The sequence below is a fragment of the Corylus avellana genome, chromosome 8 (assembly GCF_965113065.1).
Source record: "Corylus avellana chromosome 8, dhCorAvel1.hap1.2, whole genome shotgun sequence".
In the NCBI taxonomy this organism is placed as follows: domain Eukaryota; kingdom Viridiplantae; phylum Streptophyta; class Magnoliopsida; order Fagales; family Betulaceae; genus Corylus; species Corylus avellana.
The window spans coordinates 8,755,171-8,899,349 of record NC_142497.1 but is presented as its reverse complement, the minus strand read 5'-3'; the positions used below and the strand labels follow the sequence as shown (position 1 = coordinate 8,899,349).

General features: G+C 35.9%; 5 protein-coding genes, 1 non-coding gene and 3 pseudogenes across 12 annotated transcripts; 5 read left to right on the top strand and 4 right to left on the bottom strand.

Annotated features, from left to right (window-relative positions):
• Positions 1 to 30,476: 30,476 nt before the first annotated feature.
• On the bottom strand, positions 30,477 to 30,574 carry LOC148584085 (small nucleolar RNA Z247; annotated as a pseudogene).
• A 4,071-nt stretch (positions 30,575 to 34,645) lies between these two features.
• Positions 34,646 to 37,331, top strand: LOC148584084 (uncharacterized; annotated as a pseudogene).
• Positions 37,332 to 46,632: 9,301 nt separating this feature from the next.
• On the top strand, positions 46,633 to 48,924 carry LOC148584083 (uncharacterized). The gene is made up of 3 exons (XM_088519022.1): positions 46,633 to 46,796; positions 47,387 to 47,585; positions 48,162 to 48,924. The coding sequence occupies exons 1-3, from the start codon at positions 46,688 to 46,690 to the stop codon at positions 48,835 to 48,837; spliced, it is 984 nt and encodes a 327-aa protein (XP_088375148.1). The 5' UTR covers positions 46,633 to 46,687; the 3' UTR covers positions 48,838 to 48,924.
• A 7,884-nt stretch (positions 48,925 to 56,808) lies between these two features.
• On the bottom strand, positions 56,809 to 56,946 carry LOC132164826 (small nucleolar RNA Z247). Its single transcript, XR_009438429.1, has one exon. It is a non-coding gene; the product is annotated as a small nucleolar RNA Z247 (small nucleolar RNA).
• A 2,736-nt stretch (positions 56,947 to 59,682) lies between these two features.
• Positions 59,683 to 64,439, bottom strand: LOC132164516 (double-stranded RNA-binding protein 1-like). The gene is made up of 6 exons (XM_088518733.1): positions 64,190 to 64,439; positions 63,995 to 64,054; positions 62,764 to 62,963; positions 61,758 to 61,980; positions 60,764 to 60,895; positions 59,683 to 60,166 (listed from the first exon to the last, which is right to left on the bottom strand). The coding sequence occupies exons 1-6, from the start codon at positions 64,398 to 64,400 to the stop codon at positions 59,808 to 59,810; spliced, it is 1,185 nt and encodes a 394-aa protein (XP_088374859.1). The 5' UTR covers positions 64,401 to 64,439; the 3' UTR covers positions 59,683 to 59,807.
• A 5,501-nt stretch (positions 64,440 to 69,940) lies between these two features.
• Positions 69,941 to 93,902, top strand: LOC132163972 (Spc97 / Spc98 family of spindle pole body (SBP) component). 7 transcript variants are annotated; one of them, XM_059574365.2, is made up of 15 exons: positions 69,947 to 70,305; positions 70,932 to 71,639; positions 71,941 to 72,147; positions 72,265 to 72,576; positions 74,676 to 74,803; positions 75,087 to 76,232; positions 77,811 to 77,952; positions 78,051 to 78,210; positions 78,333 to 78,496; positions 78,839 to 78,880; positions 79,265 to 79,350; positions 83,964 to 84,063; positions 85,494 to 85,555; positions 89,813 to 89,972; positions 93,240 to 93,902. In XM_059574365.2, the coding sequence occupies exons 1-15, from the start codon at positions 70,132 to 70,134 to the stop codon at positions 93,411 to 93,413; spliced, it is 3,765 nt and encodes a 1,254-aa protein (XP_059430348.2). In that variant the 5' UTR covers positions 69,947 to 70,131; the 3' UTR covers positions 93,414 to 93,902. The 7 variants fall into 7 exon arrangements, with proteins under 7 accessions (XP_088375146.1, XP_059430348.2, XP_059430347.2 ...); XM_059574364.2 differs by having other exon boundaries at positions 75,075 to 76,232; XM_059574363.2 differs by having other exon boundaries at positions 75,066 to 76,232.
• Positions 81,092 to 82,155, bottom strand: LOC148584082 (uncharacterized; annotated as a pseudogene).
• Positions 93,903 to 98,450: 4,548 nt separating the features above from the next.
• Positions 98,451 to 110,619, top strand: LOC132163262 (indole-3-acetaldehyde oxidase). The gene is made up of 10 exons (XM_059573473.2): positions 98,451 to 98,683; positions 99,354 to 101,054; positions 101,803 to 102,062; positions 102,212 to 102,421; positions 102,661 to 102,879; positions 103,588 to 104,553; positions 107,260 to 107,355; positions 107,549 to 107,647; positions 108,288 to 108,477; positions 110,150 to 110,619. The coding sequence occupies exons 1-10, from the start codon at positions 98,530 to 98,532 to the stop codon at positions 110,374 to 110,376; spliced, it is 4,122 nt and encodes a 1,373-aa protein (XP_059429456.2). The 5' UTR covers positions 98,451 to 98,529; the 3' UTR covers positions 110,377 to 110,619.
• Positions 110,620 to 119,877: 9,258 nt separating this feature from the next.
• Positions 119,878 to 124,908, top strand: LOC132163510 (uncharacterized). The gene is made up of 10 exons (XM_059573820.2): positions 119,878 to 120,089; positions 120,401 to 120,654; positions 120,780 to 120,984; positions 121,287 to 121,377; positions 121,497 to 121,642; positions 122,886 to 123,129; positions 123,209 to 123,313; positions 123,434 to 123,616; positions 123,722 to 123,926; positions 124,013 to 124,908. Exons 2-10 carry the CDS (start codon positions 120,435 to 120,437, stop codon positions 124,495 to 124,497), a joined length of 1,884 nt encoding a protein of 627 aa, XP_059429803.2. The 5' UTR covers positions 119,878 to 120,089; positions 120,401 to 120,434; the 3' UTR covers positions 124,498 to 124,908.
• The last annotated feature ends 19,271 nt before the right edge of the window (positions 124,909 to 144,179 follow it).

Below are 144,179 nucleotides of genomic sequence, written 5' to 3'. Positions count from 1 at the left end.
AGGAATCATCAAGTCCTAAGCAATTAGCATACAAAGGTCATACTCAATAATATTCAGGTTTAGTGACGTGTATAAACGGACGATAAACAACTTCAACATTATATCTACACTACCAACACACACCTCAGGGTATATACATAGTTTCAATGATCATCCATTCAAAATGTCAAAATGATATGAAATTACAAAGCATATATATGATATACGCGTATCCAGCATTTCTACAAACACAACACATATTAATTTGAATTTCTAATTTTCAAGTATTTTGAGTTAAGTATATACTCTATTTATGAATATTCGACAATAACTTGTCTGAAATAAGTCTTATGTATACGTACGGGCTTGCCTTTTTAAGTAAGTACTCGTACTTTTGTACGTCACATTCATCAGCTTCATCATGCACAGAGTGTTCTTCCCTACCCTTCACCTCGACCTGACGCTCACAATTGTCTTCCCTGACTTCGTGCTTGCCAGATAAATCACGCAACAGGCTGTGCATATTTTCACCCTGTTCTCCGCTTTCACCCGCATCTGCGGTCGGACGGTTCAAATGAGTGCCTTCAACTGGACCTCTTACAGGCCTCTCGCCGTGATAAATGCATTGTTGGTATTGTGGCCACATTCCTTTTCTCCTTGTCAAGTGCTCGTATACCATCCCTGGCGGCTGTTTCCTGTTGTTTCGACACATGTTACAGGGGCAAACAATACCTCCATCTAGAGGTCTACAATTTCTAATTGCGGACTCTATATATGATATACATCCGTCTTTGTATTCCTTTGTACCCCAAGGCTTCGTCATCCAACTCTTGTCCATAATGTTACTACATACATTAAGTAAGTCGAGATTAGTTTTGGAATAACCATAGTGAAATTATTGCCCACAAATTAATTTAACTACATTTGTTATGGGGACCCTAAACAAAAGTAATAAATTGAAAAAAAAAATGAATAGATGTGGAATGAAAATACACTAGCCTCAACCATTCAAGTAACTTTTATACCATTCAAGGAAAATACACTACGCTCTTCGACCATCGGTCGATGGAAGAGAATACAAAAATTTAATGGATCACATGCATGTTATTAAAATTAGATTTGACCCATTATTCATTCTCTTAAAGTAGATATGAGCCATTAGTATGTTTTATTTTGTTTTCTAACAAAAATTACACAAATTAATATAATGTTAATAACCTAAGCAAAATTATTGGTAACCAATCAAATTAACTACATTTGTTAAATTATCAAGTCAATTACCATACTAAAGCGATGAGGCCTGCCTCACGGTGACAACCTCATGGCTTGAATCACAATGCGCACCACATTCTACACCTCACGCAAAGTTGACTATTTTATGTGCTACTTTGTCTTTTTATATATTTTAAAAACTTTTTATGCTATCTTTTAATGACGTAAACCACCGGAAGTTCCACAACTGTTAACTGTGTTTTTTATTGAAGGATTTTTTATCTTTGGGACACTTTGTTCCCATTTGAAATTTGAAGGGTTTTGGCATTTCATTTTACTTTGTTGTTTTTGTTTAGGCGGGCCCTTTTCCGCCTGTGAACTCTATACTATGAACTGTGTTTTCTATTTACCGACCCCGCCCACGGTTGAAAAATATTTTCAAAAACCTCCCTTTACATACTGTAATCTATTACTATTCAGTTAAGATTTTCAAAATAAATTTCTGTTCTGCCCCCCACACTAAAATTCCTAGTCCCCCCTCTGCAGTAGGTAATAATGCTCATGAGCATTTTTATTCCAACAGCAATTAACTAATATATTAAGATAAAATTCAGCTCAAGAATAAAACAACTGAAGTAATCACCCAGTTCCCTTCAAAATTAATTAAAACTGATAAATTTATTTTAAAGTTACAATACCATCAGGAAATCAAACAATAAATAAAACGCTATATATATACCTGCAGTATATTGGAGAGGGAGAGATTGTCAGAGACTCACCTGGGTTCGACGCCGCCAGGAAGAAGACAATGCCGGCCGGAGTAGAAGAGAGAAAAACAAGCGAGGGAGAGAAGAGGGCGTACGTGCGCGTGGGAGGAGCTAGAAGCAGAAAGGGAGAACGCCGGAGGAGAACCAAACGGCCGGAGCAGGAAGATAGAAATTCAAGAATTCAAAGCAAATATAATAACCATATATAGTTAAAGTATTGCATAATTTTTGTAATTAATTAATAACCATAAACATTTTGTTACCTAATATTAATTAACAACCTTTAATTAAAGAATGCAAATCACATATAATAACCATATATAGTGAAAGCATTGCATATAAGAGACAAGAGCATTAACTAGTTTTATAAAATTTTAATGGGTTTGAATATATCTCTTAATATATGACGACATATACCAATTATATATATACGTATTAAATTTTGTTACTTAATACAGGTACCAATTAATATTGTTATCTAATTTTGTTAACCAATTAATTAAATTGTGTTAGTTAATATAGGTACAAATAATTAATATTATTAATTAATTAATTTTTGACGTGTGAAATAATGACACCTCATTAATTATTGACGTGTCAAAATGTGACACGTCAAGAAATTATTGACGTGTTACATTTGACACGTCAAGAAAATATATTGAAAATAATAAGACAAAAAAATTATATGATCACTTATTTCTTAAAAAATACTATATACCGAAAACTAAGATAATACATATATGTATTAATATTCCTACAATATTGAAAACGTGATATGTATTAATACTATATCACCTTAATTAATAACCATATATATTTTGTTACCTACTATTAATTTATAGCCATAAATTAAAGAATATAAAGCACATATATATAATAACCATCTATAGTGAAAGCATTGCATAATTTTTATTATTAATTAATAGCCATAATTATTTTGTTACCTAATATTAATTAATAACCATAAATTAAAGAATGCAAAGCACATATAATAACCATATATAGTGAAAGCATTGCGTATAAGAGACAAGAGCATTAACTAGTTTTATAAAATTTTAATTGGTTTGAATATATCTCTTACTATATGACGACATATACCAATTATATATAGATACCTACTAAATTTTGTTACTTAATAGGTACCAATTAATGTTGTTATCTAATTTTGTTAACCAATTAATCAAATTATGTTAATTAATATTGGGACAAATAATTAATATTATTAATAAATTAATTTTTGACGTGTGAAATAATAGCACGTCAATAATTATTGACGTGTCAAAATCACACATCACTATTTATTGATGTGCTATTTTGACACGTCAATAATTATTGACGTGGCATTTCGACACGTCAATAATTATTGGCGAGTTAAAATGGCACGTCAATAATTATTGACGTGCGGAAATGTGCGACGTCAATAAAGTTTTTATTGACGTGTCACTGTAGCCACGTCAATAATTATTGACGTGGCAAAGAGTGTTTCTGTTTGCCACGTCAAAAGACAACGTATTTTTTGCATTGTATGAATGTGACGTTTAGATATATTAAACTACCCTCGCTTGTAAAAAAAAAAAATCAATTTGCGTCAAACGTTAAAATTGATGAAAAAGTCGTCAAGTGTCTCGCATGAGCATGACCATTTTTATGTATTTCTTCCCCCTACATCACCACTTTTACTTATGAAATACCATAGTTGCCCCACTATAATTATTAAAAAATAAAAATTAATTAAACATACTTTTTGAAATACCCTCTCGCCGGTCCACTCGTCGACCTTGGAGCTGCCTTTGAGGCAATCTATGGAGAGAACTGTTGGTGAGGTCCTCTGATCTGGTATGGGCTGGACTTGGGCCATGCGCATTGGTTTAGTACTCCACGGCCCAAAAACTCCAAGCCTAACAACACCTCATCAAATATATATCGCACCCACACAAAGAGAGAGAGAGAGAGAGAGAGAGAGAGAGAGATTTGAGAGGCAAAGTGAAGAAATTTCACTACGAAAAATTGTGGAATTAGTTATAGTAGTTTAGTAACGTGTCAATAGGGTTGACACGTTACTAAATGTTAGTAACGTGTCTGGCATGTTAAGAAATTAGGTGTTGCTAAATCCAGTTTAGTAACGTGTCAACATCTAAATACTAACGTGTCAATATTGGCCAGTTACTAATACTTTTTGTAACGTGCCAATTTGACACGTTACTATTTCGTAAAGTGCCAATTTTGGCACATTACAAAAGGCATAGCAACGTGTCATTATTGGCACGTTACTATTTAGTAACATGCCAAAACTAGCACGTTACTAATTAGTGACATGTCAAAAATGACACGTTACTAAGTAGTGACGTATCAATTTTGACACGTTACTATTTCGTGCAGAATTTTTTTTTTTTTTTTTTTTTTTATAAATTTCTCCGAAATTCATTTGTTTGTACACCTGATAATTACATCAACATACATTTCTCAACAAACAGATATCCAATACATCCATTTTGATTTATATCTCAACGTACATCCATTTCTCAACATATATCAATCGCTATCAACAAATATCCATTTCTCAAGTCATATCCGAACATTTTCCACAACATATATCCATTTGATGTCCACAAAACATACATATATATACATATTTCCAACTATATATATAGACATGAACAACTTAATAAACAAATAATTCCAACTACATACTTATTCCAACTACATAAGAAATACAAAACATAAGAAATACAACTTAAGCGATTCGTGAATACATTACGTACAAACACCCCAACAAAAAATCTCGTGAAAACCATCATGACGGGTCGACTTCTCCGCACTCACTGCAAATGATTAAACAACAATCAATAAGCAAACAAACACTCGAACAATCAATTAGGAATCATCAAGTCCTAAGCGATTAGCATACAAAGGTCATACTCAATAATATTCAGGTTTAGTGACGTGTATAAACGGACGATAAACAACTTCAACATTATATCTACACTACCAACACACACCTCAGGATATATACATAGTTTCAATGATAATCCATTCAAAATGTCAAAATGATATGAAATTACAAAGCATATATATGATATACGCGTATCTAGCATTTCTACAAACACAGCACATATTAATTTGTATTTCTAATTTTCAAGTATTTTGAGTTAAGTATAGACTCTATTTATGAATATTCGATAATAACTTGTCTGAAATAAGTCTTATGTATACGTACGGGCTTGCCTTTTTAAGTAAGTACTCGTACTTTTGTACGTCACATTCATCAGCTTCATCATGCACAGTGTGTTCTTCCCTACCCTGCACCTCGACCTGACGCTCACAATTGTCTTCCCTGACTTCGTGCTTGCCAGATAAATCACGCAACAGGCTGTGCATATTTTCACCCTGTTCTCCGCTTTCACCCGCATCTCCGGTCGGACGGTTCAAATGAGTGCCTTCAACTGGAGCTCTTACAGGCCTCTTGCCGTGATAAATGCATTGTTGGTATTGTGGCCACATTCCTTTTCCGCTTGTCAAGTGCTCGTATACCATCCCTGGCGGCTGTTTCATGTTGTTTCGACACATGTTACAGGGGCAAACAATACGTCCATCTAGAGTTCTACAATTTCTAATTGCGAAGTCTATAAATGATATACACCCGTGTTTGTATTCCTTTGTAACCCTAGGCTTCGTCATCCAACTCTTGTCCATTGCGTTACTACATACATTAAGTAAGTCGAGATTAGTTTTGGAATAACCATAGTGAAATTATTGGCCACTAATTAATTTAACTACATTTGTTATGGGGACCCTAAACAAAAGCAATAAATGGAAGAAAAAAAAATGAATAGATGTGGAATGAAAATAACTAGGCTCAACCATTCAGTAACTTTTATACCATTCAAGGAATATACACTACGCTCTTCGACCATCGGTCGATGGAAGAGAATAAAAAAATTTAATGGATCACATGCATGTTATTAAAATTAGATTTGACCAATTATTCATTCTCTTAAATTAGATATGACCCATTAGTATGTTTTATTTTGTTTTCTAACAAAAATTACACAAATTAATATAATGTTAATAACCTAAGCAAAATTATTGGTAACCAATCAAATTAACTACATTTGTTAAATTATCAAGTCAATTACCATACTAAAGCGATGAGGCCTGCCTCACGGTGACAACCTCGTGGCTTGAATCACAATGCGCACCACATTCTACACCTCACGCAAAGTTGACTATTTTATGAGCTACTTTGTCTTTTTATATATTTTAAAAACTATTTATGCTATCTTTTGATGACGTAAACCACCGGAAGTTCCACAACTGTTAACTGTGTTTTTTATTGAAGGGTTTTTTGGATTTGGGACACTTTGTTCCCATTTGAAATTTGAAGGGTTTTGGCATTTCATTTTACTTTGTTGTTTTTGTTTAGGCGGGCCCCTTTCCGCCTGTGAACTCTATACTATGAATTGCGTTTTCTATTTACCGACCCCGCCCACGGTTGAAAAATATTTTCAAAAAACTCCCTTTACATACTGTAATCTATTACTATTCTGTTAAGATTTTCAAAAAAAAATTCAGTTCTGCCCCCCCCCACTAAAATTCCTAGTCCCCCCTCTGCAGTAGGTAATAATGCTCATGAGCATTTTTATTCCAACAGCAATTAACTACAATATTCAGATAAAATTCAGCTCATGAATAAAACAACTGAAGTAATCACCCAGTTCCCTGCAAAATTAATTAAAACTGATAAATTTATTTTAAAGTTACAATACCATCAGGAAACCAAACAATAAATAAAACGCTATATATATACCTGCAGTATATTGGAGAGGGAGAGAGTGTCAGAGACTCACCTGGGTTCGACGCCGCCAGGAGGAAGACAATGCCGGCCGGAGTAGAAGAGAGAAAAACAAGCGAGGGAGAGAAGAGGGCGTACGTGCGCGTGGGAGGAGCTAGAAGCAGAAAGGGAGAACGCCGGAGAGTGAGGAACGCCGGAGGAGAACCAAACGGCCGGAGCAGGAAGATAGAAATTCAAGAATTCAAAGCAAATATAATAACCATATATAGTGAAAGCATTGCATAATTTTTGTAATTAATTAATAACCATAAACATTTTGTTACCTAATATTAATTAACAACCTTTAATTAAAGAATGCAAATCACATATAATAACCATATATAGTGAAAGCATTGCATATAAGAGACAAGAGCATTAACTAGTTTTATAAAATTTTAATGGGTTTGAATATATCTCTTAATATATGACGACATATACCAATTATATATATACGTATTAAATTTTGTGACTTAATACAGGTACCAATTAATATTGTTATCTAATTTTGTTAACCAATTAATTAAATTGTGTTAGTTAATCTAGGTACAAATAATTAATATTATTAATTAATTAATTTTTGACGTGTGAAATAATGGCACGTCATTAATTATTGACGTGTCAAAATGTGACACGTCAAGAAATTATTGACGTGTTACATTTGACACGTCAAGAAAATATATTGAAAATAATAAGAGAAAAAAATTATATCATCACATATTTCTTAAAAAATACTATATACCTAAAACTAAGATAATACATATATGTATTAATATTCCTACAATATTGAAAACGTGATATGTATTAATACTATATCACCTTAATTAATAACCATATATATTTTGTTACCTACTATTAATTTATAGCCATAAATTAAAGAATATAAAGCACATATATATAATAACCATCTATAGTGAAAGCATTGCATAATTTTTATTATTAATTAATAGCCATAATTATTTTGTTACCTAATATTAATTAATAACCATAAATTAAAGAATGCAAAGCACATATAATAACCATATATAGTGAAAGCATTGCGTATAAGAGACAAGAGCATTAACTAGTTTTATAAAATTTTAATGGGTTTGAATATATCTCTTAATATATGACGACATATACCAATTATATATCTATACCTACTAAATTTTGTTACTTAATAGGTACCAATTAATGTTGTTATCTAATTTTGTTAACCAATTAATCAAATTTTGTTAATTAATATTGGGACAAATAATTAAGATTATTAATAAATTAATTTTTGACGTGTGAAATAATAGCACGTCAATAATTATTGACGTGTCAAAATCACACGTCACTATTTATTGATGTGCTATTTTGACAAGTCAATAATTATTGGCGTGTTAAAATGGCACGTCAATAAGTATTGACGTGCGGAAATGTGCCAAGTCAATAAAGTTTTTATTAACGTGTCACTGTAGCCACGTCAATAATTATTGACGTGGCAAAGAGTGTGTTTCTGTTTGCCACGTCAAAAGACACCGTATTTTTTGTAGTGTATCAATGTGACGTTTGGATATATTAAACTACCCTCGCTTGTAAAAAAAAAAAAAAGAAACACAATTCAATCTGCGTCAAACGTTAAAATTGATGAAAAAGTGGTCAAGTGTCTCGCACGAGCATGACCATTTTATGTATTTCTTCCCCCTACAACACCACTTTTACTTATGAAATACCATAGTTGCCCCAATATAATTATTAAAAAATAAAAATTAATAAAACATACTTTTTGAAATACCCTCTCGCCGGTCCACTCGTCGACCTTGGAGCTGCCTTTGAGGCAGTCTATGGAGAGAACTGTTGGTGAGGTCCTCTGATCTGGTATGGGCTGGACTTGGGCCATGCGCATTGGTTTAGCACTCCACGGCCCAAAAACTCCAACCCTAACAACACCTCATCAAATATATATCGCACCCACAGAGAGAGAGAGAGAGAGAGAGAGAGAGAGATTTGAGAGGCAAAGTGAAGAAATTTCACTACGAAAAATTGTGGAATTAGTTACAGTCGTTTAGTAACGTGTCAATAGGGTTGACACGTTACTAAATGTTAGTAACGTGTGTGTAGTAACGTGTCTGGCGTGTTAAGAATTAGGTGTTGCTAAATCCAGTTTAGTAACGTGTCAACATCTAAATACTAACGTGTCAATATTGGCCCGTTACTAATACTTTTTGTAACGTGCCAATTTGACACTTTACTATTTCGTAAAGTAGCAAGTTTGGCACGTTACAAAAGGCTTAGCAACGTGTCATTATTGGCACGTTACTATTTAGTAACATGCCAAAACTAGCACGTTACTAATTAGTAACATGTCAAAAATGACACGTTACTAAGTAGTGACGTGTCAATTTTGACACGTTACTATTCCGTGCAGAATTTTTTTTTTTTTTTTTTTTAATTTCTCTGAAATTTATTTGTTTGTACACCTGATAATTACATCAACATACATTTCTCAACAAACAGATATCCAATACATCCATTTTGATTTATTTCTCAACGTACATCCATTTCTCAACATATATCAATCGCTATCAACAAATATCCATTTCTCAAGTCATATCCGAACATTCTCCACAACATATATCCATTTGATGTCCACAAAACATACATATATATACATATTTCCAACTATATATATAGACATGAACAACTGAATAAACAAATAATTCCAACTACATCTATATTCCAACTACAAAAGAAATACAACTTATAAGGAATACAACTTAAGCGATTCGTGAATACATTACGTACAAACACCCCAACAAAAAATCTCGTGAAAACCATCATGACGGGTCGACTTCTCCGCACTCACTGCAAATGATTAAACAATAATCAATAAGCAAACAAACACTCGAACAATCAATCAGGAGTCATCAAGTCCTAAGCGATTAGCATACAAAGGTCATACTTAATAATATTCAGGTTTAGTGACGTGTATAAACGGACGATAAACAACTTTAAACGTGTATATATATATACTACCAACACACACCTCAGGGTATATACATAGTTTCAATGATAATCCATTCAAAATGTCAAAATGATATGAAATTACAAAGCATATATATGATATACGCGTATCCAGCATTTCTACAAACACAACACATATTAATTTGAATTTCTAATTTTCAAGTATTTTGAGTTAAGTATATACTCTATTTATGAATATTCGACAATAACTTGTCTGAAATAAGTCTTATGTATACGTACGGGCTTGCCTTTTTAAGTAAGTACTCGTACTTTTGTACGTCACATTCATCAGCTTCATCATGCACAGTGTGTTTGTCCCTACCCTACACCTCGACCTGACGCTCACAATTGTCTTCCCTGACTTCGTGCTTGCCAGATAAATCACGCAACAGGCTGTGCATATTTTCACCCTGTTCTCCGCTTTCACCCGCATCTGCGGTCGGACGGTTCAAATGAGTGCCTTCAGCTGGAGCTCTTACAGGCCTCTCGCCATGATAAATGCATTGTTGGTATTGTGGCCACATTCCTTTTCTCCTTGTCAAGTGCTCGTATACCATCCCTGGCGGCTGTTTCCTGTTGTTTCGACACATGTTACAGGGGCAAACAATACCTCCATCTAGAGTTCTACAATTTCTAATTGCGGAGTCTATAAATGATATACACCCGTCTTTGTATTCCTTTGTACCCCCAGGCTTCGTCATCCAATTCTTGTCCATAGTGTTACTACATACATTAAGTAAGTCGAGATTAGTTTTGGAATAACCATAGTGAAATTATTGCCCACTAATTAATTTAACTACATTTGTTATGGGGACCCTAAACAAAAGTAATAAATTGAAAAAAAAAATGAATAAATGTGGAATGAAAATACACTGGCCTCAACCATTCAAGTAACTTTTATACCATTCAAGGAAAATACACTACGCTCTTCGACCATCGGTCGATGGAAGAGAATAAAAAAATTTAATTCAACACATGCATGTTATTAAAATTAGATTTGACCCACTATTCATTCTCTTAAATTAGATATGACCCATTAGTATGTTTTATTTTATTTTCTAACAAAAATTACACAAATTAATATAATGTTACTAACCTAAGCAAAATTATTGGTAACCAATCAAATTAACTACATTTGTTAAATTATCAAGTCAATTACCATACTAAAGCGATGAGGCCTGTCTCACGGTGACAACCTCATGGCTTGAATCACAATGCGCACCACATTCTACACCTCACGCAAAGTTGACTATTTTATGAGCTACTTTGTCTTTTTATATATTTTAAAAACTTTTTATGCTATCTTTTAATTACATAAACCACCTCAAGTTCCACAACTGTTAACTGTGTTTTTTATTGAGGGTTTTTTGGATTTGAGACACTTTGTTCCCATTTGAAATTTGAAGAGTTTTGGCATTTCATTTTACTTTGTTGTTTTTGTTTAGGCGGGCCCTTTTCCGCCTGTGAACTCTATACTATGAAATGTGTTTTCTATTTACCGATCCCGCCCACGGTTGAAAAGTATTTTCAAAAAGCTCCCTTTACATACTGTAATCTATTACTATTCTGTTAAGATTTTCAAAAAAAATTTCAGTTCTGCCCCCCACACTAAAATTCCTAGTCCCCCCTCTGCAGTAGGTAATAATGCTCATGAGCATTTTTATTCCAACAACAACGAACTAATATATTTAGATAAAATTCAGCTCATGAATAAAACAACTGAAGTAATCACCCAGTTCCCTGCAAAATTTATTAAAACTGATAAATTTATTTTAAAGTTACAATACCATCAGGAAATCAAACAATAAATAAAACGCTATATATATACCTGCAGTATATTGGAGAGGGAGAGAGTGTCAGAGACTCACCTGGGTTCGACGCCGCCGGGAGGAAGACAATGCCGGCCGGAGTAGAAGAGAGAAAAACAAGCGAGGGAGAGAAGAGGGCGTACGTGCGCGTGGGAGGAGCTAGAAGCAGAAAGGGAGAACGCCGGAGAGTGAGGAACGCCGGACGAGAACCAAACGGCCGGAGCATGAAGATAGAAATTCAAGAATTCAAAGCAAATATAATAACCATATATAGTGAATGCATTGCATAATAACATTTTGTTACCTAATATTAATTAACAACCTTTAATTAAAGAATGCAAATCACATGTAATAACCATATATAGTGAAAGCATTGCATATAAGAGACAAGAGCATTAACTAGTTTTATAAAATTTTAATAGGTTTGAATATATCTCTTAATATATGACGACATATACCAATTATATATATACGTATTAAATTTTGTTACTTAATACAGGTACCAATTAATATTGTTATCTAATTTTGTTAACCAATTAATTAAATTGTGTTAGTTAATATAGGTACAAAAAATTAATATTATTAATTAATTAATTTTTGACGTGTGAAATAATGGCACGTCATTAATTATTGACGTATCAAAATGTGACACGTCAAGAAATTATTGACGTGTTACATTTGACACGTCAAGAAAATATATTGAAAATAATAAGAGAAAAAAATTATATGATCACTTATTTCTTAAAAAATACTATATACCTAAAACTAAGATAATACATATATGTATTAATATTCCTACAATATTGAAAACGTGATATGTATTAATACTATATCACCTTAATTAATAACCATATATATTTTGTTACCTACTATTAATTTATAGCCATAAATTAAAGAATATAAAGCACATATATATAATAACCATCTATAGTGAAAGCATTGCATAATTTTTATTATTAATTAATAGCCATAATTATTTTGTTACCTAATATTAATTAATAACCATAAATTAAAGAATGCAAAGCACATATAATAACCATATATAGTGAAAGCATTGCGTATAAGAGACAAGAGCATTAACTAGTTTTATAAAATTTTAATGGGTTTGAATATATCTCTTAATATATGACGACATATACCAATTATATATCTATACCTACTAAATTTTGTTACGTAATAGGTACCAATTAATGTTGTTATCTAATTTTGTTAACCAATTAATCAAATTTTGTTAATTAATATTGGGACAAATAATTAAGATTATTAATAAATTAATTTTTGACGTGTGAAATAATAGCACGTCAATAATTATTGACATGTCAAAATCACACGTCACTATTTATTGATGTGCTACTTTGACACGTCAATAATTATTGGCGTGTTAAAATGGCATGTCAATAATTATTGACGTGCGGAAATGTGCCACGTCAATAAAGTTTTTATTGACGTTACACTGTAACCACGTCAATAATTATTGACGTGGCAAAGAGTGTGTTTCTGTTTGCCACGTCAAAAGACACCATATTTTTTGTAGTGGATCCATGTGACGTTTGGATATATTAAACTACCCTCGCTTGTAAAAAAAAAAAAAAAAACACAATTCAATCTGCATCAAACGTTAAAATTGATGAAAAAGTGGTCAAGTGTCTCGCACGAGCATGACCATTTTATGTATTTCTTCCCCCTACAACACCACTTTTACTTATGAAATACCATAGTTGCCCCATTATAATTATTAAAAAATAAAAATTAATTAAACATACTTTTTGAAATACCCTCTCGCCGGTCCACTCGTCGACCTTGGAGCTGCCTTTGAGGCAGTCTATGGAGAGAACTGTTGGTGAGGTCCTCTGATCTGGTATGGGCTGGACTTGGGCCATGCGCATTGGTTTAGCACTCCACGGCCCAAAAACTCCAAGCCTAACAACACCTCATCAAATATATATCGCACCCACAGAGAGAGAGAGAGAGAAAGAGAGAGATTTGAGAGGCAAAGTGAAGAAATTTCACTACGAAAAATTGTGGAATTAGTTACTGTAGTTTAGTAACGTGTCAATAGGGTTGACACGTTACTAAATGTTAGTAACGTGTGTGTAGTAACGTGTCTGGCGTGTTAAGAAATTAGGTGTTGCTAAATCCAATTTAGTAACGTGTCAACATCTAAATACTAACGTGTCAATATTGGCCCGTTAGTAATACTTTTTGTAACGTGCCAATTTGACACGTTACTATTTCGTAAAGTACCAATTTTGGCACGTTACAAAAGGCTTAGTAACGTGTCATTATTGGCACGTTACTATTTAGTAACATTCCAAAACTAGCACGTTACTAATTAGTAACATGTCAAAAATGACACGTTACTAAGTAGTGATGTGTCAATTTTGACACATTACTATTTCGTGCAGAATTTTTTTTTTTTTTTTTTAATTTCTCTGAAATTTATTTGTTTGTACACCTGATAATTACATCAACATACATTTCTCAACAAACAGATATCCAATAAATCCATTTTGATTTATTTCTCAACGTACATCCTTTTCTCAACATATATCAATCGCTATCAACAAATATCCATTTCTCAAGTCATATCCGAACATTCTCCACAACATATATCCATTTGATGTCCACAAAACATACATATATATACATATTTCCAACTATATATATAGACATGAACAACTTAATAAACAAATAATTCCAACTACATATATATTCCAACTACATAAGAAATACAAAACATAAGAAATACAACTTATAAGGAATACAACTTAAGCGATTCGTGAATACATTACGTACAAACACCCCAACAAAAAATCTCGTGAAAACCATCATGACGGGTCGACTTCTCCGCACTCACTGCAAATGATTAAACAATAATCAATAAGCAAACAAACACTCGAACAATCAATCAGGAATCATCAAGTCCTAAGCGATTAGCATACAAAGGTCATACTCAATAATATTCAAGTTTAGTGACGTGTATAAACGGACGATAAACAACTTCAACATTATATCTACACTACCAACACACACCTCAGGGTATATACATAGTTTCAATGATAATCCATTCAAAATGTCAAAATGATATGAAATTACAAAGCATATATATGATATACGCGTATCCAGAATTTCTACAAACACAACACATATTAATTTGTATTTCTAATTTTCAAGTATTTTGAGTTAAGTATATACTCTATTTATGAATATTCGATAATAACTTGTCTGAAATAAGTCTTATATATACGTACGGGCTTGCCTTTTTAAGTAAGTACTCGTACTTTTGTACGTCACATTCATCAGCTTCATCATGCACAGAGTGTTCTTCCCTACCCTTCACCTCGACCTGACGCTCACAATTGTCTTCCCTGACTTCGTGCTTGCCAGATAAATCACGCAACAGGCTGTGCATATTTTCACCCTGTTCTCCGCTTTCACCCGCATCTGCGGTCGGACGGTTCAAATGAGTGCCTTCAATTGGAGCTCTTACAGGGGTCTCTCCGTAATAAATGCATTGTTGGTATTGTGGCCACATTCCTTTTCCCCATGTCAAGTGCTCGTATACCATCCCTAGCGGCCGTTTCCTGTTGTTTCGACACTTTTTACAAGGGCAAACAATACGTCCATCTAGAGTTCTACAATTTCTAATTGCGAAGTCTATAAATGATATACACCCGTGTTTGTATTCCTTTGTAACCCTAGGCTTCGTCATCCAACTCTTGTCCATAGCGTTACTGCATACATTAAGTAAGTCGAGATTTGTTTTGGAATAACCATAGTGAAATTATTGCCCAGTAATTAATTTAACTACATTTGTTGGGGACCCTAAACAAAAGTAATAAATTGAAAAAAAAAATGGATAGATGTGGAATGAAAATACACTATCCTCAACCATTCAAGTAACTTTTATACCATTCAAGGAAAATACACTATGCTCTTCGACCATCGGTCGATGGAAGAGAATAAAAAAATTTAATGGATCACATGCATGTTATTAAAATTAGATTTGACCCATTATTCATTCTCTTAAATTAGTTATGACCCATTAGTGTGTTTTATTTTGTTTTCTAACAAAAATTACACAAATTAATATAATGTTAATAACCTAAGCAAAATTATTGGTAACCAATCAAATTAACTACATTTGTTAAATTATCAAGTCAATTACCATACTAAAGTGATGAGGCCTGCCTCACGGTGACAACCTCATGGCTTGAATCACAATGCGCACCACATTCTACACCTCAAGCAGGTAAAGAAATTTTGTTAAAAGCGGTGGTCGAAGCGATTCCGACATATTGTATGGGCGTTTTTCGACTACCTAAAGCTTTGTGTTCAAAATCAATACTATGATGAACAAGTTTTATTGGGGACACCAAGAGAAGGAACATTGGATCCATTGGTTGAGTTGGGCTAAAATGGGCTTATCAAAGGGGAATGGAGCGATGGGCTTTTGAGATTTATCTTGTTTTAATACGGCCGTATTGGCAAAACAAATATGGCATTTATGGAAGTCCCCGAACAGTTTGATTGCACGAATTATCGAAGCCAAATACCACCCGGAGTGCTCAATCCTTGGGGCCCCTCTAGGTAAAAGGCCTTCTTTTGCTTGGAGGAGTATTCAAAGCTCAAGTGCGTTAGTCCGGGTGGGCTTGGTGTGGAGAATTGGGACTGGGACGGATGTCCGGATTTGGGAGGATAGGTGGCTTCCTAATCCCTCCACGTACAAGGTGCAATCTCCTCCTACAGTTCTCGCGCCCACAGCTACAGTAAGCCAACTCGTTGATGAAGACTTAAAGTGGTGGATCCTGCCGTTTATGGAACGGATCTTCTCACTGGAGGAGTGCACAATGATTCAAACTATTCCTCTTAGCCAAATGGGCCAGCCCGACAAGCTCATTTGGAGGGGAACGGCTAAAGGCGTGTTTTCGGTAAAGAGTGCATATCACCTTCAAAAGGAACTTGAAGATGCAGAGAAGGCGAAGGGATCCACCAGGTCTACTTTGAGTTGTGTGTGGCAGCAGATGTGGCAGCTCCAGTGTTCGAGTGTGGAGAAAAAATTTTTATGGCGGGCTTGCCATGATATTCTTCCAACGAGGGACAATCTCTATCGGCGTAAGGTGATCACCAATCCATCTTGTCCCTTATGTGAGTCACAGGCTGAAACTGTTTTTCATGCTCTATGGCATTGTCCCTCTGCAAGGGATGTTTGGGGCGGTGGGTGTCTGAAGTTCCAAAAGAGTGTATTTAATGGACCTGACTTTCGACAGGTTGTTGAAGGAATGATGGACAAATGTGATGCTAATGAGTTCCAGCAATTTGTTGGTATAGCTAGGCGGATATGGCCGAGACGAAATGAGGTTGTACATGGCGGCTTCTTTTTACATCCTACTCTCTTACTCAAGCAAGCTTTAGCTGCGACAAAGGTGTTCCAAGAAGTGAGAGTTGTTAGGAAATTAATCCTATTTCCCAAGACCCGTGAGATGCGAAAGATAAGAAGAATGCGGAATAACAAAGATAAGCAATCACACACGACACAAAGATTTGAGTGGTTCGGCTTAACAAGCCTACATCCACTGGCGGAGACGACCCGGAGAAAATCCACTATCAAAAGATGGAGTACAAAAATAGTAGAAAGAAAATCACTCAGATCCCAAGGCCCCAATACACCCAAATCTCACTATCACATAAGAAAAATTATTCCCAAAATAGAATACAAAAGACAGATGTACAAACTCTTCTTTTGCTGGAACGGATGGCGGCTGATCTCTATTTTCTTCTCTCACTCTGCAGCACCTTTTTTCTTCTAATCACTTGTTTTTGGCTCCTCCAAAAACCACCAAGAAGAAAACACCCTTGCTGCCCTTGTACCTCCTTCTCTCAAATTCTCTCTTTTTTCTCCTCCCTTTGGTGCTTCACGTTTTTGGCACACACAAATTCACCTTGTGCTTTGTTCCTTATATAGAAGCTTAACTCTCCTTTTACATGTTGGTTTAGGACTTCTACTATAAGTCAAACAATGAGTCCAATAACACATAGGAGAAGGACTCCAAAACAAACTTGGACAAAAGTCTCCTAAACCCCAAAGGAGTAAACCGGTTGAACCAAAAAACCTCTCCTACTTGAAGAAGGAGACAAAACATTGGGTCCCACCATGACTTTTAATTCAAGTCATACTTAACAATCTCCACCTTGACTTGAATCCCATCAAGTCTACCAAAACGTGTCTCGTCCGATTGTCTCCGCCTCAGCCCCTAAGGGCAATCACACTCCACAAGTGTCACTCAAGTCCAAGTGCCTCTTGAACTTGAGCATAGGACTTGGTTTAGACATAACACCATGCCTCCCTATCAGCCCCGTCGACCATACAGCTTTATCCGATGACTCTTTCTTCCTGTAGACCCATCTACACCCTTTAGCCTTCTTTCCTTTGGGTAATTCTCCAGATTCCCAAGTTTTACCTCTCCGTAGTAACTCCACCTCTTTCAGTGTACTATTCTGAGTAGACGATGGATCTCCACTACAAGCCGTTAGAGCAAAAGAAACCATATCTTCAAAGCCATACCTCTTTGTTGCTTTTCGATCCTGTTTCTCTTTGCCTCTTGCTAAAGAATAAGACTCTTCCCGGTGCTGTAAGTTTCTTGAAGATTTTCTGTCATCACATTCATCCGTGAGTGAACACTGTTTATCAAGCTCCACCTCCACGAATTGTTTCTCTTTCTGCACTGTACTTTTAGAAAGATCATCTAAGTTAACAAACTCAGACTTCTTCAGTTCCTGCTCTGTAACTTCAGGTTCTGCACTTGACCCATCCTTGTACATAGCACACTCATTAAAAGTCACATTCCGACTTCTAATGATCTTCCGATTTTGATCATCCCAAAATCGATAACCAAAGGCCTCATCTCCATATCCAATGAAGAAACACTTACTAGATTTACCATCTAGTTTACTCATGGTATCAGACTCAACATGGACATACGAAGCACAACCAAAAACTTTCAGATGTGAAAGATTTACCTCTTTTCCACTCCAGACTTCTTCCGGTAGTCTATGGCTCAGGGGAACGGAAGACCCCCTATTTATCAGGTATGCAGCAGTGCTCACTGCATCAGCCCAGAAAGTCTTTGGTAACCCAGCATGCAACCTCATACTCCTAGCACGCTCATTGAGAGTTCTATTCATGCACTCAGCCACGCCATTCTGCTGCGGCATTCCTGGGATAGTTTTCTCCATTCTAATCCCATTCACTGCACAAAACTGTTTAAACCCCCTGTCTTCGTATTCTCCTCCATTGTCTGATCTCAAACGCTTGAGCTTCAAGCCCGTTTCAGTCTCAACCATGGCCTTCCATTTCTTAAAAGTCTCAAATACATCAGATTTACTTTTCAAGAAATAAACCCATACCTTCCTGCTTGAGTCATCAATAAATGTGATGTAATACCGCGAGCCTCCAAGAGATGCCACTGGTGCGGGACCCCACAAATCCGTGTGTACCAGCTCCAGCTTTCCAAGCTTAGGTGCTTTGCCAACTTCCGCGAAACTCACCTTCTTCTGCTTCCCTATGATGCAGCCTTCACACAAATCAGACTCAACTGACTTTAACCCCGGTAGTTTCCCTTTTGACATAAGTACCTTCATCTCTTTCCCGCTCATGTGCCCAAGCCTTAGGTGCCATAGTTTTGAGTCAGCAGTCGTATCTACAACAGCATCTGTACCCTTGCTGTTCATGGTCATATAGAGAGTACCCGTCTTATGACCACGAGCCAAAATCCTAGCTCCCTTGCTGACCTTCCACTTTCCACCGTGGAAATGAATTGAATGCCCTTCCTCATCAAGCTGTCCCACTGAAATCAGATTCTTTTTCAGCTCCGGAACATGCCTGACCTTTTGCAGCTTCCATACCGAGTCACTGTGAACTCTAATGCGAACATCGCCTAGGCCCACAACATCCAGCGCCGTTCCGTCAGCCAAATACACCTTCCCGAAATCTCCAGCAACATAGTTCTCGAGAATTTCACGGATCGCTGTCGTATGAAAAGATACTCCTGAGTCTAAGACCCAAGAATCAAGGGGACTGTCAACAGAAAGAAGTAGGGCATCATATACTTCTTCTGTCACTATGTTTGCATAATCGTTCTCAGTCTCCTTCCGCAGTTCCCTGCAATTCTTCTTGTAGTGGCCAATCTTGCCACAGTTCCAACACTCAGGTTGTCGGTCGAATCTGAATTTGCTTCTCCCTTTTCTGGAATTTGATCTGCCTTGACCAGAGTTTCTATCTTGTCCTCTGCCCCGCGTCTCAAGGTTTAAAGCAGCACCAGAACAAGAGGCTTCACCCGCATCTTTTCTGCGAACCTCTTCACTGAGAATCAAATCCCTGACGTCTTCATAGCTTAGTTTACTCTTTCCTACAGAGTTACTCACAGCCATCCTCACTGCTTCCCAGCTATTTGGCAAAGATGCCAAGACGATCAACGCGCGAACCTCATCATCAAAATTAATTTCCACCGAGGATAATTGATTTGTGATGGTGTTGAACTCATTGAGATGATGTGCCACCGAAGCCCCTTCCGCCATCTTTAGGTTGAACAATTTCTTCATCAGATGCACCTTGTTGTTAGCCGACGGCTTCTCATACATGCTTGACAAAGCCGCCATTAGACCTGCTGCTGTCTTCTCCTTTACAACGTTGTGTGCAACTGATTTTGACAGTGATAACCTGATAACTGCTAGGGCTTTACGATCAAGCAGAGCCCACTCGCTATCATCCATGTCGTCGGGTTGTTCTTCCAAAAGAGGTTGATGAAGATCCTTCCCATAAAGAATATCTTCAATTTGTACCTTCCAAAACCCAAAATCTTTGCCGTCGAACTTCTCGATTCCCATCTTTCCTTCTTCACTTGCCATCGCTCCCACTCGAACCAACAGCTCTGATACCAGTTGTTAGGAAATTAATCCTATTTCCCAAGACCCGTGAGATGCGAAAGATAAGAAGAATGCGGAATAACAAAGATAAGCAATCACACACGACACAAAGATTTGAGTGGTTCGGCTTAACAAGCCTACATCCACTGGCGGAGACGACCCGGAGAAAATCCACTATCAAAAGATGGAGTACAAAAATAGTAGAAAGAAAATCACTCAGATCCCAAGGCCCCAATACACCCAAATCTCACTATCACATAAGAAAAATTATTCCCAAAATAGAATACAAAAGACAGATGTACAAACTCTTCTTTTGCTGGAACGGATGGCGGCTGATCTCTATTTTCTTCTCTCACTCTGCAGCACCTTTTTTCTTCTAATCACTTGTTTTTGGCTCCTCCAAAAACCACCAAGAAGAAAACACCCTTGCTGCCCTTGTACCTCCTTCTCTCAAATTCTCTCTTTTTTCTCCTCCCTTTGGTGCTTCACGTTTTTGGCACACACAAATTCACCTTGTGCTTTGTTCCTTATATAGAAGCTTAACTCTCCTTTTACATGTTGGTTTAGGACTTCTACTATAAGTCAAACAATGAGTCCAATAACACATAGGAGAAGGACTCCAAAACAAACTTGGACAAAAGTCTCCTAAACCCCAAAGGAGTAAACCGGTTGAACCAAAAAACCTCTCCTACTTGAAGAAGGAGACAAAACATTGGGTCCCACCATGACTTTTAATTCAAGTCATACTTAACAAGAGTAAAGAAGAAGCAAGAGAGATCCATTGTCGATATACTGAGCCATACTCAATTGCAGGCACCCCCCCATGGGTGGTATTCTGTAAACTAAGATGCAGCGGTTCTGAAGAAGGAGGGTCGACTGGGTCTAGGGGCAGTGGTTCGGGATCACCTTGGCAATATGCGTGCCGCCAAGAGTGTATCACGACCAGGCTATTTGACTCCTTTGGTAGCAGAGGCGTTAGCAGCGCACATGGCCATTTGTTTGTGTTAGGAAATGGGGATCTCTCATGTGCAAGTGGAGGGAGATTCGAAGGAAGTGGTCGAAGCGGTAACGACGGAGGAGGCAGCTGAGAGTGGATGGGGTCACTTGGTGAATGACATTCGCTCAACTCTGCAGAATTTTTCTTCATGGAGAATGCATTTTATTCCTAGAGATGCAAATCAAGTGGTCCATGTCTTGGCCCGCTTAGCAATGAATGTAAACATGAATATGGTGTGGTCTTCGGAACCGCCAGAATGTATTGGTGCTAGTTTGGCTGCAGAGAAATCTGCTTTGGCTGCCTGATTACTTGAGTTAATGAGAATTGAGATTTTATCAAAATAACCATCAATAGTGAAAGCATTGCATAATTTTTATTATTAATTAATAGCCATAATTATTTTGTTACCTAATATTAATTAATAACGATAAATTAAAGAATGCAAAGCACATATAATAACCATATATAGTGAAAGCATTGCATATAAGAGACAAGAGCATTAACTAGTTTTATAAAATTTTAATGGGTTTAAATATATCTCTTAATATATGACGACATATACCAATTATATATATACCTATTAAATTTTGTTACTTAATATAGGTACCAATTAATATTGTTATCTAATTTTGTTAACCAATTAATTAAATTTTGTTACTAAATAACGGTACAAATAATTAATATTATTAACTAATTAATTTTTGACGTGTGAAATAATGGCACGTCATTAATTATTGACGTGTCAAAATGTGACACGTCAAGAAATTATTGACGTGTTACATTCGTCAAGAAAATATATTGAAAATAATAAGAGAAAAAAAATTATATGATCACTTATTTCTTAAAAAATACTATATACTTAAAACTAAGATAATACATATATGTATTAATATTCCTACAATATTGAAAACGTGATATGCATTAATACTATATCACTTTAATTAATAACCATATATCTTTTGTTACCTACTATTAATTAATAGTCATAAATTAAAGAAAATAAAGCACATATATATATAATAACCATTCATAGTGAAAGCATTGCTTAATTTTTATTATTAATTAATTGCCATATATATTTTGTTACATATATTAATTAATAACCATAAATTAAAGAATTCAAAGCACATATAATAACCATATATAGTGAAAGCATTGCATATAAGAGACAAGAGCATTAACAAGTTTTATAAAATTTTAATGGGTTTGAATATATCTCTTAGTATATGATGACATATACCAATTATATATATATACCTATTAAATTTTGTTACTTAATATAGGTACCAATTAATATTGTTATCTAATTTTGCTAACCAATTAATTAAATTTTGTTACTTAATATAGGCACAAATAATTAATATTATTAATAAATTAATTATTGACGTGGCATTTGGACACGTCAATAATTATTGGCGTGCGGAAATGCGCCACGTCAATAAAGTTTTTATTGACTTGTCACTGTAGCCACATCAATAATTATTGACGTGGCAAAAAGTGTTTTTATTTGCCATGTCGAAAGACACCGTATTTTTTGTAGTGTATCAATGTGATATTTAGATATATTAAACTACCCTCACTTGTAAAAAAAAAAAAAAAACAATTCAATCAACGTCAAACATTAAAATTGATAAAAAAAAGTGGTCAAGTGTCTCGCACGAGCATGACCATTTTTATGTATTTCTTCCCACTACAACACCATTTTTTACTTTTAAAATACCATAGTTGCCCCATTATGATTATTAAAATATAAAAATTAATTAAACATAGTTTTTGAAATACCCTCTCGCCGGTCCACTCGTCGGCCTTGGAGCTGCCTTTCAGGCAGTCTATGGAGAGAACCATTGGTGAGGTCCTCTGATCTGGTATGGGCTGGACTCGGTCCATTTGCATTGGTTTAGCACTCCACGGCCCAAAAACTCCAAGCCTAACAACACCTCATCAAATATATATCGCACCCACAGAGAGAGAGAGGGAGAGAGAGAGATTTGAGAGGCAAAGTGAAGAAATTTCACTACAAAAAATTGTTGAATTAGTTACAGGAGTTTAGTAACGTGTCAACACGTTACTAAATGTTAGTAACGTGTGTGTAGAAACGTGTCTGCCGTGTTAAGAAATTAGGTGATGCTAAATCCGGTTTAGTAACATGTCAATATTGGCCCGTTACTAATACTTTTCGTAACGTGCCAATTTGACATGTTATTATTTCGTAGCGTGCCAATTTTGGCACATTACAAAAGGCTTAGTAACGTGTCATTATTGGCACGTTACTATTTAGTAACGTGCCAAAACTAGCACGTTTTTTGACACGTTACTAAACTTTAGTAACGTGTCAAACTTGACATGTTACTACTTCGTGCAGAATTTTTTTTTTTTACTACATTTCTCCGAAATTTATTTCTTTGTACACCTGATAATTACATCAACATACATTTCTCAACAAACAGATATCCAATACATCTATTTTGATTTATTTCTCAACATACATCCAATTTGATTTATCTCTCAACATACATTCATTTCTCAACATATATCAATCGCTATCAACATATATCCATTTCTCAAGTCATATCCGAACATTGTCCACAACATATATCCATTTGATGTCCACAAAACATTCATATATATACATATTTCCAACTATATAAATAGACATGAACAACTTAATAAACAAATAATTCCAACTACATATATGTTCCAACTACATAAGAAATACAAAACATAAGAAATACAACTTAAGTGATTCGCGAATACATTACGTACAAACACCCCAACAAAAAATCTCGTGAACACCATCACGACGGGTCGACTTCTCCACACTCACTGCAAATGATTAAATAACAATCAATAAGCAAACAAACACTCGAACAATCAATTAGGAATCATCAAGTCCTAAGCGATTAGCATACAAAGGTCATACTCAATAATATTCAGGTTTAGTGACGTGTATAAACGGACGATAAACAGCGTCAACATTATATCTACACTGCCAACACACACCTCAGGGTATATACTTGGTTTCAATGATAATCCATTCAAAATGTGAAAATGATATGAAATTACAAAGCATATATGATATACACGTATCCAACATTTCCACAAACAGAACACATATTAATTTGTATTTCTAATTTTCAAGTATTTTGAGTTAAGTATATACACTATTTATGAATATTTGATAATAACTTCTCTGAAATAAGTCATATGTATACGTACGGGCTTGCCTTTTTAAGTAAGTACTTGTACTTTCGTACGTCACATTCATCGGCTTCATCATGCACAATGTGTTCTTCCTCACCTTACACCTCAACCTGACGCTCTCAATTGTCTTCCCTAACTTCGTGCATGGCAAATAAATCACGCAACAGGCTGTGCATATTTCCACCCTGTTCTCCGCTTTCACCCGCATCTGCGGTCGGACTGTTCAAATGAGCGCCTTCAACTGGAGCTCTTACAGGCCTCTCGCTGTGATAAATCCATTGTTGGTATTGTGGCCACATTCCTTTCCCCCTTGTCAAGTGCTCGTATACCATCCTTGGTGGGTGTTTCTTGTTGTTTCGACTCATCTTACAGGGGCAAACAATACATCTATCTAGCGTTCTACAATTACTAATTACGAAGTCTACAAATGATCTACACCCGTCTTTGTAGTAAGTCAAGGTTAGTTTTGGAATAACCATAGTGAAATTATTGCCCACTAATTAATTTAACTACATTTGTTATGGGGACTCTAAACAAAAGTAATAAATTGAAGAAAAAAAAAAATGAATAGATGTGGAATGAAAATACACTAGCCTCAACCATTCAAGTAACTTTTATACCATTCACGGAGAATACACTACTCTCTTCCACCATCGCTCGATGGAAGAGAATCAAAAAATTTAATGGATCACATGCATGTTATTAAAATTAGATTTGACCCATTATTCATTCTCTTAAATTAGATATGACCCATTAGTGTGTTTTATTTTGTTTTTAATAAAAATTGCCCAAATTAATATAATGTTAATAACCTAAGCAAAATTCTTGATAACCAATCAATTTAACTACATTTGTTAAATTATCAAGTCAATTATCATACTAAAGCGATGAGGCCTGCCTCACGGTGACAACCTCATGGCTTGAATCACAATGCGCACCACATTCTACACCTCACGCAAAGTTGACTATTTTATGAGCTACTTTGTCTTTTTATATATTTTAAAAAATTTCTATGCTATCTTTTAATTAGGTAAACCACCGGAAGTTCCACAACTGTTAACTGTGTTTTTTATTGAAGGGTTTTTTGGATTTGGGACATTTTGTTCCCATTTGAAATTTGAAGGGTTTTGGTATTTCATTTTACTTTGCAGTTTTTGTTTAGACAGGCCCTTTTCCGCCTATGAACTCTATGCTATGAACTGTGTTTTTTATTTACTGACCCCACCCACGGTTGAAAAATATTTTCAAAAACCTCCCTTTACATAATGTAATCTATTACTATTATGTTAAGATTTTCAGAAAAATTTTCAGTTCTGCCCCCCACACTAAAATTCCTAGTCGCCCCTCTGCAATAGGTAATAATGCTCATAGGCATTTTTATTCCAACAACAATTAACTAATATATTAAGATAAAATTCAACTCATGGATAAACCAAATGAAATAATCACCCAGTCCAATGCAAAATTAATTAAAATTGATAAATTTATTTTAAAGTTACAATACCATCAGGAAATCAAACGCTATATATATACCTGCAGTATATTGGAGAGGGAGAGAGTGTTGAAGGCTCACCTGGGTTCGATGCCGCCGGAGTGACAAAGGCCGCCGGGAGGGAGACAATGCCGGCCGGAGTAGAAGAGAGGAAAACAAGTGAGGAAGATAGGAGGGCGTACGTGTGCGTGGGAGGAGCTAGAAGTAGAAAGAGAGAACACCGAAGAGTGAGGAACGCCAAAGGAGAACCAAACGGCCGGAGCAGGAAGTGAGAAATTAAAGAATTCAAAGCACATATAATAACCATATATAGTGAAAGCATTGCATATAAGAGAGAAGAGCATTAACTTGTTTTATAAAATTTTAATGGGTTTGAATATATCTCTTAATATATGACGATATATACCAATTATATATATACCTATTAAATTTTGTTACTTAATATAGGTACCTATTAATATTGTTATCTAATTCTGTTAACCAATTAATTAAATTTTGTTACTTAATATAGGTTCAAATAATTAATATTATTAATTAATTAATTTTTTTACGTGTGAAATCACAACAAAAAAAACTGATGTTTTCTGACATGCCAAACAGTAACAAAATTTTGCCACGTCAGTAATTATTGACGTGCCAAAAGTGGTACGTCAACAAATTTTTTTTGACATGCCAAAAGTGGCACGTCAATATTTATTGACGTGTTGAATCTAATACGTCAGGATTTACTGATGTGTCAATATTTGATACGTCAGTAAATTTGAATTCAATTTAATTTTTAAAAATTTTATTTAAAAAAATTAATATTTAAATATTTATTGACGTGCTAAAATTAGACATGTCAGGAAATATTGACATGTCATTTTGACACGTCAATATATATATATATATATATATATATATATATATATATATATATATATATATATATATATATATCACGTCCGAAATTTCTGACGTGCTAGTTTTAGCACGTCAGATAAGACACAAAATCTTTTCAGATCTCTATAAATAACTGCTCTTTGATTTATTATTCTCCATGCAACGATAAAAAAAAAAAAAAAAAAAAAAAAAAAATCAAACGTGCTAGTTTTAGCACGTTTGATTTTTTTTTTTTTATATCAGGTTTATTTTTATTATATATATTTCATCTTTTTTTATTATTATTATTATTATTAGGAAGGATTTTAAATGAAAATAAGACACAAAATCTTTTCAAATCTTTATTAAATAACTACTCTTTGATTTATTATTCTCCATGCAATGATATAGAAAGTAAAAAATAAAAATAAAAATAAAAATAAAAGTAAAAATAAAAGAATAAAAATAAAATAAAAAAATTGTAGACTAGCAATTCTGACGTGCTAGTTTTAGCACGTCTGAAAACAGGTTTTTTTTTTTTTTTATCAGGTTTTTTTTATTATATATATTTCATCTTTTATTATTATTATTATTATTAGGAAGGATTTTAAATGAAAATAAGACACAAAATCTTTTCAAATCTTTATTAAATAACTACTCTTTGATTTATTATTCTCCATGCAATAATATAGAAATTAAAAAATAAAAATAAAAATAAAAATAAAAATAAAAGAATAAAAATAAAATAAAAAAATTGTAGACTAGCACGTCAGAAATTTCTTCTTTTTTTTTTTTTACATGTCCACACAAGGGAAGAGGGAGGGGGGATTCGAACTAGTGACCACCGCTTCATTAGGCGTGGTCCACAGCCGATTGAGCTACCTTTGGGAACCACGTCAGAAATTTCTGACGTGCTAGTTTTACCACGTCTAAAAACAATTTTTTTTTTTTTTTTAAATCAAGTTTATTTATATTATATATATTTCATCTATTTTTTTTTTATTATTAGGTAAGATTTTAAATGAAAATAAGAAACAAAATCTTTTTAGATCTCTATTAAATAACTGCTCCTTGATTTATTATTCTCCATGCAGTGATATAGAAAAAAATAATAATAATAAAATAAAATAAAAATAAAAAATAAAAAAACTTTTTTCTGACGTTCTAGGCTAAAACTAGCACGTCATAAAACAGTTTTGTTTTGACTTTTTTTTTTTTTTTTTATATCAGGTTAATATATATATAAAGATATATATTATGTTTCTGACGTGTTAAAACTAGCACGTTAGGAAAAAAAAATAGCGGGACATTCAACTTAATTTTCCCTCTTCTGTTATTTATTGTTTCCCCATATCTACTTTTCTTATTTAATTTCAAATCTTATTTCCCTCTCTGAATCTCCCTCTTCTCTCTCAATCTCTCTGCACGGCAGCAGAGCTAGAAGAAAAGCAGATCAAGAAGAAGAAAAACAAAGGAGAAGAGAAGATCGAAGAAGCTAGAGAAGCAGAAGAAAAAAAAAAAAGGAGAAGAGAAGATTGAAGAAGAGAAGGGGAAGAAAAAAACAAAAATGAGAAGGGAAGATCAAAGAAGAGAAGCAGCAAAAAAAAAAAAAAATGGGAGAAAAGAAGAAGATCGAAGAAGAGAGGTTTTTGATTTGAAGAAGTTCTAATTTGGTTTATTTTGATTTGATTTGAGAGATTTTTGATTTTTGATTCGAAGAGAAGAAGATTGAAGAAGGATAAGGTTTATTTTTTTATTTTCGTTTTTGATTTTTTTGAAGATTTTTTGGGTTTGGGTTTTTGAAAATGGAGGAAAGAAGAGAGAGAGAGAGAGAGAGAGAGAGAGTGAAAATGGAGGAAGGAAGAGATCAGGTAAAGAGCTGGGGGAGAAGAAACGTACCAGAATGAAAAAAATATTTTTAAATGAAAAAAAAAAAAAAAAAACCCAGAAAAAATTATTAAAAAAAATAATTTTTCTTTTTTAAAATTTTTTCTGGATTTTTTTTTTAATTAAAAACATTTACTGACGTGTCAAAATTTGACACGTCAGAAAAAATTTTGACGTGTCACTTTCTGACACATCAGAAATTTTTTCTGACGTGCCAATTTTGACACGTCAGAAATTTCTGACGTGTTACATCTGACACGTCAGAAAGTTTCCCTTTTTGACACCCATAATCTTAACGCCTGAGACACGTCAAAACCGTCCCGTCAAGAGGATTTTCTGACGTGTCAAACCACCTGACACATCAGAAAATGTAAGTTAGCAAAAAATTAATTTTTTATAGTGAATACTGGCACGTCAATAATTATTGACGTGTCGTTTTCACACATCAATAATTATTGACGTGTCAAAATGTGACACGTCAAGAAATTATTGATGTGTTACATTTGACACGTCAAGAAATTATATTAAAAATAATAAGAGAAAAAAATTATATGATCACTTATTTTTTAAAAAATACTATATACTTACAATTAAGATAATACATATATGTATTAATATTCCTACAATATTAAAAACATGATATGTATTAATACTATATCACTTTAATTAATAACCATATATATTTTGTTACATACTATTAATTAATAGCCATAAATTAAAGAATATAAAGCGCGCACACACACACACACACACACACATATATATATATATATATATATATATATATAGTAACCATCTTTTTTTTTTTTTTTTTTGAACAAATTAAAATTCTCATTCAATATTTGAAGGACCCAAAGAGTCAGAAAATAGCAATGGAAGCTTCCTTCCTTACAATTCCACGGATTTCAGATGGAAGGGAATCCACCCAGGTATTCTCAGTAGCATGATTGAGGGCCAACTGTGCCAACTCGTGGGCTACACTGTTGGCCTCCCTCTTTGCATGTACAAACCGTGAATTACCCAAAACTCCTAACCCCAACACAGCTCCATCCACTAAATGCCCATAGATGCTCGTACAGGGCTGCTTCGAATTAATCGTTGTGATAATCTGCTGAGCATCTCCTTTGAAAGTAATGTCCGTTAAACCAAGCTCCTTAGCAAAGATCGTTGCATGAAGAGCGAGTTAGAGTGCTCAAATCGTTGATAACATGTAGTTGCAAGGTGCCCAATGCGGTTACAGGTCTGGCAGATTGGGCAAGGGGCTCGATTGAAGGAAGGGGCTCCTCGGCCACGTCCCCGGCCTCGATAGTTGGGGTTGTGCGAGTAAAAACCAGCACTGTATGTGGAATGGTTGCCATTGCCGTTGGAGTAAGACACACGGCTGGAGTAGGAGTGACGTCCCCCACGGGAAAGAGAGCCTCTGGAAGCAATGTGAAGACCTGAAATAGAGAGATTAGGAGAGGTAATATTGTGCTCAAGATGGGATTCGTAAGCAACTAGCAAGAAGATGACTATAAAGTTCATCAATGGAGTTGGATGCACTCGGGTTGTAATTGAGGTTACAAAGGAATCATATTCACTGTTGAGTCCTGCAAGGAGAAAGGACATAATATCATCATCATCCAATGGCTTATCAATGGCAGCCAAGGTATCAACCAGCTTGGAAAATTTCTAAAAATAGTCAGTGAATGACATGCTTCCCTTCTTGAGAGTGGTAAATTGAAGGTGAAGTGTCATTGAGCGAACATGGGCTTTGGAAATGAACATAATTTCCAAAGTGAGCCATAATTCCTGTGCAATGAGGCACTTAACAACATGAGCAACAATGTTGTCAGTGAGAGAGGAGATCAAGATGTTGAGCACAAGTTGATCATGCGTGTGCCATTGAAGCCAAGCTGGGTTCTGGGACGAAATTTCAATGGCATCATCTTTGGCGATAAAGATCGGAGGAGGGCTCTTAATAGAACCATCAATATAGCCTTGAAGATCTTGGCTTTTGATGATAGGCAAGATAGCAAGCTTCCAAACTAGATAATTGGTAGGCATGAGTTTGTGATGCAACGTGACTTCGTGAGATACAAAGTAGAACAACAAGAAAAAGGGCTAAATAAATCTAAGACCTTGATACTATCAAAGAATCTAAAAAATCTTCTCGAAACGCTATAGCCAATCTAAGGTTTGAAGAAAAACAATGAAGAAAATCAACTCTAAGTAATCTTATTGATAAAAACTAGATAATAATCAAAAGCTACGTTGTAGGGTCTATAAAACATGTATAGGCTCCCAAACCCTAAACCTAATAATAATAATACGAAATAAAGTCGGATTTATAATTCTACAAAGCGTGTCTGGACGACCAGAAGCCATGTCCAGATGGGCTTTCCAAAGACTTCACTATCGACGCCATGTTCGAACATGCTGGATCCGTGTTCAGACACAAATTCCAGAGACTTCAATTTAGGCTCCATGTTCGTTTTGACCTAGTAAAGATTGGAATTAGCTAAATCCCGTGAAATATGACTTATTAGATATTTGAATTAGCTTTCCAACCTTACCAAGCTTGCTCCAATTCAATGTCCGAAACTCGAGTTATGATATTTCCAATAAAGGTGGTCGAGTATCTATTCCGCCCTACATTAGTTTGTGAGGGAAGGAAGAGGGAACGGTATAAGTCATTGGGTTGGCGGAAGAGGATGAAGCAGCCTTAAAAACAGAGAGAAAAAACAAAAAAAATGATGTTAGTCTAAGAATGCTCTGATACCATGTGATAGAAATATAACTCTAGTATTTGGGTTATACTGCCTTATCATCAATTGTGGTTAAGACTTTGTATATATAGATAGAACTATTACAATAGATGACATAGAGATTACAAATATAAATTCAAAATACAAATGATTTATAGATAAGATACGCTAGCTAATATTATCTTTATCACAACTAATGCTATCCTTATCTTCACTTGAATGCACGTTTGAATTCTTGATGACATGGAGAAAGTTATCGTTGATAACTCTCTAACAAAAGGAGACTAGAAGGTATATTTTCCTTGATTATAAAATCAGCTACATACAGTAGTTTATATACACAGCTAATGTGTGTATATTTGCAAGACAATCCCATATTATGTGGGATTGGTTAATTACAAAATGTAATTGTGTACAATTTATTTTGCTGCACAACTGGTGGTAAAAACACATTTAGGATTTTTTTTTTTAACTTGATTTATATTTAGGAAATTATCCTCAAATTGTTTAAGATTGATGGTAAAATGCTGAGGGGTCTTGTGTAAAATGCTGGTCCAACAAGAAAAACCATGATATTTTACAAAATGGTTAAATACCTAATACCCTCTATGGTTTCATTTCTTTATTTTTTCACCCTTAAGGTTTGATTTTTATCATAGGAGGTACCTGTGGTTTTGAAAAAGACCAAATTGGTCATTTCGTCCATTGACCGTTAGTTGACTTAACGAAAATCCACGCCACTGACATGTGGACCAATTAAAAATTGACACTTGGCATAAGTGGCCACATCATCAATGATGACATGGTCACCTAATTAAATTTTTTACTTTTTAAAAAAAAAAATTAAAATTTTAAAAATATATTTTTTCAAGGGGAAAATCCGCTTTACCCCCTGAAGTTTCAGGGGTTTGTTAATTTGAACCCTAAAGTTTCAAAGTTTGCAATGTAGCCCCCTAAAGTTACAAAAATTGTCAATTTAAACCTTCTATTAGTATCTCCCTCCCCCTTTTTCACTCCAATAACCACAGAAGTCATACAGCTGAAGACGACAAGAAGAACGTGGTCCCCTTGTGAGTACCAAAAGTGATTTTCGTGGTCCCCGTGTGTTTCTACCCCACCCACACGACAAGAGGAAGACGACAGTTGGTGAATTCGTTCGTGGTCCCCTTGTGGTTGGAGAAAGGGGACAGCACACTACCCTCTTACATAAATTGGATTAAATTACAAGGTATGCCCCAAATTTGCTGATACTAATGAAGTTTTGTGTAATATTGGGGGAATAATTAGGGTTTACGGTTTTGTGTAATATTGGGGGATTTAGGGGAATATTTAGGGTTTAGGGTTGTTGTCGATTGAAATTAATAGGTTGGTTAAATGGTTTGAAATGAGTTTGGCTATGGATTTGTTTAGGGTTTAGGGAAAACGATTAAATATTAATTGTAGATTTGTTGAATAGTGGTGTATTTTGTAGTCTGAATTACGGAAAATTAAGAGAGGCTGAATTTTGTATTGCTTGTTTGATGGGCTTGTTCCTAGCATAATTGAGATTTGGATATTTTTCATTACCACTGAAGTTCTCATTTCTGATTTGAGATAAATGAGACAAAATAATGAGTTACCAACAAGATTGTGAAGCACATAAAAGAGAAACAAATATATATATATTTAGCAAGCTGTCTATTAGCATGAAATTTTGATTGATAATGCTCAATAGATCAGCTGCTATTGTAATATTTTAAGTAATTTAATAACCAAATTGCAACTTCTTAAATATCAAACACCAAATATCTAAACTTCCAGTAAGGATAAAGGGCCAAAATCCTTAAGGAAGGTGTTCAATCATTCATATTTGTTTATATGGAATTCTCCATAAACATTTTCTGTTTCTCCTTCAACTTTTTCTTTGTTTTGCAATTGATTGGCTTAGTTGGTGTTCACTCATTCAGATTTATATTTGTTTATATGGAATTCTCTATAAAAAATTTATGTTTCTCCTTCAACTTTTTATTTATTTTCCAATTGATTGGCTTAGTAGGTGTTCACTCATTCAGATTTATATTTGTTTATATGGAATTCTCCATAAAAAAAATTTATGTTTCTCCTTCAACTTTTTATTTCTTTAGGGTTTAGATGGCTTAGAAAGTGCTCACTCATTCATATTTATATTTATTTATATGGAATTCTCCATAAAAAATTTATGTTTCTCCTTCAACTTTTTATTTCTTTAGGGTTTAGATGGCTTAGAAGGTGCTCACTCATTCATATTTATATTTGTTTATATGGAATTCTCCATAAAAAAATTCTGTTTCTCCTTCAACTTTTTATTTCTTTAGGGTTTAGATGGCTTAGAAGGTGCTCACTCATTCATATTTATATTTGTTTATATGGAATTCTCCATAAAAAAATTTCCTATTTCTCCTTCAACTTTTTCTTTGTTTTGCTATTGATTGGTTTCTGAACAAGAAGGTGTTCACTCATTCATATTCATAACATAGTGCACAGAATTCTCCATAAACATTTTATGTTTCTCATTCACCTTTTTCTTCTTCTTCTTCTATTTCTAGAAAGAAAATATAATGGAAGCATATTATGGAAAATGTATATCTTGAAAAGGTAACAATGTGTGTGCTAAAGAATACAATCTAATAAAGAAAATATAAGTATCTAGTAACCTACTATTTATTTAGAAGTTTACAACCGTTCTGTGACATGAGAGGCAACCTACTATTTATTTTCAACATGATCTCCAAGTTACTTGTGAGTTAATTATATGAATTAGAAAAATTCATGAATGATACAAAAACTTAATAAAATCTATTTAATAGTAGTTGTCTATTAGCATGAAATTTTGACTCATAAGGCTCAATAGATCATTTGCTATCAATTTCATTTATTTTTCTTTAGATGTTTTTTATTATAAAATTTGATAAAATATTTATTTTCACTTTGTAGGATGGCCAATTCAAGATTAGTGTTCGAGGTCCATTATAGGGGTAGATTCAACAGGACAGTTGGATGTGAGTATATTGGGGGGGATGTGGCAGTCCATGCAGAAAGTGTTGACCCAGATGAATTGTCTTACTTTGAATTAGAAGCCATATGTCAACATTATGGGTATAACTCGGGGGATTTAATTTATTTTCAAGAACTTGGTAAAACTCTAGCTAATGGGTTGTATTTGATTACATCTGACCATGCTGTGCTATCTATGGTTGCCTCCCATACTGGTCATAACATAGTGCACTTATTTGTTGTTTCTTTCGGAGAGATTGGAGTTGGTGAAGAGGAATGTGAGGAAGAGAATGAAGATGAGGATGGAGGGAGGGTTGATCTTAGCGACCCTTGGTGGCGTGATAAGATTAGTGATGACGAAGATCTATTTGATGTAGATGTTGATGGGATTGATGATGGGGCTGGACCATCAAAAACATAACCTAATACGTCCAATGTAGCGGAGTGTGAGGATGAAGAACAAGATAAGGATGAAAGAGGTGTAAAAGAGGATGATGAAGATGAAAGTGATCATCATGACAATGATGAGGGAGAGGCTGCTGTTGATGAGCAAGATGAAGTGGATACTAGTAGGGGTAAGTTTAAGAAATCATTTGATGACAATGATGATGATGATGATGATGATGATGACAACTCCAACATGGGTAGGAGTGATATTCTTGTGTCACCAGTCCTTAGTGATGAAGATGGTGAAGCCGTATCTGCACCCACATTAGATTTTCACGCTGTGGATCTAGGGGATCCAGCCATTCAGCTTCAGATGAAATTCTCAAATATTAAGATGTTTAGGGAAGCTGTTAGGGTGTAAAACTTGAAGAGGGGGAAGGATGTCAGATTTTTTTTAAAAAAATGGAACAAGGAGGTGTGTAGCGGTATGTAGAGATGCCAAATGTAAGTATCAAATGTATGCAAGGAAGATGCCTGAGGAAGAATCATTTCAGGTAAGATCTGCACTCTAAGCATAGTTGTGATCGGAAATACAGAAACACAATAGTCAACTCCACTTGGATTGCGAACAAGCTAATTGACAAGTTCAAGGTTCAGCCCAACATGCCTTTGGAAGTAATCCAAAATGAAGTGAAAGACAAATGGCGTGTGGATGTAAATCCAACTATGATGTACAGAGCTAGGAGGAAGGCCAAGCAAAAGTTATATGGGAATCTTGAGTACCAATATTGGAGGTTGTGGGACTATTGTGAAACTTTGAGGCATACTAACAGTGGAAGCTGTGTTCTGATGAAAGTGGACAGACCAAACCCAAACTTGCCTCAAAGATTTGGAAGATTGTATGTTTCTCTGGCAGCCATGAAGAAGGGCTTTCTAGAGGGTTGCCGGCCTTTCATAGGGGTAGATGGATGCTTCCTAAAAGGACTATTCAAGGGCCAACTCCTATCTGCAGTTGGAAGAGATAGGAACAACAACATGTATCCAATTGCTTTAGCAGTTGTCGAAGCTGAGACGAAAGACAGTTGGATTTGGTTCCTTGAAACACTCGTGTCTGATCTTGGTACCCATGCCAGGCATACTAGGCCTACATTCATTTCAGATCGGCAGAAGGTAACATTTTAGTCACACTTTCTAAAATATTCATGCACTTTGTTTGACTCTAGAAAAGGTAACATTTTATAATTTTTTTTTGGCAGGGTCTTATGCCTGCTTTTGAGGTTGTTATGCCAATGGTTGATCACAGGATATGTGTTAGGCATCTATATGCCAACTTTAGAGACATTAGGGGGCATCGAGGGTTGGCATTGAAGGAAAAATTATGGTATGCAACGTCTTCATACACAGAATATGATTTCAATGATCATTTGGAAGAGTTGAAGAAAATGAACAAAGACGCCTATGAATATTTGAGTAATGTTGACCCTAGCGGGTGGTCTAGGGCATGGTTTAATGACTACTCAAAATGCGACCTACTAGTGAACAACATCTGTGAGTGTTTCAACTCATACATTCTAAAGGCTCGTGACAAGCCCATATTAACCATGTTGGAGACGATAAGAAAGAAATTGATGAGGAGATATCAAGCTAAGAGGGAAGGGATAGAGAAATTGAATGGGAAGTTATGCCCTAGGATTGCTGCAAAGTTGGAAGCAATTGGGTTGGAAGCAGTGGATTGCATTGCGTAGTATGCTGGTGATTCGATGTTTGAAGTGACTTGTCTGGATAATAAACAATTTGTGGTAGACCTTTGTAGAAGAAGGTGTGGTTGCAGGCAGTGGGAACTTACCAGAATCCCATGTCCCCATGCAGTGGCTGCTATACTTTATGATTGTGGGGATCCAGAGGATTATGTTGATGAATGCTTTACTATAGCGGTGTACAAGAAGGCATATGCTCTAGTTATATATCCAATGCCTAGTGAGGAACAGTGGATCAAAATGAGTCTTGATAAATTAGATCCTCCAATAGGACGAGTTGCTCCTGGTAGGCCAAAGAAGCAAAGGAAAAGGGGTCTGGATGAGAGTAGAGACCCGAAAAATTCGGACCAGATGAGAAAATTTTGATCTAGAATGAAATGTGGGAAGTGTAATGGCGTTTGTCACAATAAAAGGTCATGTCCAATGAATAGAAGTGAAGCATCTAACAGCAGGATGTCAAGTGCAACATCTGTAAGTTTATGATACGTAACTATTATGTTTAATTATAAGATGCTTAATAATATTTATAGTGTGTGTGCTTTTATACATGATAATATTGTAACACTTATTTGATGTTATCGGGTGTTATGTGTGCAGTCACAAAGGGTTGGTTCAAGGACACCTAAAGAAACCAAAGGCAAACAAAAGGTTGTGGATAAGGTACTACTTTCAATGATACGGTGTTAATGTAGGAAATTCTAGCATTGAGTACTAAAATATCATCTTATTGGGATTGACTTACATCGATTGCATATTTGATATGGGGCTTCCTTTACGGTTAGGAGAACAATGATAAGATTGTTCTCCATTCAGTATACCAAATTTCAATGATTGGTATTATAATACTCCACTTTTCAACAAATGCAATTATTAATATTTTTCTTTCCACTATTTGCTATGCAGAGGGGTCAGCCGACAAGTGGTGGTGGACTATATGGTCCACAAAAAAAATCTACAATTTTTAAGGTCATTACATTTCACTTGTTTTATGTTTGTTTTTTGTACCCTCACAGTTAGTGTCGTTTAAACTAACTTTCAGAATGTTTTGCTTGTTTTGTTTTTCCTTCTTTTTTTAACATATAAAGAAGAAGGGCATATCTAACAGGAAAGCATCTACAAGTGTTGGTGGTACACATTCCAAGAGCAAGGTAATCAACATCCCACAACTTGTTGATGAGCGAGACCACACACCGCCCTGGATTTGGTTATGAAAGAAGAGAATCACTGCCTACTGGGGTTGCTGACGAAGGAAGGGTATCACCTACCACTGCTGATAATGATGAAGGAAGAGTATCACCTCCACCTATATTTGCAGAGCATGAAGCAGGATTTGGTGTAGGCATTATCGTACCTCCAGCATGGGGTGTGTCAATCAAAGAATTAACAGATGATCTACTAATTCCTGCATTGTCAATGGGAGGGCCTGCAACAAGGACTCGTCGTTCGGATCGGATAGCTGGTATTTGCCATAGTGTTTCCATAAAAAACACTAGGCCAATACACATTGATCTAACAGAAGATGGAAGTGAAACTGAAGCTGTTGGAAGGAGAGGGCCATTAACTAGGGGTGGTGCAACTTCAGGACCTAGAAGAACGAGGTCCATTAACTAAGGGTGGTGCAAGTTCAGGACCTACAAGAAAAGGTCCACTGACTAGGCGGTGCAAGTTCAGGACCTGCAAGAAATGGTTCATTGACTAGAGGTGGTGCAAGTTCAAGACCTGCAAGAAAAGGTCCATTGACTAGGGGTGGTGCAACTGTAGCAGCTGGCACTAGGGGCGGTACAGTTAGGGGTGGTGCAGCCAGTGGTGGGGCAGTTAGGGGTGGTGGAACTGCTTCTTCATCATTGAACAAAGGAAAAGGTAAACGCATTGTTACAACAGTCCAAAAAAGAATAGAAATTATGGAGGCTAAGAAGAAAAAACCAAATCCAGATTGGAAGCCATAGCCTGAGATGTTTTAGATTTGTTAAAACTTCTTAAATGGTAGTTTTGGTATGTTAAGTGTTATGTGCAATGACATGTAAATTTGTTGGTTTCATAAGTTTGGTGGTGTGTAAAATGATAGGTAAAATTTTGTAGTTTTAGAATGTTGGGTGGTGTGTAAAATGATAGGTTATATACTTTGTAGTTTTGGAAAGTTTGGTTTTGTGTAGGATGACATGTAAATTTGGTTGGTTTGGTATGTTTGGTAGTGTGTAAAATGACAGGTTATATACTTTGTACTTTTGGAATGTTTGGTTTTATAGAATGACATGTAAATTGGTTAGTTTGGTATGTTTGGTGGTGTGTAAATGACAGGTTATATACTTTGTAGCTTTGGAATGTTTGGTTTTGTGTAGAATGACATGTAAATTTGGTTGGTTTGGTATGTTTGGTAATGTGTAAAATGACAGGTTATATACTTTGTACTTTTGGAATGTTTGGTTTTATAAAATGACATGTAAATTGGTTGGTTTGGTATGTTTGGTGGTGTGTAAATGACAGGTTATATACTTTGTACTTTTGGAAAGTTTGGTTTTGTGTAGAATGACATGTAAATTTGGTTGGTTTGGTATGTTTGGTAGTGTGTAAAATGACAGGTTATATACTTTGTACTTTTAGAATGTTTGGTTTTATAGAATGACATGTAAATTGGTTGGTTTAGTATGTTTGATGGTGTGTAAATGACAGGTTATATACTTTGTACTTTTGGAAAGTTTGGTTTTGTGTAGAATGACATGTAAATTTGGTTGGTTTGGTATGTTTGGTAGTGTGTAAAATGACAGGTTATATACTTTGTACTTTTGGTATGTACGACCCTTGTGTAGAATGACATGTAAATTTGTTGTTTTGGTATGTTTGACGGTGTGTAAAATTATAGGTGAAACTTTGTAGTTTTGGAATGTTGGGTGGTGTGTAAAATGATAGGTTATATGCTTTGTAGTTTTGATATGTTTGGTTTTGTGTAGAATGACATGTAAATTGGTTGGTTTGGTATGTTTTCATATGTGTAAAATGATAGGTGAAACTTTGTAGTTTTGGTATGTTTGGTGGTATGCAAATTAGGTTGCAATACTCATGCCATTATTAGTGTGTTTTGCTGTGTTTGGCGGTTATGTAAATATTCATTTCAGGTAACATTTGTAGTGTGCGTGTAAGGTAAATAGACATGAAATTTATAGCTTTGTCAGTTTTGGTACATTTATACAAGTTTTCCATATACTATTATTAATGATAGTAGGTACTACGCACTCGGAACGTTTTAAACGCAATAATGCAAAGTAGGGTCTTTGCACAAAATAAAGTCCAAACATGATAACTCAAACAAGGAAATTGTAAGTTATTTTTTCTTAAATTAACAAGGCTAAACCATACTATTGGTCTCGTACGCATGCGGAAAGGTTCCAGCTATTGATTTTAGCAAGTTCATGATTCCATCTAAAAAGCTAATGAGGCTGTACAAAAGTGAATGACTTGAATCGAGCCATGTCATCAATACAAAAATAAATCCCACATGGGACTACATAATGACAACATGAATAACAACTTATATCATACTACGCATTGGTTACGAACATATAAAAAACCCACAGCAAGATCCACCAGCCCCACCATGACGGCCAACCTCAAGACAGCATCACACAGCCTACTTTAAATACATGGTGACCGTTGGAAGTGTATCTAAAGAAGAACATGCGTAGTGCCAAGATTATTAAGCTCCATGAACAAACAATCATTGTCTAGTAATTCTTCTTCATAGCATGCATCTTTATCTCTCCAATCTCTACTTGTTTACGATACTGAGATATCTCACTCTCCATTTCTACCTTGAGCTGCGCAATTTTTTTTTTCTCATTTTCTGCTCTCACCTTCCCAACTTCAACTTCAACCAATGTTTCACGTCGTTTGGCTTGAGCCTCCAAATATTCATGCCTTTGATGCAAACGATGAACCACCTTCCTACCAAAGGAGCACATCTTGGGATCAAGCCACTCAAAGAAACCACAGTCTTAGTTAATCTGTAAAACACATTACACCTAGCAATCACCAACCACTAAGAGATTATTAAATAAGAGCACATTTTATGTTCATACCATGATTACATAAAATATCAAGTACTTGCCTTCCAATTTTTGCAACTCACAAACCTCCTTCCAAAGTTTTTCTCAGCATTGGCGGTTTTGACAACTGTGGACCGCTCGCAGAAGCAAAGGCGCTGCACTGCAGATGAAGCACTGCTTTGAGCTGAACCAAAGAAACTTGTACCTTCACTTGAGGTATCCATCCTACATGATATACTAATACATAATTAGTCTGCTTGCACATTATTGTCGATCACATTTGAAAGCAACCATAATGCATGCATATGCTCGAACTCAAGGGGTAATAATGCATGCAAGCAACAAATCTATTATGAACCAATCTGTTTAATATATAATATTGGTACTTAGATTACCTGTTTACTTGCAAGCATAAACCAAGCTACGTTTTACTACTTGATTAATACAATTTTTTTTTTTTTAACACGGGAAATAGTATTCTACAAATTACACTATTACAGTTCTAAAACCTAAGACATACACTTAAATAAAAAGAATGTGCAAACTATAATGTAAATCGGAAAAATACTATCAGCAATAGCCTCTAAGAGATATATAATCCCTATTCTCACTTCAAGTTTAATTATTTCTGTTTTATTTTTTATTTTTATTTTTTTCTTTTAACACAGGAAATATTTTTCTACAAATTACACTATTACAGTTCTAAAACCTAAGACATACACTTAGATAAAAAAGAATCTGCAAACTATAATGTTAATCGGAAAAATACTATCAGCCACAGCCTCAAAGAAAGATATAATCCTTATTTTCACTTCAAGTTTAATTCTTTATGTTTTTTTTTTTAGTAGATACAAATCCCATATGAAAATTGGTATGTTGTGCAAACATATATTTCTTTTAATGGACCAGAAAAAGGAGAGTTTCCTTCACGAAAAGCACAAACAATGCACACACTTAGAATGCAATGAAAAAGTGAGTGTAACCCAAAGTTAGCCCAAAGCTATCCCAAGGAACAATGAAGCTTGGTAGGGTCTTCGTGTCCATTGTCTTCACATACATGTCTATGTCATCAGAGTCTATCTTCAAGACAGTCTTCTCTCCCCCCTTTTTTACCCAACACGTACCCTCCAACCCATTTTTCACATGAAATGGTCGAAGCTCCCCCCCCCCCCCCCCCCCCCCCCCCAAAAAAAAAAAAAACTGATAGGTTGCTTTCAAATACTTTTCAATCAAACTCAGTTGATTAATTAACACAAACCCGTTAGGGAATATAGCAATATTAACAATTAAAACGCAAGAAAAATATATAACAGCAAATATTTATTACACTACTTTGGAATTACAATGACAAAAAAGCCGACATTGAAGACTATTGTGTTGCATTTGGATGTGCATATGGAAATATGAGAGGCAGATAGATAATATTTCCCTAAACCCAATTTACAAGAACCCTAAACAAGATTCCCACAAAACCCTCAATTTTACATAAAACCCTAAAATAATAGATGGTCTTATATTTTGAAATTTAGGGCATACCAACTGGTTTCATGTGTATGTGGAAGATGATTCTGTCTAAGGTTGCTCCACGATTTAGTTGCTGTCGTCTTCGGCTGGGAGGATTTCGGTTCTGCACTTGAGTGTCGTCTTCAACTGGGGAGCACGACTGGTTTTCTTTTTTTCCTTCCTGTCGTGGTGTGTGCGTGTGTGTTGGAGTTAAGAAGACAAGGTGGGGTGCAAAATGGGTCCACTCAGCTGCTAGAAAAAGAAAAAGAAAAAAAAAAAAAAAAAAAAAAAGGCCTTCATGTTCACTGGGGGCAATCTTGTAATTTTGATATCAATATTGAGGGCAAACTTGGAAGAGCAGGCTGAAAAAGCTCACGTGATATGCACGTGAGACGTTTTCCATCCACTTTGACGGCAGATAATAAAATAAGATTTAAATTGACAATTTTTGTAACTTTAGGGGGCTACATTACAAATTTTGAAACTTTGGGGTTCAAATTGAAAAACCTTTGAAACTTTAGGGAGGTAAAGTGGATTTTCCTCTTTTTTCAAAAAAAGAAAAAAGAAAAAAGAAAATTGGGGTGGCTACGGCCACCTCCATCTGGCCGGATGGGGGTGGCTTGGTGCCAAGGGGGTGGCCGAAATCACCCCCAATGGGTACTGGGGGTGGCCGAGGAGCCAAGGGGTGGCCGAAACCACCCTTAATGGGTCTTGGGGTGGTTTCGGCCACCGCCTAGGCTCCATGGGGGTGGTTGAGCCACCCCCAGTACCCACTGGGGGTGGTTTAGCCACCCCCTTGGCACCTTGGGGGTGGCCTCATGGCCAAAGCCACCCCCAAATGGCCAAGGGGGTGGCTACAATTTTTTTTTCTAATTTTTTTTAAATAAAAATTTTAATTAGGTGGCCACGTCATCACTGATGACGTGGCCACTTATGCCAAGTGTTGCATTTTAATTGGTTCACGTGTCAGTGACGTGAACTTTCATTAAGTCAACTAACGGTCAATGGACGAAATGACCAATTTGGTCTTTATCAAAACCACAGGTACCTCCTGTGATAAAAATTACACCCTAAGGGGAAAAAAATAAAAAAATGAAACCCTTAGGGAATATTAGGTATTTAACCCTTTACAAAATGCAATTGATAATTCATATCAGAAAATTAGTAAAGATGATATGAATATTTGAGAGTACCTTTTACCATAATGTCGTTCAATAGCAGCCATGTTTGATGGTATTTTTGGGTACAAGAAAGCAGCATTCAATATAATAAAGTATAATTAATATGAGTAATACAATTTAACCATAATAAGCCTTCTCAGTTAAAGTAGACCCTATCAAAAGACCATAATAAGCCTTCTGAGTCATTTACCTTCCTCATTTGGGAACTCTAAGCTTACAGCCACCCACTTGTTTTCACTTATTGGCAGCACTATAATGCCCTTGGGGAATGCAATATCTGGGAAGCTTGAATACACCCTTACCCTGTTGCATAGCAAGTAACTCCTTGTTCCTATTTTTGGGCCTGAAATGGGGAGAGCAGAAACTTTGGCTTGCGTCAATGTAGGAGAAGCCATCAATTGTCCTTGTTTGGAACCAGAAAATGATTTCTCATTACTCTCAATCTCCTCCTCCTTTTTTAGCTCTGCAGGAGCTGAGCTAGAATCCTTGGTGTCTACTTCCAATAATGTTTCCTTCAAACCCACTTCTTGAACTTCATCCACTGGAGACATGAGCCAAAAGTCTACTCAATCATCAGCATTTTGGCTAATGCATGCAGCTTGTAAAAGTTTTAAAAACTATGTAAGAAATGCTTAAATATTCTTACAATAAAATGTAGGACCAACAAAAAAAAATCAAATTTAGTCCTTAGATTTTCTTGCGATTTTAATTTAATACGTACGCTTTTAATTTCAACAATTATGTGCATAAAGTTTTCTTTCGACTTCAAATAGGTCCCTCAATTACTAATGGTATGTTAAGTCAAACTAATCAATTAATGCCATGTAGCTCTTGTTTGACATGTCACATGCTAACTGTACGTGCCACGTGACACAATTACATTAAATTTTAAATATATTCTAAATAAAAAAAGTTTAAAACTCTTAATTATAACGTATTTATAGTTTTAAGTGATTGAGCCATGTGTCATTATATGACTAGTCTGACGTGGCATACCGTTAGTTAATTGGACGATAGGTTGACGAAGGGATCTATTTTAAACCAAAGGAACTAAATTGAAATCACGTGAAAACTTAGGGATTGAATTTGATTTTTCTCAAAAATGTATTAGGCATTGGGTGAATATGTTACCTGTGCTTTCTTTAGCAGGTTCCTCATACTCAATGGTCGGAGATGGAAGCAACTCAAACTCATGTCAAGGTTGTGCTGTAATTCCACAAGATTAGGAGAAGTAACCTCGGCTGCACTCCCACTCCATCTACCTGAACAGGAAACCAACATTGTGAAAGCACCATCATGGACTTTAAATAAAACAAAAAGAATAAAACAAAGTTGGAAATATAAATATAAAAAATACAAATACAAATAAAATCAATAAATAAATAAAAAGAAGCCAATTTTTTTTTTCCTATTTGTCTTTATATATATAATTTTATCAAATGGGACACATGTTGTCTTCTAATTGGGTATGACATGAAAGCACCGTTCAAAATTGAAGAGAAGTAGGACAAAAATATATATTTGGTAAGGGTTGTAATCTTAGGGAGTAAATTGATAACTTATGAACCTTTCGGGAGTGATTTGTTAAAACGTCATACATCAAAAAGCATCTAAGCGCAAACCTATATATATATATATATATAGCTTTCTTTTTTTCCACAGTTTCAACAATTCTCTAAAATAATTTTATTTCTAGACATGGTAGATGGATAACAAATATACATATTAGAGTCAAATCTATGTCCAGAAGAGAACAAATTAATTCTATTTCTGCTTGCTCTTCTTGCAATTGTGTTTGAGATTTCAAAAGCGCGATTTAAAAATATTGATTTTCAAACGTGCAATTTGAAAAACTCAGTTAAACGTCCAATAAAATCCTGTGTTTTTAAAAACGAATTTCCTTGCATTGCATGCAATTTGAAAAACTGATTTTTTTCATTTTCGAATTGTAATTTTTTATTTTTATTTTTTTTAAAAAAAAGGGACTTCCAAATAATACATTTGTCTCCGAAATTGCAGTGCCAAACGCCCTCTAAGTCAAAGGACCTTCCTTGTGCCATAGATATTATTAAAAAAGAATCAAGAGACTTACGTGCTGAGCTAACTCCTGTAGCAGATTCTTGTACAGGCTAGAGTCTTCCTAAAAAAGGATGGATAAGCAATTTATAAAAAAAGGTCAATTACATTATTTTAATTAATATTCTAATACTCTCTCACATGTAGAATCAAATTTTACCTCAATAAATGTAGCCCCGCACGTGAAATATTTAATTAAAATGAAAGGTGAATGATGGAGATAAAGTTCGGACTTGAGACCTTTTCTTTTGATAACATGTTAAATAACCACTTATCCTATAAAGTTTATGCGGTAATGAGTTTGAACCCTGTCTTCGTAATTCACCTCCTGTTTTATTAAAATTTTAGGTATCACTTACTAAATGGGAGAGTTTGAACCCACACGTGTGGAAAGTGTTAGAATATAAATTAAAAGGAAATGCTACACTCATTAAGGTGATTCGGCCTATGGCCTATATACATACGTCAAAGCCTTTTTTTAGCTAAATATATTTTCTTTAGTTGATAAAAATTGTACAATAAAATGACATATTTATAGTGCTATGAGGCCAATAATATAATACGTACATAATCAATATGTAACCTATGAGAATTATGAGAGTTACATAATCAATATGTAACGTATGAGAATTATGAGAATAACATAATCAATATGTAATGTATGAGAATTATGAGAGTAAATAATACATTAATTTATTTCAAAACAACTAATCACTATTGTGCGTCAGATGTCTCAATACTCACCCACACTATCACTCCAACACTTCTACGTGAGCCAGGGCAAGGGATCTCTGAATTCTTAAACAACCGAAAGGGTCAAAACACAAATAAAAAAGAAAAGAAAAGGAATAATTATATCCAAAGAAAACCCCAAAAGATTGATTCTCTTCCAACCACAAATCAATCTTCCCTTCCTTGCGTGTGTTTATATATAAAACCAACGTATAACCTGAGCTTTCATCTGCATCAGAACAACAGAGAAAGAACAGCAACAAATATTTAACCGAAAGAAAAAAATAAACATATATTTATTTAGATCATGGATACCAAGCAACAAGTTCCTGCTAATCGTGTTTATGAGGATATTGATCCTTCAACGGAGTGGGCAAGAGAGCAAGATCATGACACTCTAATCCTTGTTCTGCCAGGTCTGTTTCTTTTTTCCTTTTTTTTTTTTTTTTTAATCTATATCTGTTATGAGTCGAATTTGAGTTTTCAGATTTAATATTTTAGCTAAATATGCAGTTGAGTATGTTTATGGTTCATTATATTTGTTTAGGTTTATGCGTTTAACTTATTGAGATTATATTAATGAGGTTTTTAACAATTTGTTTGGATTTACGATTTTAAAAATAACGATTTGAAAAAAGTGATTTTAAAAACGTAATTAAGCATTTAGAAAAATCACAGTTTGACCTTTAAAATTTTACGTTTTCAAAAAAATCACCTTCTTACATGCGATTTGAAAACGCATAAAAACATGCAATTCCAAACAATTAATTTTCTACGATTTAGTTTAAAAACACACTTTTTGTTTATAAAATAGCAATGTCGAGCACACCCTAAATGATAAAAGTAATTAACCAAAAACTAGATATTGAGGAAAGGAAAATGTTTACCGAGAGGATTAATTAAGATATAGGATTCTAGTAGAATAGAAAACAGGAAAAGGTAAAAACCTTCGAGATTAATTACATGATATATGCCTTATTAACATAACCATCTCTTGAATATGCAGGTTTTAAAAGGGAACAAATAAAGGTTCAGGCCGGGACCTCAACTCGTATCCTGAGGGTCTCCGGCGAACGCTTGCTTGATAACAACAAATGGCGGCGTTTCCAAAAGGAATTCCCCATCGCGTCAAATATCGACACTAATTCAATCACTGCAAAGTATGAAAGCGGCATGCTTTACATCAAACACCCTAAAGTGATCACGCTGACAAGATTACAGGAGCAGGCAATGTTAAATCATCACTTATCTAAATAATTTATTTTATTTAATACTTTTTCATACGTTTAGAAATATTTAATTGAAATGCGACATGATTGACAAAAACATGGTTCGAACTCAGAATCTCTGCCTTGATACCATGTTAAGAGCATGTTTGAGAGATAGAGCTTTTAAGTCAAAAGCATTTTTTGATAAAAGCTTCATTTTTAAGTTTTTGCTATAAGTGCGTTTTGACTATTTTTTAGTTTTTTGACCATTTAAAGTGCTTTTATATAGTACTTTTTTCTTCAAACAACTTTTTCAAGTGTTAAATGCAACCCCTCAAATGCACACCTAAACAGGCCCTAAATCATTACTTTATTCTAAAAGTGCGTTTTGATCATTTTTAGAGTAAAAAAAAAAAATACTTTTCAAATTTTTTATCAAACACAATTCCAAACAAGTCCTAAGCATAAACTATCACATCATTGTTTAAAAAAACCCAAGTATATTTCATGTCATTTAATGATTTAATTTATATTTAAACAGGCAAAACCAGCTGGGGAAGCTAAGCCCAAAAGTGATCAGCCACGACCGATTCTGAAGAGTGCTCAACAACCACCTGCGGAGGCTCCGAGGCCTCAACAAATGGCCAAAAGCGACCAGCCACGACCGACCCAGAAGAGTGCTCAACAACCACCTGTGGAAGCTCCGAGGCCTCAACAAATGCCGAAAAGTGACCAGCCACTACCTACCCAGAAGAGTGCTCAAGAGCAGGCTGCTCAACAAGTTTCTTCAAAGTTGCCGGCCAATGCGGATAAACAAACAGAGGGGAAAACCACCGCACAAGCAAAAGGCAACGAAATTAGCGAGGCGAAGAAGGATTCCCGAAAGACGCCGGTACCGGAGATGGAGAAGGAATTACCAAGCGACCATGCAAATAAGAAGCAGAGCACATCATCACCGGAAGCAGAGAAAGAAACGATCCGTTCGTCGGAGAAAGCCGGAAAAGTTGCAGGCGCAAGTGAGGAGCAGAAAACTCATGGGGATGCAGGGAAGAAGGAGAAACGACCAATAACTGAAAATGATGAGCAAGAGGGTTATACGCAATGGGTTTATAGTTTGGCGATGGAGCTGAAGAAGCCGAAGAAATTGGTCAACTTAATTGTGGCGGCACTTTTGGTCGTGGTATTTGTGTTATATGCTAAACATGCAGCCAAGCAGCCTATTAGAGAACCTAAAAGTAAACTCCCATAAATGTATTTTATGTGTATATGTTCAACTTGGCACTAGCTAATTCAGATGCCAATGAATTTATTTAATAATGTGGCATTTCATTATGTTTGCGTGGAAGAAAATAATGATCAAACATTCGATTATTCATTCAAATGGAGAAAATATAGAATTTTATTTATTTATTTATTTTAATGACTCTAGCATAAATTTTATTAATCTAGAATCCCGAACACATCACTCAACAGAAATAACATCAGAAATACATTGGAGTACTTCCTCAAGAAGAACATGTTCCCTGTGAGAGGTAGTGTTTCCTTCGCAAGACGGTGAGCCGCTCCATTTGCTTCTCGCCTAACATAATTGACCTTCCATTTGTGCAAACATTTCAGTACCTTTTTAGAATCCTAAGGCTTTGTTTGTTTCGATGTAAAATGTTTTCCGTTAGAAAATTTTTCTTAAAAACATTTTATAGTGTTTGTCGCATATGGAAAATCACAATTTTATATATATATATATATATATTAAATCATATTAAAAATTACGAAAATGTCCCGACCAAGTCTTAGAGGTGCCCTAACCGAGTCTCGCAGGGACCCCAATATGACTCACCTGGGACTTACCCAAACCTCGCCTAGACCCTATTGTGATCCCGCCAGGATCAGCTCGAGACCTGCTTAGGACTCGATAGGGACATTTTCCTAATTTAGATTTTAATATGATTTTCCGAACATACCAATACCTGCTTTTCTGTACATGCCAAATACCGAAATATGTTTTCCACCGAAAATATTTTCTGATGTTGGGTCCCGATCAAGTTCTGGGCGAGTCTCGGCGTGGTCCAGGGCACGTCCCGTCAAATCCTGGGCAGGTCCTGGGCAAGTTCTGATGAGGTCCAAGGCCCGGTCGGATCCTGAACAAGTCTCAAGCGGGTCCTTGTGGGGTCCAGGGCAGCTCCGGTCGAATCCTGGGCGAGTCTTGATGAGGTCCTGGGCAGGTCCGGTCGGGTCCCAATCAAGTCTAGAGCGAGTCCCGACAAGGTCCCGAGCGGGTCTCAGCGGGTCCTGGGCAGGTCTTGGCAAGGTCTGTTGATTTTAGAATGAGATGATCAAACTCAGAAAATGGTTTACGGTTTTCAAAAATGTAAACAATTTTTCAAAAATTAAAGAAGAATTTTTGGTCAAAGGAAAAAAATTTTCCATTGACTATTATTTTACGTCGTACCAAACATCCGAAAAAACGGAAAACATTTTTCAAAAATCATTTTACGGCGAAACAAACGGAGCATTAGCCAGGTGGCCATACATACTTTAATTTCTTTCATCTTTCATTAAAACAAATGTAAACAAATATGAAAGAAAATGTACTAATAACTCGAGTTGTACAAACAAATGTATTAATTGTTTGAATTTATTAAAGATTAATTCGGTGCTTAGGTCATGGAAGAAGCAATATTTTTTTGACAAATAGTCATCCCATCACATTCACATTTTAGATAATTTGCTACAACAAAATTGCTTTCTAATGAAACAAATTATGCTGGTTGTCACCAAAACTGCTGCTATGCAAAGCATATGTAGGAAAATTTAAAGAGGTTATGTGGGTAGTGTCGTGTTACCAACTTATTTAAATGGGTTGTGTCAAAATTGAGGTGTTTGACTTGTTTAATTAAATATATTAGGTTCAGATCACAACAAAAAAATAATAATATAAATTTACGTCTTTTTTGAAATGACATAAATGGTGAAAAAAACGACCTTAACTGATTCACGTCATTTATCATTGGTGGTTAAATCTATAGTTGAGAAATTTAATTTACATCATTTAAATGCCAAATGGCAAGAATTGACAGATGAATTTTTTTTTTTTTTTTGTTAATGTCGTTTGCTCTTAAACTATGTAATGTAAATGTTTCTAGATGAGAAAGATCAACACTGGCTTGCTGTTGTTCGAGGCACTACTTATAATAAAATGTGATAGTTTTTTGTAATGCCTCAATGAGGACTATATTTCTATTTATAACAATTACAAGATATACACTTGGCTTTGAAATAGAAAATACAAACGTATACAACTTATTTGAAGATAAATTTGTTGACAATATACCACTTTGAATATTATTAGATAAGATGTTATCTAAAATTTCATTTGACTTGGTCTTCGACTTTATCTCTACTTGCTTTATCTAGTGTATCCAAAACTGAGGAGGTTATTCTAATACGCTCCTACAATCCTAACGTTTGAGAACAAATGTTTTTATCAAAAAAAAAAAAAGAACAAATGTTAAGATTGGCACGAAGAGTTTCAAACCGGGTGGAGACTAATGGCTTGGTAAGAACATCAACTATTGTGAGCAACTTCTGAGCTACAAGATCTAAAACAAAATGATGATTGATTTCAATGTGTTTTGTAAATGCATGAAACGCCGAATTGGAAGTTAAGTATTTAGCACCAATGTTATCACAATAGAGAATCAGCGCTGCCGAAAGAAAAACACCAAGTTCGTAGAGTAGTGATTGAATTCAAAGTAATTCCGTAGTGGCGTCGGTGAGGGATTTGTACTCGAATTCAGTATTGGATCTAAAGACTATAGGCTGCTTTTTGGAAGACCAAGATAACATATTTCCACCAAAAAAACGTACAACAGCCTGAGGTGGACTTCTTGTCGTTAGGACAACGTGCCCAATCAACATCAATAAATACAACTAATTGAGAGGAGAGACGTGGCTTGATGAGTAGACCATACATGATTGTATGCATCAAGTATCTGAGGATACGTTTTATGGCAAACCAGTGTACATCAAATGGATCACTAGCAAACTGAGAGACTTTGTTTACAACAAAAGCGATGTCAGGTCGTGTTATAGATGAGTATTGTTGCGCACCAACAGTGCTAGGATAAATAGTGGGATTAGACATGGCGAGATCATCAAGGGGCCAAGATCCTTAATTGGAAATGTAAGAGACAGTGACCGGATTAGATCATCCATAACAGAGATAGAAGAACCTATCAAAATAATATCGTCCACATAGACGAGCAAATAATTGAACCCCTGTAGAATTAAATATGAATAACGAAGGGTTTGATTTGGAACCAGCGAAATCCAATTCAAGAAGTCGATTACTTAGACATGAGAACCAAAAGTCTGAGGGGCTTGTTTGAGGCCATACAAAGCATTTTTCAAAAAAAAAAAACATGGCATTAGGTTGCTGAGGATGAACAAAACCCATTGACTCAGACATATACACTTTCTCAGTGAGAAATCCATGAAAGAAAGCATTGCTAACATCAATCTGCTTAATACACCCACCATACAACACAACAATAGTCAAGATAGTCCAAATGGTTATAGGCTTAACCACACGATTATAAGTCTCCCCAAAATCAACTCTAGCCTGTTGAGGAAACCCATTGGCAACCAACTGTGCTTTATACCTTTCAATACTGCCATCTGCCTTTCTCTTGATAAGAAAGACCCACTTGGAGGAACAAGACACTATGTTCCATTCTTTAATAATGCAGTAAATTCATCAGCCATTTGCTTCTCTCCAGACAACATGTGTTAACTGCAGATATTTCACATGACCATATGGTAGCAATGCAGGCTTTCGAATTTGATGTTGAGACTGAGTAGCCATACTGTGAGAACGATGTGGAAAGATGGTGAAATCTGAGAGTGTGGCCGAGTATGTAGGATTGGAAGACTAGAAGAAGGAAACATTGAGGAAGGAGTTGTGGCTGAGTTTGTGATATGTGGGAGATTAGAAGCAAGACAGGTTCAGGAAGTAGGTACCATGTTCTTTGAGATAGGAAGACAAAGTTGACCCAAATCATGACTCAAATGATAAGAAGATGAGGAGTGACATGGGGCTGCTGGATGCAAAACCGTGTTGTCATAGGAGTCACATGGAACATAATTTTGAATCGTGTTTTTTAGGTGGGGCAGAATTTCAAATTTTGATGCTCATGAACCCAACACTCAAGTCTTGAAGTTGGTTTATGTGAATCCTAGTAATCATTTTATAGCATCGATTGTGAAGTGGAGAGTTATGGAGTGTTGTAAGCAGGATTGCAATGTCGAAATCATGGAAATTGAAAATAATGCGATAGAAATATATCTCTAGTGTTTAGGTTATTCTGCCTTACCATCAATTGTGGTTAAGGCTTTATATATATAGATAGAACTGTTATAGGAGATGACATAGAGATTACAAATATAAATTCAAATTAAAAATGGTTTACAGATAAGATAAGCTAGCTAATATTATTTTTATCACAACTAGTGTTGTCATTATCTTCACTTAAGTGTACGTTTAAATTCTTGATAACATGGAGAGAGTTATCAGTTGATAACTCTCTAACGCGCCCCCTCAAGCTCAATGGTAGAGGATCGACGGTGAGCTTATCACGTAGAAAGGCAAACCGTGAAGATGAGAGGGGCTTGGTGAATATATTTGCAATTTGATCTTTACTTGAAATAAAACCGAATGTCAAGTATCTTGCAGCATACCATATCACAAACAAAATAGAATCAATTTCAACATGTTTTGTCCTAGCATGATAAATAGGATTATAAGACAAATAAGTGGCCCCAATGTTGTCGCACCAAAGAATGGGAGGTTTGGAGGGTTGTAATCCAAGTTCAATGAGCATTGATTTAATCCAAATAATTTCAGCTGCTGCATTTACAAATGCTTTGTATTCGGCTTCAGTACTAGAATGAGCTACAATAGGTTGTTTGTGACAACTCCAAGAAATTAAATTATTACCCAAAAAAATACAATGACCACCATTGGAGCGACAAATCATCCATATCACATGCCCATGGTTCCATTGAAAGATACAAAGCTCAGTTAGTTGCAAAGGGGTTTCACCAGCAGCTCGGTATTAATTATGGAGAGACTTAGAGCCATGTTATCAAGCCCACTATGATATGTTTAGTTTTATCTATTGCTTTATCTGCTAGTTGGCCTGTACATCAGATTGATATCCATAATGCATCCCTCCATGGCCACATATCTGAGGAGGTTTTCATGTCACAAACCCCTGGATTTGCACATCATCAATATCGTAATCATGTTTGCAAGCTCCAAAAACCCTTATTCGGATTGAAACAAGCCCCAAGAGCTTGGTTTTCAAAGCTAAGCATGAAACTCATTGCTCTTGGTTTCCATGGTTCCTTATCAGATACGCCATTATTTATTCTCAAGTTTGCTGCATTCACTATGTATATTTTGATATATGTTGATGACATTCTCATAATATGTTCAAGACCATCAGAGATACCCAAGTTGCTAGTTGAATTAAATGTCGAGTTTGCTATGAAGAATCTTGGCCCTCTTAATTTTTTCTCGGTATTCAAGTGCTCAAATGCTTCACGTGTGTGTTCCTCTCTCAGCAATGTTGCATGATTGATACTCTCAAACGTAATAATATGCTTGATGCCAAGCCAGTGGGCACTCATATGGCCTCTTCAACTCAGTTGTCTGCATATGAGGGTGAATTATTCTCAGATCCCACGTTATTTTGCAGCACTTTGGGTGCCTTGCAATATTTATGCATTACAAGACTTGATCTATCTTTCTCAGTAAATAAGTTATCTCAATTCATGCATCACTTGGCAGGGAGTCAAACGTTTACTTCGGTATCTCAAACAGACACTTCATTATGGGTTACACATTCAGAGATCTTCAAACCTTCTTCTTAAAGTATTTTCTGATGCTGCTTTTCTTTTTAACCGAAATACCCATTTGCAACCTATAACATTCTGAGCTGAATTAGAGGGTACCAAACGCCATGTCTACTTTTTGAGTAAAACATCAAACTCAAGATTCATAGATTTTCACCAGTTTTCATCCATGACAGCCATGGTGTAGCAAGTGGGTTCTGAAATTTCCTAAAGCACAATGGCAAGAAGGTCGTGGGAAATTGGGTATTTTACGGTACCATCATTGAATATTTTCGGTGTGGAGATATTATTTTTGGATCTAGTTATCATAGGGTGATGAGATGTTACTGGGGGGTCCACATGGGTTGCTACAAATTGGATTTCTAGGTGTTCTACGGGTTCAAAGGAGGAAGGGATTTCTAGGTGGTCAAATGTGTGGTTTGTAGAGATTGAAGATAAGGTGGGGTTTGTTGTGCATGAGAATATAGTTGTGGAGTTTGGAGAAGGTGGAGATAAAGTAGGAGAGATGATGGAGTTTGGTGTGCACGTGAATATAAGAGAAGATAAATGAGTACTTACTTATGATGAGGATGGAGCCAATGGTGAAGCTTCAGGAAGAGACCTAGTAATCCTGACAGCCGGACACATGACTATATCAAATTCAGGATGTGCAATGAGAGTAGAAGATTGAGACACGACAGCAGAAGGAAATAGACTTTCATTGAAAATAACATCTCTTGAAATATTTATTCGAGAAGAAGAGACGTGAAGGCACTTATATCCTTTATGAGAAGGACTGTAACCTAGAAATATACACTCCTTGGAACGTGGCAGAAGTTTGTTAGAATTATATATTTATATGGACGAAGGTTTGGCCAACACGCGCACCCAAAGACACGTAAGGAGGAATAATCAGGTAGAGACTGGAAAAGTACTTCAAATGGGGTTTTGTGTTGAAGTAATTTTGTAGGCAAGCGATTAATTAAATAGGAAGCAGTGATAAAGCATCATCCCAAAATAAATTGGGAAGATGAGCATGAGAAAGAAGTGCAAGTCCAGTTTTGACAATGTGGTGATGCTTACGTTCAATAGCATCGTTTTGTTGATGAGTATGGGGGCATGAAAGACGGTGATTGATTCCTTGTTCAATTAAATATTTATTTAGAGATCTGTACTCCCCACCCCAATCAGATTGCACAATTTTAATTTTGGACTCAAAATAACACTCAACATAGATATGGAATTTCTTAAAAATTGGAAGTGCATCACTTTTACAAGAGATGGGGTAAACCCATGTTAGCGAGTGAAGGCATCAAGAAAAGAGACATAAAACCTAAAACCATTTCTAGAAGACATTGGAGTAGGTCCCCAAACATCAGAGAATATCAAATGAACAGGAGTTGTGACTCGTGTTGCAGAAGTTGTAAAAGACAATTGGGTGCTCTTGGATCCTAAGCACGCCGAGCATGGAGAATAACTTTTATTGTTGGAGATAGGTAGCTGAAATAAACTAAGTACTTGATGAATGACCTCCAAGGCAGGAATGCCAAGCCGAGAATGCCATGTAGACACAGACACACATTCACCCACAAATGCAGAAGGAGCATGGGAATTATTGGAAGCAAAAAAAAAAAAAATGATATAAGCCATGATTACTCAGGCCTCGATGTAGAAGCTTCCCCTTAGCACGGTCCTTCAAAAGAAAGTAAGAGGGGTGGAATTCAAAAAATGTGTTAGTGTCTTGTGTAAATTTTCAAGCATAAATCAAGTTTTTGCATATATTAGGCACATGAAGGATTAAATAATTTAAATGCAAGAGAAATAGTATGGAGTTGAGAGGTGCCAATGTGCTTAACGGAAAGCCCAGCCCCATTACCAATTTTAATTTCATCCATGCCCATGTGAGGTTGGCAGGATCAGATGTGAGGTGGTGTGTGGCTCCAGAATCTGAATACTAGGTGGGATGAGATTAAGTCTGAGAAGCAGTGTGATAGGCATGCATCATAGCGGAAGAATCGTGTGAGTTGGAGTGCTCAAATTGTTGATAACATGTAGTTGCAAGGTGCCCAATTCGGTTACTGATCTGGCAGATTGGGCAAGGGGCTCGATTGAAGGAAGGGGCTCCTCGGCCACTTCCCCGGCCTCGATAGGTGGGGCTGTGCGAGTAAAAACCAACACTGTATGTGGAATGGTTGCCATTGCTGTTGGAGTAAGACACACGGCTGGAGTAGGAGTGACGTCCCCCACGAGAAAGAGAGCCTCTGGAAGCAATGTAAACACCTAAAACAGAGAGATCAGGAGAGGTAATATTGTGCTCAAGACGGGATTTGTAAGCAAGAAGATGACTATAAAGTTCATCAATGGAGATTAGATCCACCCGAGTTGTAATTGAGGTTACAAAGGAATCATATTCACTGTTGAGTCCTGCAAGGAGATAGGACATAATATCATCATCATCCAATGGCTTATTAATGGCAGCCAAGGTATCAACCAGCTTGGTAAATTTTTGAAAATAGTCAGTTATTGACATGTTTCCCTTCTTGAAAGTGGTAAGCTGAAGGTGAAGTGTCATCGAGCGAGCATGGGCTTTGGAAATGAACATAATTTCAAAAGTGAGCCATAATTCCCATGCAATGAGGAACTTAACAACATGAGTAACAATGTTGTCAGTGAGAGAGGAGATCAAGATGCTGAGCACAAGTTGATCATGCAGGTGCCATTGAAGCCAAGCTGGGTTCTGGGATGAAATTTCAATGGCATCATTTTTGGCGATAATGGTTGGAGGAGGGCTCTTAATAGAACCATCAATATAGCCTTGAAGATCTTGACTTTTGATGATAGGCAAGATAGCAAGCTTCCAAACTAGATAATTGGTATGCATGAGTTTGTGATACAACGTGACTTCGTGAGATGCAAAGTAGAACAACAAGAAAAATGGATAAATACTTCTAAGACCTTGATACTATCAAAGAATCTAAGAAATCTTCTCAAAATGCTAGAGCCAATCTAGGGTTTGAAGGAAAATAATGAAGAAACTTAACTCTAAGTAATCTTATTGATAGAAACTGGATAATAATTAAAAGCTACGTTGTAGGGTCTACAAAACATGTATTTATTGGCCCCTAAACCTAATAATAATACGAAATAAAGTTGGATTTATAATTCTACTAGGCATGTCCGGACGGCCAGAAGCCATGTCCAGACGGGCTTTCCAAAGACTTCACTATTGACACCATGTTTGGACATGCTGGATCCCTGTTCGGACACAAATTCCAGAGACTTCAATTTATGCTCCATATCCATTTTGACCTAGTAAAGATTGGAATTAGCTAAATCCCGTGAAATATGACTTTGTAGATATTTGAATTAGCTTTTCAACACCACCAAGCTTGCTCCAATTCGACGTCCGAAACTCAAGTTATGATATTTCCAATAAAGGTGTCGAGTATCTGTTCCACCCTACATTAGTTTGTGAGGGAAGGAAGAGGGAACGGTATAAGTCATTGGGTTGGCGGAAAAGGATGAAGCAGCCATAAAAACAAAGAGAAAAAAAATGAAGTTAGGCTAGGAATGCTCTGATACCATGTGATAGAAATATAATTCTAGTATTTGGGTTATACAACCTTACCATCGGTTGTGGTTAAGACTTTGTATATACAGATAGAACTATTACAAGAGATGACATAGAGATTACAAATATAAATTCAAAATACAAATCGTTTACATATAAGATACGCTAGCTAATATTATTTTTATCACAACTAATGCTATCTTTATCTTCACTTGAATGCACGTTTGAATTCTTGTTGACATGGAGAAAGTTATCGGTTGATAACTCTCTAACAAAAGGATACTAGAAGGTATATTTTCCTTGACTATAAAATCAGCTACATACAGTAGTTTATATACACAGCTGATGCGTGTATATATGCAAGACAATCCCATATTATGTGGGATTGGTTAATTACAAAAGGTAATTGTGTACAACTTATTTTGCTGCACAGATGGTGGTGAAAACACATTTTAGGATTTTTTTTAACTTGATTTCTATTTAGGAAATTATCCTCAAATTGTTTAAGACTAATAGTAAAATGTTGAGGGTTTTTGTGTAAAATGCTGGTCCAGCAAGAAAAACCATGATATTTTACAAATGGGTTAAATACCTAATACCCCTTTTAGTTTCATTTCTTTATTTTTTTTCCCCTTATGGTTTGATTTTTATCACAGGAGGTACCTCTTGTTTTGATAAAGACCAAATTGGTCCTTCCATCCATTGACCTTTAGTTGACTTAATGAAAATTCATGTCACTGACACATGGACCAATTAAAATTTGACACTTAGCATAGGTGGCCACGTCATTAGTGATGACGTGGCCACCTAATAAAATTTTTTATTTTTTTTTAAAAAAAATTTTATAAATTTTATAAATATATTTTTTCAAAAAAAAAAAGAAAAAGGAAAAAAAGAAAAAAAAAATTGAGGTGGCCGTACTAGCCGGATGGGGGTGGCCGAGCCACCCCCTTGGTGCTAAGGGGGTGGCCGAAACCACCCCAAGACCGACTGGGGGTGGTTTTGGTCACCCCCTTGGCACCAAGGGGGTGGTTTCGGCCACCTCCTTGCTTAGGGTGGTTTCGGCCACCCCCTAGGCTCCATGGGGGTGGCCTAGCCACCCCTAGTACCCACTGAGGGGGTGGCCATGGAGTCAAGGAGGTGGCCGAAACCACCCCCAATGGGTATTGGGGGTGGTTTCGGCTACCCCCTTGGCACCTTGAGCCACCCACCCCCATCCGGCCAGATGGGGGTGGCCTCATGGCCAAAGCCACCCCAAAGTGGCCAAGGGGGTGGCCGTAGCCACCAAAATTTGTTTTTTTTTTTTTTTTTTTTTTTGAAAAAATATATTTTTTTAAATAAAAAATTTAATTAAGTGGCCACATCATTACTGATGACATGGCCATTTATGTCAAATGTCGAATTTTAATTGGTCCACGTGTCAGTGACGTGGACTTCCATTAAGTCAACTATATAAGGACCAATTTTATCTTTATCAAAACTACAGGTACCTCCTGTAATAAAAATTAAACCCTAAGAGAGAAATTGCAATTGATAATTCATTTCAGAAAATTAGTAAAGATGATATGAATATTTGAGAGTAACCTTTTACCATAATGTCGTTCAATAGCAGCCATGTTTGATGGCATTTTGGGGTACAAGAAAGCAGCATTAAATATAATAAAGTATAATTAATATGAGTAAAACAATTTAACCATAATAAGCCTTCTCAGTTAAAGTAGACCCTATCAAAAGACCATAATAAGCCTTCTGAGTCATTTACCTTCCTCATTTGGGAACTCTAAGCTTACAGCCACCCACTTGTTTTCACTTATTGGCAGCACTATAATGCCCTTGGGGAATGCAATATCTGGGAAGCTTGAATACACCCTTACCCTGTTGCATAGCAAGTAACTCCTTGTTCCTATTTTTGGGCCTGAAATGGGGAGAGCAGAAACTTTGGCTTGTGTCAATGTAGGAGAAGCCATCAATTGTCCTTGTTTGGAACCAGAAAATGATTTCTCATTATTCTCAATCTCCTCCTCCTTTTGTAGCTCTGCAGGAGCTGAGCTAGAATCCTTGGTGTCTACTTCCAATAATGTTTCCTTCAAACCCACTTCTTGAACTTCATCCACTGGAGACATGAGCCAAAAGTGTACTCAATCATCAGCATTTTGGCTAATGCATGCAGCTTGTAAAAGTTTTAAAAACTATGTAAGAAATGCTTAAATATTCTTACAATAAAATGTAGGACCCAAAAAAAAAAAAAAAATCAAATTTAGTCCTTAGATTTTCATGCGATTTTAATTTAATACTTAAGCTTTTAATTTCAACAATTAATTAGGTACTTTAAGTTTTCCTTTGACTTCAAATAGGTCCCTCAATCATCCCATCATCTAATTAATCAATTAATGCCATGTGGCTCTTGTTTAACATGTCACGTGCTAACTGTATGTGTCACGTGGCACAATTACATTAGATTTTAAAAATATATTCTAAATAAAAGCAGTTTAAAACTCTTAATTATGACATATTTATAGTTTTAAGTAATTGAGCCACGCACGTGTCATTATCTAACTAGTCTGACATGGCATACCGTTAGTTAATTGGGCAGTAGGTTGACAAAGGGATCTATTTTAAACCAAAGGAACTAAATTGAAATCGCGTGAAAACTTAGGGATTGAATTTGATTTTTCTGAGAAATGTATTGGGCATTGGGTGAATATGTTACCTGTGCTTTCTTTAGCAGGTTCCTCATACTCAATGGTCGGAGATGGAAACAACTCAAACTCATGTTCAAGTTTGTGCTGTAATTCCACAAGATTAGGAGAAGTAACCTCGGCTGCACTCCCACTCCATCCACCTGAACAGGAAACCAACATTGTCAAAGCAAAGAAAACAAAAAGAAAAAAAAAAAAAAAATTGGAAATATAAATATAAATATAAAAAATAAAATTAAAATTAAATAAATAAATAAAAAGAAGCCAATTTTTTTTCCTATTTGTTTTTATATAATTTTATCAAATGAAACACATGTTGTCTTTTAATTGGGTATGACATGAAAGCACCGTTAAAAATTGAACAGAAGTAGGACAAAAATATATATTTGGTAAGGGTTGTAATCTTAAAATATATATTTGGTAAGGGTTGTAATCTTAGGGAGTAAATTGATAACTTGTGAACCTTTCGGGAGCGATTTGATAAAACATCATATATCAAAAAGCATCTAAGCGCAAACCTATATATATATATATAGCTCTTTTTCTTTTTTTTTTTCTTTTTTTCCACAGTTTCAACAATTCTCTAGAATGATTTTATTTCTAGACATGGTAGGTAGATGGGTAACAAATATACATATTAGAGTCAAATCTATGTCCAGAAGAGAACAAATTAATTCTATTTCTGCTTGCTCTTCTTGCAATTAGGTTTGCGATTTCAAAAGCGCGATTTAAAAATATTGATTTTTAAACGTGCAATTTAAAAACTCAGCTAAGCGTCCAATAAAATCATGTGTTTTTAAAAATGAACTTCCTTGTATTGCATGCAATTTGAAAAACACAGATTTTTTTTCATTTTCGAATTGTAAATTTTTTTTACAAAAAAAAAAAAAAAAATGGGACTTCCAAATAATACATTTGTGTGCGAAATTGCAGTACCAAACCCCTCTAAGTCAAAGGACCTTCCTTGTGCCATAGATATTATTAAAAAAGAATCAAGAGACTTACGCTCGTTTAGAAAAGAAGAGTAAGCAACCTTAGCAGCATTCAACTCTGCCTGTTTCTTGGATTTCCCAACTTTCCCTCGAAATATCTCTCCTTTTACTTTCACAGTTGAAAAGAACATTGGCATGTGACATGGACCTGCTTTTGTTGTGTTATATATTGGTATGCACAAACCCTCATGCTGAGCTAACTCCTGCAGCAGATTCTTGTACAGGCCAGAGTCTTCCTGAAAAAGATGGATAAGCAATTTATAAAAAAAGGTAAATTAAATTATTTTAATTAATATTCTTATACTCTCTCACACGAGGAATCAAATTTCATCTCAATAAATGTACGTAGCTCCGCACGTGAAATATTTAATCGAAATAAGAGATGAATGACGGAGATAAAGTTTGGACTTGAGACCTTTCCTTTTGATAACATGTTAAATAACCACTTATCCTAAAAAGTTTATGCAGTAATGAGCTCGAACACTGTCTTTATAATTCACCTCCTGTTTTATTAAAATATTTTACGTTTAGCCATCATTTATTAAATGAGAGAGTTTGAACCAACATGCGTGGAGAGTATTAGAATATAAATTAAAAGGAAGTGCTACACACATTAAGATGATTCGGCTTATGGCCTACATTCACATGTCAAAGCCTTTTTTTGGCTACATATTTCCTTCAGTTGATAAAAATTGTACAATAAAATGATATATTTATAGTTGAATGATGCCAATAATACAATACGTACATAATCAATATGTAAACTATGAGAATTAAGAGAGTTACATAATCAATATGTAACGTATGAGAGATGTCTCAATACTCACCCACACTTTCACTCCAACACTTCTTGACGTGGCTTTTAAAATCATCATTTGATCACACACTCTCAAATCCAATGGTGATGGGTAAAAGCCACGTCAATGAGTGTAGGAGGCAGAAATACAATTGCTAATCATTCTCCTTCCAAGAAAGAAAATGGTGAGTAATAATGGCAGAAACTAGTTTAGGAAACTTGCCTTCTGAAACCCATCAAGTGACAATGACATTAAAGCAGCATTTTCAGCAGCATGCTCTGCCTCCCCTAATGGATGCCCACCAACTGTAACAGCAGCCTTGAAGGGCATGGCATGACATGAGCCATCACTTTTGTTGGTATATAATGGTGGGGCAAGATTTTTCCATTGAGAATTGTAATGAGTATGCAAATCTATGACATCTTGACAATGAACCCACTGTTAGACATATGCTTTGATGAGCATGTGCAGATTCTCATGGAGATGGAATAAATCGAAATGATAAAAGCAAATATTGCTATATCTCATCTACTTTTGCACTATAAATAAAAGATAGTGATCACATAGCACAATTTTTCCTCGAGTACATTGAAAGAGGGAAAGAATTAGAAATTTAACTTTATAGAGGCCGGATTGCATTCAAATTTATTTTCAGGGGCCAAAGTGAAAAGAATGAGGAAATTTTTAAGATAAATCATTAGGTCAATGCACCAAAATAAATCACGCCTCAAATGTTTTTTCTTTTTTCCTCTAGTTTTGACAGCCTAAGTTTATAAAAATAAAAATAAATAAAAAAAGATGTGCAATAGACCCTTCCGTTGGTTTTTTGTCCGAAATTGTGCCGTTTGTTAGTGCCACATGACATTAAATAATAATTTAATTAAAAGATTAAATATTTAAAAACAAAAAATAAATAAAATAGAAAAGAAATGAAGGGGTGGCTAGTGGTGGACCCCCAACCCATATATATATATATATATATATATATATTAAAGATTTGATTTTTTTAATTAAATTATTAAAAATTATTATTTTAATATGATGTGGCAAAAATGATGACATGGCACTAATAGATGGCACAATTTCGGACAGAAAACTAACAGAATAATCTATTTCACATTTTCAAAGAATTTATGCAGTTCAAACTAAAAAAAAAAAAATGTCATTTGAGGTGTGATCTATTTTGGAGCGTTGATTCATTGATTTTTCTCAAAATCAATTTGATGAACAAGACAACATTAACAGGTAAAAGCGTAAAAGAAAAGAAGGAACATATTTTTCAATTTTTTACTTAGAACTACGATTACTTTGGCTGCGTCTGTCTTCTTTTGCTTTGAAAAAATATTAATAAACAATCCTAACACAAAATATTCTTAAATATACCAAAACAATTTCTACATTTATTATTCAGAATTCTTTTTCGAACCAATACAATTACTTCCAAGTCTCTCACCATCGGTGACTCCTAAAGCATCGGATTGAATCTCAGGTTCGATGCTGTAACTCGTTAAACCTGCATCACACGTAGCTGTTAGAATATATATATTAAGTTGTTTTTTTTAAAAAAATAAAAATAAAAATATTTATTATTTATGTTTAATTCTAATACAATTTAATATATTTCAATATTCAAGATACAGCTACGTACCGGAAGTGAAGTGGAGGAAAGCGAGTTTGGCGGCGTCGTTTTGGGCGACTTTGGAGGACTTGCAGGGAAAGGAAGAGTGAAACGACTGGCCGTTGACGGAAACGGAGGCCTTGAAGCTAGGGTCGTGGTCGGGTCCGTCTTTCACGGTCGAGTACTTTGACAAACCCCACTGCTGCTTGTGGCAAAGTTCCTGCAGCCTCGTCTTGTACATTCTCTCTCTCTCTCTCTCTCTCTTTCTCTCTCTAGGCTATTGGTCGTTGATGTTGCAGAAATGAAGAGGCTTTGAGCTTTTCAACTACTTTTGGCTATGGAAGAGAGAGTGAGAGAGATAGAGAGACAGGAAAAAAAATGCTTCCCGCGTGCTGTACTTTTTGTTGACCGCCATTTCAACGATTTGGCGTTTTGGCGTTTTTTTGGCACGCTGTTTGTGAGAGAGATATACTTGGAATCACATGACAGTCGCTGCAGACTGCAGTACTCCAAAGACGTCTGAAATTCTGCATTTTTTACATGATTTTTGATGAACAGAGAATATTCCTTGTAGCTATTAAATGTAAAAAATAAGATCTATCACATTTAATTTCTGATAATTACTGATTGCTACCAAAAAAAATAAATAAATAATGACATCCGAATTAATGACATCCGTTTCATTAAGCGTGATCTCAGCCGGTTGAGTTACCTCTTGAGGGCGAAAGATAAATTTATTGTCATGTGAGCCATGTACCAAAAAGATGATCATGATAACAAATTAAACATCTTAAGCAATTATTTACTCACTTGCAAGTGTATAGATAATCTATAAGTAACTAAGCATGTTTATAAATGAAACTTGGCGATGATAGTTGAATATTAATGCCATTCATTCAAATTAACTATCACATTTTTTATGGTATTAGAGTTTTTGGTTAACACGACTAGTTTTACCAATCATACTATATATGGCATATTCCTTCGGAACCTTTACTATGCAAACATATCTCACCTAATATCTCCCCCTACTTGTGAGTCTTTTCACATTGACCCAAAAGTATCTCACGACCCATCCAAACACTTTTTTTGTTGGGAGATAAAGCAGTTATAAAGTTTTTACCAAGAGTACATTAATATAATTAATTAAACACAACTCTAGCCCAAAAACCTAAGCTAATGGGCTATGGTCCACTTAGGTATATTAAGCACTATTTTCTTATATATTTTCTCAATGTGTGAGACGACATTCACAAGTGTATGCACTCACATCAAATGTTTCATCATTTCCAATGAATAAGCTCTACACCATTTTGGCACCAATTTATTGATAAAAGATTTGATATTCCTAACATTTCTCTTCTTTTCTTCCTTTTATTATTATTTTTTTCACCATAATTAAAGCCGCACCAAAGGTTTAGAGAATTAAGGAGATAGTTCTCTTTTGTCGTATCTCTCTTTTTGTTTTTTCTTTGAAGATAATTTTTTCTAGCATGATATTTTGGTTCATTAATTGAAACTTTGAGTTTTGTAATACTCTGAAAATAAACACACACATACATACACATATATATTATTAAACAATAACGATAATTTACAAAATTAACGTACTGAGACTTTTAGTTTTATTCACGTGCAAAGGATTTTCGACAAATTAAGTATGTACAATACCCAAGTTAATGATTAAAAGTATTTTAAGTTAAGGTTTTTTCTTTTAATGATCGTCATCGATCATTCAATCTCCAATCTCGAACGAAATGAACTTTTCTTCCCGAATGTTCGATATATGTATATTAAACATGATTCTTTTTTTAAGTAATAAGTATAGATTAATCGTCATCAATCATTCAATCTCCAATCTCGAACGAATGAACTTTTCTTCATGAATGTTCGATATATGCATATTAAACATGATTCTTTTTTTTAAGTAATAAGTATAGATTAATAGATACTTTATGGCTAATGTATATATATAATAACTATTTTAATTAGGACAATAATGATTGATACATGTTATAAAAAATAGGGTTAGTTATTTTTTTAGTACTTAGGTTTGCACACTTTATTTTTTTCTCACCTGGGTTCAAATCCTATCACAAATAGATCAACTTAGTACGTCAGTTAGGTTCCGTTAGCCCGAACTAACGGAATGCTGCATGTACAAATGCCACGTGTTCTAAAAAAAAATACAAAATACAATAATAATAATAATAATAATAATAATAATAATAAACAATTAAAAAACCAACCCCCCTCAACCCCCCCCCCCCCCCCCAAAAAAAAAAAAAAAAAAAAAAACTGTGGGGTGGCCGGGCCACCCCATTTTGTCCAATGGGGTTGGCCGGCCACCCCCATTTTGGCCATTAAGGGTGGCCGAACCACCCCCTAGGCCTTTGGGTGTGGTTTCGGCTACCCTTTTTTTTTTTTATCATTGGGGATGGTTCGGCCACCCTCAAACTAGCATTGGGCGTGGCTGAGCTAAGCCACACCCAATGGCCAAAATGGGGTGGCCCAGCCACTCATAATTTTTCAATTTTTGTTTTTAAACTTTTTTTTAGGGTTTTGTTTTTTAATTTTTTTTAGGATACGTGGCATTTATATATGATGACACGTGTGATGGAACCTAATGGAGGTATTAAGTTGATATTTTCTGATAAGTCAAGTACCATTTGAGATAGGCTTTGAACCCTATGTGAGAATAAATAAAAATGTGCAAACCTAAATACTAAAAAAGTAATTCACCCTAAAAAATAATATCAATCGTTGCCATAGATTCTTTGACAAGAGAAGAAAGACCAATGCAGACTTCATTGGAAAACCAACAACGTGGCAACACAGAGAACCAAAAAAAGAAGATGCATACTTGATGTAGATTGGCAAGCCCATCTGCAACCTGTTCGGACTTGCCTTAACTCGAGAGCCTCGTTTGCAAGCTCATCCGGAGCCTATCCGGACGACTATGTTATTTTCGTGCTTTTATAGGTTTTATGTTCGTGGCCGTCTGAACGGCCTTAAGTTCCGTCCGAACGAGCTCTGTAGAATTGCAATTTGATTTAAGTTCGTACTTTTATTAGGTTTAGGTTTTGGGGGCCTATAAATACATGCTTATAGCCTCCAGAAACAGAGTTGTTGATTATATTTGAGTTTGTTTAATAAAAATTACTCAGAGTTGGGTTTCTTCTTTATTTTCCTTCAAAACCTAGAGAGTATCTAGCATTTTAGAGAAGATTTTTTAGATCATTTGATAGAATCAAGATCTAGAAATACCTATATGTTCTTTATTGTTGTTATTCGCTGTAGCCCACTAAGTCACGCTACATCAGTTGGTATCAGAACTCAAGTTACTTTCCATGAATGGGGAGGGACAACCATTGTGCAGACATGAACGAAGTGCACGTGAGCACGGATGCAGCATGTAAGGAGCAACTGGTGACATGGTGGCAACACATGGAGGAGCAATTCAAGGCTATGAGGGATCAAATCGAAGCTCTCACTACCCGGTTATCCAATATAGGTGGTCACAATGAACGTCATCATTGACCCCCACCACACTTTTCGGAGGAGGAAGATGAACATGACGATGGGTACGAAGCCAAGATCCCTTTTGCGGAGCACCAAAAGTAGGGCCGTCAGCCCCCTATGCAAGCTCATGCCAATCGGTGGGAGAATGGGTTCAAACTTGATATTCTGGAATTCCAAGGGGGACTACAACCCGAAGAATTCCTAGATTGGGTAGCGGCAATTGGAGAAATTCTCAATACCACGGGGGTGCCTGAGGATCGACAGGTTTCTTTGGTCACAACCAAAGAAGCTTTATTGGTATATTGGGCCTCTCCACCAATCTATGACATCTATCTTGACGAAGATGATTTATTGAAGGAGGTTGAAGAAATCAGTTTAATGGATTTCTTGAGGTAGGCAATATTTTATCAAATACTCTTGATGATGGTGGGTTTGATCAGTTTTATGAGGCAAATGAAGATATTATGTTTAAAACAGAAGATATCTTTGATCCATTTTGGGAGATCTTCATGGCACATAAAAAGGCGAAAATAAGTGGAGTGTGTGTGAAGATTGCATTATCTCAGCTTGTTGTAAAGGATTTTCAAGATAATACTCACATTCTTGGGGAAATTAAGGGAATGTTGGTTATATCGGGATGTTACATCATGGTACTTTTGAATAGCAAGAAATATAATGAGTTGACAGGACATTCGAAGGATCAGTGAAAGAACCATTTGAATTCGAGGGCGAATTCTCTCCTACCTAGGAAGAATGATGTAGATCGGCAAGCCTGTTTGCAGCCCTTCCGGAACAGCTTCAACCCGAGAACCTTGTCTACAAGCTCATCCGGAGCTTGTCTGGACGGCTATGTTATTTTCGTGCTTTTTTAGGTTTTATGTCTATGGTCGTCCGGACGAGCTTCGTAGAATTGCAATTTAATTTAAGTTCATACTTTTATTAGGTTTAGGGTTTGGAGGCTAATAAATTCATGCTTATAGCCTCTAGAAACGGAGTTGTTGATTATATTTGAGTTTGTTTAATAAGAATTACTTAGAGTTGAGTTTCTTTTTTATTTTTCTTCAAAACTTAGAGAGTATCTAGCGTTTTAGAAAAGATTTCTTAGATCCTTTAATAGAATCAAGATCTAGAAATACCTATCCGTTCTTTATTGTTGTTATTCGATGTAGCCTACTAAGTCACGCTGGATCAATATTTTAAGTTCAAGGAACAACTATATTATGAGTAATAAAATTCAATAAAAAAAAAATAAAAAATCGTTTCACATACGTAGTCGATTTTAAAAGCCAAGTATATGCTAGAGTAATGACTACTATATAACTTGATTAAATGATGTGACAATAAAAATTAGTTTTAGATCGGTACTTAAAAAAAGTCAAAAACTAATTTTTATTCCACGTCATCCTTGTTGTATAATTGTCTTATAGCATCACTATTGAGCTCTTTAAATTTGATTTTTCTTTAAAAATTTGAAAAAACTAATAAAAAGAGTCATTTAACAAGCTTTCTATTCTATTTCAAATTTATCTTTGAGCAACAAGGCTCACCAAATACCAATTGTCAAAAGTGAAAGTTATTTAAGTTTTTATTCTTATATATTCATTTTCCTTCTCTCTCATCTACCAAGAACCAAAAAAGAATTAAAAAAAAAAGAAAAGAAAATAATAATATTTACCTAAAGTAGAGGAAGATATAGAGAGTTTAATATTTGGTTTATTTTAAAAGTGACTCTTCACATTTTTAAAAAAAAGAAGAATAGTTTTTCTCTTAAAATTTAACTTTTTATTTGAAGAGCTTAATATGATGCTCTTACATCAATATACTATATCCTATTTGAAATTGAGTTGAGAAATTGAACTTTTGCTTAAAAAATAAAGCCTGAAATAGCTTTTTAGAAAAATATTAATTTTCAAGCTTCCTCCAAAACATAGTTTTGAGCTTTTTAAGAATAAAAAAGTAAAAAATAAATTGTTTTTTTAAATGTTTTTACTAATAGACCAATTTTTGCCAGTGTAACTTTGTATGTACTAAAAATATTTTTTTAAGCTCTTTAATGCAATCTCTGACAAATAAGGATGGCCGCAATTTCAATTTTTTTATTTTTGTTTTTTTGGAAATTGTGTATTCTAAAATTATGGAACATAGGCGACTTAAAAATGCTACATATAAAAAAGGTGGCATGTTAGTATGTTACCGAGGATAATTAAATATATTTTTATCAGTTGAGACGAAAGTTGTTTTGATTTTACGAAGAAGAAATAAGTATATGTAGAAGTGAACAAGAATCGTTTTATAACTCTTTAGAAAAAAGTTGAAGGTAGTGAATGATGTTTGAGTTTTAGGCGGGCCAAATGAGTAGATATTTTGCGTTTAAAATGCAAATTGCTTAGTGGTAGGAGGAGGAAGAAGAAGAAGAGGAAAGGAGGGTTCGTAGTAGATGTGGACAGATTATGGCGGTGGATACGAATTTCGCATTGTTGTTTGAGAAGCTGAAGGTGGAAGATCCATGGCTTCCTCCGAGGACTTGGGAATCCATCCCTTCCGAAAGCGGACGCCGAGGATCACTCTCTTCTTCCCTGTTCTCCTCTTCCTCTCAGCCTCTCTACGACGCCTCCGTCGTCTCCGTAAGCCCAAACTCTCTCTTTCTCTCGCTGTTTTACGCAACTAGAGTCTTTAGGGTTTCTACTTGCTTTCGAAGCTACTGAATTTTCGTTTGGCATTTTTTCAAAATGCTTTTCGAGGCTAAAAAAATTGCATTGGTCTTGGATCTCTGGAAGCAAGAAAATTGCTTTCAGAAAAGCCTGACCCCGAAGTCTGGTACGCACTGATGATGCATTATGACATGCATTTCTGATTTACTGGGTTATTGAATAATCTGAACAATTGGTTGAACAATGGATATATTCATTCCCTGCTCATTGTCTTCCTTTGATGTGACCCAGAAAAGGCGCATGAAAAAGGATGATTTATGTATAGTCTGAAAGGAATTCCTAATTATGAGAACATTCAATATAATGAAATGTTATTCATTAAACCCTAATACCTACTCAGCTTCAACTGACATCTAATGCTATGCTTAGTGTTTTCTATTGATTTTACCAGTTTGACAACAAAAGGCTTGGTAATATATTTTCAGGCTGTGTTATCTCAACAGCCTACTAAAGTGTAGCAATAGCAAACCAAATGTGCCTGAATTTAAGTTACTGTATGGAAGCTCACTGATATTTTGAATGTGAACTTTTGGGCGTAGGAGGGAAGTTTGGTGAGGTTGGCAATGTTTGCACTGCAAGGTGTACAATCAGCACTTATTAGTATCAAAAAGCTTTCTGCTGCCTTTTGTTCTGAACCAGCTGATAGGACCATCCATCGAATTCCAAGTCTGTGGAACCGGTCTTCAAGCACTCATGCTTTGGGAAAGATTCTGAGCTCCATAGGCTGCTCGGGTTCTATAGTTTTTCTTCTCCATAACTTTGTAGAGTATTTTACTAAATCAAAATTGGATGAGAGTTCGATGGGAAAGAGGGGTGAAAATTCTGAACCCCCAGAAAGTCAAAATCATCATGACAACAATTGTCCTCCATACGGTCTTGTTAATCATGCATTTGCTGTTGCTGTTGGGAAGGTTTTACAGGGGTACTTGTGCGCACTGGACACATTATATGCATCAGTAGGTTTCAGGCGATCATCACGGGGTGTTGGCATGCCTTTTCACGAATCTTCTGTGGTAGGATGTTTGACTAGTGTAGCGCATTCTGAAATTACGCTATTGGAGTTGTACCTGCACACGAAGGAATTGAGGATTCAGATTGAGGCTCTTGGAAATATTTGCAACCTACGTAATGTAGCCCGTTGCTTCTCGGCATCATCTTTTGAAGATTTAATTGCTAAAGCAACCTTTGAATTTTGTAACTTCTGCAGAGGAGGGGATTTACTCACTTATTTGTATAAACTACTACAGGTTAGCTTAAATTTTATAATCTTCCCTGTGTTTCTTCCTTCTCTTCTGACACATAATTAAGATTTTCAACTAGGAATGTTTTAATTTCACTTCTTTTACTCACTGACGTTAATATTATGATATCCTTTCACATAATTGTTTATTGTCATATGGTAACTGTAAAATCTTTTCTTCACAGACAAGAATTCTGTAAAATGTTTGATTTCTGACAAGGTTGTACATCCATATATATATATATATATATATATATATATATATATAGTTTTGCTAATGATTTTTTGGACCAAAAATGTTATTTTAGGTTGCTGATCCTGCTCACCATGCTGTACTCAAGTTTCTCTTTCTTCGGTCATGTGAACCATACTGTGGGTTTATCAGATCCTGGATATTCAAAGCTGAGATTAGTGATCCTTATAAGGAGTTTATAGTAGAGCATGCTAACAATCAACTGCCTAATCCACATGGTAAAGCTGGCATATATGTTGACTTCCCATTGCCAAGTATCAGGGTATTGTTGTCTATTGCAATTTTGAAACTTTGGATTCAGAAGCTGTTTTCTATGTGTTCATCTTTTAGCATTCCTTCTTACTGTTGATTATCGTGGTTGGGAACTGTTAAAACTCAGGAGCGAGATGGAGTTGCTATTCCTTGTTTTCTAAAGGACTTCTTGAATCCACTTGTCAGAGCTGGTCAGCAGCTGCAAGTGATAATGAAATTGCTTGAATTATATATTTATGTTGCCACTGGGGACAATACTTATGAGGATTTTCTTCCATGCTGGAGTGGTTTTTCGAGCATTTATCCATCATATGCATCTCCAGTGACTTTCAGCAAAGTAAATATAGAAGCGATGGTACTGGCGAGAGACAGTTACTACAAAATGATGCAAAAGAAACTCGAATATCTTTTGACAAAATTAGAGTTTAGATATGAACAGGTAATTACAGTACAATAGTTTTAGATTCTTTCAATGATTCCTGTGTTTGCTGCTACATAATATTAATGAATGGTAAAAATATGTTGCAACAAATTTGAATTATCTGAAATCCTTTACCTTGTTTTCATATGTTATTGTCTGCAAGATGCCATGGTTCAAAGACATATTTATCATGACAATTTGTGGTTCAGGCTTGCTTAGATTATACTCCTCCTGCCCATAGTTATATTAGTGAGTATATGTGGTATTTGACATTCTTTGGGCTAAATACTGAAATGTTATCCATTACTCTCTGTTTACTATACTTATATTAAAAAAAAAAAAAAAAACTCTTTGTTTACTATGATTCTGCAATGCATGCTCTCTTGATTATTCCTAATTCCAAGTTAACATAAAAGTAAAATTATCCTGCCTATTATCATGTTTTCTAGCGAATATGATGCTTTCTTGATTTACATACAATGAAATCTTAATTGTCTCCTGAGCCATCGGCTATCATTCCACTTTTTCAAATGTTAATTGTGTGTTGCAATAATGCTAAAATGCTATTGTCTGATCTGCTGTAGTCCGTGAACAAACTATAGTCCTAGTGATTTTTGTCAATCCTGTTACGAGAGTTGTTTATGTTGTGTAAACTTCAAGGATACTGCAAATCCTGCATTGAGATTCCAATTCTCCTCAGCATTGACCTGGTTTACAATGCTATTCATGCTTGGGCTTAAGGAGATTAAATGCCCCTTGTTTCTGCTTATTGGATTGCAAAAAAGTGGTTTTGCCCTCCAAAAGTTGCCACTTGGTAACTGAGAAAAAAGTGGTTTTTGCATTTCTTTTGGCAAAAAAATGACGAAAGGAAAAACATGAAGAGGATGCATAATGCAAAAGCAGTCAGAGACACCCCTTTTTGCCTATGCAGAAAGAAAAAAAAATGGGATTAATGGAATATCAATTGATGACACATGGCTCGCGTATGATACCTCATGCACCAACTGTATCTTCTACATGGCAAATCTATTCTAAATTATAAATTTACCTTACATAATATTTTTTTTAAGTAAAAAAAAAAAAATTAAAAATTAAAAAAAAGAAAAGAAAAGATGGGTGCGGTTGTGGGGGAGGCCTCCCCTCACCACCCTATGAGGGGTGCTGACCACCCCTATGAGAGGGATGGTTGCCCCTCGCCAGATAAGGGGCAGCTTCCCCTCATTAGTGAGGAGAGCCACCCCTCATTCGGTGAGGAACGGCTCATTGGTGAGGGGGCCGTTCCTCACTGAATGAGGGGCGACTCTCTTTCACTGGTGATGGGTGGTTGGTCACCCCTTTGTAAGGGGAGGCTGGTCTCTCCCTCATAGCCGCCACCTTTTTTTTTTTTTTTTTTTTAAAAAAAAAAATTTAATGTTTTGTTTTGCTTATAATTTTTTTAATTTAGGATAGATTTTCCACATGGAACATACAGTTGGCACATTACGTGTCAGATGTGAGTCACGTGTCATCAACTTAGTGGTCTGACGTGGTACATCGTTAATTAATTGGATGGTATGTGGACGAAAAGACCTATTTGAAATTGAGGTAAAACCTAAGGATCCAATTGTCGAGATTGGAAACCTAAGGACTAAATTGAAATCACACAAAAACCTAGGGACTACATTTGATTTTCCCTTATTTTTAACAGAGTTCCATCCGTCTCCTTGTCCAAAATTATCTTCTTATCCTTTGATAGCTTCCCATTGTATTTGTCATCAGCTTGGGGTATTAGATGTGCGTGGGGACAAGGTTCTGCCGTAAGCTTGCAAAAGTGAAGGAAATAAAGATTTTCCAGCAGCTGCTCCAACTTGTACCCTTAGTATTTTGCATGGCTGGCACATTATATTTGATAATCAAATCATGTTGAGGGCTTTGGTTCATGAGCACCACTCTTTCATTTACCTTAACCTTTGTTCTCCCCCTATTAATGATTTTATTAGGTTGAGAGAGAGAGAGTAAACAATTTGTTTCATAGATAATAAGAGTTTGTCATGTTTACCTGCATGCTGATTTGATTCACTGCTGCTTTCTGATCATCTAGTTGCATTCTTGTATTAATTTTTCTTTTCCTTTTGCAGGTAGTTCCACGTTGCACTGAATCTGTGTACTTTGATAATGATAGAGGGTGTGCAAACAATCCAGTTTCATTCACGTTGGATGACAGATTGGTATCTCCTTCAGCAGCAGATAAAAGAAGCTCAAATGTGTAATCTCTCTCTCTCTGTCTCTCACACACACACCCGATAGCTTGTTCTGTCTGTTTTGATTTTACTGACATAAAGAGTGGCTGGGAATAAACAACTCATTTTAATTTATGTAAATGGTCCTTTACATGAATGCATGCTTGCTGATAAATATATTTCTCTCTGGTTCATGGGTACTCTTTCATTCCACTTATTCTCTATATGTCGCTTTTCTTTCAAATGTTGTTAGTGCTTCATTGATGGTTAGTTTTCTCTAATTCTCAGTGCTTTTAGTAATGTGAACAGTGATGACTCAAGTTCAATGGATGAATTCTCTTATGTGATGGATACATACGAGTTGTCTGAATGTTCTTCCACAAACAGCTCTGAAGAGCAAATTGAGCCCGAGCAATTGATTGAGCCTCCTAATCATATGGCTGGGATTGAAACTAAGTATTTATCTACTTTAACCTTCTCTACGAGCACTTCGATGGATATTTCTTTGCAAAACCCTCGTGAATTTAAAAAGCCATGTCATATAGCAAGTGATTCACATGGAACTCATGAAATAACAGACTGCCTTTGTCATGATGTGCATTTAAGTAATGATTCTATGCTGCTTGAATCAAGGGAGTCTTGGACGTCTGATATTCAACATACAGATACGTTAGCAGATAAAGCCTGGACACCGGGACAACCCCAGAAACAATCATTTAATGTTTTTGAAGGATACAAAGATGACTCGAGATCACATCCTGCGGACTCTCTAAAGCAGTGGAAAAAAAATGTAGGAGTCATAAAGGAAGATACATCGTATTTTAGCAAAACTCTTGCCACTCTCAATGCTTCACTGGAAGAAGCCTCTGGCAAGGGCCAACAAGAAAATCCAACGTACTCTCCATATTCATCTACATTGCAACAGTGGAAGCCTAACTACCATAGCAATTTTCTCAGTATGAACCCAATGCTGACAAATTATGCTTCCCTCCACTCAATGAGCAAGCTTGGGGAGAGATGCAGCACAGACAATGGGTGTTCTTTGCCTTACTTTGACTTTACTTCTGTAGAAAACCCTTGTAAGTTATCTGTGGAACAGTTAGCAGCTGGTTCTCGGCATGAGTTTGGATCTGAGCTTCTGTTACATGTAGACTCTCATGGATCTTCTACCAGTAGTAAGAGTGATCATCATGGTAAACAAGGCCATGATGGAGACCATGTTTTGATTGATAATATCAAAGTGTGCCATGTTTATTCACCATCAGACTTGAAGGACCACAACCAAGAAGTTATGAAAAATGTTTCTGGTGGTAGTAACTGGGAGACTTTGCTTGGTACTACCAGTGACACCATTGATAATAGTGTTGGAGGTCACAGGCAGAGTTTGTCGGCTGTGTTTGAGATACCACTTGATTTCATCATTGAAAAATGTCTACTGCAGGAAATCATGCTTCAGTATCCTTGACTTTTATGCTAAAGATTAATCAAATTATGCTGTGTGGTTTGTTCATTTTTTCTTTATTTTTCTCTTTAAAATGCTTCATCAACCACAAATGCCATGTATAAGGGGACTTCTGGATTGTCTGCTTGCCTTTGATGAGGTTGCTTTAACTGTTGCTTTGATGTTTTATTTCTGCTGAGCATATATGTCTATGTTTGCTAACCTTTCCAAATAGTGTTTTCTCTTCTCCAACACAAAAACACACTTTTCAGAAAACATTTACCAAGCAAAACAGTTTTCAAAAAACAAAAAAAACAGATCACTTTTCAAAAAAAAAAACAAGACACAATTTTTAGAAAATTTTCCAAGCCTTAAAAGAATATTTTGAAAAAATAGATGTTTATTTTCTCAGGTGTGGAGGTTTACTTATTACTTGCAACAAAATATAAAAAAAAAAAATAGAGGGAGGTGGTTGCACGGTCACCTCTGTCATAGTCATGGGTAGCTGTGCGGCCACCCCTGCCCTGTTCTGGCAGCATGATTACTCTCTCTCTCTTCTTTTTTTTTTTTTTTTTTTGTTGAAGTAAGCAGCCAGTTTCACACCTGAAAAATAAGCATGTTCAGTGTTTGTTTATTTGAAAATACAAAACACTTTTCAAAGTGTTTACCAAACAATTTTTTTAAGTAGACTCCTACAGAAAACAATTTCAAGTGTGGACTACACCGAAAACACTTCTCAACTTTCTATCACATCATAAACGTTTTCAAATCAAAATACAAAAAACACTTAACAAGGTCAATGGTTCTGTAGTAAATAATTAGCACCCAATAGCAAGATTGTTAAAAATATGGGAAAACTACCCTTATCCCCCAAAACTTTTGCAATTTCTCCTCTAAAATTTCAATTTTTGCAACGTGCCTTGGGTCATTTTTTATTTTATTTATTGTTTTTCTGATTTTTTGTCCTTTTTTTATTTATTTTCTTTTTCTTTTTATTTTTAATCTTATGTAGCGGTATTTTTGTCATTTGGGGTGTGAAAGGGGGACATTGCAATCCCTTTGGTAATCAAGCTGGGTACATTGCAAAAATTGAAAGATTTAGTGGGACATTGGAAATTGAGTGGTAGTTTGGGGGGTAAAATTGTGGATGAGAATCATAAGGTAAAAGCACATTGTAAGGTGCAGATTGTGGAAGATCAATGAATTAATACTTTAATCTCATTTCCTCCTATAGCACTAAGATTATTAGCCTTAGTATTAATATAAAAAGCCTTTAGCAAATTTGAAAAAGAAAAACGAATAGATAATAATACCTTAGGTACATCTTCACTTTACCCACAGCAATTTGTAATGCAAGTCAAGCACTTATGAAATATGATGCTTGTCTAAGTTCTCTAATATTTTTCGAGAATTAATACTTGATTCATTGTTATAAATTGCTGAATTTCTTGGGTTCTTGATTGGTCTAATTCTTCTTTTTCTCTTTTGTGTCTCATAGTAAAGTCTCCATTACTATAAAAAATTTTCCTGCTCCAATTTTAGATGTTGGAAGAGATATCATTTTACATCATGGTCTTCTTTAAGAATGCTAGATATAAGTACATCAGCAAGTTAACTATCAAGTTGCTTGAAGAAGGATTTGATTTGCTGGAACATTTGCTGGCACTGCGGCGGTACCATTTTATGGAATTAGCAGACTGGGCAGATTTGTTTATCAAGTCACTTTGGCATCATGTATTCTTTTCTAATATAACTTTAATGCTTTATAATTACATGATTCATATGACCCTAAACTTTCTGATTCTATTCCTATCTTTTACTTGAAACAACAGAAGTGGTGTGTCACCGAGGCAGATCAAAGGCTTTCAGAAATTCAAGGTTTCCTTGAGGTGTCAGTTCAGAGGTCTTCATGTGAGCGAGACCGTTATAAGGATAGGTTATTTGTGTACATGAAAGAACATGGGACTATGCCTCTTTCAACATCTACTGTTGGTACTTTTTGCTGTTTTTGGTTACTTCTTTATTTTACAGTTTTGTTGAATTCTTCCCTGTCAATTTAAATTTAAATTTGAATCTTAAAATATGTAGATCCTATTCTTCTCCTTTGATTGCAGGAGTGCATTCCTTCAATTTTTTGGGTTTGGGTTACCGTGTGGATTGGCCAGTCAGTATTGTTGTGACTCCAGATGCATTGCAAATATATGCTAAAATATTCAGTTTTTTGATACAAGTGAAGCTTGCCGTATTTTCATTAACTGATGTTTGGTGCTCATTGAAGGTATGGATGCCTAGGCATTGTTTACTTGCCTATTTTTATCAAACAGCATCAGCAGGCTACAAGCTTATTGTTTGATCATAATTTTAATAATACTATAGCAGACTCCCCTATCCCACTGCCTCTTTCAGGGAACCCTCGCCCTTCCAAGTATTGAACCACAGACCTCCCTCCCTTAGAGGGATTGAGGTGCCAGTTGGCTATAAAAGTTCGGTTCTTTAGCCTTCTCTTAGTTTTGTATATCTCTGGTTATGTTTAAAAATTTGTGAGATTGATGTGTGTGATTTGCTGTATCATTTTCAAGAAAACTTGGTAGACTTATTGATACCTGCTTCTTTCTTCAAGGTGGAAAATAGGAGCATTTGGCTGTCAACAGCCCCAACTCCTGTAGGTTGCTTAAACTAGACTAAATGTTGATTAATTCTCAGTTTGTTACTAGTTAACGTATGCATAGACATAAATCTTGGTCTAGTCTCAAATGAGGCTATGCTACATTTTACCTCCCTTTTATGGATTTCTTTCTTTATTTATTATTATTTTTGTTTTCGATTGTGTGTGCGCGCTCTTGTTTTTGCTTAACCATGAACTTGATATTTGGTGTCAGGTGTCTGCAGAAGTGGATGCAATTTCTAGAATTTCAAATCATTAACATTAGTTTTAAGTCATGACTCATCTCTTAAGAATTGCATATAAATGATGAAACATCCTGGAAATTCAACTGGCTTTTGATCACGTTAAAGTATCTAACAAGCTGTCAATTTTGGTATACAGGATTTGGTGCATTTGATTAGTCAGAATCGTACTTCTGAACATCATGGAAAAGAAGTGGGCCATTTTAACATATTGATGAAGTTAAGGTACGCCTTACAATTGTCTGTTCTATTTGGATCTTTTGTACTCAGAATGGTAGCATTTACATTTGCTCTGGCTACTATGTTTTTGGATTTTTTGATCATCTTATTGTAGCAATGTTGCCAGAAGATGATATGGGTAAGAGATGGCTAGTAGACTTCAAAAATGTAAGAAATCTTAAAAAAAGGGAAAAAAATCTGACCGTTGGACATGTATCTGTAACTCGAACAATCTAGCATAGGTTTTTGGGATTGAACAAAAGCTATTTAAATAGTAGAGCAAGATGCGAAGAAAAAAGAATGATCTAGAGTCTGCGTTAAAAGTTTTAGAAGGATGGGGTTGTGGGTTGGAATTGAGGGGATATACTCCTTCATTATGTAAAACTAGGATTGCTGCTAGCATTTTAATAACTCTTTATCTATCTGTTTGTTTCTTTATTATTATTATTTTTTAACCAATATTGTATATCTTTCAAGCACTTGGTTTAGGTTCTTTTAGTAAATGTGATTAAAATTTATTTATTATTTATTTTTTGTCTATGTCCAAAATTTGTTTTAAAATTACCATTATATCAAAATTCAATAGTGATCTATCATAAATCAAATCCAATGGTATTTTTTTTAATAAATAAGTAATTTATTGAAAAGCGTAAATGGGCGCAACCCTTACAAAAGAGGCCCCACTAAAGGCGAAACGAAGAACAAAAAGCCACAAATTGAGGCAAAGTAGAAAACAAAGGCACATTAAAAGCGCCCGTCCAATGGAATAGAGTCTTGATAAACAACTTTTTAAGCTCGTCTAGCGTCTTTTCTTGATCTTCAAAACATCTTGCATTCTGCTCTCTGCAAATAGTCCACATTAGACACGATGAGGCTATTCTCTACACCTCCTTTACTGAACGATTACATCTCTGACCTTTCCAACAAGCTAACAAATTTGTCACCTTTCCTTGCATGACCCATGTGACATCAAAAAGAGTAAATAGCATACTCCATAAAGCTCGTGCCACTTCACAATGAAGGAGAAGATAATTGACAGACTTGCCACTCCTCTTACACATACAACACCAATCCACCACAATGATTCATTTCTTACGCAAGTTATCCAAAGTTAGAATCTTACCCTGAGTCGCTGTCCACACAAAGAAACTTACTCGCATTGGAACTTTAACTTTCCATAGACTCCTTAACGGAAAAGAGGAAGCCTCCACCATCTCTATCCTCAAATATGAGAGCTCACGAAAAAAAGACCTCACCTAAAAAATCTTTCGTTTGGAAGGAGTCCACCACATATAGTTTGTCCCCCCTAGTTGTCGTTGGAAACCATATAGCTTCCCAAAAATAGCCATCACCACCTCCACCTTCCAATCCTGGACTGCTCATAAGAAAGGAAAATTCCATTGTATAACGCCATTAGACCACTACATATTATCCCTGACCCATGTCTCCTTATTGCTCGCAATACAAAATAAATTAGGGAATACTTCCTTTAGAGATTGATCCCCGCACCAAATATCATGCCAAAACCTAATTTGAGAACCATCCCTGACGTAGCGGAAGACTAAGGTAACTAATCAAAGAGCAGCGTCTTTGATTCTGCAAGGAGAAGCGTCTTCGTCTTCTACCCAAAAAGATAAAAACAAACCCGCAAGCTAAAAGAAAGATAAAACTCCGCAGAGTATTTGAGAAAGAATTCTCTGATTTGATAATAATTCCATAAGTTTCTTTTTTTACATAATAAGTTAGCCTATTTATAGAAGAGAAATACTTGTAGAGAAAGTAAACCTACTTCTAGAAAGTAAATCTAATCCTAGTAGGAAAGTAAACATAATCCTAGTAACAATAGTAAACCTAATCCTAATAAGGAAAGGAAAATAATTAAAGCAAATCTAACCCTATTAAAGAAAGGAATAAAGTCCTAATAAAATAAAAATAAATTCTAATATAAAATTGACAATCAACGAGAATCGTGACAATCTTTCCTTTTGTACTCCCATTGTCTGAGAATTGATAAAATTCTGATCAAGCGGCACTGTTCCGATATTATTTTTGATATTTTCTTTATTTTCGTTTTTACCGAAAATAAAGGTAAATATAGTCCTACATCAGACACCCCCACTTGAAAAAAACTTGTCCTCAAGTTTTCTTTGGGACATGGCACGCGCAACTCCTTTGAAGAAAGGTACCTGGAGAAATCTACATAGATAGCATCAAGACACGATATTTGCTTTTCGTCTACTTCCGAAAAAATTCCTCCAACTATTTCTTCATGGATGTCATCTTCAACTTCACTGTTTTCTTCAAATGGATCACCAATTTTTGTGGTGATTGTGATGGTGGAGGAGGTTGCACTTGTGGTGGAGGAGGTTGCAACTGTGGTGGAGGAAGTTGCACTTGTGGTGGTGGAGGTGATAGCTGTTCCTCCATTGACGTAATCGTTGGAATCAATGATGGTGGCTGCACATATGTTTTTTCTGACGGCAACTTCACTTCTTCAACCAGCGTAACATCTTCCACAACTTCTTCACCATAATTGAAATTCTCCTCATTGGCGAATGGCCTATTTGGAGAGTTATGAAGATGATTATGGACATGACAAAAGTGGTTTACATCATCCTCACGGAATTGGTCAACATAAGGATACCGAATGGGTTCCCTTCGAATCCCATAGTCATCTGGTGGTAGGAACCGGGCATTGAATAACCGCTTCATCTTGGGCCAAGATGTCACGGGTCTTTTTCCTTCCCTGAATCGAGAGAGCTTCAACCATTCCCACCAAGCGGATGCTCTACCTTTGAGCTTATAAGCCATCAACTTCACCTTCTTTTCTTTCGGAATACACGTACTCAAAGAATCTTTCTACCTCTATTATCCGGTCAAGGTAATCTTCAATGTGAAGATGACCATCGAATGAAGGGAGATCGATATTCATCCTGTACTCCCGGGTGTCTCTGTGATTCCAATGGGCACGCATTTGCCGGCGTTCAAACGACTCGCACAATTGGCGCACCTCCTGTTGCATCATTTGTGCCGTTTGCCTGAGCTCTTGGAATTCAGCTCTAAAAGGAGCCTCTGTTCGCTTGATATATCACTGATAGTCAGATTTCGAAACATCTCTCTCACGAACGATGTCGTTATAGAAGTTGTTGTTGTAGTATAAGTTGGCCATCGAATCCAGATAATGCCGGCTCGGATACCCCATGAATTTGGCTCTTGAAAGAGCCCCTCCCCTACAAGTGGCGTTGTTGAAGAAGTTTGTCACCGTTGCACTGATTGGCCATGATCAGGATAAAGCCTGCTCTGATACCAATTGACGTAGCGGAAAACTAAGGAAACTAATCAAAGAGCAACGTCTTTGATTCTGCAAGGAGAAACGTCTTCGTCTTCCACCCAAAAAGATAAAAACAAGCCCGCAGGCTAAAAGAAATATAAAACTCCACAGAGTATTTAAGAAAGAATTCTCTAATTGGATAATAATTCCTTAAGTTTCTTTTTTTACATAATAAGCTAGCCTATTTATAAAAGAGAAATACTTGTAGAGAAAGTAAACCTACTTCTAGTAGAGAAAGTAAATCTAATCCTAGTAGAGAAAGTAAATCTAATCCTAGTCGGAAAGTAAACATAATCCTAGTAACAATAGTAAACCTAATCCTAATAAGGAAAGGAAAATAATTAAAGCAAATCGAACCCTATTAAAGAAAGGAAATAAAGTCCTAATAAAATAAAAATAAATTCTAATATAAAATTGACAATCAGCGAGAATCGTGACAATCTTTCCTTTTGTACTTCCATTGTTTGAGAATTGATAAAATTCTGATCAAGCAGCACTGTTCCGATATTATTTTTTATATTTTCTTTATTTTTGTTTTTACCGAAAATAAAGGTAAATATCGTCCTACATCAATCCCCTACTCCAAATCTAATAAATATTGAGAAAATTTCCCATCCTCTCCTAATACGTTTCCACATGCTAACTCCAAAAGGGCCCTCCACCACCTTAGTACAACCGCCATTCATGCACCCATACTTGTTTAAATGCTAAGTTCATTAATATTGTTAAACAGCCTTGCTATAGATGCATTAGCTTTGGTGGTCAAGTATGTTAGTGTCAATACCTAATATGTTTAACGGCGGCCTTGCTATAGATGCATTAGTTTTGGTGGTCAAGTGTGTTAGTGTCAATATGCTTAACCTGGGTTCAAGCCATGTGATTTGAGTCTTCCCCATAAGGAGTGGACAATGAGCTTCTTTTTTTTTTTGAAAGACGAAGAAGAAAAAAAGGTAACATTTTGTGACAAGTATTCCTGGCACTAGTGAGTACTTGTGCCACTAGCAAAGATTCCAAAATGAACAAAACTGATGTTTGGTACCGGTAAGGATACTATTATCCTGGTCAACAGAGTTTCTTGAGATCTAATAATTTGCAGCATATATCCCAAGTCTCCGAAAAAAAAATTTGACAATGTAATCTGTAACCTAGAATAAAAAAAAAAGGAAATGTCACTGATCATCATCTCTAACAGTTCTAGGTAATATTGGATTTTCAAACTTGACCAAATTTTAGCATAGGTATTTTCTTTTAGAAGTAATCATTTCTTTCTCCCTTCATACCATGTCAGGCATCAGGTCAATCACTTTGTATCTACGTTACAGCAATACGTGGAGTCACAATTAACTCATGTATCATGGTGCAGGTTTCTTCGCTCACTTCATAATAAGGTTTGAGGCAAACTATTTTAATCTATTTTCTTCTACCTGTAGTATATTCTTTGACTAGTTTTATCCTTCTTCTTCTTTTTTTATTTTTATTTATTTATTTATTTATTTTCATAACCTAGTGGTGTTAGCTTAAAATAAATTTCATACTCTTTTGCCTAGTGGATGAAGGATATACTTTTGCACAAGGTGAATTTAGAGTTGGTGTATGTAAGCTTGATATACATGGTTGGCTCAATTTTTGACAATATAAGTTTTTGTGATAAATGATTTCTAATACAGTATTGGTGCCAAGATTTGTCTAAGAGGTCTAGTGTTCCTTGGTATGCCACTTGTTTCAATCTCTATTTCGGTGTTTGTTTTGGTTTCCACCCTACATGTGCAAGTGCTGGGCCTGCATGTCAATCTAGGCGGGCTTACCCATGAGATAGTGTGGAGCATACATTGTTGGTCCACTTCTTGACAGTTCTTAAACTTTTGGGACAAATGATTATTAACAAGACAATAATTCAGTGTCATTACTTATAGTTAAATCGCCATTTATCCCAAAATCTTAAGTTGATAGGAATGTATGAATTTAATTATTTAATTTATATTATAACACTCCCCCTCATATGTGCTTTAACAAGTGAGATATCAACACGTGAATTATTTAATTGAAATGGAAGGTCAATAACGGAAACAAGGTTCAAATTCAGAACCTTTGATTTGATACTATGTTAAATCATCGTTTGTCCCGAATGCTTAAGCTGATAGAAATGTATGGATTTAATCATTTAATTTATATTTTAACACTTATTTCGGTTGAAAGTTTATGTTTATCACATGGTTGGCTTCCAAGCAAACTTCATAATATTACATACAAATATCTCGCATTTGACTAAGATCATGCATATAGTAATATTTATTTTTGAATCCTAAACTTTAGTTTGGTAGCAACACATATTTCATAATTGGAATTGTACACTCTACAGATCATCAATCATAGAGAGGCCTCTTTACCATTCTGTATAAAGATCAAGTTAAAGGATTAAAATATCTTTTCATTTTGTTATTCATTGCTATGATAATTGATCATAAAGAGGACTCTTCACCATTATGTATAAATAGGCTATCTATTTGTACTGATATGGAAGAGGGGTGAATGTACTCAATTCTTTTTCCATTAGTTTCCGATTCTTCTCTTCGTTGCAGGATAGAGCACCTTGCTAGATCATTGTTTTCAAAATAATGAAAGATATGAGTGTGTCTTTAGAAAGATAAGCACGATTGATAGACATCTATCATCCTCATATTGGTTTTTTTTCACCCTAATGATCGTCTTTTTATCATACGCATTTTCTTTTCCAATTTAGTTAAGTATGAGTATATTTATTACTTTTTTTTTTTTTTTTGTAATGTTCTGATCTCGAATATGGTTGTGGTGTATGTAGGTCAAAGATATGTTGGATCTTGAGTCAGTGCATATGGCTTACCTAATGGATTCATTACACATGTAAGTTCAGTTTTTGTTGTCATGTAAAGCTTTGAGATATCTATTACATGAACATTGATTGCAACATAGAGTTGCAAACATGGTTTTTAAGCAACCATCCTGGATCTTACATTGCCCTCTAGGTCCCTGGAGAAAAAAAAGATTGATATCTATACTTATGTAATACACCATGTTCATTAGATGTGAGGTAAACATTGACCTATTCAGGGACCAGCATAAGGGATTTCTAGTCAATCATTGGGTCATATTATTGATCATTTTTGTAGTGCAGAAGCTAAACTACTAACATTAAAAGCAGATAATTATTAGAGTAAATGGAAGTTTGAAAGTTCCAATACAGTGTCCTTTACATACATAAGAAAGTTGGAAATGGGCATTTTTATGTTTTGCTTCTTATGCTGGGCATCATTGCAAGAGCAGAAACAGCTAAGAGGATGGGTGCCAGGTCCATTCGTGTATTACATATTGTAAGCTGGTGAAAGTCTTGGAGCAATTAACATTTATTGGGTACATGAATTTGGTCAGCCTCTAAAGACTCATTCAATTAGGGTTAGACCAAGAAATATATACGACTCAGCCATTCCACTTCGTTTGGTAACATAGCTTTCTTATTTTCAAGTTGTTAAAAGTGGTCATGCTAACTACTTTTTTTTTTTGATAAGTAAGTAACTGACTTTATTAAAAGCGTAGGCGCCCCAAAGTACACTGGAAGTATACAAAGAAGATCACCTAACTAAAAAGGAAAAAACGTACAAGGAAATCGTCATAACTAATCGAAACCGGGAAAACAAACGCTACAGTCCAAAGATATAGAGTATGGAAACAATAGGATAAGAGTAGTGTGAAAGAGTATGTTAGGGTTAAAAGAATTAGTTGGTGGATGGGAGGTCGTTCTCGGAGTGCGGTAGTGTGAAAGATGATTCCTTTTATGTCTTATGTGGTGCTTATGGAGCGAAAGAAATGCAAGATGTTTTGAGGATTCCACAAGGACTTTAGAGGAGCTTACACTTTTTTCTTTACACTATTCACTTGAACAGTTGCTTGGCTAGCCCCGTTAGTGATTAGATTTTCTGAGTTTTTTATTCTATTCTCACCTTCTAATTAGGCGCTCTCTCTCTTTTTTTTTTTTTGATAAGTAATGTTTTATATCAAAAGCGCAGAGGGGCGCAACCCTAGTACATAGGAAGTATACAAGGGAAACGACTAACTAGAAGAAGAGAAAAGAATAAGGAAATCAAGATAGCTAACAACTAAAGGAGCGAGCCAAGCCACTGTGCACGTGTAGAGAGTATGGAAAAAGAAAGCCGTGAGTTCCTCCAAGGATGGCTCAGAATTCTGAAAGCATCTCTCGTTCCTTTCTGACCATAGGCACCACACAATGCATTGAGGAACCATTTTTCAAACAACGCCACTCCTAGAGCAACCTCCCGACCACCAACAAGCAAACAAGCCCTCCACCTTGCTAGGCATGACCCAAGACAATCCAAAACGATTGAAGATAGCATACCATAAGGATCTAGCGATCTCATAGTAGTATAGGCGCTCTCTTTCTATACTACTTGTGTACTAGGGTTGCTCCTCTCTGCGCTTTTGATATATACAATATTACTTATATATATAAAAAAAAAAAAGAATTAGTTGGTGATAGGGTTTTGTTATGGGGGTATTTTGGTCATTATTTTGAATATAGATTGTGAGATGAGAGAGACAATGTAAGAACGTAGCCTCCTCTTCCACTATTTTCTTTCCATGCAAACCCTAAAACACGGTTTCAGAGCCTAGGGTTTGACTACATCGCACTCACTTACTCACTCTCTGACTACTTCTGCTCCTTTGCTTTTTTTCCTTTTGGTTGTCTCTTTTTTTTTTCTTTTTTTTTTTTTTTTTTCTATGTTTTGTGTGCTACTAATAGTAAACGTCTAAAGCTTGGGCTTCATGCCCGTGATTGGAGGTAGATGGTGTCAATATCACCGTCATCAGTGGTGTGATGTCGTCGACATCTCTGCCGTCAATTTTGTCGTCGTCAGTAGTCTTGGTGTAGACGGCAGGTATTGCAGTTGCTGCGGTATGAGTTCTACTCTGTTTGAGGTGTGTAAACAAAACTTTGGGCTTGAGCTAGGTGCTCAAAATGTGGACGAGTACTACAATCAGGTTGTTGCTATTAGATAGGAGAGGAACATGTATCAACTGCTCTTTAGTGACATGAAGATTATGGAAAAGCAATGTCAAGATATGGATGTTCGATTTCTTCTCTCTTGAATTTCGAGTATTCTGTTTGTGTATAGACCTTAGGTGGTTCAGACCTCCCATCTCTTCCTAAGGTTTTTTCTCGGATTCAGTGCGCTACTCTTTTTGATCATGGCTCTCAGCTGAGTTTTGAGCGTAATGGTGAGCGCGCTGCATTTGTTTTTGTCCGTGGTGGTTTTGGTAGTTCTCATGGGGATGTGGCAGTCAAGGTGGTTGTGGTTTTCTTGGAGGATGTGATTCTCAAGGAGGTGGTCAGGCTGGAAATCGTGAGCCTCGCAAATGCACTCATTGTGGCTGTGGTAATCATTTTGTGGATTCTTGTTGGGATTTACACTGCAAACCATTTGGATTTTCCAATCAGGTTTTTTTCTAAGGAGGATTCTCTAGCTACATTTGGACCACTTGCTAGTTCAAGCCCAATTCTAGATTATGATCTCGAATAGATATCAACTTATCTCAAAGAAAGTATGTAATATCCAAGTATTGAAGTTGCTAGATCTCGAATAGGTATCAACTTATCTCAGAGAAAGTATGTACTTGATTTTTTAGAATAGACAGGTCTTTTGGGTGCTCGTCTTATTGAGGTTCTAATGGATCCGAATCAGAAATTACTAAAGGATGAAGGGGAATTATTTGAAGATCTTGGTAGGTATTATTGTCTAGTTGGAAAGTTGAACTATCTTACTATTACCAGGCCAATATTTCATATGCAGTTAATGTTGATAGTCAAATCTTAGAGGCTCCTCGTGTTTCATATTGGGAAGCTATTACTTGTATTATTCGATATTTGAAGCGCTCCCCTAGTCTTGGGATACTATATAAAGCGAATGGACATCTCAGGGTAGAAGGTTTTATTAATAGAGATTGGGCAGGTTCTCCTTTAGATAGACTGTCTACTACAAGATATTTTACATTCTTAGGCGGCAATCTTGTAACTTGGAAGAGTAAGAAACAAATAGTGGTGATGCGATCTAGTGCTAAAGCAAAGTACAAGGCTCATATGTAACCAGGCTGCTTTACATTCTGCATCTAACCCAGTTTTTCATAAGAGGATCAAACATACTGAGGTTGATTGTCATTTTATCCAAGAAGAAAAAACTCAATGGAGATATATCTACATCATTTGTGAAGTCTAGAGACCAGTTATCATTGTTTTATTTTTCAAAACTCTATATAATAAGATGTGAGGTAGGCTACATAACAGGAATGCGGCTCCTCATTCTCTCCAATAGTTTTCATGGAAACCTTACAAGAAGGATAAAACAAATTATGTTGGTTCATCTTTTAGCAAATGAATATTAGGAACACTACTAAAATAACCCTTTATTTACCTATTTGAAAGGTATAAGTAATTATCACAATAAAGACAACCATATGCCACTTTGAGATAGTGTAGGATTGCTTATTGAAATAGGAGTACAGCCTAAAGTTCATATATGAAAATCAATGAGAAAACAATCGTTTCATGTACAAAGACATTCCATTATGACAATGCTGATTGATTATTTGGTCCTCACTTTAAAAACAGTCGGATATAGTGAATGTTCCAAGATTGAGGGAACTGAAGCTTTCATGGAAAATCTGAACACTCCTCATGTTCTGTTTGTTCTTTCTTTCTTTTTGGGGTGAGATTAAGGATTATTTATTGCTTGTGTGTCCCAATAGGATGGAGAACCAAGCTCAATGGGCCTATTTCTGCATTGGGGGCATCAATAATCCTATTGTATTCCCAAAGCTACAACATGGCTTGAGATCCTGGGAATGGAGTGTGGGATGCTTAAAATATAGGTTTTCTCATATATTTGCTGAAGGGGACTATTCCGTGGATGTTGTTTTGCTGAATTCTTTTGCTTCAGCTTTATAATTTTGTTTTTGCTTAACCTGTTACGTCGATGGAGAAAAAGATTTTTTATTTTCTACTGCATAGTTTTCTCTTTTTTTTTGGGTGTTGGATGTATTGGAAGTTTCTTAAACTTGACCATCTCATAACAGTGTAAATACCCTTTGCAGATGTTTCCTTTCTGATGAAACACGGAATGTAGCCAGTATAATTGAAAACATTTTGCAATGTGCACTAGACTTCCGCTCTTGTCTTACTGGAGGAATATGGGATATTGGGATGGATCAAGGAGATATGTGGGGTAATTTTTCTAGAATCAATATATCCCAGGTGATTCTCACATCTTTTATCCATAATGTTGTGTACACGACTTAAACTGTACTATGTTTTAATTAGCTTGTAGTCTGCACAGATGTTTGTGAACATGTATATGATGCTCTCTCTCTCTCTTATAAGTATTTGCTGACATGAGTAATGCTAGTGGTGCTCTAATATGGCTTTAAGATCTCTGGCATGGGGCAATCCTCAAAATATCAAATATTTCACATCTTACATGACTGTATATGTTCTTTATGAAACACATTCTTGGGTCATTGCTTTGAAGTGTATAAATGAAGGAGGTCTTTGATTGTCTACAGCATGCCTATCCATAGACATGTTAAAAGTGTTGAAGTATTAATTAAATTGTTAAATTTACTAGTTCCTATAGTTTAAGCTTTTAAGAAAAGTGGTAATTTAACATGGTATTAGAGTTTTCAAAATCGACAAACGTCTTCTTTCCTACCCATTGCTTCTTTGCAACTTTGTGTCGAACATCTTAGCTGCAATCCTTTCTCCTCTTTTTTTTTTTTTTTTTTTTTTTTTTTTTTTTTCACACAGTTTCATCATATCCACACCAAATCAGCAATACAGCCAACCCAAGCACCTCTTTTTTTTTTTTTTGTTGATAACGTAGGAGAACTTTACTCAGATTAATTGCACGTCGCAAACGCAAACTGTACAACAATCCTCACCGTTAATCAAACTCCTATGGATAACTGACCCCACCCGCCAGAACCAGTTACCAGGTAATCCAGGAGTTTTCACCCATGACGGGCTAAGCAGTTTATCCTCATGCCCAGGAGGTAGACCCAACCCAAGCACCTCTAACATGACAAAATCTTCTCCAGCATCCTCTCTACCTCTCCAATAAAATCCACTCCTGAAGGTCAAAAGAGATATTTTCAGGGGAGTCTTTTGAAGGTGAAGGGGAATGAAGGTTGGCTGAGGTTCTTACCTGCCCACTTGTCCCACATGATGTTTCCTAGGAAAATAGGTGGCAATTGAGGCGTATAAAGTGACACACTTTGGAGTAATGGTTTAGTTTTGAAAAAAAAAAAGAGGCTGTGTAGAATTTCTTGGTGGGGTATGACTGGTTATCTATTGTCGGCCTTGGTATTTTATGGCAAAATCTGACCGTTCCTAGGTGTTTTGTGGCGAGATTCAACCGCCCCTTGGTATTTTTGGTGAGATCCGACCGTCCCTTGGTGTTTGCAGGGAGATCTAATTGCCCCTTGGTATTTTACAGCGAGATTCGACCGCTCCTTGGTGTTTTGTGGCGAAATCTGACCGCTCCCGATGATTTACGGCGAGATTCAGCCTTTAGTTGCTGTTTTTGGGCGAATTTTCAATTTTTTTTTGTTTGACAAACGAAAGGAAGTTACTCCCATCAGTTCAAGGGGGTGTTAGAGGATAAATCTCGGCCCATATAGCATCTCCTCCTTTCATGCTTGACAGCAGCCTCTCCTCCAAGTTTCCTTGATTTCCTCTTCCATGTTTCATGCTTGCTCTAGATTTTACTCCATGATTTATGGGATGTGCTTCCCTTCGTTAGTCTATATATTATTGTATCTTGTAACCCAAATCTCTAATCAGAACTAGACAAAATGTAGTCCTTTAGTTGTACCTTCTTCTACGAATCTCCATCTTCTTCTTTACAAACTTCATCTTCTCTTCTTTATTTTATATGGTATCAGAGCTTTCAAAATCAACCAATGTCATCTTCTTTCCTACTCATTGCTTCTTTGCGACTTTGTGTTGAACATCTTAGTTGCAATCCTTTAAATTAAATATTCATCCCTATTTAAATAAAATATTCTACGTGTTGGGCCTTGTCAATTAAAATGGACTATGAGCCCACACGTGAGGAGTGTTTTTTTATTTATTTTTAATTATAAATTGTTAAAGTAATGATTAAATTTACCTCTTACTATAAGTTTTACTTTTTTAGGAGAACTGGTAATTTAACATAAATAATGTTGTATATATCAAAAAGTGTAAAGCGCCCCTAAGTACACAGGAAGTATACACAAAAAAATCAAAGCTGGCCAACAAAAGCCCCCCAATAAGAGAGCCTTGAAACCCAAAAAAATCCTAAGCCCTCATAAACGAACCCCTAAAATCCCCAAAAAAAAAACCTAAACCCACACAACAGTCCTAAACCCACAAAGTTGTCCTACTAGAGCCACACGTAAGGAGTGTTAGAATATTGATTAAATGATTAAATTCGTTTCTTCCTATCAGCTTAAACTTTTGGGACAAGTGGTAATTTAACATGGTATTAGAACCAAAATCATCCACCTCCAATTTTAATTAAATATTCCATGTATTAAGTTTCATCTATTAAAAAGAAATTTAAGTCCACACGTGAGGGGGAGTGTTGAAGTATTAATTAAATAATTAAATTTACATCTTCCTATAAGCTTAAACTTTTAAGAAAAGTGGTGATTTAACAAAAAAGTGTATTAGTATCGTCAGTACTAGTGCTGATACTACTAAAATGATGATGATAAGGCATTGAAAGGTCAGCATATTGGAAATGCTCTGATTGATTGGGTGTTAGATATCCAGCTTGAGATCATCTCTCAATGAGTAAGAAATGTACTTCGAAAATGTTAACAGGATATGTACATGAAGGGAAATCATTTCCCATGCATGTGGATGATGGGATTTCATCCATTTTCGTGGTGCATTCTCACACGACACATCATCTAGTTCTCTGCATGGTAGGAAAACCCTGCTGGGTCTCAAGTCATGTTTATTGGACTAGGATCGTCTCAATTTCAAATAAAATAGATAGTATCTATATCATAAAATTAGTACATCTAACGGTATACATAATTTCACATTATTTAAATTTTGTGATATATGTGCTAATATTGACTTTATATACACCGTTAGATGTACTATCTTCCATTTCATTTGAAATGGATATCTTCCATTTTATTTCAAATGAAGAAGATCTTATTCCATGTTTATGACGTGTAGTCTCATTTCAATTAATTCAAAGTGTAACATGTGTGTGGAAACACAGTTTTTCAGTTTTATGTTTAGTGCATCATTTATGCATGCACGTGTGTATCTAACAGCCTAAACACATCTCAATCACTTCCAATATGATATAATGCATCTCTGTGCAGTTGGATTCATTATATGTTATGAACAACATAATACATTCAAACCACTGAAATGCTTATAGTTTTCTGTTTTCAGTGTTTTGAAATAACAGCTGTGGTTCAGAAAACAGTCAGTTAACCTTTTAGTTACATCTGTTTGCAGGTGCTTAACATTAAGCGGATATTCGACAAAAATCTGACTGAATTGCGTCTTTGCTATCTTAAGTCTCCTAAACATGGGGAGTTTGGTCTTTCCCGTTTTTGGGCAAATCTCAATTTCAACGAGTATTACTCACATGTTGGTAATGAAATGGGGTATTATGCTCCCTCGGTGTAAACCTACCCGTCATGCCGATTGTGACGAGCACCAGATCAGGATCTAGGGGGGATACGGACCAGTGCTTCGGAGTTGGTAATTAGAGGTGTGCATTCTCTAGGCAGTATACTTTCAAAATATCAAGTTAGATGCCTCAGTAGTGCCATTCAACATCATCTATTATGTTGTTGGTCAATGTCCATGTGAGCCGGAAGATTCCTGTATCTTTTGGGTGGTTATGCTAAATCGTTCCCCAACCATTTAGAATTCTAAGTTAAGAATTTTTTTCCTTCTCTTTTTCCGGGTTTTGGTGTCTTTTTTTTTTTTTTTGTTTGTTTTTGGCTTGGGGTTTGCTTCCTAATGGCCAAAACTAATGAGCTTCTAGCTTTTTGTATTAGGGAAAAGGTGATGCATACTATTTGTGAGTCTGTATGTATGAGAGTGTCTGAGTTGTATAGTTGAAATGATTATTATCGCTATAATTTCAAAAAGAAAAGTTCCTTGGCATGATATTCACTGTTTTTCTTTACTTTTTGAGGAGAATTTTGTGGGATAGGGCCACGGATGGCGATGTGAAGACACTTTCAGTTGCGTGTCTTGAAGGTAATGAGCGTGACATCCACTCTATGTGAATGGAAACGTTTGAATTATGATATTAGGATTTAAAGTTAAGGGATAAATGCATAATCAGTATTTGTGGTTGATCTTTATTACAAAATGCTCCATGTGGTATCAAAATAAACTCAGAGGTCCTTGGGGTATGCCAAAAAAATGATTTAGTCCCTATACGTAGTCAAATTCTGATAAAAAATTTAACAGATTCCGTTAGTTGGCACGTCACCACCATTGAAATGGTGACACATGTTGCTTTTAATAGAAAAAATATATAAATATATTAAAAAAAAAAAAAACTAAAAAATAATTTTGTTTTTTTTTAAAAAAAAAAAAAAAAACTACAGTGTTCTCTCTTCCCCCATTTCATCGTTCTCTCCTCCCCCTTTTTATCTCTGTCTCTTCCCCCATTTCATCTCTCTTCACTCTCACCTCACTGACGGTCAGCAACAAAGACTACGACGCCGAGCACCGCTAACGACGAGCCAGCCACATCTTCGGCGACGAGCTAAACCCACTTTTTTTGCCACTTCTTTTCTTCTTCAGCAAAGGTGAGAGGATAAGAACAGCTAAGAAAATTGAACCGACTTCTTTTCTTCTTCAGCAAACCCATAATTAATTCAAATATGATAGGAAGCTTCCTTTTCACAAATAAAATACCAACAAACTCATTTGAAACAGAGAATAATCCATGAAAAAATTGAGAATGAAAAAAACGTAATAGACAAGAAGACTGGGCCGGTGAGGGTCTTCGGCGTGGTAGAACAGGTCATCACACGGCGGGGAAGGCCGACGATGGTGGTCGTTGCTGCACAGGGCAAATTTTGGGGGGCGGGGAATATGTGTTTGGGAAGAAAATTGGGGGAAATGAGAAAATGGGTCTAGGGGAAAGGATTGACGATGAAATGGGGGAAGAGTGAACACTGTGTAGTTTTTTTTTTTTTTTTTTTTTAATTTATAGATTTAATATATTTTATTAAGAGCAACACGTGTCACCATTTTATTGGTGGTGACATGGCAACTAACGGAATCTGTTTAAATTTTTTAACGAAATTTGACTATATGAACTAAATTGTTTTTTTGGCATACCCCAAGGACCTCTGAGTTTATTTTGATACCGCATTGAGTGTTTTGTAATTTAGGCCAATCACAAAGACTGATTATGTATTTATCCTTAAAGTTAATTCATATAACACTATGTGATGTCAATATTTGTACGTCTTCTAAAAATAAAAAAGATGTGCATTATGTATTTAGATATACAAATTTTAAATATTGACCATGAAATAGATATGATTTATTTATTTATATTTTTCTATTAAAATAGTCAGGCGAGAGAAATTAACTATAACTATTCTACGTAGACGTAACCATAATAGCACTTGTCCGCATAGAGCCATACATGAGATGTCTAGACGGTAAAAACTGCTGGCGCTCCTTCAAGTTTGACTGAGCCACAATTTGGTTTAGCTCCATCAGGACATTAGTGAAACTCAAGGGGATTAATATTAAAAGGATCGAAAATTCTCATTTTGGAGCTCAAACTCTCATTTTAGTTTTGAAAAATTTCAACTAGATGACATCAGCCGAAGGATGGGCAATGTAGATGCCATATGAAAACCCTATATTAAATAAAGACAAATATAACACTCCCCATAATTTTATATACAATTTCTGTATAATCTTTTGTTTGTCAGCAGTGCTCTGTTCATGGTCCATTTAGATAGGGTTTCTAGAGGCAGCAGCGAGTGCACATGGCATGTGATACCCGTGTACGAAGACCACATGTGCATAGAATCTTGTCTCAGTCGTCAAACTTTTCTTGGGTATTGCCGTATTGCCGTAGGTGTGGTCCCACCGTCGTTTTCTTCTTCCTTATCTTGTTTAATTTCATCATTTTCTTGTCTTTTTCTCTTTTGCCTTTATTTAAGACTCGACTACTACTTACCAAAAAAAAAAAACAAAGGGGCATTTTTCTACTAATTCTATTTTTCTTAATTCGTTTGGTATACGAGGTACTTTTCCTTGGCTAAAAACAGAAGGAAAATAATGAAAAGATAAGATAAACTTCAATAAAATTATTGACTTATTATTATTATTTTTTAAGGAAGATAAACTATTGCATTGATAAAACAATGCTACAAAAGGACCCCAACAATCAACCCAGAGTAGTCATTACTGTGCTCAAAATTAAAATTAAAGCGGAAAAATAGATGTAATCAGATTCGGTCCTATATAAGTCCTTAGCTAAGAGCACTAGTAGCAGATTTTTTTTTGATTTTTTCTAAGTTTAGGACACAAGACTACTTTTTGCTTTCTTATAAAAATATATTTCACAATATTTTCCCTTATCTTTCTCTATACCATTAAAATATTATTTCTTTACAAAATATAAGTTATATACATACCCTCACTTTTTTCATAAAATCCCAACATAATTTTCAATTAAAGACAAAAAGATGAAAAATGACAGGTGAAAGAGAAATGTTTATATAAAATAATGTATAGTGAACTACTTTTGGTTCTCTACACATTGGAAAATACTGTAACAATCCTTGAGGGTTAGTTAAATGTAAGGAATCTTAGGTTTTTTTGAGTTTTTTTGAAATTTTTTCAAAACATAAGAAAAGAAAGAATATATAAAACATCTGCGGCTAGTGCTATAAGAAGCAGAAGAAAGGGCAACCTTAAATGTGGTATGTAGTGATCGAAGATTGGGCAGCTGAAAAAAAAAGAAAGTGCACTGTCAATAATTGCAGTTGATTAATATCTTTTATCTCGCTTTCTTGTACAAATGAGCATGCTTAGCAATGGTTCCAAAAAAGTGCACTATCATCCCACTTTTATTGAGGAATGAGGTGGGAAGGGAGGAACTACAACTGAACACCACCAAAGGAGGCGGTGTGTGTGCCTCATGCGCCAGTGGAATGGGCAGCGCATGGGCTCCTCACGCTGGTGGAGAGGCGGGATATCAGTGGCTCATGGTCAATTTGAGGATGAGAAAGCAAGTGGAGGGGCGCAGGCGTGGCAGAGATGAACTTCCCGGCAATAGATTTTGGTTTATTAAGTTTATATTATATATATATATATACACACTCCAAGCCATAATGGAAATTATACAGAACTCCAAATCACAGAAGATTAAACCTTACTTCTTGTAACTTATAACTCCAAATCCCCTCACACAGAAGATTTAAATCTTGTAACTTATAAATTATCATTCGTAGTCAATAATGACATTTTTTTTCCTTATTTATTGATGTAGAAATATATTTCCATTCTTCAAAAAAAAGAAAAAAAAAAGTGCTTGTTTGTTTGGTTATAAAAAGTATTCTCACTCATAATTTTTTTTTTTTTGTTTTTTTTTTTTTAAAAAAAAATTCACTTAAGACCACTGAATTATCACGCATTTTGAGAAGATCCTCTAAATTTTAACAACTCTCAATTTCAACCCATAAATTTTCAATTTGATGCAATGTACCCCCTCCATCAAATTTTAAACGTTAAAAGTGATAAAATAACCTTTATACCACTGATTTTTTTTATAAAATTTTAAATTTACCTTTAATTTCAAATTAAATATTAAAAAAAAATGAAAATCGAAAGATAATTTGATATTTTTAGTCATTGCCGTTAGATTTTAACGGCTGAATCTGACAGATGGGGTCAATTGAATCAAATTGAAAGTTCATCGGGTTAAATTGAGAGTTTTTAAAATTTACGAGTCTTCTCAAAACACATAGTAGTTTAGGAGTCTAAAAATAACTTTAAAAAAAAAATTAAAAAAAAAAAAATCTTTCCATTCATCTTTAAAACTTCAAAGATTGGAACAATCTCGGTCATCTTTCACTAGGAATTCAAAGATCAAAGAAGAGACCACTAGACCAAAAAATTCTAAACCATGAGTCTCTTTGGTTAGACTTACTACGAATAAGAATTATTTTTGTTTTTTGTTTTTTAGAAAAAAAAAGAATTATGTTGTTAAAATGTATTCTAGATTTGTTTAAAAGAAAATTTTGGTTAACAAAATTATTTTAATGTGACATAAAAGGTCAAAAAAAATAAACAAGTTCATTTAATACAAATTTTTAGTTTTTTTTTTTTTTTTTTTTGTGATGTGATTAAAAGTAATTTTGAGTATTTTATGTGTTGAATTATTTATTAATGCTTTTATTTTTTATTAACAGGCAAAAAGTTTTTGTTTTTGTTTTTTTTTTTTTGAAAATTGTTAATTAATTAATTAAATTTAAAAAGAGAAATAAAAGAAAAAAAAAAAGATTAGAAAAGTTTGTTGGTTGAACAGTAAATTGTTTTCTAAGGATTAAAAAAAGAGTACTGTTGATGCACGTCGGGCGTTGTCTTTAGCATCACCCAAAAAAAAGAAAGAGAAAAAGACATAAAGTTCCTGGGATTGTGACATCAGTATGAGGCATCTGGGTGTGCTGCGTGCTGTCTGTACTGTTGCTCTTGAACTCTTTAAAGACAAAAGTCCAGCAGGAGCTCAAGGCTTCTGTGTCTCCCAGAAATGGCGGTGGAGATAGAAACAACCAGAAAGAGTCTGGTTTTTGCTGTTAATGGAGAGAGGTTTGAGCTCTCCAGTGTTGACCCTTCAACTACTGTGCTGGAGTTCTTGCGTTCCCAGACTCGCTTCAAGAGTGTGAAGCTCGGCTGTGGTGAAGGTTGGTTTCTGTCTGTGTGTGTTGCTTTAACTGCAATCTTTGTAATGGACTCTTGTGTTTCATTCGTCTTGAATAAAGGGCTTTTGACATTTTTTAGAACATGGGCTTTGTTTTCTATGTCTTTGTATTATACGTATATATAAGAAAGTTTGTTTAATCGATTGGTTTGCTTCTGATTGATTTTCCTCTTTAGGCAAATGGATTGGAATATGTTGTTGGTTAACGTGTCATTGAGAATCTGTGTTTTTCTTCTCTTACAGTACTGGATGGTTGTTTGGTCTGACCATATTTTTGTTTGTTTGCTAAGAAAATAGAGGAAAAGAAAAAATGGTTATAGTTTGGAATCTTGGATTATCATCATTATCTGGGACCTTAGCAACTAATATCCTACACTGTCCGGGTTGTCTTTGTAATTGAGTGTTCTGATGATTTTTTTTTTTTTTTTTTTTTTTCTTCTCTGGAAAGTAAGATAAAGCTGTAATTCAAACTCTCTCTCTCTCTCTCTCTCTCTCTCTCAAGCAATCTCTTTCTGTTATTCTGATGATTCTGAGATTTGTGTCAGCTTTTCAATTATCTTACTATGCCTGGAAATGGATTTGTGTAGCATATAAATTGTCTCCAAATAACTTAGAAATGATTTGCTTAGATGGTGTATAATTTATGGTTGCAGGTGGTTGCGGTGCTTGTGTAGTTCTACTTTCAAAGTATGACCCTGTACTTGACCAGGTTGAGGATTTTACAGCAAGTTCGTGTCTCACTCTACTTTGCAGTGTAAATGGATACTCTATTACAACAAGTGAAGGCCTTGGAAACAGCAAAGATGGGTTCCACCCAATTCATCAAAGGTTCACTGGTTTCCATGCTTCTCAATGTGGGTTTTGTACTCCTGGAATGTGTGTTTCACTCTTTGGGGCTCTGGTCAATGCTGAAAAGACCAATCGACCAGAGCCCTCTCCTGGATTCTCCAAGCTGACCGTTTCTGAAGCCGAAAAGGCTATTTCAGGAAACCTCTGTCGCTGTACTGGGTATAGATCAATAGCTGATGCCTGCAAGAGTTTTGCAGCTGATGCTGATATTGAGGATTTGGGCTTAAACTCTTTTTGGAGAAATGGAGATAGTAAAGAAGTTAAAATAAATAGATTACCTTTCTATAACCATAATAAAGAGATTTCTACATTTCCTGAGTTCTTGAAGAAGGAAATCAGATCTTCCATGCTTTTGGATTCTAAAAGATTTAGCTGGTACAATCCTGTTAGTGTCGAGGAACTTCAAAGCTTATTGGAGTCCATTGAGGCTGATAATGGAAGCTTGATTAAATTAGTTTCTGGTAACACGGGAATGGGTTATTACAAGGAATTAGATCGCTATGACAGATATATTGATATAAGGTATATTCCCGAGCTCTCATCAATTAGAAAAGATCCAGCAGGGATCGAGATTGGAGCAACTGTGACAATCACTAAAGCGATTGAAGCTTTAAGGAAAGAAAACAAATGTGAAGTTCACTCAAAGGGTGAGATGGTGTTCAAAAAGATTGCCAACCATATGGAGAAGATTGCTTCAGGGTTCGTCCGGAATACAGCTAGTGTAGGGGGAAATTTGGTGATGGCACAACGGAAACATTTTCCTTCTGATATTGCTACAATACTTCTTGCTGTGGGTTCAATGGTAGATATAATGAATGGTCCTAGACGTGAAAAGATTATGTTGGAAGAGTTTCTGGAAAGGCCTCCGTTGGATTCCAATAGTGTACTTCTAAATGTTAAAATCCCAAATTGGGAATCGATAAAAAATATTTCTTGTGAAACTAACACTATGTTGCTGTTTGAAACCTATCGAGCTGCACCCCGACCTCTTGGAAATGCATTGCCCTATTTAAATGCTGCTTTCTTGGCTGAACTTTCTCGATGTAAACCTTCTGGTGAAATTATTATAAACAACTGTCAGCTGGCTTTTGGTGCTTATGGGGCTAAACATGCAATCAGAGCAAAAAAGCTGGAGGATTTTTTAGCTGGAAAAATTTTAAGTGTAGGTGTTTTATATGAAGCTATCAAATTAGTTAGAGCAACTGTAATACCTGAAGATGGCACTTCCTCTCCTGCTTATAGGTCAAGCTTGGCCATAGGTTTTCTTTTTGATTTCCTTAGCCCCTTAATTGACAATAGTGGTGAAATTTCTAATGGTTTGTTGGATGGATATATGAGTAATGTTTTGGTCAAGGATTTCAAAATAAACCACAATTATGTCCAGCTTGATCATAATAAAACCCGAGCTTTGCTATCATCTGCTAAGCAGGTGATTGGATTGAGTACAGAGTATCATCCAGTTGGTGAGCCAATTACAAAATCTGGAGCTTCCATCCAAGCTTCTGGTTTGTTATACTGCTCGTGATTATGTGCATCATAAACATGGTTTTCTTTTTTATTTATTTATTTAAATTATGTTCTATCATGTCGTTTATTTCTAGCATCTGTCTGCTCTTTACTGGTGTCATGTTTATTGTTTGAAACTTGACCCATGCATTAAGGCCTGAATGGGTTGGACAATTCGAACTTTTAACTTACAAGGTTCTCTAAATTTGCCTTTTCTCCATCTTTGAGCTTGTTAGAATGCATGCTATAATAAGTTGTACTATTCTGGAAGAAATGAGGTGCCCAGTGAGGTGTCCCGGCCAGCTATCATTATCAGGAATGTTCCTCACTCTATTGTAGCCACTTCTGTATATATATATGGAATGAATAGCAGAGGGCTGGATATAGAAAAAATCAGCTCCTCCTTTCATACATTTTCTTCTATTTTGATTAACAGAGCTAAAGTTTTAACTGGTGTTAAAATCATTGCTCTTTTTCTTGGGAAATTACTGCAAGCAAGCCTGTTCATAAATTACCCCAGATAGGACCTTCCCCCCATACCTTCTCCTGAGAACTCACTGTAACTTATGTAACTAGTGTTACATAGGTTATCTGCTTCATTATGATCAATTATACCATCTAGCCTAGACAACAGCGATTGATCAGACCACACCTCTTTTCCTTTTGCTTTTTGTTACATCCATTCAACTACTGCTGCAAGCTCTTAAATTAAACTAGATGGCTCACTCATACTGTTCAATTGTCTAGGTGAGGCTATCTATGTGGATGACATTCCTTCACCAGCAAATTGCCTATATGGATCATTCATTTATAGCACAAAACCTTTGGCACTGGTAAAGGGCATAAAATTCCAGCCTAAACCATATCCAGATGGATTGGCTGCAGTTATTACTTATAATGACATCCCTACAGGTGGAGAGAATATAGGATCAAAGACCATATTTGGTACTGAACCTTTATTTGCTGAGGAGCTTACAGAGTGTGCTGGTCAGCGTCTTGCCTTTGTGGTAATTCCTGATTCCATTATTCTTGTCTAGGAATATGTGGCCTTCATTTCCATTAACTGTAAATGTATACACTTTGAAGATAATATACAAATGCATTTACTTCCTTTTTGAGGTTTCTACATGATCTACTTATTAAAATGACTTTGTAGGTTGCAGATACACAGAAGCATGCAGATATGGCCATAAAGTTCGCGGTGGTTGATTATGACATGGAAAATCTTGAACCTCCAATTCTCTCTGTTGAAGAGGCTGTTAAGAAATCTAGCCTTTTTGAGGTTCCTTCTTTCATTTACCCAAAACAAGTTGGTGATATATTGGAAGGAATGGCTGAAGCTGATCAGAAGATTGTTTCTGCTGAGGTACTTGTCATCCATATGCCATTGTTCTTTGCTTCTCCTACCCAACCTCCTACCACCCCAAGCCCACCTACTCTTTGAGCATGTATAATTTCACTCAATTTAAATGTAACCTGCCATTAAAAAAAAAAAAAAAAAAAGAATTGTTGACATTGTTACACTGATTCAGCATCTTTTCAGTCACCCAACAAATAAGAAAATGCATTCTTATGGTCAAAATTTTGGGGAATTGTAACATTCAGATTAAACTTGGATCCCAATATTATTTCTACATGGAGACACAAACTGCCCTTGCTGTACCAGATGAAGACAACTGCATGGTGGTTTATAGTTCAAGCCAGGTCCCTGAGTGGACACACATTGTGATTGCAAGATGTCTTGGTATTCCTCATCATAATGTTCGTGTAATTACAAGACGAGTTGGGGGAGGCTTTGGTGGAAAGTCCGTAAAAGCCATGCCTGTGAGTATCTTCTTGTATGTATCTCCGTAGTTCAACATTTTGACAAGATTATATCTTCATTATTGATACTCTGCCAACAAGTCCAATCCAAAAGTAAGCATTTTTAATCACAGTAGAATTGAATCTGAATTTTCTGCAGTTAAGGTGACTACCTTTCTAGGAAGACAAATTTTCTATTAATTTAGATGAGGAACTTCTTTTATTCAGCAAGATGAAGCAACCTGGGCACTCAATTCTGTTTTAGCCTGTTACGATTTTCTTCAATGCCTATCATAAATTGCTTGAGACTTGCTTGGATTTCTGTTGGTTGAAAATGTTTGTTTATTTTCTTCCTTTTTAATTTGTGCAGTCCAGTGTTTTTTTCTTAGTGATCTCTCTCTCTTTCAACACGTTTTTTTCAATTGACTTTTCAGCAAGATGAAGTAACCCGGCACTCAATTCTGTTTTAGCCCATAAGAATTTTATTGGATGCCCATCATAAAGTGTTTGAGACTTGCTTGAATTTCCGTTGGTTGAAAATGAATATTTATTTTCTTCCTTTTTAGTTTGTGTGGTCCAGTTTTTTTCTTAGTGAGCTCTCTCTCTCTCTCATCATGTTTTTTTTATTGGTTTGGTACTCTTTTATCATTTGATAGAAGTGATTAAGTAATCTATTGCTACAAGTTTACAAATTATCCATTGGCACAAACTTAAACTGTGATGTTTTAGGTTGCTACAGCATGTGCACTTGCAGCACACAAATTGCGGCGCCCTGTCAGGATTTATCTTGATCGCAAGACTGATATGATAATGGCAGGAGGAAGGCATCCCATGAAGATAACATACAGTGTAGGATTCAAGTCTAATGGGAAGATTACAGCATTACAACTTGAGATATTGATTGATGCTGGGTTGTCTGCAGATATAAGTCCAGTGATGCCTCATAATGTGCTGGCTGCACTTAAAAAGTATGACTGGGGTGCTTTATCTTTTGATATAAAGGTGTGCAAAACAAACCATTCAAGTAAATCTGCAATGCGGGCACCTGGGGAAGTACAAGGATCATTTATTGCCGAAGCTGTAATTGAACATGTAGCATCTGTACTTTCGATGGAAGTGGATTCTGTCAGAAGCATAAATCTCCACACATACAACAGCCTTAGCTTATTCTATGAGGGTGGTGCAGATGAACCTTTCGAGTATACTCTACCTTCGATCTGGGATAGTTTGGCCATGTCTTCAAGCTTATGCCATAGGACAGAAATGGTGAAAGAGTTTAATAGGAACAATAAATGGAGGAAAAGGGGCATTTCTCGAATACCCATTGTGCATGAAGTGATGTTAAGACCAACTCCGGGGAAAGTAAGCATTTTAAATGACGGGTCTATCGTTGTTGAAGTTGGTGGGATTGAACTTGGCCAGGGGCTTTGGACAAAGGTAAAACAGATGGCTGCATTTGCTCTCAGTTCAGTCAAATGCGATGGAGCTGGGGACCTGTTGGATAAAGTGCGGGTCATACAATCTGATACCTTGAGTTTAATTCAAGGGGGTTTTACTGCAGGGAGCACAACATCTGAGTCAAGCTGTGAAGCAGTGAGGCTTTGCTGCGATATTTTGGTTGAGAGACTCAGGTCTCTCAGGGAAAGGTTGCAGGAGCAAATGGATTCTATCCAATGGGAGATGCTTATTGATCAGGTAGCTATTTGCACTGTGGACAATCTATTTTGATAATTTCCATCTCCTTTGGAGAATGGCATGTGTTAATTAAGACCTTATCGTACCAAGTCTTTATATACAGTAGATATTTGAATAATATTGACTTCCTATTACCTAAGGTCCTATTGTGTTTTCAGAATTTCAACTTAAAAGTTGTTGCAAAGTTTGAACTGAAGAAGTTGCAAAAATCACTATGTTTTGTCCGCAAAATGTTATAGTTGGGGCATAGATCTTAATTTAAACTTTTTGACCTAAAGCAGGACTGTAAACAGAATTACCAAAATCTGATATGGGAAGGTAATTGATGCGAGACAGCTACTTAATTTGGAGATTTGGCTGCCCTACAATGCGAAGAGAGATTAGATTTTAGGTTTTGTTTAAGAATTATGGAGGGTTTGGATTTAAAACAATGCAAGCAAACTAAGACCCAAGATGCTGTCCAGGTGCTGGGAACTGTAATGAACAGTAATGTGAAGAGAAACCTTTTTCTGCTATTGATAGTGTTAAAACATTAATTAAATGATTAAATTCACATTTTCCTATCAACTTAAGCTTTTAGAATAAGTGACTTTTTAACTTGGTATTAGAGTAGAGGTTCTGAGTTCAAACCTGAACTCTACAACTTATCTAATTTCAGTTAAATATTTCACGTGTTGGGTATCACTAATTGACAATTTGAGTCTACATGTGAGAGGGAGTTTTAGAATATTAATTAATGATTAAATTCACACTTTTCTATCAACTTAAACTTTTGGAATAAGTGGCGATTTAACGAATATTGGGCTGTTTTAGGGTTTAAGGATTTGTAGTATTAATTGAGGTTTGAAAAATGGTTTGCTGGAGGCCTGGGTGGTGGCTTGAACTTAAAGCAAAAGAATTAAAGGAAAACACAGAAAAAGATAGCAGAGCTTAAATTCTCATCCAGGCTTTCTAGGATCTCACGCAGGAAAATTTAGTTGGAGTCTCACTGTTAAATGAAAGCATAATATGCTGAAAATTTATTTATCAGAGTACTTTAATTGTTTTCTAGAAGACCATAGGACTTGCTCATACAGAAGCAAAATCCTAAAAGAATGTGGAAGACAAAAAGCTCCTACTTAGAAAGAGAAGGAAAAGAGTTCATAACAGTCATAAGAGACCCAAACCACACCCAAACAAGAACAAAACTAAGCTTAATACCAAACAATTACGATTTCCGAAAGGAAACAATGGAGAGTTGTTATTTGACCCTAAATTTAAATGCACACTCTTTTAGGAGATATTTAATGTGGGATAGGACTTAGGAGGGTGGTGGAAAAGAAGGAGGATTGTGTTTCCTTTCGTATACTTCCTATGTATGTAGGGGCGCCTTCCGCTTTTTATTAAAATTTTCGATTATATATATATATATATATATATATATATATATATATATATATATATATATATAGTTGAAAAATATGATCTTTTAATTTCTGTGCAATATAGAATCTTATTTTATTTATTTATTTTTTTGATAAGTAATGTTGAATATATCAAAAAACGCTGAGGAGCGCAACCCTAGTACACGGGTAGTACACAAGAGAACGCCTAAGAGGGAGAGGAGAATAGAACAAGAAAATCAGAATAGCTAATCACTAAAGGAGCTAGGTAAGCAGATGTTCAAGTAAAGAGAAAGAAGAAGAAAAAGGATTTGAGCTCCTTCTGTTTGTCTTAATTTCTGAAGTTGCAAAAGGGCTAGTATTATGTTCTCACGCTTTCTGTTTGTCTTTCAAAGCTTGTGGAAGAATGTCAAATGTCACCATTTGATATTTATGTTTTTAATACTGATTTCTATTTATTGCTTAAGGTTAGTCAATATATATGTTGTTACCAAGTGTTGATCTGGGTTTCCTTGGGACTATGCCTTCATGTCTCTCTTTCATTGCCTCCTCCAAACCCTTTTTTTTTTTTAAAAAAAAAAAGAAAAACGAAAAGTCGGAGAATGAAGGATGACAAGCACTTTATGCTTGCTCATATTATATATTCATCGTTAATTTAATTTTTTTTGATAAACCTGAAACCATTACTTTTGGAAAAATATTTATTTTGCCCAAAACAAAACTGACCGTTTACAGTTTTTAGACATTGAGTGAGGTCATACTTCCAGTTTCAACTTTTAGTCATGTATATGAAATTGTGGACCTATGCATGGCACGTTATGTATCTCTTCAAAAGCACTCTAGCTTGGCAATGAACCTTTGCATTGAGACCCTTTTTTGTGGTTTAGGAAACTCCAAATACTTCCCATGAAATTGTAAAATTTTTTTTTTTTTTCTTCCAAAAAAAGGCTGTTTTGTTTTTTTTCTTCTTGTTTATCTGTGAGTGCATGGAATGCTCTCAAACCTTAATATATATCAAATCTGATTGACAATTTATGGAATGCCTGATTCTGAGGTTCAATGATTTATCTTGATTAATAACATTAATTAGTTATTAAAATGTAATTCAAGAAATATCTTCACTTGGTTTTGGATCCCCTTTCTAAATTTGGTGTCTGAGTGTATAAATAAAAGGCATAATTTTGTAAAGTAGGCGCATGCTGTATGAAGAATGGCCCATATGAACCCCCAGGAGGCAGGATATTAACTTGCACTTTTCTTTTGAAATATTCTTGATTTGATACATTACATCTTTTCCATCTGACTCAAATCTATAAAAATGTAGGCACACCTTCAAGCTGTGAACTTATCGGCAAGTTCTTACTTCGTCCCTGACCTTACTTCCATGCGATACCTAAATTATGGTGCTGCAGTGAGTGAGGCATGTTTATATCTAACACCATATTTCTTCCACATGTTTTTTTTTTTTTTAAACTAGAGAAGTGCTTCTTCAAGTAAAGTTTCATGAGGGCACTATGGAACCGTTCCGGTGTACCATATTGCAGAACAGAGCATACTACAGTGAAATTTACTAATATCAGTTGAAACACTAACACAAAACTATGCTGTCACAGGTGGAGGTAAATCTTTTGACAGGAGAAACCACAATTTTGGAAACTGATATTATCTATGATTGTGGGCAGAGTCTCAACCCTGCCGTGGATTTAGGACAGGTTTGTCTGTTTTGACCCATGTGCTACTAAAAATCTCTCTCACGCACTACATGGGTGTTTGTGTGTGTATTCTTCTTTGGGTGTCATACTTTCCTAGCAAAATGAAGGTGTCTCATATGTCATTTAGTCTACATTCTACATGTTATTGCTTTGGAAAAGTTTAATATGCGTGAAAAAGGATTTTTCATGATGATATTCCAATCATTGTCATTTCTTCACATCTGGTTCTGAATGTTGGCTGTTACTAGTGTAACGAAATAAGACAGAGGAAATTGAAATGGGAAGAAAGCTAGGAAATGGAATGGAGCTACAGTTTCTACGTAGCTCATTCCTCCTTGGTTTATTAAATAGAAAAGCTAAATTACAAGAATATTTTATTTTGTACTATGACAGCTATTGGAGATAGCTCATTCGGACACTTGGCCTTCGTCTAGAAGGTTTACATATTACTCCCTATACTCTTAAGAAATTACATATTATTCCACAAATATTCATACATTCACTCTAATACTCCTCAAGCTGCAGCGTATATATCATATAAGCCTTGCCCAGCTTAGAACAAATAATCCCCCCTTTGTATTTGTTTCACTGGCTAATGAGATCTACATGGACTTGCATTAATTTAAGGTGCTTCTTGCAGATTGAGGGAGCTTTTGTCCAAGGAATTGGGTTTTTCATGCTTGAAGAATACCTGACAAATTCAAATGGATTAGTGGTTGTGGAAGGCACATGGACGTACAAGATTCCTACACTCGACACCATACCCAAACAATTCAATGTTCAAGTACTGAACAGTGGACATCACAAAAAACGTGTTCTCTCTTCGAAAGGTACGTTCCTTCAAATATTTGCATCTTATGCAAATGGCTTTTATTGAAAAAGCTTGAAGATGTTTCAAAACTAATTAGTCGCTCTCTTGTATACTCCCTGTGTATTTGGATTGCACCCCTCTGCGCTCTTTAATGCATTATTACTTATAAAAAAAAAAAAAGTTTCAAAACTAATTAAAAGATTGAAAGAATAAAATGTACCATTTATCTCAATAGAAGGAGATTTGTTACTGGTAGATTTTTGTAGGTGTTTGAGGCTATAAGACCATACCTGAACTGAGAACGTTTTTGCAAGACCAAGATTTCAGTAAAATATTGTGTCTAACTTTTTCAGCAATTTTGATATCTAGCTTCTAGTAATTGGCTTATTCAATCAATCGAGTCCATAATAGGTAATGGATAACAATATAATAAAATTCTATGTTTGAGCGTACGGAAGGGTTCCTCGGGGAATTCTTCCCCCCTGGTATAGTTGTGAATTGTGAACAGACAATCAAATTACCTCTCCTAATAAAGCATCCGCCAGACTTTTCTCAATACAATTCATATTTAGTCAGTTATGTCATTTTTCTTAAACTGCCGACTTTGAGCATTTCGACATGTTTCTTAAGTAGACAGACATAGTCTTTTGTTATCCCATGGAATATGTCTGTCTACTTTCAGACAAACTCCTTCGTGGAAAATAATTTGGAAGCTGTCTACTTTCACATGTTTGGTGAGCTAAAATGTGGGGAAACAATGACTTTAGGGTCCTAAGATTGTCTGAGAAATGGTTAGGGCTTGTGGATTGATTGGGATTCTAGAGTAGCTTAGCATCTTCAAGGCAAATGTTGAACAACTGGGAAACAAGTTGTATTACTGAACAGCTTTTAGGTTGGTTTTGATTGGTTAATTGTGGGCTAAGGAGTAACAAGAACTTGAGTTCAAGGTTTTCTAAAAGGGATATGGATGGTTGTACGGTGTTGGGGCTGAACTTAAGTGCTTTCAGGGCTGTGAACAGTTTCTAAGAAGAGTATTTGTTAGGATAAATAAAATCAAGAGGGGAAGGAAGAAACAGCAAACGAGACAGGAAGGAAATTAAGCAACAATAAAATTTTGTGTTAACTCAAACAGCCACCAGGTAAAATGTCTTTTATATTCTTGTAAAATTATATAAAAATAAACTTTGCCCTTAATTAATTTTTTAAAAAAAAGTAAAACAGTAAAAGAAGAAAGAGGCAGTGGGTCAGAAATGTTCACTTTTTAAAAAATATATATATATATTAATGGGGATATTTTAGTCATTTTGGCATCCTCTGTTAGAATTTTCTGTAACGGAGGGGTGAAATTAAAAGGGGCCGCAAATAGAATACTTACATTGCAACTTTTGATAATTCAAGTTCAACATTACAAAATGTATGGGGAGATTTGTTACAGTGAAAGAGAGAGAGAGAGAGAGAGAGAGAGAGAGGAGGGGGGGGGGGGGGGGGTGGGGAACTGAATGCCAAACAGAGACTTTGCAGCTTAAACAAGACTCACTACTTTAATTGGACCTCTTGCCCATGGCTATGGCATCAATGCAATGCCATCAGGGACAGTGATGAGTTTGTAGTCAGATAAAATCAAGTAGTTATTAAAAAAAAAAAAAATTAAAATTAAAAAAAAAAAAAAACTGAAAACTGTTTTCATGCAGCTTCGGGTGAGCCGCCATTAGTTCTAGCAGCTTCAGTACACTGCGCTACTAGAGCAGCTATCAAAGAAGCCAGAAAACAGCTTCTCTCTTGGAGCAGCCAAGATGGGTCTACCACTACATCAACAGCATTCCAATTGGAGGTTCCTGCCACCATGCCCGTTGTGAAGGAGCTCTGTGGGCTGGAAGGCGTGGAGAGGTACTTGGAATGGTCAATGGGCACAAAGTGAAAGGATATTCACCTCACAAAGATCCTACTAGCTGAGAGCTGTTTGCTACTCGGAATCAATGAAACATGAAGTAATTAATCTTGGTGGCTTGCAGGTGATTATGATAACTGCTGAAACGATGGAGCTCCAGTTTATTATTGGGGTGTAGTGTTTTCATTCTTCTTCTTTTTTCCAAATTTGTTCACAGGAGAAATAGCAAAGGTAGTAGATAAATCTTTGTATTTTCTGGCTAGCTGATTATGTGTTGTGGTTAAGCTTAATGGAAGGGGAATTACTATTAGATTCTTGATCTTTTGTTTTTTTTTTAAGGGTAAAACACAGGATAACCTCTTGTGATTTGGTTGGGTGGTGTTCTCCAAAGTTAAAGTTTGGTACCTCTCAAGCACAGAAACAACGTTTGGTTGGAGTTGTGATTGGAGTTGTTTCACATGCTTTAACTCTTGAGTCTCCATCATTCTTCTCTCGGTGGTGGAGTACGCTACTAGAGCAATACCCACAAAATCCATAGACAGATAGAGGGAGAGAGTAAAACAGTGTGTTCCACTGTTTTTTTACACTTCTATCGTAAAAAAAAAACATTGAACATTATTCAGCCGTTACTCCTCTTGGGTTGCCCACTGATGGCGCCCAATTTACTACATCTCTCATTCTCACACAGTGGGTACGGTCCAACTATGCATCTCTCTATTTGTTTTTTAGTCATATTTATAAAGTTAAATAGATTGTGGGACCATCGACCAATCCTGTATAAAAATGTTGAAAGCACTATACTAAATCTTGTAAGGATTAGCAAAGCAACTTTCATAGAAGTGTTTCATTATGCCCTGACGCATTTGGTCACATCAAATTAAGCATCTCTAATTCCTTTAGAGCTTAATATCTAATAACAATGCTTAACCGCCACAAAACATGATGTACTCAAGATTATGTAACAACATTCAAGAGGAAACACAACCTGCCGGTAGCGAATACAAAAACAATACGGAAATGTTACCAAATAGTCTTCCCTTCGCCCTTATGTTAGATAGCTTCAGTCCAATCGCTTTTCAGCAATGCTCCTTTAGACTGCGTCGTACATGGTCATGGGCAATATTCTATAGTAACAAAAACTAAAACCTCAACTTCGTGACATAGTCAAAAGTCACATAGGGCATAAATAAGGTTGATTAGCACCAAATATTACACATTTAAGTCCCTTAACTCGCATATGTTAATTTCTTAACATTGTTATTTGTTTGATTTTGTGTTGTTTTAGTGTTTTTAGGTGTTTAATAAAACCATTGATTTTGGGCTTAAAGCACACTTTGAGAGGACCTAGCACATGTCTCAGTAATTCGACCATAACTTTCTGCTCGAGTATCGGATTGAGGTGAAACAAGTGGCAGTGGAAAGATATCTTAAAATAATACAAATCATTATGAAACACAAATTTTCTAATTCGGACATTTGCTATGCCAAAATTTCCCCGCAAAATAAGATCACAAATCTGCCAATTTCAGCCATGTGCGTAAGCGCACCACAAGTGGGATCGAGAGCACTCGCGCTGAAAAGTCCGAAAAGAGCCCAAATCCACCCTAGAGAAGGTTTTCAGTCTCCTAGTCCAACTAGGAGACTGACCTACGGATTTTCTGGGCTTCCTAGGACCTCTGTGGCTTGTTTAATCCCTATAAATAGACCCCTAAGCTTCAAGAGAATGTGTGGTTATTTTTATACATTTATTATCTTCTTGGAGGCCTGACAAGTTGAAGAGGAGAAGATCATGGCAGGAGGCCATCCCAACACCACGATGAGTAGCTAATTCTGTAATAAGGCGTTGATGTAGCCCTTTCTAAGTAACAATGATTTAATTGTATTTTAATTTGGGTTTTTCTATATTATGCATGATGGTTGTATAACTGTGAGAATTGATCTTAATGTTTATATTCAATCATTATGAATTTCTTATCTTGTCTTAGAAAGTCTTTTATATTGATTGAACTCAATCCTTCATATTTTGTGATTATGTGAATGATTGTTATACAACAGTTTTAATTGACACATAATAAATAGGATTAGATAGACCATGCCTAGGGAAGACGGATTGTACTACACCCTAGTTTAATGTAATTTAGGTAGACATTTCTTACCAACCGAAAATAGTTTATACTATTCCACTGATTGTGTGTATCCTATTAAGGAATTAGATAAGCCATACCTATGAAAGACGGATCATACTGCATCTTAGTAGTTAGGTGGACGATCCGTGCCAACCGAAGATGGGTTATACTTATTTCTTAAATTATGGTATTTTCTTGACTACTCGAGTGAAATAAGCCCTATATCATGCATAATATGAATTTCCCTTATTAATTTGTAATTGACCATTGTTATGCGGTTAGTGGTGAAATCAACCCTCCTATTCTTTCTCTCATCGCTACTATCTTTACTTTTATGCATTTAATTTAGTTATAAACAAAAACCAATCAAACTTCTTTTAATTAAGTAGAATTAATCTTGAAAAACTTGATAACAACACCCCGCAGTCCTAGAAGTTTGACACCCTCTATATAGCCCTATCCGACAAGGATTTGTTCTATTGCGAGTGATTATTTTTCTTATTGATATATTTTGGTACACAAAAAGACCGCATCAAAGGTCATTAATAATGACTTACGGTAACTCACAATGAGAAAGTAGGGATCGATTAACTCACCTCCATTGTTAGTCAAACAAGCACATGTAGTACAAAATACATGCTATAGTAGAGTTCTCTTTCCAAATGAGCATATGTCAAAACTCAATATATGTACAAACTTTAGTCTAGACACTACCTAATCTCCTAACCCAAGTCCTCTATTTGCTCACCACCTTAGGTGCCAAATTAAATTTTTGTATCTAGTTAATCGCAAACTACATAGATTGTATGCTATCCATGCACGATCATTAACCAAAAAATAAAAGACCTCATCTTAGCCCCAGCTAATGCAACATATTTATGTGTCAACCAACTCTAGGTACTACATAAGCATCAAGTGGCACAATGTCTCATCTCTGCTCGCTACTTAAGTGTTAGAGGCTATTACTCGCGTGAGTGAGCCAACCTAAACATTTCGACATACATTTTTACCATGTCATTGAATACATGATAAATATGTATGCGCTTTCCAGATGTTCATAGCCACGCCACAATGATTATAAAATATACCACAATTGTGTGCACGACAAGCAAAATCATCATCTAGAAGAGAAATATGGTCAACTACAAACATTTAAACTAAAAAACTCAAGCAGTGTTTTACAACCATTTCTTTCAATGTGCAGCTACACATGTAGTGACTATAGAAAAATAATGTGCCTCCCGCTCTTCTTTTGCTTGGAGGAGTATTCATAGTTCGTGTGACGTACTTAAGGAGGGATTGATATGGAGGATTGGGAATGGAGCAAAAGTGGGTATTTGGAAGGATAAATGGCTACCTCAATCTTCTACATTTATGGTGCAATCTCCGCCATGGCTACTAGATCCGAATGCAAGAGTATGTGATCTTATTTATGGGGATACAAAGTGGTGGAAATCTGCTTTGCTGGAAAATGTTTTTGATAAGGAGGATGCCCTACTTATACACTCTTTGCCGGTCAGTGTCTCCAACCAAGAAGATAGGCAAGTATGGAGGGGAACCAAAAATGGTTTATTTACTGTTAATTGTGCCTATTACATCCAAAAAGAGTTGGAAGAAAAGGGGGTGGCAGAGAGTTCCTTAGGTAAGGAGGTTTGTCGGGTATGGTGTAGTATTTGGGGATTGAAAGTACCAAATGTCGAAAAAACTTTTTATGGTGAACTTGCCATGATATTCTTCCCACCCGATCGAGCAAACTTACATCGAAGGAAAATTATTCCAGATTCTTTATGTCCAATATGTGGTCTTGCAGCCAAAACAACCATTCACATCATTTGGCAATGTCCTTCAGCCATGGATGTATGGTGTGTGGGGAATGTAAAACTGCAGAAGATGTCTATTGATGGAACTAGATTCATACAAATTGTTGAAAATGTTTTTGCAAAGTGTGATTTGGAGGAGACACGACAATTTGTAGGAATTGCAGAAGGATCTGGTTAAGAAGAAATGATGTCGTGCATGGAAGCCTTTTTACCCATCCTAACGTGCTGGTCCAGGGAATTCTTCGGTCCATGGAGGAATTTTATATGGCTACAAGTAAGGGAGATGCGACTGTTGCGACACCATGTATGCCTGTTGTTCCAAGCCCAATGATTTGGGCAACACCTACTACCGGATGGATTAAGGTAAATTGGGATGCTTCTTCATAAAAGAACCATGGTCGTATGGGTTTTGGGGTGGCGGTGCGGGATGAGAAGGGGATATTGGTTGCAGTGCTATGTAAAACCATTGTGGGGTGTCTTGACCTGTCGGTGGCGGAGGCAAGGGCGTTGTTGCTGGCGACTAATCTGTGCTAGGAGTTGGGTTTTAGTACTATTCATTTTGAAGGCGATGCCCAAGTGGTGATAAATGCGGTTAATTCTGTGGGGAAGGATTGGAGCAAACTGGGGCTTATGGTGGAGGATCTAAAACGTGCGCTGGAGGGTTTACATCCATGGAAGGTCATGACGTTTGTTGGCAAAGAAGGAAACTGTGTTGCACATGCTTTGTCAAGGGAGGCTACGACAAGTTTTTTATATAAGATTTGGCTCCTTGAGTCACTAGATTGTATCAAAGAACTTGTTTTGATGGAGCATAATGCTTTATCTCTTTGATTTTTAATGAGAATGAAAAGCTTTTGATCAGTAGTAATAATAATAATAATAATGTGCCTACGGCTACTACAAATTTACAATAAATCGAGATTTAACTTCCATCCTTCAAATATCAATAAACCACCGCAAGACTCTATTTGCTACTCGAGAAGATCGATGTTTCATATGTTAGAAGATAGATGTTGTTAACATTTTATGTTTAGTGGTTTTAATTTAGTAAGAGTTTTAATTTTAAATTGCTTTGGAGTATTAGTTGACTTTATGAATTTACTATGCACTCGAGAACTTAAGATTATTGTCTTGGTCCTTTTTGGTATTTGGGTGTGACAACATTAAACATGTTGAAATGGATTGTATTTGGGTCAATCCAACACAATCTGTTTAATAAACGAGTTATATGAGTCGTGTCGTGTCAAAGTTAAGGAATTTGACTCGATTAATTAAATAATCATGTTCAAATTAAATAATATGGCTTGTTTGGGTGTGCGATTATTCTATATTCTTCTTAACTTTTTTTTCAAAATTGTGAATATTGAGGAGAAAAAAGAGTTGAGATTATGTTTGGGTGGTTTAAAAAATATAAATAATTTTTTTTAAAAAAAGATTACAAAAAAGAAAGAAAGAAAAAAAATGGATGGTTTTGAAATATCCCCAATCCACCCCTGAAAATCCACTTGGGGGTGGATCGGGCATCCCCAAGTTTGTGGTTACCCAAAACTAGTCCGGCCATCACCCATATATATATATATATATATATATATATTAATTTTTTAAAATTTCTATTTGTGATTTTTATTAGTTGGGTTGAAAAATTTTAAGTTAAGTTGAATGTTAGTAGTGTCAAATCAACCAAAAAAATAAATAAATAAAAGGAAAAGAGTTGAGAAGAATGAGGTTCCCAAATAAACCCTAATACTAATATTTGGACATGATACAAATCCAACTTATGAACTCAAATTTCTATCCCTAGCTAACATCCACCCCGCCAAGGTATGGTACCCCAAAAGGAAAGAAAGTCATTAGAATATTTATATTGAACTTTTCAAATAAAAGTTAAATTTGAAAAGAAAATTTTACTTTTTAAAGTGTGGAGAGTCACTTTTAAAATGAATCAAATATCAAATTCGCTATATCTTCCTATACTTTAGTCAAATATTGTTATTTTCTTATATTTTTTATTTTTTTATTTTTTCTTGGTAGATGAAAGAGAGAATAAAAATGAATATATAAGCTTAAAAAAAAACTAAATAACTCACCTTTTTTTTTATTTTTTTTATTTTACATTGGTATTTGGAGAGTCTTGATCAAAGTTAAATTTGAAATAGAGTAGATGGTTTATTAAATTACTCTTTTTATAATTTTTTTCAAACTTTTTTAAAAAAGTCAAATTTAAAGAGCTTAATTAGAATCCTATACGGCATGACAAGTTTAAATAGAATGAGAAATAGATCTAAGATCTGGCCTCAAGCTTTTGACCAAAAGAGAGGGCCACCTCGAAAGTAGACATAATTTCGTAGCCAACCACATGTTAAGAATGTAAGCAAAATATTAGAAAATAACAGTCCGGCGGATTCGACGCTTTTGTCGAGTAAAATCCTAGTAATAAACTTCCATCCATGTGCCATTGTGGGAAGTTAAATAGGAAATATTACAGAAAAATGTTATTTTATATTTTTTTTAGCATATTTAATTGTCAATTTGTTTTTGCGTGTCGGGTTTAAATTTGAATTGTGTCGATTTATGGTCAACCATGTTAAAATATATGAAAAATATTATGCTAATGTCAAATATTATCTATTTATAGGTTGGTTGTATTTAGACACTATCCTATAAATAGGGGAATATGATCATCTCCAGTTCATTATAACCTGTAGAATATCTAGTTAATGATTAGGATTTCTTCTCAAAATCCTATGGCTACAAATTAGACACATATCCCACTAATAAAAATACTAATAAAATATTATTTTAAATAAAAAAAATAATAAAAAAATAATAAAAAAGAAGGGGGTAGGGAGCCACCTTCAATGGTCGGCCAGGGGGTGGCCGAACCACCCCCAAGGGCCAAGTTAAATTAAAAAAAAAAAAAAAAAAAAAAAAGACAAAAAAAAAAAGAAAAATGGGTTGGCCCCTGGGGGTGGCCGAACCTCCCCTCTTTTGGGCCATGGGGTGGCCGAAAAGGGGGTGGCCAGCCATTGGAGCCACCCTTCTTTTTGCAAGATGGGGGTGGCCGGCCATTGGAGCCACCCTCTACCCAAAATGGGGGTGGCCGGCCACTCCTTTTTTTTATTCTTTTTTTTTTTTTATTAATTTGTTTATTATTATTTTTTTTTAATTTAAAATAATATTTTATAATTATTTTTATTAGTATGATATGTGTCTCATTTGTGGCTATAAAATTTCTTCTTAGAAATCCTAGCTATAGAGGATCCTGTTCCATAAATAGGGGCCTTTGTATTGTAGACAAAAAAAAGTTAATGAGCACAATGTAGCCCTTTAGGGGTATTCCGAGTGGTGGACGTATGTGTCTAACACCGAACCACCAGTAAGTTCTTTGTGTTCATTTTCTATATTGCTTTCGTTCAATATTCCGCATCATCATTATTTTAACAAACCATAATTTGATTCATTTAATTAAACGGATCAAACATCTCAATTCTAACCCTCTAATTTTGTATTGAGTTCATGTCGGGTTAGCAGGTTATGTTAAAAATTACCTGCTACTTATGTCGTGTGTCAGGTTCAAGTTGTATCAAGGTAGAAATATAAACTATATAAATCAACTCTAATTTAATCCATTAAATTAAACATGTCAGACTCTTTAGCCATAACTCTTTATTTTTATGTTGATTAAAAAAAAAATGTTACTTATAAATTGAAGGTACCACTCCAACTAAATATTCAGACAAAATACTGAAAAAACGTAAAAATATTATTTCTCATTAATAAAATATAAGATATTTTAATAAAATTGGTGCGTGGAAGAATCCAATCATATCACGACGATGTGCCGCATCCAATCATCACAAAAGTAAGCGTTCCTAAGAATCCGAACGTTATAATCCTGACATTTTCAAAAAAATATGGCCGTTTGAATCAGAATAATGTTCCAGCTTTTGTCTTGACTGCATCGTTTTGTGTGCCATTTTTATCTCAATAAACTTAATTTATTATTTTATTTAATGGACAATTGCATTATCAATTATCATTTACTAAAGGACTCCGTACTCGTAGTCCTGGAGAGTGCTTTTACTAGCCATGAAAGGCAAGACACCCTGGATGTGGAAATGTTAGGAACCAATTGGGCCATCATAATTAAATAACGTGGGGGCAAAACACTCCTAAAAATTATTCAAGATTTGAAGAAAGAGAAAATTTGTTTTATTTCCATGAAGTTTTATGAATTTTTTAATTTGAACTTCAATGTTTAAAAATTAGCAATATACTTCCGTAATATTTCAAAATTTTGGATAAAATTCACATACTCCCCTCAAACTACCATCCAATTGACAATGTCTCCTCAAACTTTCAATTGCGACAATGTACCCTCCAAACTACCAAAATATTGTCAATATCCCCCCAAAACTAGCAAAAAGATCAAAATGCCTCTATATATTTATCAATATGACAAAAATACCCCTAACATTAAAAAAAAATAAAACGAAAAATTTTAATTTTCTTTTTAAAATTATTTTAATTTTTAAATGATTTTTTTAAACAGAAAATTTTTATTTAAAAAAAAAATCAATTTTTATTTTTTTAGATTTTTTTAAAATATGTTTTAAAAAAACGAAAATTTTATTTTTTTTAAATATTTTAATTTTTTTAAAAGGGAAATTTTTATTTAAAAATTATAAAAGAAAACATTTAAAAAAAAAGACAAAAAAAAGGAAAAATTTTCAATTTCTATAAAAAAAAACGAAATTTTTTAATTTTTTTTTCTAATAAAAAGATTTATTTTATTTTATTTTTATTTTAGGTTTTTCTAGAAATTTTAGTATTTTTTTTTTAAATTTTTACTAAGGGTAGTTTCGTCAATGAGGGGGACATTGACAATATTTGGATAGTTTGGTGGGTACATTGTCACAATTTAAAGTTTTTTTTTGGGGGGGGGAGGACATTGTCAATTGGGTGGTAATTTGAGGGGGGTACGTGGACTTTCCCCCAAAATTTTTTAATTAAGACCCTCCGTTACTAATTTTCATCTAATTGGACAAAAATTATCCCACGTACGTCTCATGTGAAATTTTGATGCTCTTTATTCTAATTTTATCCTCATTAAAACTTATGAAATTACGTAATTTCATAAGTTTTTTGCCCTCATTTGCTTTAATTTTTTTTTTTTTTTTATCAAATGAGTATTTTTTTATTTATTTAAATGAACAGTATTAAAAGTATTTTTAGATCATCCAAATGCAATTTCAAATAGACCCATAACAAACATTAACCATACCACGTGTCAATTGGTTGTGATGTGATCCACGTAACTCTAACAGTTGTTGTGAAATAGTATACGGTAGAGACCACTTTTGACAGACAACTTACTCCATGGATCTTTAAGATACTTTTTAATATCCTTAAGGGTCAATTTAGTATAACTGCAAACTACATGGACTAAATAAATAATTTCCTCAAAATAGACTCAGAAGAAAAATAAAAGAAAAAGAAAATCCCACTTTTGTGGACAACAAGGATATAAACAAAGAAATTAAATAATACATAAACTTGTTATAAAAGTAGCATCCCTCCCGTTGGGCATTTCATAATCTCAGCACACTTCCCCCTATCATAGGTTACTGCAGCATTCACACCTGACAGTAGCAGAGGAAAGAGGAGAGAGAAAATATCCTCTAAATTCATTTCTCTCTCTTTTTTCTTTTCTCTTCCTCTGAGTCTCTGTTTCTCTCTCATTCCGTTTTGGTCTGTGTAGCTGTGTGCTCTGTATCTCACCTCTGTTCACTATTCAGTAAGCAAGTTCAAAGCTTTCTTTCTTCTTCACTTCTTTAATCTTTATGTTTCATCGTATTGATTATACTCTGTATGCATATTTCTTTTCCTCCAATGTTGTCTTTTCTAGACATTGATGTTCACATTTGAAATGCTTCTTCATGTTCATGTTCATTGATTACTCTCTGGTTTTTCCAGCTCAATCTAAAATCTTTATGCTTCTTTCTCTCTCCAACTATAGTTTTTGTACCAATCACAGTCTCTGTGTCTATGTTGCATTCTTTACTGAATATTAAGTTTATCAACTATCTGACTCTGTTAAATCTGCAGATTACCAACAAAAAACCGACTTGGGTCTGCTAAAATGGGGAGATTTTCAATACCCATGATGGGTTTCATGCTATTATGCTGTTTGGCAGCTCTTACTGAAGCAAAATACTTGAAATACAAAGACCCAAAACAGCCATTGGGTGCTAGAATCAAAGACCTCATGAAGAAAATGACTCTGGCCGAAAAGATTGGCCAAATGGTGCAGATCGAGCGCAGTGTTGCCACGCCCGATGTGATGAAGACTTACTTCATTGGTAACCAAAAGTCACTGAACGATCTCTAAGTTTCTATACCAATACATGCTCTATTTTGTCAAAGTTGGGTTTTTTAGGACACAATTTATGGTGTTGAGTAAATGGATTGTGATATGGCTGGGCAGGGAGCGTTTTGAGTGGTGGAGGGAGTGTACCGGCTCCGAAGGCCTCAGCGGAGGCTTGGGTGAATATGGTGAATGAGCTTCAAAAGGGGTCTCTATCCACCCGTCTTGGAATTCCGATGATTTATGGGATTGATGCAGTTCACGGCCACAACAATGTCTACAATGCCACCATTTTCCCTCACAATGTTGGGCTTGGAGTGACCAGGCAAGTATATGTATGCATTTTAATCTGAGTGATTGATGCAGGAAGATGTTTGTTGAAGTCCACATGGACACTCCTCTAATGGAACTTTGAAGAATAAAGTTTGGTGGATTTTTATCAATAATGTTTTCCATCTCAATCCATTTCAAAGTTTCTAAACGTTTTGAATTGTTAAATGGTTTCATTAAAAATTTCTGCACAAAATGTTTCGAAATACTAGATTTGGGTACCTTATGGCTGGAACATAGAAAGTCTTTTGAGCCATTTCTAAAATTATTTCTGTTTGCCATTTTATGTTCTTTCAGGGATCCTCAACTTATCAAGAGGATTGGAGACGCAACAGCCCTCGAAGTTAGAGCTACTGGGATTCCTTACGTTTTTGCTCCATGTATTGCGGTAAACAAAACAGTACACACGGTTTCATAAATTCTTCACCCTCCCCACAATGAAAAAAAAAAAAAAAACCTTGTCCACATGTACTAACATGTTTTTGTCTGCTATTTTTGTGTGCAAAGGTTTGCCGGGACCCGAGATGGGGTCGATGCTACGAGAGTTACAGTGAGGACCCTAAGATTGTTCAACAAATGACGGAGATTATACCCGGTTTGCAAGGAGAAATCCCTGTCAAATCTCGAAAGGGTGTTCCCTTTGTTGCTGGAAAGTAAGATAGCTTTTGAAAAATTGCTACTGCCTTTTTTGTTTATTTAATCCGGGTGAATCATTTAGCTGGAAATATTATTAGAGAAATGCTGCGATTCCTCCCGGTGTTCTCCTGATGTTCTTCTCATCCTACGTAAATACTGTTTCCTAAAAAAAATATGGAGGATGGGAGGAGAACACCAGGAGGAACCATTACATTTCTCATGTTATTATCCTCGAATAGATTCGGATAAGTACCTTTAATAGCATATGATCAATTGTAATAATTGCATGAGCTCCTAAATAGGTTGGAAAAATCTACATTCACAGGAGCAGGATTTCTTAAAAAGTTGATTAATTCAAACTTCTAAAAAAAGGGTTGTTCTTGCCTTGTAGTGTTCTACATTTAATACCTGTACATGATTATAAGGTTTTTGCTCATTTGATCAATTACTTGTTTCCATATGCTTACCTTGTATAATAGATATTCATATGAGCTTTTAGGAAATAGCTTTGACTTCAATCATTCCTCGCATTGTTAGCAAAAAAGTGCTCAAAGTTATCTGGATATACTATTTTATTTTTAATGTCGGGGAACATCTCAAAGGTAAGGCTCTTTGGACCCACCCTTGCAGAGTAAACTCTGGTCCCGTACACCGCACCCTCGAAAGTTTCCCTTACTATTAGTTTCACATTATACATATAAGTAGCTTTTTTGGGACAATTTTTGGTCTCAGTCTAGTGGGTGGGCCATTTTAAAGGTGGCAAGTATCTTAATTGAGTAGGTAGAGGTCAACATCCCATGGGTACAAAAACTCAGAGTTTCTCATGATATAATATATCTTCTTTTAGACTTTGTTTTGGGTTGTCTAGACAATGTTTGGGTCTAAAGTGATGGACCATGTAGACCTTTAGATCTGAATATATTGCAATGATAATTAATCTAAGTCTCCTAACACTCCCATTTTACAAGCTTATGCCTTTGCTTTTGGCTTCTTCATAGGTGGCTTTCCCTATGTCGGTCTATAGTATCTGAAAACAGTTTCCTAATTTACACGGTTGTCCCATATTACTATTTCGTTATTTCTGGCTGTCAAGTCCCTCAAAACTATGATGTGCCTGCAAAGCAAGAATTTGTTTTAACCTTTTTTATTTATTTATTTATTATTATTTTTTAATATATGATGATTAATGTATCAAATGAACAAAGATATAAAACCTGGAAGTAACAATTTCACCTGATTTTTTTTTATTACTTTGGCTAGACAAAAGGTTGCAGCCTGTGCCAAGCACTTTGTGGGAGATGGCGGCACCACCAAGGGCATTGACGAGAATAACACTGTGATTGGTTTAAATGGATTGCTCAGCATCCACATGCCCGCCTACTATAACTCCATTAGCAAGGGGGTTGCAACAGTTATGATATCATACTCGAGCTGGAATGGGAAGAGGATGCATGAGAATCGTGATCTTGTCACTGATTTCCTTAAGAACAAGTTGAAGTTCAAGGTAAAAAAAATCATTGGAATAATCAACTGAAATGTAACATTGAAGGTGCAAAGTAATGAGCTTCTTTTGGGTGTTCCAGGGTTTTGTCATATCAGATTGGCAGGGTATTGATCGGATTACCTCCCCTCCCCATGCTAACTATTCATACTCTGTTGAAGCTGGAGTTGGTGCTGGAATCGACATGGTCAGTTAACATTCAACATGGTCTAGAACATGTTATTTTGAAAATTTAAGATTCACTGTTTTTGGTCCTTGAGCTCACACATGTAAAGGGGTTCTATTTTTATCTTCCAATGTGTTGCAGATCATGGTTCCTTACAACTTCACAGAGTTCATTGATGATCTAACCGATCAGGTGAAGAGAAAAATTATCCCAATGAGCAGGATTGATGATGCTGTGAAGAGAATCTTGAGGGTTAAATTTGTCATGGGCCTCTTCGAGAATCCAGTAGCTGATTTCAGCCTGGTCAACCAACTTGGTAGTAAGGTGTGTTCTCAGAGTTTGTTCTCTTAAGATGACTAGAATGCTCTTCTTCATCTATCTCAATTGGCAGAATTTTGCCTTGCTTACCAAAATATCTTGCCTGGACAGGAACATAGAGAATTAGCAAGGGAGGCTGTAAGAAAAACACTTGTGCTACTAAAGAACGGAAAATCTGCTTACAAGCCCTTGCTTCCCCTTCCCAAGAAAACAGCAAAGATACTTGTTGCAGGAAGTCATGCTGACAACTTGGGCTATCAATGTGGAGGCTGGACCATTACATGGCAGGGTCTTGGCGGCAATGATCTCACAACTGGTATGATATGTAATAATCAATATGTATGCAATTTTCCTTTATGGATATGTACACAGTTTGATGGTTTATAACATTTGCATAAACAGGCACAACAATCCTGAATGCCGTGAAAAATACAGTGGATCCTAGCACCCAGGTGGTCTACAGTGAGAATCCTGATGCAGAGTTTATCAAGTCCAACAAGTTCTCATTCGCCATTGTTGTTGTGGGTGAGCCCACATATGCAGAAATGTATGGTGACAGCAACAATTTAACTATACCAGAACCCGGCCCAAGCACTATCAACAATGTGTGTGGCGCTGTCGAATGCGTTGTCGTTGTCATTTCTGGCCGCCCCGTTGTAATCCAGCCATACCTTGCAAAAATAGATGCACTTGTGGCCGCTTGGCTTCCGGGAACTGAAGGCCAAGGCATTGCTGACCTGTTGTTTGGTGACTATGGATTCACAGGCAAGCTTGCTCGTACATGGTTGAAGACAGTGGACCAGCTGCCAATGAATGTTGGTGATCCACATTATGACCCTCTATTTCCATTTGGGTTTGGCTTGACAACTAAATCTACCAAGAACTAGGACACACCGGTTTGGATGGATGGCTGCTTCTTCCAAACACTTCCTTTCCTAGTGCTTGGAATTTTCTGATTATGAACTTTTTCCAAAGAGAGCTTCATAGTGTATTTTTTACATTACTTTTGTACGGATGTGTCAAGAAGGAATGCTAAAGGAGAGTGTTTGGTTGGTCCAATTCTCAGAACTTGGAGTTGTATGTAATATCTACTGCTTTGAAATTATATGATTTCAAAAGCTATTTGAGTGATAAATATTAGAGAGGAGGTTCAGGTTTGTTCTGAGTTCCGAAATCTTGTGGTAGAGTTGTTTTCTTGGTAGTGCTTGTTGTACGGTGGGATTTTGTAGCCTTTGGTCGATATGAAACCTGTTGCAAAAGATCGCTACCGTTTCACTCAGAACAGAGTACTTTTCTTCCAAACTGAATTATAGGATTCTGTCATGTGGTTTTTTTTTTTTTTTTTTTTTTTTTTTCTCAAAAAAGAAAATAGTGGTATGCTTCTCATTAGAAAATCAAATAACTCGAGCATATTTGCTCCAGTAACACAGTTTCTCTAATACATTCAAAGTGTTAAATTATATATGTAGTGTTGTTCCACATTGGTTGTGTACATATAGTGTCTGTATCATTAGCTTATATATATGCTCCTTATGTATATTATTCTGTATGATTCAATATACAATCTTATTCTCAACATGGTATTAGAGCACAAGTTCTGAATTACCTTAATTTTTTTTTTTGATGCCGCTAGTGTTTTCCAGCAAATATCTCGCTCTGTCCTTTTCGGTTCTCTCTCTTCCTCTTATATTTTTCAGCGGCTCAATATACCGCTAGAAACTTTAGAAGACGACTGTTCTAGAGCTGCTGCACACAGCCTCATCGGAGCTATCACACTCCCTCATGAGCCGCTCGAAGTCCTGGCCGTTCTACCACAGGCAACCACGGTGATCCGTTTCCTTTTTTTTTTTTTTTTTTTTTTTTTTTTTAGGGTACCGGTAGATAGATCTCTTTCCAATGATTCCAGAACAGGTGGCAGCTCCTCCAGAAACCTCCTCACGCGCCCTCATGCGCCCCCTAGAAGATCTGAGCGTCAGATTCACGCACCCAGCCGCCGCAAGCCATTCCGTGCGTGCTCCACACGCGCCAGGTCTTTAGGCTGCCACATCAGCCCTAGCCACGTCATCAGTGCCACATCAATGGTGCCACATCATCGTTGACCGTTGACTGTTGCACGTGGACCATTGACTTTCGCTAGAGTTGACCGTTGACTTTCATAGTTGATCAAGTGCTTTCTTCTCTATTTTTTCGTTCTGATTTCATATTTGTAGTCTGTTTTTGCATTTAAGGCTTTGAGATGTCACAAAACGAGATTCTCCATCATGTTTAGACTGTATTGGATGGTACAAACTATATGATGTGGTCTCAATCTATGTGTGACTTTCTTAAAGGCCGCAAGCTTTGGCTTTATGTGATTAGGGAGGTCAAAAAGCTAGTTAAAGGGGCTTCTGAATTAGATGTGGCTTTCACCACTCGTCTTATTGATTGTGATAGTAAGCATCATTAGATTCTTACATGGTTCTGTAACACCACTATCACATCTATTTTTGCGCTCTTTGGCAGCTTTGATGAAGCAAAGGGTGCTTGGGATATGCTTGCTTCTTGTTATTCTTCTGTGGATGGTACTTATGAGTATCAGCTTCTGTTTGAGCTTTTCCATCTAAGGCAGGAACTTGGTCAGAGTATCAATAATTTTCTTGCTCGCATGCAATTCTTGTGAAGCCAAATTGATGTTTCTGATCCTATTTGGAAGGATCCCATTGATGTTGAGATGTATGTTACATGCAGAGATCACCATCGCCTTCACCAATTTTTGATGGCCTTGCATGATGATTTTGAGCCTGTTCGTGTGCAACTTTTACATCGCTCTCCTCTTCCCACTTTGGACACTGCCATCTTCGAACTTGTCCGTGCAGAGACTAGATCACAGACTATGCGCTCTCAACCTAGTCATACACTGTTGGTTGCGCCTTCCTTTGGTTCTTCGTCATTCCAGCGAGAGCATTTTGATAGGTCAAGTACTCCTCGACTCCCTCCTAAGTTTCGTAATAACTATTACTGTCATCTTTGTTGATGTCGAGGGTACACTATTGACAGGTGTTGGTGTAAGGGAAGATCTAATACACTCACATCAGCAGTTGCTCATACTAAGAGTGGTTCATCTTCAGCTGTTTCATCTCCAGCTGCTCCCTTTTCGGTTGCACCCTCTTCAGTTGCTCCCTCTGGCCAGACATCAGGATCTAGTGTCACCTTATCTGCAGCTGACTTCGAGGCAATAGTCAACAGGTCGTCCTATCTCGTTCTGGTAATGCTTTCGTCTGTCCTCTCAGTCTTGCCAGGTACCTCTTCCCCTTGGCTCTTTAACTCTGCTTGTTGCAATCACATGACACCTCACCCTACTTCCTTTACCACATCTGCACCTTCACCTCATTCCTCATTGATTCGCACCGCTGATGGTTCCATTATGACTGTTAAAAATATAGGCACTATCAATACACCTTCCCTTTCTGTTCTTGAAGTTTTTCATGTGCCTGACTTGTCCTTCAATCTCATTTCTGTTGGCCAATTGTGTGAATTTGGATATAGACTTGTTTTTGACTTTTTTGGTGTGCATGCGAAGGATCCTCATACAGTTAGACCCTTGGGACCGGGTGTAGAATTGGGCGCATGTTCGAACTTTCATCCTTACACCTTCCCACCACTAGCGTCTTTGCTGCTGCCTCTTTGTCATCCCCATCTTTTGCACTTTGGCATTCGCGTCTTGGTCATGCATTTGCATCTCGCGTACAACTTTAGCTTCAAAGGGTTTGTTAGGTTCAGTTTCTAATAGTTCTTTTGATCGTATTTCCTGTCAACTTGGAAAACAACGGGCTTTGCCATTTAATAATAGTGAGTCTCATGCTACTACTTCTTTTGATTTAATTCATTCTAATGTTTGGGAACCTTCTCCTGCTGCTAGTATGAGTGGTTCACGTTATTTTGTTATTTTGTTGATGATTTCTCTCGTTACACTTGGGTGTTTTTAATGAAATCTCATTCAAAATTATTGGATATTTATCGCACCTTTACAAAAATGGTCGAAACCCAATTTTCAAAACCCATCAAAGCTTTTCGTTCTGATAATGCTTTAGAATATACTCAACATGATTTTCAAGCCATCCTAAAACATTATGGCACTGTTTCTCACTTGTCGTGTCCAGGCACTTCACAACAAAATGGTCGAGCTGGATGCAAACTTAGGCACATTTTAGACACAATCCGTGCTCTGTTTCTTTCCACATCTATTCCTACCCCGTTTTAGGGTGAAACTACTCTCACGGCTGTCTACACGATCAATAGGTTGCCTACCCCTATCCTTGATAATTGCACTCCTCACGAGAGGTTGTTTGGCACTATCCCCTCATATCATCATCTTCGTGTTTTTGGTTCCGCATGTTTTGTTTTACTTCAACCTCGTGAGCGCACCAAACTCAAGCCTCGCCCTCGTTTGTGCCATTTTCTTGGATATGGAGTAGAACAAAAAGTCTACCGGTGTTATGATCCTGTCTCTCGTTGTCTTCGTATCTCTCGTTATGTCGTTTTTTGGGAGCATCGACTAATCCACGAAGTCGGCAAATTCAACATGTCATCCTTCCCTCCCTTTACTACCCTTCTTGAGATTCCTCTTTCTTCAACTCCCACCAGCGATGTCTTGCCAGAATCTCCCTGGCTCGAACAGTAGTCATCTGATGCTCACGACGCTGCTCCGCCTGCGTCCCCAAGTTTTTTTCCATCTGAGGATCTGGTCTGCACTCCACCACCTAACCTTCACCGATCCACCTGAGTAAGATCTCTCCCCTCCCATTTACAGAATTTTCATTGCTTTCATGCCTTAGTTACCTTGCATGAGCCTCACTCCTTTCGTGAGGCCTCCACTAACCCTCTTTGGCAGGTTGCGATGAAAGAGGAACTTGATGCTTTACACAAGAACAATACAGGGGATTTGGTTGACTTGCCTCCTGGAAAGTCTGTGGTTGGGTGTAAGTGGGTTTACAAAATCAATACTTGTTCTCATGGTACTATTGACAGGTACAAGGCTCGACTTGTGGCCAGAGGTTTTACTCAGGAGTATGGTGTGGATTGTGAGGAGACTTTTGTTCCAGTTGCTCGCCTATCTTCTGTGCGTGCTCTGATGGCTGTTGCAGCCTCTCGACATTGTTCACTTTGTCAGATGGATGTCAAGAATGCCTTCCTTAATGTTGATTTAAGTGAAGAAGTCTATATGCAGCCACCTCCTGGATTATCTCATCCTACAAACAAGGTTTGTCATCTCCATCGAGCTCTATATAGACTTAAGTAGGTTCCTCGAGCATGGTTTGCTAAGTTTAGCGCCACTGTCTCTAGCCTTGGCTACTCCATCAGCTCTTATGATTCAGCCTTGTTTATTCGCCGCGTAGATCGAGGTACCATACTTCTTCTACTATATGTTGATGATATGATCATCATTAGAGATGACATCACTGGTATTCAGGAACTTAAGCAGTTGCTCAGTCAACGCTTTGAGATGAAAGATCTTGGCCCTCTCAGCTATTTTCTTGGTCTTGAGATCTCTTCTTCTTCTGATGGTTATTATTTGACAAAGACCAAGTATATCTCTAATCTGCTTTCTTGTGCCATTCTCATAGACAGTAAGATTGTCGACACACCAACTGAGCTTAATACTCGTCTCACTCCTGATGATGGTGAGCCTCTTCGTGATTTTACCTTATATCAGCATTTTGTTGGCAGTCTTGTCTATCACTCGGCCTGATATCTCGTATGTTGTCCATCAGGTGAGTCAATTTATGGCTGCTCCTCGCTCCACTCAATTCTCAGCTGTCCTCTGCATTCTTTGCTACTTGAAGGGAACACTATTTCATGGGCTCTATTTCTCCTCTCAGTCTCCTCTTCAGCGGCATGCTTATACTAATGTTGATTGGGCGGGTGATCCGGCAGATCGTCGATCTACTACTGGTTACTACTTGGCACCTCACTTATCTCTTGGCGAAAGAAGAAACAAACTGTTGTTGCTTGATCTAGCATTGAGGTAGAATATCGTGCTCTAGCTAACACTACCTCGAAGTTCTTTGGTTACGATGGTTGTTACAGGATATGAGTGTCTTTCTTTCTTCTGCAACTTGTGTATACTATGATAGCAGAAGTGCTATTCAGATTGCTCATAATGATGTTTTTCATGAATGGACCAAACATATTGAGATTGATTGTCCTTTTGTCCGTCATCATCTTCTTCAGGGCTCACTACAGCTTCATTCTATCACGTCCCGTAATCAGCTCGCGGACATCTTTACAAAGTCACATCCTCCAGGGCATTTTCGTGATCTTGTGTCCAAAATCAAGTTGATCTCTCGCACTCCACCTTGAGCTTGAGGGGGGCAATTAAATTATATATGTAGTGTTGTCCCACATTGGTTGTGTACATATAGTGTCTGTATCATTAGCCTATATATATAGGTCCCTTTTGTATATTATTCTGTGTGATTCAATATACAACATTATTCTCAATAAGGAGGATTAAGGAAAATCCTTTGTCCACGTTCTATCCTGTAAATTTGCTACAGCAAGTTTTGCCAAGATATGAGCAACACAGTTCCCTTCCCTTCTCACAAACTCCAACCCTTCCCTTCTCACAAACTCCAGCCTCCACTGGGAGAAAATCTGTATCGTTTCCTTTATGTCTTCCATCAGATGCCCATCCCTACAACTACTCTTCTTGGTGGACTTTACAACATCTTCGGGAAGCCCATCTCCACGCATAGCGGTATCGCCATCGAAGTCCCCTTTGCTTCCGCTGCTAATGGAGAAAGAAAACCCCCTTGAGATCTGCATCATGTCACTCTCACATGCCCATTGTGGTCAGGAACAATCACTCCAAAGCCCATCCTGCCAGTCTTCTTATCCAAAGCTGCATCCCAGTTTGCTTTTACCCACCCATGATCTGGGACTTCCCACCATACTGGAATCAGAACAACTGCATCTTCTTTATCCACCTCCCCATCATCTTGTGCCTACTTGTATTCCTTAATGGCACGTAAATTTCTCTGCACAAGTTCACGAGGATGGGAAAACACTCCCCCATGTAGTACATCATTCCGCCTCAACTAGATTCATTGTACAAGTCCCACAAACTGGACGATGTCCTCCTTCGAACATGCACTAAAAATTCCCTCCATCGACTGCACGAACTATGGGCTAGAGAAGCTACTTTTTTGGATTTTAATACTACCCATGCTCCACACATCCTTGGTAGAAGGACACTTCTAAAGAATGAGAAAACATATATCCACAGCCATCCCACAAAAAGGGCACATAGGATCAGTGATAATTTTCCTCTTCCACAGATTCTCATGTGTAAGAAGGATCTCATGACACGCCATCCATAAGAAGTTTTTTTCGACGTTCGGCACTAGTAGCGCCCACAGAGCTGTCCACACCTCCCGTGTACTCACTTGATGGGAACTTTCTGTCTTATACTGAGCAACAAGGTCCAATTGGATATAATAAGCATTACGAACCGAAAAATATACCATTGGCAGTCCCCCTCCATATTAGAGCATCCCCTGATTAGTACAGCTTAGTGGAATTGATTGAATCATTTGATTCTCCTCCTTGATAAATAAAATTTTCAACAACAGAAAATTTCACCATTTTGTTTTTTCATCAATAAGCTCGCAAACTTTTGTATTAGGGTTTGACACCCGAGCGGGTGATAAATTCCGAAGAGGGAACCATCTATCCTTCCAAATCCAAACCATAGACCCATTACCCACGCGCCATACCAAACCCTCCTTAATAATATCACAAGAGCTATGAATACTCCTCCAAGTAAAGGAAGGGCGATGTCCCACTTGTGCCTCAAGGATTGATCTACCCAGATTATGCTTAGCCTCCATAATTCTTGTAAGCAAACTTTCAGGTTGAAACTACAAACTCCAACATTGTTTTGCCAAGAGTACTTTATTAAAACTAGGGGTAATTACCTTTTCTTCCCATCAACTACAACGCATTGTCGCTTTGCCCCCATGAACTGACAACCCTATTGCCCAACCCTATTAAACTGCCATTTTGTGGCCAAAACCCTATTCCGTCAGTCAGAGGTGTTAACTCAGGCGGTCAACCCGTCACGTGCACCCCACATGCCATCTTGAAATCACAATGCGTTATAGTTGATGGGGGCAAAGTGACAATGCATTGTAGTTGATGGGGGAAAAGCTACAATGCACTGTAGTTGAATGGGGGAAAAATGTGGGATAGAAAATTTGAAGATGGCATGTGGGGCACACGTGACGGGTTGACCATCTGAGTTAACACCTTTGACTGACGAAAGGAGGTTTTGGGCACAAAATGGTAGTTTGATAGGGTCAGGTAGTAGGGTTGTCAGTTCATAAGGGCAAAGTGACAATGTGTTGTATTTGACGGGAGAAAAGGTAATTACCCATTAAAACTATGGAAATCAAGAAAGCCTATACCTCCTGAAGATTTTGATATTCCCATACGCCCTCAACTCATCCAATGCACCCTCAAATCATTTTTTTGGTGCCCCCACCAAAACCTTTGCATTTGCGAATTAATCTTCGAACACAACGTTTTCGGAAGATGAAAGACACTCATGCTATAAGTGGGTATCGTCTGAATCACAGCTTTAATCAAAATTTCATTTTCCGCTTGAGAAAGGAATTTTAATTTCCAATCCTGCAACCTCTTCCACACTTTGTCAATAATACTCCTAAAGGCTGCTATCCGTGATTTCCCCACCAAGGCTGGAAGACTCAAATACATATCATATCTTTGGGTAGCTTGGATTCCCGACATCTCCAATAAGGCATCTTTGTCCCCATGTGTCGTATTTTTATTGAAGAATATGGAGGTCTTGTTGTTATTAAGTCACTGCCCCGAAGTTGCCTCGTACATTCGTAGAATATTTGTCAGACATTCCTATTGAGCAAGATTAGACCGACAAAATAGTAAGCTGTCGTCCACGAAAAAAGGATGTCTTATACGAGGGCTCTTTTTTAAGGTGGGAACACGCGTCAAGCAACCTTCTTCCGTGGCTTTGCTCAATAATGCACTTAATCCGTCCACAAAAATGAGCAACAAATAGGGGGAGATAGGATCCCCTTGCCTCAATCCCCTCTCCGGTTTTATAAGCCCACAAGGTTGGCCATTCACTAAGACTAAATATTGGACCATGGTAACACACATCATAATTAGCCAAATCCATCATAAGTCAAATCCCTTCCGCCTCATAACTGCTTCAAGATACCTTCATTCCACCCTATCGTACGCTTTGCTCATGTCTAATTTAACCACCATAAAACTTTTTTTCCCCTTTATCCTTGTTTGCATTGCATGGAGAGTCTCATACGCTGCTAGAACATTGTTCGTAATCATCCTCTCAAGGATAAAAGCACTTTGCATAGGAGAAATAATATGGGGCAAGATTTTCTTCATACGATTAGCTAAAACTTTTGAGATTAGCTTGTGAAGGGCATTACATAAGCTAATGGGTCGAAAATCGGTAACACTAGAGGGAGTATTCACCTTGGGAATAAAGGCGATGTTCGTCAAATTCAAGTTGGTGGGCATTGTACCCGAATTGAGGGTCTCAAGAATGGCATGACAAATGTTCGTCCCCATAGTATTCCATTTTTTTTTTGGAAAAATCTTGCAGGGAAATCATCTGATCCAGGAGCTTTCAAAGGGCCCATATGACAAAGAGCATCATGAATTCCTTCCATCCGAAAAGGTTTCAAGAGCTCCAAATTCATGTCCTCCGAAACTCGACTCTCAATTGGTTGCAAACAATGATCTATATTACCTGCATGTTCAGAGGCAAATAACCCTATAAAATAATTTACAAAATATACTTGTACCTCCTCAGTTGACTCACATTGATGCCCTTCTACATCAATAATACTAGAAAGTTGATTCGAACGTTGATGTGTAGCTACATAGGCATGAAAAATTTTTGTATTCCGATCACCTCCTCGCAACCAATCAATCTTTGCTAGCTGTCTCCATTGAAGGTCCTTCTTATCCATTAAGACCTGCAACTGTTGCTGTAAAAATTTTATTTCAGACTCGCCGCCACCCCCTTCTCTTCCTTGTACCCCCTGAAGTTGAGCCTGCAATTGTTGTATAGACTATTGACTTGAACCCTGTAACTCTCTCTGCCAAAGAAGGAAATTCTGTTTGCAACATGACAGGTTTTGCCCAATTTGCTCTCATGTTCTAGTCCCGTTCAAAGAGGGTGTCCAAGCTTGCTGAAGAATATTCGCATACCCCTCATCTAAGGCCCACTTTGCTTCATACCTAAACGTGCTTCTTCCTCTTCTACCCAACCCAGAATCCACCAATCCCAACATTAAAATAATATGGTCCAAATTTGTTGCCACACAAATCGAAACTTCAGCTTTCGGAAATAAGGATCTCCACTCCAAATTAGCAACCCCCATGTCTAGCCGCTCCTTTGTAAAATTAAGGTCTTCCTAGCAATTGCTTCAAGTCAATTTTGGGCCATTATAACTCAAGTCTAAAAGTTTACAACTCTTTAACGCCTCTTGGAAAGCTTGCATTTGAGAACTGGGTCTTCTGCCGCCACGCCATTTTTCCAATAGAGTAACAACTTGATTAAAATCCCATATACAAACCCATGGCACTAGTGTTAAATTTGCAAGGTGTTTGAGCAAAGCCCACGCTTCATACCTTTTCGATGTTTTAGGGTGACCATAAAAATCGGAGAATTTCCATGGGACTTCTAAAGTTTGATCTTTAACCATGCCATTAATGTGGCGTTGGCTAAAATTTTGAATATCAACAGTAATCTCCTCTCCTTAAAATAGGACCATTCCACCACTTCTACGAACACTGTCAAGCACAAACATATTAGGGAAACCTAACTTATAATGGATAGGCTCCTTGTTTTCCACGTTTGAAAACATGGAAGATCTTCTAAGGGTCTTAAATAGTTCTCCTTGGAATATCAAGGGGTCAACCTTATTTCTGAAGCGTTGGGAAAATGATGATACTTTTGAAGATATTGATTTTGTGAAAGGGGCCATGTGGGTACAAGTTCATGGGCTTCCTTTAGATCGTATGTGGCTTTTGTTGGGTGACTTCAACTCTATTTTGTCTTCTGCTAAGAAATGTGGAGGTCCCAGATTTAGGTCTCATTCTCACAATGATTTTGTGGATTTTGTTCATTCTAATGCTTTAGTAAATTTGGGTTTTGTTGGTCATAAATTTACCTGGAGTGACCACTGGGTTGGTAGAGATAATATCAGGGAGAGGCTTGATCAGGGCTTGGCTAATCAAGAGTGGATTCATCTTTTTCCCAACTCTTTGATTAACCATTTTTTGTTTGCCAATTCAGATCGTTGTCCTATTTTGTTATCTATTACTGGTACTTATCAGAATATTCCTAAGCCTTTTAGATTTAAGGCTTTTTGGACCCGTGACCAATCTAATCATTCAGTAGTTGCTAGGCCTTGGTTATTGGATGTTGAAGGTTCTTCAGCTTTCTCTTTAAGTAGGAAGTGGAAGAACACCAAAAATGATCTAAAGAACTGGAATATTCACCATTTTGATCATATTCAGACAACCATTAAGTCTCTTATGTCTCAAATTAGTGTTATTTAGTCTGCTCCCCACTCTCTTAGTAGTGTGACTAGGGAGTTGGCTCTCCAAGAGACTTTGCAGGAACAACTCTTGAGAGAGGAAGTCTTGTGGAAATAGAAATCAAGTAAATTGTGGCTCTCTTGTATGGACCTTAATACAAAATTCTTTCACGCTTCCATTGCTTGTCGACGAAGGCATAATTCTATCTCTTATTTACTAGCTGCGGATGGTTCCAATATTAGTGGCAGGGAGAACATTGGCTCTTATTTGGTTAATCATTTTAGTTCTCTTTTCACTAGTACTCATCCCTCCCATGATGCTAGTTTTCATGACTTAGTGGGAACTATCATTACTATGGGAGAGAATGTGTAGTTGTGTGTTATTCCTAAGGAAGGAGATATTTTTTCAGCCATCTTGATCTTGGGTTGAATAAAGCTCTGGGTCTTGATGGCATGACATCTCTTTTCTACAAATCTTATTGGCCTATAGTTAAGCTTAGTGTGATAGCTTCTGTGCAATCTTTCTTTAAGGGGTGCTATATGCTTAAGGAGTTTAATCGCACTAACATTGCTCTTATTCCTACGATTGATAACACCTCTTTCGTACAGCATTTTAGGCCTATTTGTCTTACAAATTTCAATTACAATATTATTTCAAAAATCTTGTCCAACAAACTAAAGCCTCTTCTTCATAAGATTGTTTCCCCTATGAAGTCTACCTTCTTGAAAGGAAGATCTATCCATGATAATACTATTTTAGCACATGAGGTATTTCACTCTATGAAGTAGAAAAAGGGGAATGGAGGCCTTATGGCTTTGAAGTTAGATATGGAGAAGGCCTTTGATTCCATGGAATGGAATTTTCTTTTGAAGATCCTCACTTTGCTTGGTTTTCATCCTACTTGGATTCAATGGATTAGTCAATGCACCACCACCTCTTTATTTTCCATCCTTATTGATGGTGCTCCATATGGGAAATTCTCTCCCTCTCGAGGATTAAGGCAAGGAGATCATCTTTCTCCTTTTCTTTTTATTCTTGGGTCTGAGATTCTCTCTAGACTTTTATTGAGGGAAGAAAATTTAGGGTCTTTGCATGGTGTTAGAATTGTGAGGTTGAGCCCTCCTATCTCCCATCTTTTATTTGAGGATGATGTTATGATTTTCTCTAGAGCCAATAGTAATGAAGCTGTTGTTATTCTCAAGTGTCTCACTTCCTACTCTAGATGGTCCGAGCAATGCATTAACTTCTCGAAGTCAGCTATTTTATTTAGCCAAAATTTCAAATCTACAATCAAGGTTTTGGTTAATAGCATTCTTAGATTGCCTTCCATACTTGCCAGAGTTAAGTATGTTGGAATTCCTCTTTTTATGGAAAGGAAAAAGAAGGATTCTTTCATTGAGTTTAAGGATAGGATCTTGGGTAAGGTAACCGGATGGAAAGCTAGATTATTATCATAGGCTGCCAGTCTACTCTTGTGAAATCTGTGGCAAATGTTATTCCTTCTTACACAATGTCTTTCTTCCTTTTACCTAAATCCCTGTGTTTTGAGAAAATGTTTGTGGGAATTTTGTCAAGAAAAGAATCACAACCTCTCATTTCTCTCTTGGGACAACATTTGCCAACCTAAGGCCTTGGGTGGTTTGGGGTTCTCTTCCATGGAATTTCTGAATCAATCCCTTCTTGCTCGGCTGGGTTGGAATATGACCTTTAGTGCCCATCTTCTTTGGGTAGAAGCTCTTCGTGATAAATATTTGCAAAATGGTTTTTCTTTCTTGGATGCTCCTACAAGTCCTAGTTCCTCTTGGAATTGGAAGGGCATGTTGAAGAATAGGAAAGTGGTAGAGAAAGGTGCTTGTTGGTCTATCTCTGATGGAGAGCACATTCACGTTTGGAATTCTCCATGGATTCCTTCTATGCTTGGATTCAAGCTTAGGCCAAATGTGCATTTGGTTGGTCTTCCTGAATTTTATGTTGCTGATCTTATGCTTCCCGGTGTTAGGTCTTGGAATGTTGACTTTCTGCATGATCTTTTTGAGCCTTCCATTGTTCAGAATATTTTGAATATTCACATTCCTTGGACTAGAGCTACCAACAAATGGTTATCCGCTCCATCTCCTTTGGGTCTTTTTTCAGTGAAGTCTGCTCATGATATTTCTCTTTCTTTGACCAGCAGGCCCTCTCCTCTTTCTTCGGTTGATTGGAATGCCCTTTAGAGTCTTAAACTTCAAGCTAGATTGAAGCACTTGTTGTGGAAAATAGCTTGGGATCTGTTGCCCTCTAGGGCTAACATTGGAAGATTTGTGGTTTCTGAACGCACAAATGCTTGGTGTGTCCCTTTTGCAAAGGTCCTCTTGAGACCTTGTGTCATATTTTTTTGGAAAGTGATTTGGCCATAATTCTTTGGAGGAGCTCTCCTTGGCCTCTCATGATTTCTTCATTCTCTTCTAGGCTTATCAAGGATTGGGTTCTAGCCATTATTTATCCTTACAATGGACTTGCAATTCCTAAGGCTGAAATTAGAAAATTTCAATTATTTGCAACTCTCACTTTGGATTTCATTTGGTTGTCCAGGAATAAGTTGGTTCATGAGGCGTTGCAACCTGACCCAAGAAAGGCTATTTTGAAGCTAACGATTAACTTGGATTCCCATCTCTCTGCTTGGCATGTAGATGCTCTTCCCTCCCACTGGCTCCCTCCTCGGATTGGATGCTTAAAAGGGAATTTTGATGTTGCAATTAGAGACAACTTTGCAGTGGTAGTTGCGGTTATTAGTGATTCTTTAGGGAATGTTATTTTTGGGTTAAATTCACTTTACCCCCTGAAGTTTCAGGAGTTTTTCAATTCGAACTTTAATGTTTAAAAATTGGCAATGTACCCCCTTAATGTTTCAAAAATTTTCAATTCAGACTATCCGTTATGAATTTCCGTCTAATTGGACGGAAATCATCCAGCGTGCGTCTCACGTGGGATTTTGATGCCCTCTATTCCAATTTTGCCCTCATTAAACATCTATGAAATTACGTAATTAGCCTCAATTTCATAGGTTTTAATGAGAGCAAAATTGGAATAGAGGGCATCAAAATCCACATGAGACGCACGTGGGATGATTTCCGTCCAATCAAACGGAAATTAGTAACAGAGGGTCTGAATTGAAAATTTTTGAAACATTAAGGGGGTACATTGCCAATTTTTAAACATTAGGGTTCAAACTGAAAAATTTCTAAAACTTAAGAGGGGTAAAGTGAATTTTTCCCTTATTCTTTTAGCTACACTAAAACTACACTTCATTGATGTGCTCTTAGGAGAAGCCATAACAGCTCTTTTGGCCTTTCGATTGGCTTCTACTACGGAGTGTGGTTGTTTTGCTTTGGAAGGAGATGCGCTTCTGGTGATTCTTGTTGTTAATCAACCCCATCTCTTCTCCTCTTGGCAGTTTACCTCAATTGTATCTGATATTACTCTTGATCTCTCCTCCTTTCAAAGCTGGAACGCTTTGAAAGTTTTTCGATGTGCCAATTATCATGCACACTTGTTAGCTAAATGTGCTGCTATCCATCTTGTGTTTGATAGCATTCTCACAGGATCCCCCATTCTTTCTTCCATTCGGGTCAAGAATGAGAAAGATCCGACCCTATACCTCTTTCCCCTTTCAATTAGAGAAAAAAAAAAAAATCTCATTGAACATTCATAAAAATAAATTGATATGGTTCCGAAAAAAAAAAAATTAAATAAATAAATAAAAAAAGAAGCTTACCGACGTATAATACCCCCTCTTCTCTTTTATCTTGCTACTCCTTACAGTGTAAGTGAAAAATGAGAGAGACAAATCAGTTAATGTATTGAATCTACAAATATGAAAATTTTACTCACATAAGTTCAAATACTTTTATATAGATATTCCAGTCATAAACCCGTTTCAAAGACAAATGATAATAAATAAATAAATAACTGCAATAATAGTTCTCTTATATAATAAAAATAAAAAATAAAAAAAATCATTACCAATCATCAATCTTAGGAGGAAATAAGTAATTAAAACCCAATTTCAAGCAAACGAATCTTCCAAAAAAAGTATATATACAAAACTGAGACAAATTCAGAACGATGCTTCAAAACTTTGTCTTCTAGTTGCCAGTAACTATAGTTTGAACGTCTTACTCTGGTTTCTATGAAAAATCTCTTTATAATTACAAACAATATCACTTTGACAAAGCCATTAGAGCAAAAAATTAAAAAAATAAAAGAAAAGAAAAAAGAGTTAAGATGCTTCATATTTAACTTATGAGCCTTTTCGTTTTCTCTCTAAAACTGTAGTTGATCTAATGAAATTTCAATGAATTCACCCATTAGCACGGGTTGTAATAAGACAGGCTCATCTCCATTTTCTAAAAGTCATATCAATTTGACAAAGTCATTAGAGCAAAAAAAAAAATCATTTGCTTCATATTAACTGTAAAATTATTATATGTTTCCTTGATGAAGATGAGCCTTTCTGATCTTAAGATCTCGTCTTTCACGGTTTCAACGCAAAGACCACACATATCCATCGGCCTTGGTTTTGACGAACACAAAACACCAAGTCCCTTCTCTTTTTCTCTCTCACATCAATTGTTTTTCTTCGCTTGTTTTCCAATTGCAGAGCCAGTGATCACAAAAAGGTCAAAACGGTAGTATTAGGATGGGCAATTTTGACAAGACTCGCAAACCCAATATGAAGTTACAGGGTTTAGGTTTGATCTAAACGGGTTCAGGTTATAATGGGGTCAACTCGTTTATGACCCAGTTATTTTTCGTGTCTGACAAGTCAACCCGCGGATTAAGCGGTTGACTTGCCAGACCCGTTGAAAAAAAAAATAGTAAAGCCTAACCCTAACGTGTATCACATTTCTTTCACTACACTGGGCATAATGGCCATGGGGACTTTATTTGTAATGAATCTAATGATAATGGAGTTTTGTTTATTTTTTGTTTATTATTTTGTTTTTGCTGGCTTTTTTTTTATTATCTTTTCCTTAATATGATTTTACCTTACTTGGTAAGTGATTTGTTGTTTTATGGGTTTTTTTTTTTTTTTTTTTTTTTTTTTGATTTGTTGTTTTATGGGTTTAATTCCAAGAGATGGAGTTGTTATTTGAGTAGACAATTAAACCTACTAGAGGCAATTCCCAAATCATTTACCATAAATCATTTACCATGTAAACTTTATACTTTGAAATTTGATATTTTGCTATAATGGACTATGGAGTTGAAAATTGCTAATCTATGTGAATGTTTTTATTGAATCGCAATTTGTTAACAATTAAACCTATTATGCTTTTATCATATTGTAATTTGTGAATTCTATTGAGTCGCAATGGCATTGGTATTAGTATTACATTATTTTTCCTATTTTGATTCAAATGTGTTGGGTTGTGTAACCTTTTAAGTAAACGAGTATTGTCGGGTCGGGTCAACCTGATACGACCCGTTATTTTAAACGGGTAAACGGGTCGTGTCTGGTTACCCAGTTATTTTTCGTGTCGTGTTCGTGTTTAATAGTTCAACCCATTTATCTAAAAGGGTTGTGTTCATGTTTAGGTTAATCGAGTGGCGGGTCATTACGGATTGTAATCATGCCAATCTGCCAACCCATTTTGCCACCCCTTTACCTTGCTGTGTTTACGTCTCTGCTTCTCTCTGCAACCCATTCTTAGATCATTGAAGGTGAGTCTGTATCAGATTCAGACGCACTCTTTATGTTCTCTTTGATTGACGCTTTTGCTTTGGTGGCGGTCCACTGGCGAAGGAACGGTTATTTTCTTGAGGGAGTTTTTAAAGGCGTTGCAATAGTTAAGTTATGTGCTGAAGGCAGTGTTTAAAGGGATGGAGAAGAAAATTAACCACTTCAAACACTAAATAAAGTAGGGGTGTTCAAATAGTTATAACCGTAAATTATTAGCTATAACAATTGACTTTGTCAGTTATTGTAACCGCAACCGACTAGTTGGTTATCGATTATTTTATAATCGACGGTTATCGGTTATTCAATCCAATAACCGATCGGTTATAATCGCTTTTTTTGTTTAAAATGGGCTTTCTAACTGTTTGGGCCTTTAATTTATTATTTTTGGTCTTATTTTAAGGGTTTTGGGCCAAAAAGTTCCAAAAAAAAATGAAAAAATGACCCAATAAATTGTAGCCCAAAAACACGGCTAAAAAAACATTGCCCAAATCTATTAATCCAAATTCAAATGAAAAAAATTAAAAAGACTACAAGTCTGGATATTACAAAATCTAGAAAAAATAAATTCTCAAATCTGGAAAAGTTAGTAAACGGCCAACAACTCAACAAGTCTGGATGTTTTATTTAATAGTTTATTAATATAAGTATATATATATAGTCAGTTCGGTTATAACCGCTTTTTCCTAATCCAACCACAACCGACTTAGTTGGTTAGCGGTTTTTAATAACCGACTACGAAATCGGTTAGCGGTTATCAGTGATAATCTGTAGTGTCCCAGAATTTTCAAAGCTATTTAAATAGATTATTTTGATAATGATGTTATTTTAATATCCATTGTAGCTAAGGATTTTAATTCTTGGGAAATTTATGAGAGTGGTAATTAGAGAATGGTAATTGGTGAAATAGTATAGGGTTGGTGAAATAGTAAAATGAGGGTATAATTGTAAATTGAAGATAGAATGAGGGTATAATTGTAAATTGAAGGTAGAATAGTATAGGGTTGGTGAAATAGTATAGGGTTGGTGGAATAGTATAGGGTTGGTGAAATAGTATTTGATTTTCTCCTATAAATAGAGCTCTTCTCCTTCAGTATTTTCACCACTCATCTCCTCTCCCATCTCTTGCATATATTCTTCCTTCTTCCGCTTTTTACTCGGTCTTTCTTCTTTCTAAGAGTGTTTACTCAGAACAGAGAGAGAAAGGGCGAGACCAAGCACTACAAGAAAGAAAGAACACAAGAGATAGCGGACTTTAGAAATTTGTTTCAAAAGATATACTAGTGGTGTTAGTCATATTGGAGCAACTGGATTCCTTCATACCACTTTTAGCTTCAGTCTAGAGGTAAGTAAATTCACTACCCCTTCTAAAATTACTTCATGTCATGCTATTTATTCATTCTTTAGTAAATTGTAAATGATTATTTTATTTACGTATTATGAAGTTATGTTGCATGCATGAAGGATTTCTAAAAGAATTATCTAGAAAGTTTCTATTTGTTTAAATGCTTTTTAAGCACAACAAGTTTATATTTGGAAAAGTTTCTATTTTAAGAAAAGAAAGTTGAGAAATGATGATGATTATAAGAAAGAAAAATGATGATAAACCCTCCTACATGTTGCCCTAAGATGCATCAAAAGAAGTACAAAGAAAAGTACAAGAGATGAGATAAATGTTTATGAAATGAGGGCACATGTATGGAGGAGAGTATTTTTGGCCCCAAGATAAGATAAGATGAGAGTTCGGTACCGATACTCGGATGGAGGCGAAACCACTGAAGGAGGCTATGCCAGAAGGTGGTATTCCATCAACTAGACCGTTGAGTGCACCAAGAAAGAGTTAATTGACGGTCGGGCATGGCTGTGGCCACAGTTCAGTGCCATGGTCACAAGGACCCGCAACCCTCGTGCACAGGGGTAATAGTGTACATGGGCCTTATTATGAGAAAATGATACTATATTTTCAACGAAGATATACTAAGATGATTTACAAAGATTATTTATAATGATGCATTATGATGATGATTTATAAAGATGATTTACAACGATGATCTATTACTAGATGTAATAGTATGTATATGTTACGGGAGATGCAACCGTACATACAAATATTATTATGGCTAGAATTATATTTATTTGCGAAAATGATTTTCAAAACTGAGAACAAGGAGTAAAACTATTTATGGTTGTGGATTTTACTTGCTGGGCCCCCTTTGGGCTCATTCAGTTTTATTTCTTGTTTTCAAGTAGAAAGGATGCTGGAATAGGAGGCCGGAATGGGGTGGGAATAATTATTAATTTTCAAAGTCTTTTTATATAAGTTATTGTAATGATATGATATTCCGCAACTAAAGTTTAATGTTTTCTAATTTCGCTTGTAATAAAATCTCTTGAAAAATGTTTTATGCATTTTTCGTATCTTTCAAAATCAAGTACTCTGATAGACCTTATAGATCTTTGCAAGAACTTTTGTTGTGAAAGAAGAAAAGTAGCAAACTCGGCCTTAACAAGCTGGGGATGTTACAATTTTGGTATCAAAGCAAAGGTTATAAGGTTCTGGCAGACTTTTCAAAAAAAAAAAAAAAAAAAAAAAATTTGGGGGGTTAATGAGAAGCCACATTCCGGCCAAGTAGAGTGTGCATTGTTGTGTGGTCTCTAATAAATGATGCATGAGCATTTTTCTAATGGTTAATTTTTTGTTAAAAAAAAAAAAAAAAAAAACAAAAATCATCTTAGTGTGATTAATTTGGAGGATTTTATTATTGTGATCATGTTAATGACGGAGATGAATTTTTATTTTATAGATAGGTTGTGATCTATAGTATCTGCCTATTTGGATTTGCGGCAGTTTTCTAGAGTATCGATTGATAAGGGTATATTTTAAGGTGTCTCGAGGATTTAGAAAAGATTATTGATCATGATTTAAAAATCGTATGATGATTTTATAGATTTAGGTTGCGAGCTAATTTGTGAAATTAATTTGGTGACAAAATGGTTTTATTGATTTAGGTTGTGAGACAAATGGTGTAAGTGACTTAGTAACGAATGGTCTTATGGATGTCGGTTGTGAAATGATTCTTGAACTGAATTAATGATATAATAGTTTATATGAGTTTTTGGTAATGGCTAAGGTTTGGTTGATGACAATAATGATACTATGATTGATGTTATAATATATGGATTGATGAATAAGGATTACGTAGTGGCATGAAGTGAATGCCTAAGTATTGCAGGGATAAATGCAAATAAGGTATACCC

Bases quoted from the DNA above. Each gene is read 5' to 3' on its own strand.
- LOC148584083 (XM_088519022.1), top strand. From the start codon at position 46,688: ATGGATACCAAGCAACAAGTTCCTGCTAATCGTGTTTATGAGGATATT. The intron at 46,797-47,386 runs GTCTGTTTCTTT...TTGAATATGCAG, and splicing joins TCTAATCCTTGTTCTGCCAG to GTTTTAAAAGGGAACAAATA. The intron at 47,586-48,161 runs GCTGACAAGATT...TAAGCCCAAAAG, and splicing joins AAACACCCTAAAGTGATCAC to TGATCAGCCACGACCGATTC.
- LOC132164516 (XM_088518733.1), bottom strand. From the start codon at position 64,400: ATGTACAAGACGAGGCTGCAGGAACTTTGCCACAAGCAGCAGTGGGGT. The intron at 64,055-64,189 runs GTACGTAGCTGT...CGTGTGATGCAG, and splicing joins TTTCCTCCACTTCACTTCCG to GTTTAACGAGTTACAGCATC. The intron at 61,981-62,763 runs GCAAGTTTCCTA...CATCTTTTTCAG, and splicing joins CACTTGATGGGTTTCAGAAG to GAAGACTCTGGCCTGTACAA.
- LOC132163972 (XM_059574363.2), top strand. From the start codon at position 70,132: ATGGCGGTGGATACGAATTTCGCATTGTTGTTTGAGAAGCTGAAGGTG. The intron at 70,306-70,931 runs GTAAGCCCAAAC...TTTTGGGCGTAG, and splicing joins ACGACGCCTCCGTCGTCTCC to GAGGGAAGTTTGGTGAGGTT. The intron at 78,211-78,332 runs GTACTTTTTGCT...CTTTGATTGCAG, and splicing joins TCTTTCAACATCTACTGTTG to GAGTGCATTCCTTCAATTTT.
- LOC132163262 (XM_059573473.2), top strand. From the start codon at position 98,530: ATGGCGGTGGAGATAGAAACAACCAGAAAGAGTCTGGTTTTTGCTGTT. The intron at 98,684-99,353 runs GTTGGTTTCTGT...TTATGGTTGCAG, and splicing joins GAAGCTCGGCTGTGGTGAAG to GTGGTTGCGGTGCTTGTGTA. The intron at 107,648-108,287 runs GTTTGTCTGTTT...TGCTTCTTGCAG, and splicing joins CTGCCGTGGATTTAGGACAG to ATTGAGGGAGCTTTTGTCCA.
- LOC132163510 (XM_059573820.2), top strand. From the start codon at position 120,435: ATGGGGAGATTTTCAATACCCATGATGGGTTTCATGCTATTATGCTGT. The intron at 121,378-121,496 runs GTAAACAAAACA...TTGTGTGCAAAG, and splicing joins TTTTTGCTCCATGTATTGCG to GTTTGCCGGGACCCGAGATG. The intron at 123,314-123,433 runs GTCAGTTAACAT...AATGTGTTGCAG, and splicing joins TTGGTGCTGGAATCGACATG to ATCATGGTTCCTTACAACTT.